The sequence below is a fragment of the Manacus vitellinus genome, unplaced genomic scaffold (genome assembly GCF_001715985.3).
Source record: "Manacus vitellinus isolate BGI_N305 unplaced genomic scaffold, ASM171598v3 scaffold_3_pilon, whole genome shotgun sequence".
In the NCBI taxonomy this organism is placed as follows: Eukaryota; Metazoa; Chordata; class Aves; order Passeriformes; family Pipridae; genus Manacus; species Manacus vitellinus.
In genome coordinates, this window is record NW_021940535.1 from 37,687,003 (window position 1) to 37,824,616 (window position 137,614).

Sequence of the window (137,614 nt, forward strand, 5' to 3'; positions counted from 1 at the left end):
GTGAAGAAATTATATTCTGATCTTTTGTTATATTTGAAGAAATTACTTTCTTATGTTGCTGGAAAATTGTCACACTACAGAAAGCTACTAATTCCTCTTCTCTGCAGTTAAATTCACTAAAATGTAGTGAACATTCTCCTAAATCATCAATATTATTGTCATACTCTCTCTTCACAGATCAGGGATTATTCCTCCATCATCAGTAATAAAGTTTAGTGTTTAAAATCCTAGCTCTGCATTCATAATGCATTGTTGATATATATATAAAAAAACTTCACTATTCTTACAGTTGTCTCAGGATTTCATAAGTCATTTAAAAAGAAATAAAAATGAAAAACATTTGATTTAGAGACCAATCCCTAAGAATGTGGTTCTACAAAAGCGCTGGTTGCCCTCACATGCCCCTAATGACCACTTATTGACAGTAACATAACTTAAGGTTTTAATTGATGTTTTAGCCAGGCTTTTGACTTCACAGTAGTATTTGTAAAGATTCTAATTATCATGATACAGTAGAAATTAGAAGGCAATTTGTAAATGTTTAGATCAGTGTGATTAAAACAGTAAAACTAGAGCAGCCTCAATGTGTATACTGCTTTACTTAGAGAAGCAGTGCACACTTTAAAAAAAATATCTAAAAATAACTGCAGATTCAGGTCTTAAGAGATAAAACACCATCAGTCTGACCAGGTTTTCCTTCCCACAGAAATGTAGTATGTAGTACAACTTGTATTCCATTAATCCCATAAATATAATTTGAATTCCATCAATTATATAAACAAAATTAATCTCTTTTCCTATTTGAATTTCGACTGTGAATGCATATTGAGAAATCTGAATATATTTGTTATTTTAAAATATATAAGCAAGTAAATCTTAGTGTACAGTTTCTTTGTACGTTTCTGACAAGCATGTAGATATCTGAGTATTTTGACTGGACCTCAAGGAATGTTTCTTTCCATGAAACACAGCCCTGGAAACCTGAATTTCCACCATGCACTTCAATAAATTCCAGATTCCTCTGCTATGAATATTGTCTCATTTTTGGTTAAAAATGGCTATCTGTGACAGTCTCACCAAAATTGGGCAGTATTTTGTCCCTCTGAAGCACATTTGAAAACACTGGATACAAAAGGAATGCAAACAGACTGAAAGCAAATTAATTAAAGAGCTACTGTTTTGTAGTATCATTCTAAGGCATTCTCAGCCTTCTGCCTTAACAGTCACCATTTAAGAACAATTTAGAGGTTGCATTTGGTGTTCCAAACAAGTGAGAAAAACTTAGCTGTGCATTACTTACTGTTGTACAGTTCCTTAAAAAACCCAATCACTTAACATTTCCAGACCATAGCATTTTTACTCATCTGCCAATCTGTGCTCTTTGCATGCAAAAGTCATCAGGGTTTAAACACACTTCCCCCTACAATTCTTTTAAAAATTAATTTTCTTTCATAATTTTGATACAACCTGAGACACCTTTATTCCATAGAGGCACAGAGGACAGAAGCAGTTTGTTTCTAGGCAGCACAGAGTACCTGTTTTGAGTTAGCTCTTGCTTGTCTGAATCCCCTGAATGATTCTATTGATTTCAAGGGGTCCACTTGCATGAGAAAAGTGAGCAGCAGAGACTGGATGCTCGTTTTATTGTTTCATCCAACACAGATTCATTTTCTAGGATCAGTTATTCTGCGTGATGAATGGGAAGTGCAACTAAAAAATTGAGCCTAGAAACCGAATGTTAGCAGAGAGCGTATGAAAGTCTGATTGTGAAATATGATCCAGAACACATTTACTAACAGACAAAACTCAAGACTCATTTCTCACACAGGCAAGACTGTTAAAGTCAGTAATACTTTGCTTTTCCATTACAGCCAACAGGATTTCTGCTGCACAAAGGCTAAGCAAAGCAAAGATAGAAAGATCTGGTGCTTGGAGCAGTAATACTTTCATTTACTAAGACCTCATGCAAGCAGAAGGTAGAATTAATTTAATTGCAAATAAATGTCAAGAAATAGATTAATGAAATAGTACTAAATTTTGCAACAAGAATATGTTATGGGTAAGATATTCTTTTGTGTCAGTCTTCCTAAAGAGAGGGAGACAAAGGAAAATGGGTAGGGGAAAAAAAGGCTGTACTGAAAGCACATACAGAAATCAAACACAGGAAAACTGTTGGGGACTTAATAGTGCTAGAGGTAAATTGGCCACTATTCTTTCTATCAGAAAGAGACCAGAGTATTTGATTAAGTTAAACAGGAGCCATTTCTTTGTTCCTGAGAATAGAGAAAGCGGCATTTCAACCAGACAACTGAGACAGAGAACCCGGGGAAAAAAAAATCTATTAAAGAGATAACAAAGGAGAAAAGCACTTATACTAATTCTGTCAAAACTCATGAAGCATCCTGAGAGATTTATAAAGATGATATTCTTCTAAGGCACGTAGACATGGCTATAGTAGAATATTTGAGGTAAGTCAAAAGGACTGGTGATTTCTTTACAAGTTAAAGGCCCAGAAATGCCTACAAAATAAGCTAAAATTCTAAAACTGTGAGGGCCAATGAAACAGCACAGCTTTGTGGCTTAGAAATTAAATGTCAGAAAGACAAAAGCACTTAACCTTTGTAACACTGAAATTATTTCAAGAGGCTCCATAGAAAGGCAGGCCAGCAGATTTGATGAATATTTTACTTGTTTCACCTAGAATAGGCAGCTCTCATGCTCTGAAGAAGGGGCTGACACTAGTATTGCTATAAATAAGGGGGCAAAAAGCTGTGATTTCTTGGTCATGTCAAATCAGTATCCTTTTATCTCTATGAGAATGTATAATATTTACCAGAGCATAAGATAAAACAAACCCCTCACCTGCACCCTTATTCACTTAAATAACTGTTCACTTCACCCTCAAGCAAAGAATAGTTCTAGGCATCTACTGTTATGTATTCGTTGGATTTTCAGATGTGAAGAAATAATCAGTTATCCTGGGGGAAAAAAAGCCAAATTCTCCTATTTCCAATAAATTCACACAGAATGTATTTTACAACAGTTTGTATACTGAACACATTTTGTGCAAATACCAAGATATTTTAATAGGGCTAACTTAGGGTAAATACTGATTTGAGAGCAAAATATGGCCCATCAGCTTCCATATTTAGGTTAATGCAAAGATTTATTAGTCCTCTAGGTAAACATTGACCTTGGCTTCACCTTGGTCAATATTTACTTCTCAAGTTAATAAATCTTTATATTAACTGCAATTGAAGTCACTCTCTGCTTAAAAGATAAAGACCAAACAGGTCCTCATATGAGGACAGCATTCATCAGATAAACTCTGCAATTTGATTTATCTTCTTGCCCACTTGTCTTAAAAAATGGTAATCCATAGGTGGTGAAAGATACTCCTCTCTGAAGGGGAAGGGGTTGGTTTTTATTTTAAACCCATAGTTTTGTGCATATTATACTTAAATTTTAAGGTTATGACACAGCTTTTTGTTTCATGCACTTCTGAATCATCAGAGTTTCCAGGATGTTATTCCAAAGAATGTGACATCCCTACACAGTCTATTTATCTATGGGCAAGCCTGGAGACTATTTTACTCCAGCCCTCTCAGTCACTGAGTTGGTTGCTATTTGGTTTCAAGAATGTGACAGGTCTAAGTTTTTGGAATTCATAGTTATTTTGGAAAAAGGTGCTGACTAGGGGTGTTGAGAATGGCACTGCAATCAAACACCAACAATAAACAAATCAACTAACATGTGAGGACCTTTGAAAAACAGGAAATTTACCAGAAGAGACATCAAAGACTTGACTTAATCCAGCTACCAGGAATGGGAATCTGCATTAGTGTAAAAGATATTGTCTTGAAGAACATCTGGATTAGCAGAGGGTGAAGTACAATTAGAGATTTCCTTGAAATTACCAGTGAAAAGAAAAAACAGACAGGAACAGATTTATGCGTCTCCTCTTTCCATAATTTCAAACATTATTGCAGCAATTAAAACCTCACCATGCTGTTTTCTCCATATTTAAGTTGTGCTTTTGAGAGCCAAAACAATCAATATATGTTTTGTCCATGGGTCTCTTTGGTTGAGCCCAGACTAGATTATACCCTACTTCACTTTTAAGTGGATTCTGAACAATATGAAGTCTTTCTGCTTGAGAGTTGTCCAAAAATTGGGGACTTGCTGAGAAATACTCTTGCTGCAGAGAAATCAAAAACTGAACCTTCAGAGAAACAGAATAAAATCAGCATTAACCTTAGAAATTAAATGGCAAAGCTGTTCAATTTTTTAAAAACATATTTAAGATCTCACTTAAATAAACATCAACCACTTCACTCATGCAGGCATTCCCTTTGAAGTCAATGGGATTAGCCATGGATAGAATTCATCCTAAATTCTATGTAGATAGACAGGTACAAAGTCACTGAATCACTTAAATCCCACAGATTTTCAGCATTAGGCTTAAAAGCTGCAAAGGTTTCTGTTAGTCCTTTGGACTGGAGTGTTTCAAAATCTGGAAACCTGTGGGGCAGGATTTGTTCTCACTGAAAGATGTTTTAAGTCTCTCCAGTTAGATTCCTCTCTCCCATCGAGTTACAGTTTCAGCATCTTCTTGTTTGTCTCCATGAAGCGTTGATGAGTTTACAATGATGTTGTGATACCTTTCTGCAGGCAGTGCAGGGAAATGTCATGAAAACTCCATTAATAAATCATCCTATTGGTATAAACTGTTTGAATGGCACAGCCAGCTCTACAGTCAAGACAATGTATTTGCATGGTTGTGTGTGTACAAAAGTATATATACTCATGTTCCAATCCCCCAAAAACCTGATCTGCATTTCCTTTTTTTTTTTATTCCCTTCGTTGAAAACAGCAGCTTAGTCAGTAAATGACGAGGCATACAAAGGGATACAAGTTGTATAAAGCCAGTGGTGACTGGTATAATACACCTCTGACTCTCATCGTAAATGATGTAACTATTCAGAGCTGTACTTTACACTGTCATTCTTATTTCTAGTTCATGAAAATAAAACACAGAATCTCAATATGGTTACCAAATCTGCCAGGATTTTTAAAGAATTTTTTAAAAGGATAAATATAAGTAAATAAAGATGGTTTCATTTTATTGGCACGTGAACAGCGTAGCTGTTTAAAGGCTATACTGCGAGCAAGTGGCAGTCCTCAGAGAGGGAAAACCAAACAAATTATGGCTGCTGACTCCCAATATTCCACTTTAATTGGTGGGGGTTGTCCTCGGGAAAGACACATGAGCCTTTCCCGGCGGCAACAGGAATTTGACATCTATAAATACAGGGGACCATTTGCGTTTGAGTCATTCACGCGTCCGCGCCAGGCGTTCGCGCAGGGGGCGGCCCGTGCGCCCGGCGGTGCCGCTCACGCTGCGGTGCCCACGGACGCGGGACCTCAGCGCTCAGAGCACGTCTCGGGACGCGGAACCACCCAAGCGCGCCGGCGTTTTTGCCGCGGCTGTAACCAACCACAGCCGCCCCGCGCGGGCGGTATCGCGGCGCACACGGAGGCCTGCTGAGGGAAGCTGCGCGGGGCGCTCCCCCCTCGCCTCTCCTCCCGCCGGGTGGCCAGGGGGCGCGGTGCCGTGGCGCGCCAGGTTGATATGGGACCGCAGGGTCGCGGGGGGCCGCTCGCTCCGCGCCGGGCACCGCGGGAGGCGCGCCGCCCGCGGGCCGCCCTCCTGCGGGGAGGGGAGCGGGCTTTCGGGGCGCTCCCGCGAATTTTAGCAGCCTTCTGCCTTTTCTCTCCCCGAAATCAGGCGGCCAAAATTATCAGGGAAGCGCCCCCGCCCCCGCGCCGGGGCTCTCGCCTTTGTTGTGCTGAGCCCGGCACAGGCGAAGGCGCCGCTAAATGAATGGCAAATTGTCTTTAAAACGCGCTGGCGGGCGATGCCCGGTCCCTGGCGAGCCGCCGGCGGGGGGCGGCCAGCGCCTGGCGCTGGGACACCAGAGGTGCGATGGGGAGGTTTCAAACACCTTTCTTTCCCCATTTCATCCCCTTCCCACCCTGTCGTGGCTGCTTCCCCGACACACGGCGTGCCGAGCGAGCCGGACACACAGAGTAGGCAAGGGCGCATGTGTGTAATTAATAAAGTAAATTAAAGGGTTTTAAAAATTAATTCTACTCATTTAGTCACCAATCTGTTAATGAGGCATGGAAAGCCCCCGGGATCGATAGTCGGGAGTAAAAACGAAGTGGGTGAAGGAGGTGCCTGCTGAATGATAAAAGGTTTATAGAGGAAGTATCCATATCTCAGGCGATATAAATATATATTAAAGGATGCGTATAAATCTTTGCTTGCTCTGGCGAGGTCTGGATTCCATCGGCGCGATGGAGGCAGCTGCCGTCTCCGTAGTTTATGGGGCTCCGAACTTTACCTCTCCCGGTACCGCGGGGCTTCAACCTTTGCCCTGCAGCATCCTCCCTGCCAAAGGAGCCTCTGGCTCCTACCATAAATATTAATACTCTGCGCTAGTGCGAGGCATAATTATCTCCCCTTAATTGCAAATTCAACCAAAAATTGAGCCTGCTGTCATTCAGGCACCTCTAAATTATTGTAATTAGGGCTTTTTTTATGTCAAGTGAATCCCCGGGCTGAATGTTAGTCCTTGTATGCAGTAGTGCAACATGTAAACCATATGCTGTGCCGCGCTGCTCGGGAAGCCCCACCGCCGGGACAGGCCGCTCTCCGTCCCCGATCCCGGGAAAGGGCTCGGCTGGAGGCAGGGAGTCCGTGAGGAGCCTGGCAGCCCTCGGAGAGCCCCGTCGGGTCTGCCGGTCGGGAGAGCGGAGTCCAGAAGCGGGGGCGATGCGGGGCCTCGGCCCCCCGGCCACTCCGCACCGGCCCCGGCCCCGTGGACCCCACGGCCCTCGGGAAATACCCTCGGAGCACCGACCTCCCGATGAGCCCGCTCCCGCTGCCCGCCCCGAGAGCCTGTGTTCGGGGCTCGGAGGGGCGCCCCGGCCGTGCTCAGGCCCCGCGGGGCCCGGGGTGGGGTCTCCGAGCCAGGCAGGACGGGCTGGGACAGCGCCAGTTCCTCAGCTGGGTGTTGAACCAGGGCCAGCTTCCAGAGCCGGTGCTGGGGCTGCCGTCTGCAGGTGCTGCCCAGACTCGAGTCTGTTCCCATTATCTTTAGGGAGTGAGAGAATGAGCCGATCTCCATCAGAAATCCCTTGAGTGGCCTGGCACTGTGTCGCAGAGACAGAGGTGAGGCTACCGGAGGGCACCGGAGGCTACGACTGTGCACATACGGCGTTGTAGTCCTGCCTCTTCCCTCAACGTGCCGCCTGAGCAGTGGGGTGAGTGCTCAGAGTGCTGCAGCCCTTGCCAAGGAACTGGCATCTACGTCCTTTATCAGTCTCATGAGATAAACTCGTCTTTCACCCCAGTTTGGTGGTAGCTGAGGGCATTATTCCTGCTGAAGGACGGGCATCATTCTGGGTGAAGCCGTGGTGCTGTACGGAAAGGAATACCAGGTTTGGTGGGCCAGTAAGACAGCAAGTAAGAAGGGAGCCCAAAGTCTGTGCTGAGGACCTTCTGCCAGGATGGAGGGAGCCTGAGTCTCTGTCCCCTGTGAGCTTTATGCACTTCATGCAGTAATGCTCATACAAAATGCATAATCAGCCTTTATGTTAGATGCTAGAGTTGTCCACTTGCATGTGGTCTGCCAGTGCTACCATTTGAGAGTCTTAAATCCTGCCTTCCAAGCCGAAAGGGCGGTAACTAATAATTAAACATGGCATCAAGCTGTCAGAAAACTGCTTAAAACCACGAGTTTGTAAATTAGCACTCGTGAAGTGCTCTACCACAGCATTAGGTACGTGAGCCATGTGAGTGTGCCGTGTCATCAGCCAGACAGGAGATGCCTCTGGCTCTGGTTGTGCTCTCACATTTGGTGCCAAGGCTGAGTAAGACACTCTTCCCCTCTTATCTCCGGTTTATTCTTTCCTGCCCTTGTGCTGCCTGTTATGGGGGCTTGCAGAGCTATTTGTGTGGCCCTGAGTGATGAAGACTGAAGAATTGTTATGGCTATTTTTTATTCCCCCCCCCCTTCCACTCTAATAATTTTACTGGGAAATTGTGCATCTCTCTTCCCTAAGCACTCTCCTACACTGTGCCTTCAGTATCACAAGTCACACAGGACTCACCTGTAGTTTCTGATTTCCCAGGCCAGGTGATGGAGTGAAGGATAGTTGAAATTACAATGAATGAAAAATTTACTTTTCATGGTGCTTAGTCTTCTCAGTGGGAGTTGGTTTTTTTTTTTGTTTGTTTGTTTTTTCTGAGTAAGAAATTCACACCATAAAATACCATCAAAAGAAAAAGTACATGAAGTGGAGGAAATGACAGGATGAAACTTTCCCCTGCAAGTTAATGTGGCCTTACTGTAAAGGGCTTTTAGTCCATCTAAATTTTGAGATTTTACATCATCTTTGCTTCAAGACTCTCATTTAATGCAGAAGATGCCTCATGCCCTGAAAGTGAGTCTGAATTGGTTTTCAATCCCTGTCCTTCCCTGGCTGTGGTGTTGTGTGGGCAGCAGGAACAGCCAGTGCATGAGGGGAAACCCTGCAGGCAGCGGCTTTGCCTCTGATGAGACAACTCATCTATCACCTGGGCTGGCCCCTGCCACAAAGTTTTCTGGTTCTCAAAGAGCAGCTGAGACCTGAGCTGATTCAGGGAAAGCTTCTGTTCAAGTCGTTGAGACCTACGCTGTGAATCCGTGAAGTGCTACGAAACATGAAGATACCACAAGACCCAGCTCCCAGAGTTTCTAGAGATCCAAAACTGAGGGCACTAACATGTCTACTGTGCCAGCCCAGCCTCACCTGGGGCCTTCACAACCCTGCCCACAGCCCAGGACCCCGTGTCAGCCCAGCTCATGGCTGTCAGTCTCTGCCCCAGTGATGCTGTAGGACAATGTAGCCCCTGCCCTGCCGGCCCTAAGGGACCAGCAAGCCCTTGTTACTCCCTGACAAAAACTGTTCAAGAGATCTAACATTTCAGCTGTAATTTTTGAATTTTGTCTTTCAAGGTCTTGCATATATACAACTAAGAGAATAATGCCACCTTGCCTCACATTGATGTAGTGCAAATAAATTAGTGTTTCTAACGAAAGGAGCTGGCAAAGTGGGAAGGCCAGAGAAAGCCTCACAGAGAAACTGCTGGCAAAGTGAGAGGTTGGAGACCCCCCACTGGAACATGGAAACAGCAGCTCCTATTTTAAAGCAACCACATGGGAGTGAAGAACTGGATATTCATTTTACTCTGTGTTGTCTTGAGCAGCTAAATAGCTTAAAATTTAAAAAGTCCTTTGAAAGTCACAAGACATGGTAGCTGTTGTCTAAATCTGAAAACAATATTGCACTCTGTAATATTTTTTAGTCCATGGCCTGTTACTCTGTTCCTTCCAAAATTTTACTTGCCGAAGGGGTTTACAGTGGCAGAGGTGACCCTCTTCTGGCCTTATTGAAGTCAATGGGAATTTCCCCCTGACTCATGAGAGCTAGTATTTCCCATGGGGAAAAAATTTTGCATTCCTTTACCTCCTTAAATTCAGCCAAGGTCAGTGAAGATTTGGTGAGCCCTAAGTGTTACAGAAAGCTCTTTTCTTGAGGCTGCAGATACTGTCCCTGTTTGAGGTAAACCAAATTGTGTTCTAAGTTCCAATTTTAGAAGCAAACACAGATGTGATAATTACCACCTATGAGCAGGAAACCAAGATGGTGTAAATGGGTCAACATGCTGCCTGGGCTTGAGCCAGAAAAGTGTTTTATTTATGTAACAGAAACCATCGTTTGTTTAGAAGGGAAGTTTTAGATTAAATCTTAGTCCTTTAGGAACAGGGATGGTCAGTGAAGCTTGTGCTACTGCTAATTCTCCATAATTCTGCAGAGATATCATCTGGTATATATTGTATTTGCTTTGCACATTATTTGCAATAGTGTTAATAACATTGTTTGAAATATTAATAATATAGGATTGCTGTGAACTTATACTGAACTGTGTGCAGGAAAATTATTTGGGATGGTACTTACACAGCCAGTAACATACCATCTGTGAATTTGCAGTTATTATTTATTAGCAGGTTTGGTTGGAAAGCCACTATGCAAGTCTAACTGCCCTTGCCCTCGTTTTGAGCTTTGCCCTGGCAGCAGCATCCCACCCCAACAGGCAAGCATTGCCAGCAGGAGGGATCCTGGAGGAGTCATGCTGGCTCTGCGGTGCCTGGAGTTGGACTGACAGCAAGGAAATGACACTCAGATATCTCTGGGCTGACTGGTAGTGGAGGAAGCTGTGAGGGTGAGCTTCCAGAGCAAAGAGCACACTTTTCCTGAAAATGTATTTTTGTGCTGATGAAGAATTTCTGCTGAGTACCTTCACAGCATTGAACAGCAGTTAATGAGATGCAGAGCTGCTCTTTCCCCAAGCTCTCATAGTGTGCACCTTGCCAGGATCCAGCCCTTGCTAGCTGTGCTAGCATAGTCTCAACCCAGATTTTCTTTGTGCCGAAAAAACTCTAATTTTGGTAAGCAAGCCTTGTGCCCCGCAGCTCAGGAGAGGAAGGCAGGAGAGGGACCGTATCCTATGGAAACTGCAGGGGGCACAGTGTCATTACTAGAGGGATGTGATAATTAGAGGCTGTAAACTTGCCTCCCCTAACGACAAGCTGAGATGGGACTGTTAGTGGCAGAAAATCAAGAGCCGACTTTGATTATGTACCCCTACACAGGTGCTGTGCTGTGATGCCAAGGCAGCACAATGCTGAAGCCGCTGCTGAACCAGAGGCAGCTCCACGGCACGGCTGCACACTGGCAGCGAGGCCTGTCAAGAAGCCCCGTGCCACGCTGGGGACACAACCAGTGTCATCCTGTAACACAACATTTGCTCCCGTCCTCAGCAAAAGGGGTGCGGTGAAGGGGGATGTGCTAAACAGCCAGCACTGAGCATTTGAGGGAATAGGTTTGCTTCACCTTTTCAAAAATGTTAAAAAGCACTGAATACAAAAGAACTCTTGTTAATAGCATATTTTCCGCTAATGCATAAATCTTTGAAATATATTAGTTTGGAAGTGAAATACATTCACTGTTACTTTTGGGGTATTTTTTTTACATGCAGCTGTGAGGCACAGACCCCTCTCACCTCTTTTGGGTCAGCAGGATGAGGGATTTGCTTTCAGTGTGGAGACATAGGTACTGCCATTCGAACGGTATCTGGTATTTTTTTCCCCTGCAGAAATACCTTGCACAGCTGACATCACCAGTTCAGCAATCTACGGTGCTGAATAATCGTAAACATGTTTGTCCTACTTATTCCCCTGGAGGATTTTTCCACTTAAAATATTTAAAGGAATATATACTTGCTGTGACACAGGTTTATTTTAGAAATACTGTCAGATTATAGTAATGCTAAAGTTCATAGATTTAGTAATTATTTTCCCACAATTAAACCCCAAAACGTTTTGCCTGTAGATAAATAACTCTTTACCAGCTGAAAATGTTATAATTGTCTAAGCAAAAACATTTATTTATATAAAACCATCCTCTGATATTGAATAGAAGTGTGTGAAGTGACTCTTCTGTGGTCTTAGAACTGATAAATTAACTCTAGAAACATTTCTTTCTTTGGTGTGTCATCTCTGTGAAGTACAGATGGGTAAATAAGGAGTTCGATACTGCTTGAGCACTTGCTTTTTCTATACACTTGTGATAGCGTTAGATTTTGTGAACTTTTCAACTCTAATATTTGTCTGAAGGGATCAGAACAGAAAATACAGGGGTTTTTTTTTAAATTATGTCAATGAAAATGACAGTTAACAAGAGAAAGCTACAAACAAATTTGAATAAATATATAAGGACTGCTTTCTCTTATGTAAACTTAATCTTTAGGAATAAAGAAAAAAAAGAGAGACTGGGGAAATGGTGTTTCCAGAACTGCCAGGAAGCAGTTAATAGATTATTAGAATTTGTTATAGTACTTAGAATGTCAGTGAAAGTATTAATACAGAGTTAATTTCCATATTTTGTGTTTATTTGGTACCAGTGTTATTTGCAGATTACCAATCAAATAAAGTACTAGCATTTATTTAGATACTTTCCTACAAAGCTAGTTAATTAAGGAAGTGTATTAAATATTATCCAAGAAATACTGTTCGTAAAAGTACAATGAGTTGGATCAAACATCCTACTAGTTAAAAAAAACCCAACAGGATTTTTCCATGTATCTAGTACTTCTATATATATTTATCAACAGAAGGATACATTTAAGCCGGTAGAGATTTCACCTGTATTTATGTGACTGCATTTTTAGCTAGTAAACAAGTCAAATGCAGAAGAATCTGCTGAGTACTTTTCATACATGGAGTTACTTATAATCTGTTTTCCAACTCAGCAGGTTCCTGTGGCGATCAGAGGAGGTACAGGCTGATGATTCCTGCAGGTGAAGAAGCACTGCTCAACTGCAGGGAAGAGGAACCCTCCGCGAAGTTTCTACCCTCTGACTTGGCAGCATCACCTTGCCCTGACCTGGCCTGCTCTGTCCCTGATGGCCCTGGGGCAGTTGTGCCAGGCAGATCCCTGAGGGGGGACTTTCTACCCCTCCCTCCCCTTCTGTCCTGTCAGCATCCTTCTGCATCTGGGGCCAAGCTCTGCTATTTCTGAGGAGAACCAGAACAAATAATTCCGCTAATCTGCCTTCACCCCTTCCAGCACTTCCTACAGATTTGTGGTTTGTGATTGATTCTGGACTCCAAGTGGAATTTTGCTGTGAGTAGATATTCACATGGTGTCTCATTTATTGCCTGTTATCTTGAGAGATTGTACTTTCCTTTCCTTTGTGCAAGGTGCTTACCAAGTCCCCCTTTTCTACCTGAACTCCTGTTCCTATGCAGATGTATAGGAACTTTGTAGCTGAAAGCAATCTGTACCCCTCTGTCAAATTTGGTTAAAGCTGGCCAGAGAATTTGGATGATTACTGGATCATACACATCCAGAGACACATGGTGCCTTTGCATCTCAGTTTTCTTAGGAAACAAAGTTAAAAAAGACATCTGTATCTTTTCCTAAGATCAGAAGCCAAATTACTACATCTGTGTCCATGGGGAAATCCTTCCTTTGTGACTCCTGTACTTAATGGCAGAAAGTTTAAATGCAAAACTTGAAAAAAATAATAGCTGACTTCATGGGAGATTCCAAAACTTATGGGCCTGGCCAGTGCCCATAAAAGAGTTGGGCTGAAAAGGAGTTCAAGGGTCAAAAAGGACTCCAGCTATCCAGCCCAGCCTAGGCATGCATTTGTTCCTTGGCTCACACTTCTATGATTTGTTTTCCAAATTTTTATCAGTTTTGTACAGCTATCTACAAGGAAGATGAGAGATTTGGAAAAGTGGGTGTCAGGACTGCACATAGTAGTGGTCTTGGGAGTGAATTGTATGGCAACAAAATCAATTCCTTTCACTCAATATTTCCATTTGCACCTTATGACCCAGGCTTGTGTTCTGGATGGACTTTTCAGCTTCCCTCTGAGAAACTGATTTTCAAAGTAGTCTCCTGTCCTTCCAGCATCCCCTGCATTTCTGATTTCCATTTGATTTTTCTGAAATGTCCTGTAGAGCTGTGTCCATTTAGCAGAGTTCATAATAACATGTTCCCTTCACTACTTACTGCAGACCCTGGTTTTAGTGCCATGTACAAGCTCTACTGACCAAGATCTTACAACTTTGAGTAAACCATCGATGAATAGATAGGAAGGCTGAGAACTACTCCCAGAAGGTTGTTCCAGGAGAGTACCTTTCAAATATTTTCTCATTACACAACATCTTACATTTTGATATTCTTCATTAAGGTGGTTTTTGATCTATATGTGCCTTATTATCTTCATATAAAGTGAGTTTCACCAGTTGTGTGGTTCCAAGTCAGACAGCTGGAAGAGATCCAGCCGTACTGTAATGGCACAGCTGTCTTCTGCCTTCTACTCAGCTGTCCACTGATGTCAGCCAAAATGGCCCATTCCTTCTGAGACATTTTTCAGTGTTTTAAAATAAGGAGGCACAGTTTGGCATTTCCTGGTACTTTTCAGGGAACTGGGCCTGTCTAGGCGGAGTTTTAAGTTAAGGAGCTTGGCATAGGACCAAGGGTTGTGGGTGGGCCTGAATCACACAGTGGAGGATGGGGCAGAAAGGGGCCAAGCCTGAGGAGAAAGACTGGAAGTCTGTGCTGATTATTAAAGCAGGGATGGGATCTATGGTTTCTAAATCTCCATCTTCTTTTGCAAACACGAAATAGCTGAGAAGTTTTCTGGTGAGTTGTGCCTTGTGTTCCCTTCCAGTGCTGGTCCATGCAGATATAACAGCCTACTCCAATTGCCAGTTGCTTTCTTAAGACATGTTTGTGGTGAATCTAAGGATGTCAGCCAAAGTGTGGTTCAGCCTTGTGGTTCAGCATCCATTCATGGGATACAATTTCTGGGTTTTTGGGGAGTTTGCTTTCGGTAAAATTTTTTCATTTGTCATGGAGGTGGTATAACTATTGTTTAATGATTAAGGTAGTCAAATGATGGTCTGGAGAACTGCAGCCTACCCTTGCTATTGCTCCAGGGCTCTACATTTTCCTGGTCAGATTATTTAAGCCAAATCTTCTATAGGCAATCACTGTTTTCATGTTTGTGAAAAAAGATCTGTGGGAATATTAGACACTCAAAGGTGGAGTTGGCATGATGAGAGCTGTGCTTTGAATCTATGAATTTCTATATAATGTCCAATGCTTTGAAAAATAAGCTACTGGCATCTCAAAATTGCTATTTATTTTTTTCCCCTAGTCTGTCTTTAGTTCAGTTCATGGTCTGTAAAGTAGGACTAATAATGGTGTTGCACATCTAACCTAGGAGAAAAATAATACAGAATTAGAGAAGTGATACATTTGATAAGCGATGAATGTCCTTAAGGTAATGAGTCATGGTAGAGTTTCAATAGTATGTACAAATAAAGTATTGGATTATACCTTGAATAACAGGAAGAAAACAGAATGCTAGGCTTCTGTTTGTTAAATTAACACTGTCCTCTCTGCATGGAATAACATAGAGACCTGGTGGCTGAACAGTGTGTGATCATGTAATCAGAGATCATACATTAAAATCTGATAAGCAGATATGCAACTGGAGGCAAAATCAAAGTCACACAGATCTTTAGTTCTATTATTTTCCCAAATCCAGTCTTAGCAATTCACTAATGTGTTAAATATTTTATTTCAATAGACTGCCTGAAAGATTATTTATCAGAAAAACAATTTAAATAACATCATGAGCTGTTTTGTGTGTCCATCTTCCCATACTCCCTCCCTGCCTGTTGCCATATACATGTCGTAAATCCTCTACATTGTTGCTCTCTAAGGAACTGTGCAACTGGTTCATTGTTCGTATGTCAGTTTGCATATGCAAATGGCACGGTGCCATACATTTCAGCAGCAGAAAAAGCTGTTTCTATAATCAGGAAAACTAGCAATTAATGAGGTGGGAGTAGGAGCAGAGATTGCTATAGGCAGGAACAGCAGGCTTTTGTGCCGTTCCTCCATCGCTTTTTGTGTCTCTTCTTGGGTTTTAAAACTGTTACGTCGTTGAGACAGCCCCTGGTTGTTGTCTTTCTGGTTAACTCTGCCTTCCAAGGGCTCAGCACTATGTAAATACACAAGTGAATACTCATTGACTCTGAAAATGAATTTAAAGGTGAGGAGACTTGATTTGAAAAAAAACCCCCTATGTAACTGAATAGCAAGCTTTTAGAAATCTCGTTTCCTCAGCAGATGTGTTGCTCTCCAGGCTGCCTTGCTGCTGAAGGTGGGAAAATAGGAAACTGCAAGAGTCAAGGAAAACAATCACCAGAGGTGAGCAAGTGTATGAGCTGGGAGATCCTGCCTGAAGGGACCATGGACGGGAGATGCTTCCTTTTGGGCATTTGCTCTGCTGTATTTTCTGTATATACTTACACTTAATCCCTGTATTTATCTAGCAGCACTCTACCTATCCTGGTATAAACCAACGTATTTTACAAATGCTTTTGGATCATAGCATGGTATTTAAAAGGAAACACAGATGTTACAGAGCAATTCAGAGAGGAAATGAAAAGAGGAAGAGCATCTGGAGACTTGAGTCTGGGCTGGAGCTCTGGTTGTTGGTTGATTTAGTACTCTAGGGTCTTTGCAATCAGATCTGGCCTTTCTGCTTTTAAGTAGGTGCCCCAAAGTATTCCCCAGCATACCTGACTTTATTCTGGGCATGGGACTACACACCATGTGAGTCTGAGGCACAGACAGTGGAATTACTTTGATGGCAACTCCAATTGCAACATTCACAACCGTGAGTTTTCAGATCCCTTTCAGATCTTATCAACCTTCTGGTAGCACAGGTGTCCAGAAACAGTTGTCTCTTTTATGAATAGTTTGGCAAAGGACAGTCACCCACAGAGAGGAGGTTCTGGGGACTCTTCTCTACCAAAGGGTTTTGTGTTTCAGTTACTGCTCTGAGTCCAGGTAAAGCTGGCAAACCTGTTCCTTTTATAGGTTTAATAGACAGGCTTGTAAGCATCTGCACAACAAACTGTTACACCACCTGTGGCAATGATAAATATTTTATACTGTGCAGAATTTGTGTCTTGGTTACAATTACTTGCATCTTTCTGTTGTGCTTGTGTCTGCTGAGTTTGTGCAGACGGTATCTGTGCATCTGAACAGGCTTGACAGAAGATTCTTGTGTTATTCATCTTCTCTCAGGCTGAGGAATACAGAGTTCAGGAGCAGTTTTATGTTGGAAAATGTACTGGTGCAATGTTATTGCAATTCCCTGGTATTTGTTGGGAGGGGTGTTTCCTTAACATCCCCACAGCCCAGTACTTGCTCTCCTCTCTTTGTCCTCAGTGAAATGTGAGATTTAATGAATGCTAATGCTTACATATATAGTCAGTCTCTCTTCTCAGCAACATTTTATTATTTAAATAAACATTTTTATATTTTGTACCCTTCCACTGACTTTGTCAGTGCATAGTCCTGGAGATATTGAGTGACTTCTCTTTTACTATCAGGTATGTAGTTTATGTCTCCTAATAAGTAACATAGACGTTATCTGTGTTTAATGTAGAAATTTCTTTTTTTCCTTGAGCTTCAGTGCTGTATATTACATGTTGTCTAGATCAAGTCAAACTTAAAAGCATCACAGAAGACATTTGTCAGAGATCAACCTTAAGGTCAGTTCTTTGTTGTCTTTGGACTTTACTGGGAACAGTGTGAAGGAAAGAGTAGAATCAGTGAGATGAGGAGGTGCAGGCTTTTCTTCTCCTGACTTTTTTCTGATTTATATTTAAAGTGATCAAAAAGCCTTATTAATGTAAATTGTAAAGACGGAAATTCTCTCTCTCTCTTTTTTTTTTTTTTTTTGAGATAGTGCTTTCTTCCATTTTTTTTCTGTTGGGGGGATATTTTATTCTGCTCTGGGGTATTGACTGTTTTAATCCTCTAAACACACTATTGAAACCTCCTGGAGGTTTTTGCCAGTGCAGCTAATTCAGGCTCATAGGACTGCAGTGAGAGAAAAGTACAAGACTACATGCAACACTTGTGGAGGCCAAAGGCATTAAAGGGTTCAGGGAGGGGTAGGTCCACTGAGGGCTGTTAAACGTAATGGTCCAGATGCAACTGTGGTGTTAGTGGAGATGTGGACTCTAAATGCAAAATCTTTGGTTAGACTAGAAGATTTTGAAGCATTACATATATGGGTTTGGACATATTTTTATTTAACATGTGTCTGTTTTCTAGATAACAAAATCACGTATGAGTGTTGAAGATGTATCGGCGTTGTTATTTCTCAAAGATAGAAAAGAAAATGTACCCTTTATGTAGCTTTCTTTAAACAATCTAACGCACAGGAGAGTATAATAACTTGAAATTTAGGCATGCTACAGAATACTTGTTGCTGAGGGATTTATTTGTTCTTTTTAGAAATCAGTAGAATTTTACCCACATGAATAGGATTCAACCTTAAATGCTTAAAATTAGCAATGCTAAATACATGCAATTTAGCTACCACAAATTACATACGGTAACAAAAGTATCACTAGGAGAACATGTAAAGGAGTGTACATATGGATTATGGTGAGCTTCAGCATTTAGAGGAAAAATGATGAAAAGAAAGAAGAAAAGAAAGCTGCTTATGGAAATAATTTTCCAGCTATCCTGGGTCATAAATAATTTGTACCAAAATACACAAGAAGCACTAAAAATATTTCTTCAGTGCAGGTTTGACTGTTCTAATATTGGATGAAGCAGCTAAGTTTACACAACTGCACAACTGCTGTGTGCATAGGTTGCCTAATTTTTTTAAATTGTTGCTTTCTCTTCAAGGTGTACTGAAGTATCTATCAGCTAGGACACAGAAAAAAGTTCACAGCCTTTAACATTACAGAAGAAAAAAATAAACTGCGTAGGTAGAAAACCCCCCTTAATTTCTTTATAAAATCAAATTACACTATTTTTGACTTCATGTGAACAAGAACATGTGGGTTTTTTTTTTACTCTGCATTCATTGTTTTCTAAAGATAATACAAGTTTTGACGGTGCCTTTATGTGCCATCGTTCTCTTCATAATATGAAAAATGCTTTCATGTTTCTAATAGGGAAATGATAATTTGCAATCTTGAAGAGATTGTCACATAAAGAAGATTGCATCTACTGAACTGCATATGCTGCACAGATGAGGTAATGTCTCTGGTGCACACTTGAGATTAACCTGGTTGAAGCACAGAATACCATTTTAATGATGAATTAAAAAACAAAGGGGTGTGTGTGTGGCAACATATTACTTTGGGCAAAAAGGTGAAATCCTTCTCTGAAAAGGTTAAACGTGAAAGAAAAACACTATGCTGCAGAAATGAGCTGGAGAATTAATGCATTGTCAGAGGGATTTCGGAGAAAAAAAGAGTATCTTCCCAAGATGACATATGACTTAATGAGGGGCTGAGGAAACGTAGTGGAGGTGTAGAGGGGAAATAGATAAAAATAATTCCTGTTTCCTCTTACCATCAGACTTCCAGGTGTTACATGTTTCCTTTGCCTCTTGAGTCTAATAAAAGACTTGTGGGAGTCAATGAAAATATTTTTGTCTCTGTATTCTATTTTTTCCCAATAATGGAAATTCTGAGAAAAAAAAATGAAACACCATGGTAGTCCGAAAGGCCTTTCTTTAGATTGTGTAGATTGCAAATTATTTCCTTACAGGACAGGCTGTATAAACTAAGGTCATAGTTCAGCTTTTAAACCAGTTTTGATCTATTTTCACAAAACTAAGGCTTTAAGAAAAACGCTTGCCAGAACAGCTTCAAAATCTACTGACTATTGCACGAGATAAGCTATGTTAAAACATATCTTTTGGATAATAATTTAGATATGATCAGTGCATATACTACCTGAAATAAATTGCTTTATATAAAAAGTGGGGGAAGAACATGTTTCATAAACTACTGCACTGAAGCTTTAGAAATGCTACACAGTATTGAATATCTAGATAATTTTTAGTAATTGCTGAGACTTCGTAGCCTAATGATTGAGAATTTTTTAATTTTCCAGATGTTAGGAATTTCAGTTGTGCAAAGAAACTTTTTGCTTTAATTATATATATTTCCTTTAAACTGAAATCATAAGCTGGTTCACCAACATGCTCCATTTGTTGTGACAGTGTTAAGAGTGCACCTTCAAAAATGGGTTTTGCGTAACTGCAAAAGTGGAAAGGAAAGCTGAGAGTTAGTTTTAGTAACTGAAGAAGGTTAATCTTGTACAGTGAACTTTTTGTGTGGATAATCACAAATGTGAGCAATACCTCAATTGATGGCTGATGTCCTATTGCCACTAGTTACAACAATATAAATTATGTTAACCATGTGGTTATATTAAAATAAAAAATCCTTAGATACATTTTCCTGATAGAATATAATTCTTGATAAATAAGTGGAAGAAACACCTATACTTAAACAACTGTATATAATGTTAATGGTTTTATGCCAGCCAGTGACAATCCTTTCCCCTAGGAAGGCAGCCAGAATACCAACATGATGTGGGTTGGCAGACCCTAACTCAGGGATTAATGGCATGAAGCTGTGTCGGAGGAGATTTAGGCTGGATATCAGGAAAAGGTTCTTCACCCAGAGGGTGGTTGGGCACTGGAACAGGCTCCCCAGGGAAGTGGTCACAGCACCAAGCCTGACAGAGTTCCAGAAGCATTTGAACAATGCTCTTAGGCACATGTTGGGATTCTTGGGCTGTCCTGTGCAGAGCCAGGAGTTGGACTCGTGGGTCCCTTTCAAATCAGGATATTCTATGATTCTTTGTTTGCTGATAGAAGTCAAAGTGCAACTGCCAGTGAAAAGTTATTTCAGTTGATGCACCTTCCTGTACAGCATCTAGAGAAGCGGAGGGAGGTGTTATTCCTGGATTTGCTCCATATTACATTATGGAATACAGGTTAGTCTCCTTGTGTCTTGCAGGCCTAACACCATCAGCAATGCAGCTGCCATGATGCGTTTCATTTTACAGACTGCCATGCCACACCATGCCTTGTGTGCAGGGGATTTCCCAGACAGAAATTGCTACACTTTTAGTGCATTTAGCCTGTGCAATGAGCCTGAAGCTTCTGGGAAGAGTCGGATTTACTGTAAATGTGCAATAAATTTTGCACTTGGGAAGTATTTCAGGCTTACTGTGAATGTGTGAATCAGTTGTGCAGTCTATTAATGGCAAATCTGAAGCTTCCAGGCAGTGTCTGACCTATGGTGGGTGAATGTACAGTTAGAATCACAGGTTGGTTTGGGTTGGAAGGGACCTTTGAAGACCTTTCAGTCCACCCCCTCTGTCGTGGGCAGGAACACTTTTCACTAGACCAGGCTGTTCAGAGCCCCATCCAGCCTGGCCTTGAACAATTCCAGGGATGGAGCACCCACAACTTCTCTGGACAACCTGTTCCAGTGCCTCACCACCCTCATTGTAAAAAATTTCTTTTTCATACCTAATCTAACTGTCTCCTCTTTACTTTAAAGCCAGCACTCCTTCTCCTATCACAGTTGATCTGGACAAGAACTTCAGAAAATGCACTGCATTTCCACATGACAAGTAGCTGGAAAAGGGGACATGTTTGGGGAAACCTGGGCTAGGGCAGCTCAGTGCAGATTGTTGCAGGAAGACTTCAGGCTTTATCTTAGGCTTGTTGTTCCTTAAAGTGAAAATTGCAGGGTACTCAGCTCCTGTTGAGAGATAAGGAGGGCTGTGTAAGGCCAGAAAAAAACCCCAAAACCCAAATTTTTTTTCATTATGGCTTTGCATGGTCTTTCCATAAGCTATGATGAGGCAGTGATGGAGTGGAAAATGTGGAGCTCCCGAAGAGGCAGCGTGTGTGTCCAAGTTTGTTCTCCTCCTGAAAGCAGAGTGTGCTGCTGTGTACACACTGTGCATGTGCTTTGCCTGTTTTAATAAATCAGCTGGAGAATGAATTTTTTTTTTCTTTCATTGGGAATAATTTTGCTGGCTAGTCTTGAATCTGGAGGCTATTTTTAATTTTAAGAGGATTTCTCTCTTGATGAGGTGATAACCTAAAATGGCACGGGAGGATCTAATGCAGCATGTTTTCATTCAGGGGCTCTGTTTTACAGTCAAACCTAGTAATAGAAAAAGGAAGCTTGAAAAGAAATTGTTAACTTTATATATCCAAAGATGTTCAGTTTTTTGCACATGTGTATTTATGGTTTTGAACTTTACACTATGACTTAAATGCCAAAGAAATACTTGGATCCCGTGTGGTCCTCCAACTAGTTATATATTTCCAGAATTTTGTTGTATATGTAGAAATACACATATTGCATAAAAAGCATTCCAGAGAAGAAGCTAGGGAAAGCTGCCCAGCAGAGGACAGGAGGGGTTTTGAGGATGGACTCCTAACAAAACACTGAAAAAGATCATAGAATTGTTTCCATTGGAAAAGACCTATAAGATCATCAAGTCCAACCATTAACCCAGCACTGCCAAGTCCACCACTAAATCTAAGTGCCACATTTACATGTCTTTCAAATACCTTCAGGGATAGGGACTCCACCACTTCCCTGGGCAGCCTGTTCCAGCACTGGAACAGGCTTGATAACCCCCTTGGTGAAGATTTTCTTCCTAATATCCAGTACCTCCCCTGGTGCAACTTGAGGCCATTTCCTCTTGTCCTATCACTTGTTACTTGGGAGAAAAGACCGACTCCCACATCTGATAAGCTGAAGTCTCCCAGGAGAACCATGATCAGTGATTGTGGGACTTCTGTCATTTGCTTATAGACTATTTCATCTGCCTCTTCATCCTGGTTGGGAGGTCTATAACAGACTCCCACCATGGTATCTGACAGGTTCTTAACCATAAACACTCAATCCTATTGGCACCATCATTAAGCTCCAGACAGTCAAAACCCTCCCTAACATACAGGGCTTCCCCACCTCTCCTCCTTCCTTGCTTATCTATTCTGAAGAGTTTATAGCCACCCACTGCAGCTCTGAGGAGTTTATAGCCACCCACTGCAGCTCTCCAGTTGTGTGAGCCATCCCACCATGTTTCTGTGACAGCAAATATGTCATGGTTTTCCTGCTGCACAACAGCTTCTGGCTCCTCCTGTTTGTTGCATTGATGTGGATAGATTTGCACTGGTTCCAAGGTTAAAGCCCAAACAAAAGCAAGAGGGTAGAAGGAATGTCACCACATTAGGAAATATGCACTGACAGCTAATACTATTGCTGCAGATGAATGTTTTGGGTACAATAGCTGGTACTGTCCCAGGACCAGCACAGTCAGTGCTTCTGCCCTACAAGCAGCTGGTTGTGGGTGGTGAAACTGCTCCCTTAAAATCCAGTCAGGCCATGAACATCCTTTTTCTTTGCCCTTATCTTTTCTCTCTAGAATGACTGTGACTTCCAGGGGCGTCTTTAATAACCTTTCCTTGGCACATACACCAAAGGTATGTATATTTTTTTCACGTTGTTATCAGAACAGCTGTGTATTTGTTTGCAGTCCCCACCCTCACCCCGAGGACATGATAGCAAGCTGTGAACTTCTGGAGTCAAGAATTAGTCCCTTAACTGCCATAAAATGTAAAAAAAAAAAAAAATCTCAGTGAACCTTGGCATATTTTTCTAATTGATGTGAATGAGATGAAAGGGATAGCTGACTTCTGTGACCTCTGCAGGATAATTGTGTATCATGTGTTGCGTGAATAAAGGGGTGTGCCATAGCTGCAAAAATGGGAATTGACACCACTCTGCTCTTTAACAACATCCATTGGTGTGTGACATCCAAGTACATTAACAGCTGTCAGCCTTCATTTCTCTTTTGCTCACCTCCCACATACTTTGTTCATTTGCATGATGCAACTTGGTGAGTGAAAAAGTTTGATGCTTAGAATTGTTGTGACTCTTGTTCCAACTTATTTTCATAAATGCAACCATAATTATTAGTCTGCTGGCACTATTTCCACCTTTACCAGAGCAAGACAGCAGAACAGAGTCAGCAGAACAATTGGGCAGGCTCTTCCATGTCTTGCTGTATCAGAACATGTAGGAGCAGTGCATTGACATAGGTCTATATTACAGATAAGATACTTATCAAAGGAACAGGTTCTTCAGTGATGCAAACTGCCATGTACATTTTTAAGACTGAAGTCTGCTCTCCAACTTTTTTTCAATAATATTCTCTCAAGTTGATTTTATAGTATTTCTTTCTCAATCAAAAATCAGTAGTATTGAAAAGGCTTTAAGCTAAATTAGTTTTATATTATACATTTGTGAAAGAAATATTGCTCCTGTGTTTTTATTTCATTGAAGCTTTTGTATCTGGCTGTAAACCAAGCTTCTGCCATGTCTTACTCCTCGTGCAAGGTTTTGTAGCAATTCAAGCTGAAGAGCATCATCTTACTACACCATTTCAGTCCACTCAGAGTTGAAATGGTCATGCTTGTGTTTTAAATTATGTATTTAAGCCTCTTTCTTCTGGAATTGAGAAGAAGGTCTAACACACAGAGTGTGACCTTGCCTTCCTTTGCCTTGGTTAGGATAGAGAGTTCTCCTGTTGCATAGAGAAGCTGTATGGTACTAATTACACTGTAGGAAAGCTAGCACATACTCTGCGTGTGTGCTGGAGCTGGATTTGTTCTGCTCTCATCTGGTCTGTGGGAATTTATTTGACAGTTGAAAGGATGTTTGAGCTGGCTGTTAAGTACTACAGGAGCATTAGACAAATGGGACCAAGGATACTGTTCAGGAGGTCTGCTCAAACATCTGTCTTGCTAACTAATTATACGTAACATAGTTATGCTTAGTAAATCTTTTGGTGAGAAGTTTGACTCTCCTTTTACAACTTCACTCATGGGGTAAAGCTTTTAGTACAGATACAGTCATACTGTACAAAGCAGAATGTACTTCAGTAAGCACCTCAAATAAATACTGGGATATGAGCTAACAACATAGGTACTTTTACCATGATATATCCAGATCCATGGTAAGAAAGACTGGAAATATGAGTTTATGCTGGTGCTGTTAAAACAGTAACACCTTTTAGTTTCACAGGGACTAACTTTTGTGAGTCACTGATGATGAAAAGGTTATGCTTGAAGAACCTGCTTCAATAACTATTGAATTTAGATGGAGTGTTTCCTGGGCTTTAGATCAAGTTGTAATTTCTAACTTGAATTATTTGTAAGTTAGAAGATATTTCAAATGCCTCTGAATTTCTTTTGATGTGTTGAATGTGTTCCAAAGTGAATAATGGTTTGAAGGAATGACATATGCTTGACAGAGTGAACTTCAGAAATAGTACAACTTATTTTTTACCACTGTAAATCTTTGCTAGAGGAAAGTCATAGCTGAAGCCAAACCTGATTATAACTATACAGAGGACAATACAAGGGAAGCAGGTGAGACCATTTTCTTCTACAGTGACTAAAAACCAGAGCAGTGCCCTCTGGGCTGTGAGTTAGTTTGGAAGGTAAAATTTTGATTTGTGGAATAAACAAGAATAGACTAAAGCACTTATTGTAAGCAGCTTGCTTAAAAACAACATTAAGCTACAAAGGAGGTCTGTTTAAAACCACTTTGTTTAGCAAAAAAGCAGCAATTAGAATTAGAAATAGTTCACCTGTTAAAATCTAAAACCAATTTCCTAGCTGAGACTTCATGGCAATATCTGTATCATATGAAAGACCTAAATGCAAACATTAGTCAAAAAATGTAGAAAATGTCTGGAAATATGTTTTTATGTGATCCCTGGCTGGTTTCTGTGAACTATCTGAACTTTTCCACCTTTTATTTTCAGGATAAGCTGTGAAATGCAGCCCTCCAGTTATGGCTGGCTGTGAAATTGCGTTTTCTAGGAGCTGGCAAGTCCTGTAAATCCCTTTTGCAAACTCTCTTCTTTAGTTGCCCCATGTAACTAACGAATGTACGTTTGGAAATCACAACAGTTTAAGTATACTGGTTTTCTTTCCAACCACTCCTTTCTCCCAGACACATTCCCTTGTATTTATGTGGGCTGTGGCTGCCTTAAAGAGCTACACCTGCCCTGGTGCCCATGAGGTTCAGTGAGCACAATTCTCTCTGAGCAGGGCTTCAGCAGGGTTTCTGTTTTACTCACAGCTTGTGAAACTCATTTACCCCCTGACTTGTGTTCCTGTGATCCTGTTATGTCCCAGCTGCATTCTTTACATTGTCCGTGCCTATAAAGCACGGATTAATTTAAATGGATAGTTTTGATTTATAATTCATTTAATAGCATAAAGCTTGGCTGTTTGAAGATCATCTTCAGCCTTCATCTTCTGGGCATCTGTTGTTGGCCATGGTTCACTGCGTAATACTTCCCACCCCCTCGCTCTAAATTAGGGATGTATTCCCCTCCTTACTAGGGTGAAACCTGCTTTGTTTCTCTCCTTTTTGAAAAAGCTTATTTTTTAGTTTAATATGTAATAGAATTTGACTATTAACAACAGCTCTGTAATTTCCTTCCATCCTTCTCTGAAGCCATGTTTGTCAGCAATCCAACAAATCCTGTTTTAGTAATAACCTTGCTAGTAAATGTAGTAAAAGTTGCTCAGTGTGATGCAGGGCACTGTGCCTTCAGTGCAGGTCTGGATAATGAGCCCTATTCACCAGCACAGGAATGTATGGGACAGCAGCTCTTCTCTGGAGTTTTTGAAGTACAGAAACCCATTTTGGGAAAGCATTTTGTATTTAAGACATTTATATTTCAGAATAGCCATTCGTTTAAAGCATGAGCTTGCAACTGCACTATATCCATCAGACTGGGTGACTTCTAGGATATTAGCTGTGATCTGCTCTTCCACTGCAGCACCAGTTGCACCTAATGAATTGGAGAGACAGATGATGCACCTTCCCCAAGAAGGCAAGTTAGTCCTGTTTGATAACCTAAAGGCTGGACTGAGGGTTCAAGCCTACCCCAAATGCTTGAGAAGGAGGAGGCTGCTTCATAGTGGCCCTTAAGAGAATTACAGTCTTTTCACATCCATCTTCTCATCCGAAAAGCCTGTTCTTTATTATCAGCCCTCCCTCCTCCTTGCCCAAAAGTACCTGTGAAAACCATCTGTCTGTCTGCCAGACAACGTGGTACTCTGAATGAAGCCAAAAGGTTTGTGAGGACTGTGATGAAGAAACTGAGTTAAAAAGGTGGGAGATACAGGCTACATAATGCATGAGGAAATGTTTCTATCAGAAGAAAATCCCATTCAAATAAACAGTGTTTCTTTTCACAGACTGGTTTGGGTCACAGAAAGAGCTTATTTTGATCATAAAAATGTTCCATGTGGCAATCCTCCTACTCAGTCTTTCCTGTATTAACATACTACTGTAAGACACGAGTTCAGCAGTTTAATTATGTTTTGCCTGGGTATTTCCTTGAAGCTTTTACTGCATTGCTTTTAAAGATGCTGGGTTTTTCTATGGGGTGCTATCATTCTGCTCTCTAGGCTGATCAGTTCTCTCTGATTTGCTCTACTTCTAATCTTACACCACAGCACCTTTCCCATTATTTCAGGTGAGAAGGGGACTATTGTAAAATGCTTTTATGGTGTTGTCAATATAATATTTTATGCCTTTCCTTCTGCATCATAATCTTTATGGTCTGAGATTTTTCTCTGCTCTGCAAGAAAAATCCATACAGGACTGTCCTCCCTGACCCTAGAGCAGCTGCAGATAATGCCAAACTCAGGGAGTATGTTCTCTGTAGCTTCTTTCTATTTTGTTTCTTGTTCTCAGGTTTATTCCCCCTATTGGCCTCAGTACTGTCTCTGCTGCTTAAGAAAAGGTTAAGCTTTTGGGTTTATGCCCTCCCCTTACCTAAACCCTTGTTACTGCAATCTGTGATCTTTTCTCCCTAGAAGCAAATTAATCAGTTCTCTTATCAGATTAGTCCTGTCTGATTAAGCTATCAAGGAAGATAAGTGCTCAACACTCATGCTCCTGGGAAGGTGAGAACTTGGAGCAGTGGTGGGACACTACTCCACGGCTTATTAGGTGTCTGTCAGATGCCATTGTTTGTGGAGGGGTTTGTGCAGGCAGGCAGCTGTGTTGGAACAGTCTTCTGACTGCTCTGTGCTTGCCCCTAGCTGCCAAATTTGGGTGGAGAAGCAGCGTCTGTGTCCATCCCCACTCAATCTTCACCAGAGGACTAAACTGGGTGGCTTTATCCACTTTGTCCTGCAATTTGGTGGCAAACAAGACACGTCCATCTGTCAGTGAAGGAGGCAGGAACAGAGGGATACAAACGCAGAAAATAACCCACATGTGCATTTTCCTAAAGCGTGGTTTTGAGGAGTGTGTCTGATGTGGAGACTGGTGTGGAAGATCAGCAGGCTACACAATGCACGAGAAAATGTTTAGAATAGATATCAAGGCAAGACTATCTATTTTCATCCACTTTCTCTTGCTCTGGGAGCTGCATTTGACAGGAGCCCCAGGAGCCCCCAGGAGCCCTGTGCCACACTTTGGTTGTCTGAGAGCCAAACAGTCAGGGTAGGCAGGAAGCTCAGCAAGGAGCTGCACTGCAGTTCAGGCCCATGGCTGACAGAGGAATTGCCATGAGGAGTGATACAAGATTTTTTAAGGACATTATTAAATCCAAGGTGCAGTTTCAAACACCACAATTCCTGAAGTACCACTAGGTTGTACACAAAGTATGTTTTTCTCCCTCCAGACCAGGACCTCCAAAAGCACCATTGTACTGCTGGCTCCAGTTTCAAGGCTACAAATGCATACTCAGCTTTCCTCCTTCCAACTGACCCAGTGCCATCCTACTCTCCTGCATCCTGGGGTGAAAAAGCAGCACAGAGATGCTGCAGCTTGTGGCATGTGAAACACAACTTGCAAACTGCTGCTCCAGAGTGCTTTACAGTGTAATCAGATCACATACTGTAATTCTTCCTTCCACACAGACCTTTGCTGACTGAAGCACCAGAGCAGTACTAAGCAGGCCAACATGCATATCACTGTGCTTAACTAAAAGCAGATTCTTTCCATTGTACCCTATAAAGAGATGATCATCACTGCACAGTACAATTTGATATTTTAACACCTAAATACAGAGTCTTTGGTGCAGCTGATGTACAAATAAATTTCTATCTAAGACTTACTACTGAACTAAGAGAAAAGAGTAAAGCTCTTCAAGGCAGAAAATATTTTGTTTTCTTATGCAATTCCACAGTGTGAAGGAAGATAGGGCCCTGACCCAGTGTGTAAAGTTCAATTTAGCATTATGGGTCTGGTTAAAGTAGGCACTAATTAATCAGACCTACTTGGCAGAAAGGATTCTTATGCATCACTTGAATCCAAGCTGCTGGGATAAGCAGGCATGTCTTGGGAACATGGGACTTTCTCTTAACCAGACTCAAACACGACCCTGCATGTGGTCCTCAGGTGGTGGAAGGCAAACTAGAATCACTGTCAGCCCAGCAACTGCAGCTGGGCTTCTATCTGCCTTGGTGAGACAAATGCACTCTAGACATTAAGAGTGATCAAGATATTCTTGTAACAAAATGGCTTTATGCATCCACTTAAAAATACATAAAACGGAAAAGAAAGTGGAGTGCTTTGACCTTGGGCCACAGCACAGACCACTACACAGAGATAATATGAAATACTAGAAATGTAATGAGTTGAATTACTTTCCAGGTTTGTATGGAAGTGCCAAATCTCTTAAAACACAAGGTTTTTACAAACGCCATTTATTCCAATAGGATGCACATTGCTACATAAAATGAGTCACTATGAATGAATCAGATTGTGTTGGAACAAGGTAGGAGCTTTTTATAAATTCAAAGCATGTTGAGCAATAACTAAAATGCTTAGAAACATTCAGAACACTGGGTAAAAATGAATTTATGCCTCCTTGCAAAGACGTATTTTTTGTATCTTGTTACGACCAAATAATTATTTTACGTTGGATCACTAACAGAGATGAGACTAGAAACCACAAAAAGGGAATATCATTAGAAAAGCTAAGATCATGATATTGTTTACTTTGGGAAAAGAGAAGATTTCATTGCAGTTACAGCAACAACTACAGCCAAGCAGTAGCTGTGCTCATTTTGAAACTGCATTCTCTTCAAATGGCATTTATGACAATTTGTTTTTATTAGATGGTAAATGGATGGCTAGAAAATTCTCAAAACAGAAATTCAAGAAGCACCATTTTAACTTTTTTTTTTTTAAATTAGGCATTACAAAAAATGGAATAGGCCATTCTGCCTCACTCAAGCCATACTGATCATTTTGTTAAATAAGAAAAGGGAATATTCAATTTAATATGTGCAAAAGCTAATATTTACACTGTTCGGTACATAGAGGCAGGATCACATTAAGAGAAACTGAAAGAGGAAGAGAATAAACTGTTCTCAGGGTCCACTGTAGATAGAACAAATATTAATAGGCTTAAAGTGTAGTAATGTAGTCAGGTAAGATTTTAGAAGAAAATCTTTCTAATGATAGAGCTAGCGAGGCATGGGAGGGGATGGCACAGGGAAGTCATGTACCTACCCTCCTTGAGAAAGATTAACCCAGTTTTCACCAGTGCTTATCTGCAGCTGAACTGCTCTGGGACAGACTATAACTACCTCTTCGAGTCCTTTCCAGACCTGTTTTTTAACAGTTTTAAGGAAGGTATTATTAATGATTTTAATATCACATGAATGGACTTTGCCACTTGGTATTGGAAGGGATATGCTGCTATCCAGAAGCAATTCCTGCCATAGAGAAATCAGGACAGACAGAAAGAGATGAAACAGGTTTCTCCTTTAAGTTAACTGCTCTCTGCTTTTATATTTTTTTCCCCATTAAATATATGTGTTTGAAAGAAACCAAATGGACAGCACCTATAGAGTAGACATTGGATAAAGGCAGGGTATGAGGCCATCAGAATGCAACGGTCCCACTCCATGCAGGCACTTGCTAACTAGTATTACTTTGGAAAAGAAGCAGGCACAAGGGAGTGAGCTAGAAATTCAGATGATACATTTACGTTATATAGTTGACATAAAAAATTACTGTTTCCAAGAATTTTTAATTTAAATATTTCTTTTGTCACGGTTCTTGCATTAACAAGCCAGTTGGATCTCCTACCTGGAATCACTGCCTTCAGGTTTTCTTCAGGTGAGATGGAGAGAAAATACTTCATCACAAAAGATATTCTTTTCTTATACATTGCCATATAGACACTTCTGCTAAAGACAAGGTCCTGCAGCTGCTTGCTGCCCACCGTGGCTAATGGTCCACGTAACCTGAGCAGCATTCCTTGAGCACCACGTTCACACTAAACCCTAAGCAGATGGAGCAGCTGTGTGAAGTACAACCTTAGATTAATACTAGAGACATCATTAAGTGAGTAATTAAGAAGCTGAATATCTCCCCTCTCTATCACTTCACCTACTTTTAACAGAATAGCTCTCCTCAGCCCCCTTGTCTTTGGGGTATATCTACCTTATCATTAATTCAGTCGTGTATTTTACAGGTAAAAATACTGCTGAAAATATTGTCTTGCTACACCTGTGCAATAAACTGAAAAGTGACAAATGTATTAAAAGAATTAAAAGTCAAGTCAGAATAAAGACAAAAAGACACTTTTCTGTCATTTACCCACAATGTGCGGCGCAGTCTGTATCATGCGCTGAAAGCTCTGACAGTAAAAGCCTTGAAATTCTAGAAGGCCCTCCCTCCTTCCCATGAAAGTTTGGGCTTATTCCCAAGTACTTTTTAAATAAACTGGTTTAGCATAAGATGACAGTTAGCAAAGTTACTCCAGGTTTTTTTAAGTTTTGTCTTATTTTTTCCCTTTGCAATACAGGCATCTAACATCCAAAATCCATCTGTAAGCGATCAAAACCACAGGTGAAACACAAGAACGAAGGATTTACCTAGTGAGTCATCAAAGTGCTTTATTTTATAAAGCCTTGCTCATGTTTGGAGTGTAATCTAAGCACTAACATACACAATAATGAGTCTTCCTTGCCCTGTCCAAATAAACAGTTTATCAACAAGAATGAATGACAAAAATGCTACACAGACAAAAAGAATGCTTCACTGTAAATGTGTAAAATGATCTAAAAATGTACACTTGTTGGCCGCAATTAAGAATGTACTCCAAGTATGTGTACCTTATTTTCACTTGAGGGTCTCCCTGTGGCCTCATACCTTCAGAAGCCACAGAATGCTTCAGAAAATGAAACCTGGGAGAGAACATAGACAACCAGGGTGTACAGGGAGAGGACAAAAAAAAAATCAAGCCACAGTACCAACTTATTTAAATACATACAATACAAAAGTATACACATACATTACAGTGCTGCAGACATCACTAAGTCAAACATAACAAAAAATCCTGTGGGAAAGGTTGGGGAAAGGAGAAAAAAAATTAGTACACAGCAACAGGGATAGTATTGCCTTTGGCCGCTGAAGAGAGTGTAATGGGTTGCTATTGTATAGGCTCCTCTGAAGTAAACCACTACGTAAGTTATGCACAGTTGCAGGCTGAACAGCACTGACATTAGTTATGGAGAAGGCATGCTGGCACTCCTGATCCCACTTATAAACGACGATGGGGAGGTTTGACTTCTCTTACATTGCCTACAAAATCTAACAATTTCAATAAAGAAATTTTAAAGGCACAGCTTTAGCACAGTGTATAAGTAGATAAACTTTTAAGCATATGTAAATTTGTCTCTTTCAAGCATGGAGTCTTTCAGGGAAAAATACAAGAGGAGAAGGAATACAATGTTGTTTAAAAATTTTAAACAAGTTAAACATGATCAGCACAGTTTCAGGCAATGTACTATACAATCAAACTTGAGTAAATGGTAGGACAGGTAATTTTGATGCTGAAAGACAATCCTGGGAAAAATCCCTCTGAAATATCCTTTCTTATTTTATTGTAAAAGAGTCTATCACGAAGGTGAGCGAGACATTCACTTTAGTACACTACTGCACATTACCTCTTGGAAGATGACAAAGATTACTTCATTTGTACTGCAAAATAACTTTACATGTAAACTCAAAAGTCATATATTGTACACGGCTCTGAAATTCAGAAATATCCCTGCTTTCCTAATAATGTAAACAGTAAAATTCAGGGTTCATTTTTAGAGGGATAATCTATAATAAAATACCGCTGTTTCAATAGTACAACATAAGCATTTAAACTTCAAATTCCCAGTAAATTACAAGTGAATGGAATTTCTATCAGTGTGCACATCTTTCAGGAGGGGTGAAAGATGGAGCTACTATTGCCCAAAACTATGCGCTTCTTCAGACAAGCTTTTTTTACACTTGTAACATTATTAGTTTCTATATTGCAAGAATAGAAAACAAATGAAAACTTCAGGTAACAAAGTGAAATAAGCAAAGTTTTCCCTTAACATAAGTTTACTATAGCAAAAATGTACACAGCATGAATTACATCAGCTCTTTGTAAGATAAGAGATGCCAGCTCTCAGACTTCTGAGAGGCTCAACTTCCTGATGCAATGTGCTGAAAAGAAGACAAAAACAGGAGAGGGAGATAAAAAAAGGAAAAACCACAACTGCTAGGAACCAAATGGGAAAAGCCTCTGGCACCAAGGGCTATTGCAGCTGCTTTTTTAAGGAGTGCCAGTGTGCAGGGTATAAGTGTAACATTCGCAGTAAGATCATTATTATTGTCATTATCATCATCATCATCATCATCATGAAGAATACTGTCATGTATCTTTTTAGTTCAAAATATAAACTGATCCACAGTTTACAACTTGATATCAATATTGTAGATTTAACATGCATTTACTCTTCCCCACCCCCACCCCACACCTCTTTGCTCATTTTTATTCCGTTTCAGCTGGTAGCATCAGAGTATCTGTCACAGTGCACTCTGAGTAAGCTGTTCTATTTATTGAAATTATTTTAAATTTTTTTTTTGCACACACAAAAGAGTCAGAAATAGCTAGAACTATGCTGGGAATATCAGGCAGCTGTTAAAGCGAGTACTCCACCCCACTTCAGTCATCTTTGCCAGCAGATGTAAACAAAGGGGTTGCTTTCTGCAAGATGAGCGCTTCTCTGAGTTCCTTTTTTCCCCTACACTTGTAGCCACTGCTGCTGTCCCCAGGTCTTGTGTCTGTCCTATGTAACATGATAGGTTACGTCAAGATGTTGGCAATAAAGTCCAAGAATCGCTTTGAATACTGTTCAGGATTAACAGTTGAAATTTCTGCACCAGCCTATACAGGGAATCGGGAGGGGAGAGGAAAGAAGGAAGAACCAGTGTTTTATTTAATGTTTTGTCACCGAGGGTGTTACAGTAAATTTCATGTGTAGTCTCAGAACCAGACAATACAGAATACCAGAAATACAAATTGTAATGCTCCTCAAGCAGAATCTTACCGATGCCTTTTTAGGGTTCACACCAATACAGTGATACTTTGGTTCTCACCACTGTAACACCTGTCCTCCATTTCTGAAACATACTCTTTTTACTTTCCATACTTCTCTTTACTTTCATTGTACTTCAGTCTCCTATATGAATTTTTACTGCACAATTAACCATGCTATCCACTGATTCACCAACAGGTTCTGGTCTCTTGAGCAGCAGTGCCTTCATATAGAGAAGACTGAATTACCATACTCAGATCTGGCATGTCAACATTTGTGTAACATATATTGTTATCTGAATGTTAAATAACCTGGTTTGAAATATATGGTAACAGATATTAACATTTTTTCAACATATATGATTTTAAACCTGGACTAATTGAATAGGCTGTACAATTGCTACTTCAATGAAGTAATGATTTAATTTATATTTTTATTTGGGGTTTACAGAGCCTTAGCCACATTTTTATTCATATTTTTCCTGTTTACCAAAAGGGGTAAATTGCGTGCATGCAATTAATGAATGAACTTCAGCATCAGGTGGCTAAGGGTGGAGAAAGCAAAATAAACAAAATGGTTGTATGAAAGTAATGTTTTGCAGTAAGTTCAAATCACAATCAGCTTCAATAATCATAGTTGTTATTCACAATCTATTTCTATCCCTTATTTAAGCCAGAAGTGTGAGTTTTTAAAGTCTGCTACATTCAAGGTTAAGTAATAATTGCCAGATAATGGCTGCATATGGTCTGCATCAACTTTCAGTTGCCCTGAGAGCAGAGAGTAATGAGAGCATTGTTTTAGAGAGGAAAAAAACACCTTCTACAGGCCTGTGCAGGTCACATCATTCTCTACTGTAAATAAAAAGCCCTGAGCCCTTTGCTTAAAACTCCTCACATGCCCTGACCCTTTAGATACTTGGACAGAGAAGGGATTTTAGCCTCATGAACGAATATGCTCTTTTTAAAAAGTTCATGAAATTTGAACCTGAAATCACCACAGGAGTGATAATGGTAGATATAAATCATTAATTTAGAAAACTGGGCTGTTTCACCATGGTTCTTTGGTGTCTGCTGCTAAGGAGAATTTCAGTCAAAATAAATAAATTCAAGGCATTCAAACAGTAGTCTTCACTGAACAGTCTCTGAGTACTTAATATGTACATTTTATGTTGAATTTTGCAAATTATACTTTTTTTTTCCCTGAAGAAGTCTTGTAGAGTGAGCCACATTATATGCTGAAGAACTAACTTTCAACAGGCTGTCCTAAATAATGAAACCATCACTAAGGTCCTGCATCTGAAATAAGATTTATGGCAGTTTTCATAGTGTGGTGAACAGTTTTGTTTGCATCTCACAAATTTAGGACAAAGTCCTAAAAAGGCATCTCACTAGAGCTCTTTCTGAGCAAGAAAGCTATGCACATGGCTGAAAAAAGAGTTCCACTCTCAGTATGTAAGCTGTAGCAGTTACTTTGTACTTTTTTATTGCACATTAAACTAGCAAAAAGTTCTATCTATTTGCCCTTTCCCTAGATCTACTGAATTGTCCTATATCAGGACACTAAGCAACAAAAATGCATGAATATAAATGGAGTAAGAGGAAAAAGACAACCAGATACTTACCCCATGCTTTACCGTTTTTGCAGCATGGGCAGCTTTCTTTTTTGCATCATAATGAGTAAGAATGTCAATAATGGCCATAAAGTATACTTCCTTCCTAGGTGCATCTGCAAATGGCAAACACAGGGCCGTAACAATGACTTTGGAAACATCTTAGTAACGAGTCCTCCCTCTAACACAGGAGACTTTATAAGACTCAATCTAAGACAGGTCAATGTCAGTCAGAATCAAGATCTGTGAAGACCACAGGCTCAAGCTGTCCTTAACTGAGAGTTTAACTGCATTCATATAAAATGCAAAACTCCCTAAATTACTGTAAAATAGAACACCAGCATACAGAAATAGGAATTATTGCTTAGTTAAAGTAATATGGATTTCATCTTCCTTTGTGTAAAAACTATAAAGTTTTATCTGAAAGGTAATGCTTCTGGGTCAACAAATAAGATCATATTTTCTTTATGAATAAAACCTTGTATTTATTCATGTCAAAGCTTATGAAAAAAACAAACAAGTAGATAACTTTCTTGTCTTGAACAGCCACAGGTAACTAGTTTCATTTAGTTTCACACACTAATATCAAACCCAGTTTCAGGCTTCTTACACACTCCATATGACAACTTTCTTAGCTGGAACACAGAAATTGGGTACAAGTGTACAAATTTTCAAAAAGCAATCAAAGAAGTGAAATATAACTTGGAATGCTGCTTTTCTCATTCTTTCTAGACTGTATTTAACAGTGATATCTTATCTGCCAGAAAAGGAACAATTATAGATACTAGATTTCCTAAAAGGGATGAAAAACCCATGAACTAACTGCTGAAGAACTGCTGAAACTGAATACCTAAGCATTATAAGAATCTTCTGCTTTCTGCTGCACCAAAGAGCAAATTTCCTTTTCTGCAAAGTGAACTTCTATTTTGCAGTTTACATTTGCCTTTACATGGTTGTAAAGACTTTAGGATTCTGATGCAAGAATCAAACCATCTTAACACACAAACATTTATTACTGCTTACTTTCATGGGATTTTATTCCATAAACATCAATAGCTGGATCAAATTCCCCTGGAGCCAAAGGCAGTGAGCTGTTCAGCGTGTTTCCTGGACTGTCTGGAGGGGTTCCAATGGGGTGGGTCCCATCACTTTCACCTTCCTCTTCACCATCATTCTCTTCACACTCTACTTCTTCCTGTTCAGCTCTTTCAACATCATGAATTCCAACCAGCAAGCTGTAGTCCATGAGTTTTAACTGAGCAAGGAACTAGGAAGTGATAATAAGCAATCTATCAGTATCACTGAAAAACACAAGCTCCACTTACAGACAGAAGGTACACAAAGGTGTCATCAGTTAAGAAAAACAGGCACTTCTAAGAGAGAGCAAAAGAGAGGATTAAGGGATAAAGCTAGCAAAGAGGTATTTGATTAAGACATAGTGACAGCACACAGAGAAGTTGAAACTTATACTGTAGCCCACTCTCCCAAAATCCTCAAGGAAAAAGTTTTTTGTGTAGTGAAGACCAGTGTGCTTGCAAGCTGATGACAGTCACTCCTGTCTTGTGTTTCAGCTAGAACCATTGAATACACTGGGCTGGAAGTGACCCACAAGGACCATCGAGACCAGTTCCTGGCCTTGCACAGGACCACCCCGAGAGTCACACCATGTGCCCAAGAGCGTTGTTCAAATGCTTTTTGAACTCTGCCAGGCTTAATACTGTGACCACTTCCCTGGGAAGCCTGTTCCAGTGCCCAACCACCCTCTGGAATACTTGGACATAATATCCAAAACAAACATCCCCTGACACAACTTCAGACCATTCCCTCAAGTTCTCTCACTGGTCACCACAGACAAGAGATCAGTGCCTGCCCCTCCACTTCCTATCACAAGGAAGTTGTGACTGCAATGAGGTCTCCCCTCAGTCTCCTCCAGGCTGAACAGACCAAGTGACCTCAGCTGCTCCTGGTATGGCTTCCCCTCTAGACCCTCACCATCTTTGTAGCCCTTTGGATGCTCCCTAATGGCCTTTTACCTTTCTTATCTTGTAGTGCCCAAAACTGCACACAGCACTCAATTTCCAGACCAGACTCTATGCTATCAGGCGTACAGTGTGCTTTGATCTGGTGCTGAATCTGACCCCTTACTTCCTTTTAAGTCTCATTAAAGAATCATGAAAAAGTGTTCAAATATTCTTGCAGTGGAAAGCCATGAAGTTTTACACCACAAAGACATGAAATGATGCTGTATAAACTTGTGGAGTCCATGCTTATGGTATACAGAGAAAGTGGCTGAAAATAAAAACTATTTCAGTTTTTAGAAACTCTAAATGATTATAAAAAGGAAGTTAGAGCAGATCAGGGAAGAAAGGATTTAAGCCAGACTTTGGAACAGCAATTGTGATGGTGATGAAAGAGATGAGTATAAATTACTAGGTAATGAGAAACTACAGTTTGTCAAAATCCTGATTCTGAGAAAAAGAGACGAACCAGAGATAACAAAGTGACTCCAAATTCTAGTACTAGCAGAAACATTGTGAGATTGAGGTTTTAAGAAGAAAGAAGAAACTTTTTTTTAATGATTTCAATATAATAAAGCAAAAGACTTCACAAGACTAGAAGAGATCTAAGTCTGAAGAGATGACGTACAACAATATGCAACATGAACAGATGAGACTGAAGGCAATGGTGTGAAAAACTCCAGGCATATCATTAGGCACTTGGTAAACAGAGGAAAAAATTCTACCAATACTGATACAGAACAGCACAAAAGGGAACAGACTCTTGGGGAAAAAAAGAGTGAACTGCAAATTAGAAGAGAACGGCTCTTGTAAAAAAGTGTGCTACTGCTAAACAGCAACAAGACTTAGGGAGATCAGTGCAGGGAAAAGATAATCTGATTTAAAATGGAAAAAATACATGTCTTTTCTTAGGACACGTGAGACACCACACAGGAGGCAGGAAAACAGAGCAATAGGTATTTGTATCCAAACAGCAGCAATAGGTATTTGTGTTTGAACACGAGAAGGGGACATTATGACTTGATTATGAGAGAAATAGAGAAGCAATATACAGAGAAACATAGAAACAAAACTTAATGACGAACAAGAACAGATATAAAGTAATATAGCTCAGAATACTATTCCATAATATATGTAACTATAAATACTATGTGATAAGATAATCATATTCTAAGTGTTGTGTATTTCTTTTCATTGTAGCGAAATGTGAGCGTTTACACATTGGGTACAAAGTGTGTATATCAGTGTGTATATTTAACCAGGGCAAAAGAACCAATAAAAGAAAAACAAGGTTAAAGAACAGCTTGCCATTGTTAAAATCAGGAGCCACTTCCCACTGGTGGTTTACATGGATATTAAACAATTCTCTGTATAAATTTTAAATACATGATCTGGAATCTGTAACTATATTCCCAATGGTGTAGAAGATCACACACAATCCAGTTCCTGGGGTAGGAAAGTATCTTCCACATTCCTTGCACACTCTTAAGATATTATCTGCAATCTACTCATTGTATAAAAGCATTAGACAGCAACAGCAGTTCATGTTAAAAGGGCAAAAATTTTAACCCAAATAAACTTATCTCCGGAGCTGTAACATCCATAGAGCAGTTTTCCAGCACAATACTTTAAATACAAATTAAAGACACATTGATATTTCACAAAAGATTTATGTTTTCATCATCATCACCACCATAAATTTCTCAGTTATTATGATGGAAAGTTAGACTTACTCAAAAGCAAATTATTGGGTAGATTCTGAAGTAACAGTATTTTGTTTTGTGCAGCTAATGAGATACAGATCTGAAGAACTAGACAAGTCAATTCATAGAGCCCTTCTGACAGAAATAGCTGAAAGTCTTATTAACTCACAGACACATTTTGCTATCAAGTCTCTTCCAAGTCTGTGCCTTTCCCTTGAAAACAAATTTTAGGCTTTGAATATAAAGCTGCAAAATACTGTGTTTAGTACAAAAATACACAAATTATTTTCAACTATGCAAACTAAAGGCAACTTGGGTGAATGAGTTAGTCTGATGTTTATTTTCTTTTATTAGCTGAACTAAATCAGTTATATTACATTAAATTCATACAGTAACACTTTTCTATTAAGTATTTACTATATTCAGCCAATTACAAATTTGTATGAAAGATAAATGACTACATTATGATAATGAATCCAATTGCTGTACACAAATTACTGAAGCACTCTGCTGTTGTGATACTAAGAATGATTTAAAACTGGATTTCTAATATGAAATAAGACATGCATGGCTGTGAGTGGGGGGATGTTGTGGACAACAGTCTGTGTATGGTCTCAGCTCTGGTGCACCTCCACCTGTAAAATACAACTAACAACACTCACCTCTCTCGGGAGCATTTGGAAGTACTAGGCTTGTAAAGCGCTTAAGCACTAAGTAGTACCATCATTTTAACATCACATCATCAAGGCAGGAACAATGTATGGCAATCAGCTATTGGCAGCAAGGCATTTATGACATCAGCAAAAGCAGTGATCAACTCCTGAAAGTTTAAATTGTGTTTCATTTAAAACAGTTATGCTTACAGTCTTATAAACAAGAGTTTTCATCAATGACTTACAGGTATGATTTCCTGGGATATCTGTAATTTGCCACACATTTTAATCACATTGAAGTGAACAGGTACATTCTTACCTCAACATCCTTTTTGAGTTTCTCAAGGAACATCTTTTTGTCATTCTCATCAATATGAATCTTTTGGCCATCGTTAATAAAATCATTGTCTTTGAATGTCGGCAGCTCTTTGGCCTAAAATAAACCAAAACTCCTGTAAGAGTGGGGTTGCAAAGAGGAGTGTGGTGAAGCTGTTGGCCCAAGGCAGCCCTGCTGCTGGCAGCAGCACCTCCGGAGATCCCCTATGCCCAAAAGGGCACCACCGAGCTGCCTCTTCTCCATGACATGCAGCTCTTTCCTTAGTTTATCCCTCCTGAAATGGCCTAGAATGCATATGTTTACTGGGCATGCAGCAAATGGAGACAGGACAAAATCTCTACCTCAATACTTGATTTGCATTGAACACTGATTTGCATGAGCTTCTTCCAAGATGTGGTTTGTCAAAGTGACTGACAATAAATGAAGTCGAAACACAATCCATACCTTATAACAAAGGGCTTACATCAGATCTTAGAGGAAGTCAAACTGGATTGCATTTTACATAGCTACTGTGAATGTTTACAAACGCCTCATACATATAGAAAAGCATCAAATGAACATGAATTACAAAATTCTGCTTAGAACTGGCAAATGCCAGAGAAGACTACTGCCTCTTATTCTTGATGTTTGAGCATTAGTCGATTATCAACTCTCTCATGAAGTGATTTGCAACAGTGTTAAGGAAAGACAGATAGAGTAACCACTGGATTCAGTACTAAGACACTGCAAATGGGCTCTGTTTTTAAAGGGCAGCAGCTTGAAGTTTACTCAAAAAAACCAGCAAGCCAACAAGCAAAAGAGCAGTTCCTTCAGGGTATTTGGTCAAGCAAACTGGAAGTAACAGTACCTCCTGCAATCAAAAGACTTTAAAAAATAAGCCCATTAAGAGCAATGAACAACCTTTCTTCCTTCCCCCAACCTTTAATCAATACTAGGGAAGAACAGATTTTCTTTAGAAAGAAAATGTTGCAGAACAATGAGTGCTGCAATTATCAATGGCCATGAACTAATGAATACTCTGAATAAAATAATTTCCCCTTAATCCCAAAGTCCTTCTGCTAGGAATAAAAGGCAGCTAACATCAGCCTACTGGAATGTCCTCTGTAAGTTTAACTAGTCAGACATTGCTTATAATCTCACTGGAGATGGTGTTTTTCATAAAGTTTATTTTCTTCCTATGACACAGTAAGGAAAAGAATCTGAGAGGTTCTTTTCTCTGCTCCAAAATGTACATATTGGAAAGCACAGCATTAAAATGTGAGCACCACAGTGGACTCTGAAATGCCCTTTTAAGATCTTCACAATGGCCAAAAGTTCTTTTTGCTGTTGGGCTGTGCACTGAGGTGGCAAAAATACTCAGTTCCCCAACTGTCCAAATTTATTTTTTTGAGCTGGAATTTGTGAATTGTTTGAGACCCCACAATGCTGCTTTTGTTTAGAAAAGCGATCTTTTTCTTCCAATAACTGCTCAAAACCACTTAAGCAATTAGTAACATTTTAACAGTTATGAATCCATAATTAAACTGCATCCTGACACCTATGAACTCTGGAAAAAATAAGATTCTAGTCTGGCTGCTCTGAATTATTACTGTGTTGCATCTAGAACATTCTGATATATTAAAATACCCTTTAACAGAGATCCTCTATTTAAATTTATAATAAAAGGAAAAAAACAACCCAAGCAGCCGAGATGGAGCTATAACCATTTACCCATCCCACACTCCACTTCTGTGGAGGAGTCATCCTGGAGTGCTCGCCTGATTTACTTAAAAATGATGTTGGACACTTTCTGAAGCTCACAATGAATTGTTTACTGCAATATGACTGCACAGCATGCATCGATTTTCTTTCTGGCCTCCTTACTCCACTCAGTAAGTGGTTTAGGATGCAAACGAGCAGGGGAAACATCAGATAAGCATTCCAGGCTAACAGCTGTAGAGATTATCAAAAACAATCGAGCATACTGTCCCATGGACAAGAGTTAATTCTGCAGAGGCGGGACTGTGGATCCAAGGATGTTGCCAACACCGGACGATGGAATCCAGTGCGTGGGATGCTTAAGAATGGAGAGGAGATTTGGATGAATTAATTTAAGATGAAACAATAATGAAAAGAATGCAGGAAACCAAGCTCCCTTCATTTCTAGCCCAAAGTCACTAAAAAAAAAATTCCCCAGATTATTTTTCCACCTAGTATATCCAAGTTATTTATTAAAATAGGCAGAGGTTAAAGCGAAACAAACCCATTAACACTGAAAAAAACCCCCTACTAATGCTGTTTAAAGCTGGGGGATGAGCAGAGAGGAAGGATGTGCTTGTGGTTAAGATGCTGAGATGCATGTTCGTCTCTAGGCTCTGCCAGACTTCCCGCAGAGCACAGCATCAGCCAGTCAGACCGGCGGGCAGCGTGAGGGGGAACCGGCTCTGCTACTGAACACAGCCCTGTCGCTGATAAAAATAAACTTAAATTACAAGTAATGTCTTTTTGGAAGATGGTAGAGCTGGTAAGCCCGTTGTGTGGGTGCCATACTCCACTTTAACCTTGTCCCTGATCTATTTTTAATAAAAGTGAGCTAGCAAAGCTGACACTGCTGCATTTCCTGCCTGCCATCACAAGACCCAAGGGGTACTCCCAAGGACGTTCAGGGCAGTGAGTCAGCTCTCCCAAAAAGCCAGATTCTTCACTGCCTGTGTGCAGGCTCCCCAGTCGTTGATAACCCCCCCGAGGATATTTATCTGAGGTCATTTTTCTTCACCCAAATGCCCATAGCTGTGAAGATTTGGCAAGTGTAGAACCACGTAAGTTAAAAGCCAGTTCTGAAGTATGTGAAGAAAAATGGAAAAGCAAAAGCAGTGGGTCCCACCTAAGAAACTGAAGCTAAAAAGCTATGTGCCAGTGGTTGCCCTCACCACATTATTTGCATGATGCCTCCCTGCCTATACTCTTCCCTCTTTCTAGGTGTTATTAGACAAAGATTTTTTTTCTGTGTGTGCTAGGCAATATTATTCTCCCTATTTATTTAAAGCTGAATAGTTCTAGGATACTGTTGCATATATTACTATGTCCTAGATATTAATAATAACAGCCAACACCAAGAGTGATTCCAGTAGTACTTTAACCTGTCTTAAAATTGATTTGTGAATTTAAGAATTAAGACCTATGAAATATGCAACTAGGAGGGGCTCTTGTAGTTATGCAAAATTAATAATATATGTGTTCATGTTGAAAACTCCTACTATGTTCATTTTCTTCTTATGCACTGAAATAAATAAACAAACACAAATAGAATCATATTGTGGCAGTTTAAAACACTGTCTGAATGAAAAAACTGAGGCTTTGCTTTAATGAAATAATTGATATGGTTAATTTTTTATGAAGTCTCAAATATTCCAATGAAGCAAAATCCTTGTTGGAAAAAGATTCTCCTAGAATGTAATTCATTATAATGAACATATTACTGTCATTAAAGAACTAAATATTTTAAGAGCTGCACAGGAGATGAACATTAACTACTTCCACTAAATTAATAATAGATTTTCTTTCTGAACCACCTCCATTGTTTTTATTCCCCTACTTAAAGATGCAAGAAAGGCACAACAGGTTTTACAGATATGAAATATTTATTTATAAAAAAAACCATGTTATTTGCACACTTCAGGTTTGCATTCCGAAGTTTGCCATGGTCACAGAGAATTTTAATGGCAGGAAGATTTCACTGCCTTTCAAAAGGCTGAAAATCAATAGAGATTTCTTAGTAACTAAGATGACAGACTGTGTAAAGCCTTATTCAAAACGTAAAATTATACTGTAAGAGCCAACTGATATTGTTTTGGTTAAAAAAAACAACCTTGGAACGTAGGTACCAGGTGAAGTTTTATTTCTATATCAACATGGAAATAGTTTTTGTATATTTCTTAACACATCTCAATTCACCATCCTAGCCTAATGTGTTGTAATGAATATTAACAATTATTTTTCCCCAAAAGAATTTTTTGTGCATCGTGACATCAAAAATAATGGTCATAGCTAACACTAATCCTGACATTTTGGAAGCAGCTTACTAAAACAGCTATAGGTTACATAAGTTTCAGTGTAAGTTTTGGACTGAAAAAGGAAAAAGACTAATTGTCTTCACAACCTAGCAGAATTTCTCACCTAACAAAGGCAAAGATTAGGTTGTAGGAGAAACGTGGCATAGCAGACTTAATTTTTGTTTGGAACTAGACACAAGTCATACTATTCACACAGTTAATCATGGAAAAATTTGGCTTACAATTTATAACTCTTGAAAATGATATAAAACATCTGCCAAGAGTAAAGGTCCACACCCTGGGCTTCTTTCAGAGCAAATGCCCACATACATCTTTATTTTTCGGGTTCACCAGCATACACGGAAGGCAGTATTTGGGGGGGGGGAAGATAATAATATTAAATATAGTTTGCAGTAATTTGGAACAGGTAGTTTTGAATTGAATCAAAAAGTCTGGAGTCACTAGATCTACAACACGGAAGAATAACTTCCTTTGGAAGGCTGAACACTGCAGCTTCTTCCCTCCAGTATTTCTGTGACCTGGGTCCAAACTTTTGTTGTACAATTTGCCCTGTCCTAGACCAGAGTTTCTAAACAAACAAGGGTCTGCAGCTCCACAGTGACATCACAGGTCTGTAAAAGGCAATGGAAATAGAGCTGTAACCCTAAAATGCGGTCTGAGGGGGAACACTGGAATGATTTTAGCTGTGTAACTGTAATTAAGCATTTTTGTAGGACAAAAAAATTGTGCTGGATGCTGTAGATGGGTTAGGTATTCAAGCATGCACCAAAATAGAAACTGTCTTTTCAATGCTCAGGGAAACGCACCCAGAATTATTCCTAGTGTTAATGTCTTCCTGCTGCAAGATGAACATGCAACATAAAAAATGCAACACAAAATTCCCCTTTTATTTTTTCAGCATATGGAAAACAGACTTTTAAACAACAACAACAACAAAAACCAAAACAAAGGCAAATTAGTGATTTGTTTGGAAAAACAATAATGGGGTTGATGCCACGTGAAGGCAAAACGCTGTAATAGGAATCGGAACTCTGAATGTCTATTTGTATCTTGGCAGTGTGATGTTTTGAAAGTTATAATCTCTGTACTTTGCAACCTTGAGATTCATTTCACAAGGAAATCTAAGACACTTCACAGGTCTGTTGGGTAAGACTGGCACACGAAGCAGACTGAAATCACTAAAAGAAATTAGTAAAGCCATGCTGTTCTGAAATTAGCAATTTTAAAATAGCAGGAAATAATAGCTCAGACTTTGGAATGATCCACCTTGAATAAAGTTTTACATAATGACATCAAAAAACAAACAAACAAAAAACCACCAAAAAACCAAACCTGAGTCAAGACTGATTGATCTTGTTGCGATGCTCCTACATGAAACCCCTTCTTCCTTAGGTTATACTTTGCTCTCAGAAATCAGTTAATTACTATATGTTGTAATATATAAAATAAACCACAAAGCTAACACCTAGTGGCATCTTCCAATCTAATTATTGCAGCTATGTATTTTGCATACAATTTAACTAAGATATAACATAACTGCCAACTATGGCAATCTTTTTCCAAAGAGAAACTCGAATATAAAATCCTTTGTTCAATTGTATTTACTATAATTTTTCTGCATTTATGCTGATTTATGAAACAACCCATACCACGGAGGTGGCAATGCAACCAGTTTTAGATTAATTTTAAAACATGTAATAATCTCTCTAATTGCTCAAGAAAGATGAAATGTGGTGGGCATCAGTTCAGTTAGGTTTTATTTTTCTTCTTAAAATTTCCTTCTGAGCTGCTCACTCACAAGCAACATGTTTAAGTTCTTTTATCAGTACAAGCAGACTCAGCTGTTACTGCTAATTTAATGTCCTACTGCAAGTATGGCATAATTGTGAGCAGGCAGACCACCAGGGGAGTTCTGCATTATCCTCATTTCACTTAAGAGGGCAAAATTGTCCAAGGAATGAATAGAAAATGCCCACTATTAAAATAATAAAAATAAAGAGAACTAAAGCCTAAAAATTAAAAAGGAGCAGCTGTCAGAATTTGACAACTGTTGACACGTACCATTCTTTTAAAATTCAAGACAACTGTAAGTGCATGTTATGATACATGTTGCCAAGAAAGCAATGCCTTCTTTATTATTAAAAATATCATTTATAACGCAAATGAAAGGAATTGCGTGTTAAGGTGAAATCCAAGGGATGGAGCTTGTCTCTGCACTGACTATCATGAAATACTGAAATGACAGCTTCAGAGCTTCTCATCAGTATGTTAGGATATTAAACAGCTGAAGACGGTCAAACAGGAGGTAAACTGAAAACAGGATGGAAAAGTACCATTCTGAAAAGTCAATCCAGACAACTTTTCTTCCTAAAAACTGATTTAAAAAATGTTTGAATACTAGTACCTATTTTACACTACCAAACTAAAGTAGAAACATACTTTCCCCCCCAGTTTCTTATATTACAGTCCACTAAGTCTTTCTGCGTAATTGTTTCTTCTTTATAAACTCAGTAAATAACAACTTGCTGTTTGATAGGAAAAAGATTCAAGAGCATCATAACTTTTGCCAAATTTGCCTTTAAAAAGTAATTTATCTAAAATTTACAGTCTGTATCGGAATGTGACTGAAAGACTTGCTCTTCTGTTTTCTGACTTCTCCAGCTTTAATAGAAGTAAACACGTTATTCTTGATATTCTGGAAACCATTTGATTACTTCAATATTGGCATTTGAAATTCAATATGAATTACTTAAAAGCCTGCTTAAAACCTAGAGCATTGCTGGAAATCTTAGCCATACATTTTAGCACCAAAAGCTTCCTGTTTTATTACTGTTTCTAAGCTGTGAATAGCAATAGACACCTTCAAAAATAAGTAATTAAATAATGCTACCATTAATTGAAATTATATTAGTGTCATTTCAGAATAATATTAATACATTGATGATTTAACTTGCCTCTGGCTAAAAATTAGCTAATAAGTTACTACACCAGCTACGGTTCTCAGATTGTCTGGTTTTGTTTAATCATTCAGGACAATTTCTTCTAAGATAGGAGATGCCAAAATCTCTTCAGAGAATTTGCTAAAATGTCTTTTTTTTCCCTCCCTCCCTTCCTTTTCAAGCCAAAATTTTCCATCTGTTTTAACATCTTTAAGACTGATTTGAGATTCCCAGAGATGACAACAAACAAAAAGTTTGAAACAATGACATCTACTTAAGTGAAAATTGAAGTGATAAAACATGGTATAACTCGCCAGTTATGAGTAATGGACCATTTACATACTTAGGTCAACACAGTCCTCAAGGACCTGGAATCAGTGACACATATGCAGACATACATCTCATAACACCAGCCCTTTAGAACCACTCAGAGTTTCAAAACAAAACTTTGCTTGTCTATTTGTAGAAATATACAACACCTTTTTTATTTAACCTCAAAAACTGCCTTGGAAACATCTGAGTAGCTTAGGTGAGTAAATCACTGCTGTTCTCATGCCTATTGCAGATTCAGATCATAGTGACAATGAATGTCCTGAACATCTGCAATCCACAGGTGCAGCATATTCTTCTCACCCTTTCAAATCAAACAGCAGACTCCAAAACTTAACAAAAGCCAAGTACTAAGGAAAATAATATTTTTCCCTTGCTTAAATCTCTAGAAGTATTTCTTAAAGTGTAAAATGTTGTTCCCTCAATGAACTTAGAAGTCTATCCAATAATTCCCTTTCTTAAACATTTGTTCTGAGTGTGAGCTTGTGGCTTCCCTGCTGCATTGCACTGTTGTTGGAGGAGCAGAAAGCTGTTCTGAAAGCCTCAGACCGTCTGCTTGCAACATCAATAAGCTTTGTGCAGTTCCACCTCCAAGAAATCAAACTATTAAAATAGCAAGATAAGAATTATTTCTTTTAGAGAAGTACTCAGAATCAAAGAGGAGGTCCTAGATGTGAAGTTGATAGGAATTTTTATTTGCCTTACCAAAGTTATGATTTCACATTAAATTTAGAGAATAATTGTTGTATACAGTTATACAAAACTACACAATTTAGTTTCAACTTAGCTATAAGCAAGTTCAATAGTAATTTTGCCATGAACTTCCATGGGAACAAAATAAAGGCACTGTTTCTTTGAGGTCCTCACTTGATGTATTAACTGCACTATGTGTGGACTATTATTAATCTATTTATTATTACGAGGCATATTCCTAAAACTGCCCAAAACTACTGCACTAAATATCTGTATAGTATCAGCTCCTGTACAGCTGAATACGCAACATATTGTTCAATTTTACATTATTATTATTCCAAGCATTAATGTTGCAACCTGAAGTAGTCCCATCAAAATAATCTGTCAGACTATTTCAGCACTACCAGCAGAGGTTTTCAGTGACGTAAGTTACTGTTTGTAAGACAATGAAGGGTTAATCCCTCCGTTTTAAAAACACTAGAGTTGCACTACTAAACAAGAACAAAAACAGATGACAAGAAAAGAAAGGAGACTATTCAGGACATGTTCTTGAGGGCCCTGTACAGCAAAAAGAGAGCTTATGCTGACAATCCTAACTGCAGCTGGCATTTGGGACATGGTAGTTGCCTAATGCTGGAAAAAGAATTTTAAGTGTTTGGTCATGCCTTGGGACAAAATGGAAAAACTCTGCACAGAGTTTTTCATGCAGCCAGAACTGCAGGGCTGACAGCTACTGCCATGTCCCTTATTCCTTAGTGCAGTTGTGTGATCTCTAGAAGGCTCAGAGAGGCAGGTATGATACAACTAATGCTTAGGAAAAAAAAAAAAAAGATCTCAATGGAATTTGGGGACAATATAAAATAAAGTCTCTTAAGTGAACTGTTGAATGATCTCATGCTAATTCAGAAGGAATGTGCTTGGAAAAATTAAGAAAACAAGGGTCATGGGTTCATAGAATCACAGAATACTCTGAGTTGGAAAGGATCCACAAGGATCATCAAATCCTACTCGTAAGTGAATGGCCCCTATGGGGATCAAACCCACAACCTTGGCATTATTAGCACTGTGCTCTAACCAACTGGGCTAATCTCAGGGTCATTAGCCTTCACCCAAATTTGAAATCTAAGAAGTCTGAGATGATGGAGACTATGTTCCACTTTCAATTATCTGCAGAATCTTTAGACAAGCCTCTCCTAAAGCACCATCAAGGTTATTTCAGTAAAACCTCAAAGAAAAAAGGATTTTGAGGATATTAAATGTCTCAAATGAACCGAAGTTGAAGGTGCAGAAAAAGACAGTGATCAATTTTCTTTTAGAGGAAAGCTTCAGCCCAGAATTTGAGGGAGACTGTCTCTCAGTATGGCTACATGGACATCTGTCAGTCACTCGCTCCTTTCCATGGGCTTTACATACCCAGGGTTCTCACAATTCAAAGTTTGGTTCATCTTTGCATTCACTTTAGCCATGGTGCCACGTCACAACATTCCGTTAACTGACATGGGATTTCCATAAATATCAATATTAAAAGAGCAAGAGAAAGAAGATGAAGAAGCAGGAGGGAAGAGAACAAAGTCCTGATGTTTTCCTACCACAGGGCAGGCCCTGAAGAAACTAAGAGAAGAGAAAAAAGGAAAAGGAGGAGGTAGAGGATTGGCTCACTTACCTCTGAAATTTCAACACCATTGCAAACCACTATTCAAAGGTCTGCAGAAAATAGAGGAAAGATAAAGGAGGGATAAGGTAGAACTCAAGAGGGAAGAATATAGCAGAAAAAAAGAAAAGGGGCAGAACAGCACTGGTTATGTTTGTTCTGAGACTAGCTAGCAGGTTAGATAATTGAAAAAGAAACAGAAATGCACCATACCTTTTCTTTGTCACTGGCTTCTCGAGCCACAGTAGAGCCCTGAAACAGAAAAAATGGATCTAAAAATGTGCATATGTCAGAAACTAATTTGAAAATGTTACGATAACAGGTCAAAAAGTGGATGAACTGTATCCTTCTGAACTTGAGAGCTGTTTTAAAGAAAGGTGATACAGTAGGTAGAATGCCCAGGACTTCTGAACTGCTGCAATCACTTGAAGAAGATATATCATGAGAGAAGAAAGATGGATTAAATCCTCAAATGCTCTACTTCTATTGTCCTCCTGATTCCTGGAGCTTCTTCCTCATCTCATCCTCATTTTGAGTCTATGATCCTGGAAGTTCAGTTTGCTCGGCAGACTTCCCATCTTTTTGTGCCAATTAAGCCATGTGGTTATGGAATAGCCTATTCTACATAACTGTTTCGACATATAAAATACACATTTCAAAAGGATGTCACACAATATAAACATAAAAAATATTTAAGAGATCATAAAGTACAAAAAAGAACAATGCACCTCACAGCAACATGGAGTAAAAAGAAGAGATGAGACCAACTGTGGATTCGCAAGATTTACTGTGGTTGCCAAAGACATTTTGGATTTGTTTTTTAATCTATTTTTTATCTTAAAACCAGTAGACAATATAGTGCTTCATGAATAAGCTGGAGATGAAAAAAAATGACCATATATATTTCCTTAAAAATTTCTTGAAGCAGGACCATACTTTTAAGTACCCAGCATTTGTTTACCACATAATAGCACTGCAAGAAATAGTAGCTACAAACATGACAACTGGATATTGAAAGCTGGGTAAATTAGCTCTACTGTTTGTTGGAAGGTGTGCATCGTGTAAAGAAGTGCTGGAGTGGAGTCTCACTATTTTAAAGAACGTGAGGATTCTCAACCACATCCATGTTTTTCTTTTTTTTAAGAAAGAAACTTAAAAAACATATGAAGGATGGAGAGAAAAGATATATGGGACAGTATCTCTTAGTTATATGTATGGCCCAGTTTTATATTGTTAATGATAATAAAGCCTGGCAAATGCCTGACATTTTAGTTAACTGATGAGACATCTTTTATATTGTATTCTGTGCTCCAACAGACTAGTAGGCCGGAAAAAAGATCAGCTGACAACTAAACTGAAGGGAAAAAAAAAAAAGATTCACAATAGTAAAAACTAGGGAGAATGCCAAATATCAAATTTGGCAAAAAAATGACACTGAAGTCATTTTAACAAAATGCCTCTGTGGGCAGGAAAATGCCTTTGAAATCCTATGCTGATCTGTGGTCTTTTTTAATTAATACCTACACAGGTAGAGAATTGTGCTATAAGTGACTTCTAAGCTGGTATCAAAAATACTAATGTATGAAAAAGGACTCTGAATCTACAACTGCAGATGCTGTAGCAAACAATATAAATAAAAAGTGATTTATAATAGACGCACTGTCACTATAAATCTGCTCAGTGAAGGAGTTTGTTTCAAAGAATAATATGATATTGATGTTAAATTTGAATTGTATGAGAAGTTAAAGCAATGCTTACAGCTTGATAAACTGAATAGAGCACAGAAGCATTCACAGAGGTAAACAACAGCAAGACCTTTTGACACCAGTGTTAAGAATGTACTGTATATAAGTACTGTTTAATTTTTAATATATTTGAACATTATGATGCTCTAGAACACATACAGTTCTCTCAAATAAAAAAAAAATAACTTTCTCTGGTAACAACCACTGCCAGTAATACTAAATATCAAAACGTAAATTGTTGACAATTCAGAAATCAGTTCTTATAAATCAAGTTCAGTCAACTACCTAATGAATTGCTAGGTAGAGACTTGACAGTAGGAAGGGACAGTGCAGTACATCACAGGACAATTCTCTTAATATAGAAAGATAAATGAACATTTTAAAACAAGCTTGCAGATGCACTTAGAGGTTCAGCACAAAGAAATTAAGTGTATTAGAAAGAAGTAGGTTTCTAAGGGGATACTTTAGAGAGGAAATTAAAATACAATCCCTTGGGTAGAAAGACAAACTACATTTTGGGCATTCATTGTAAGCCCTGTATATTAACTATTGGCAAAATTACAATGAGCAGAGAAAGCTTCTGGAAAAAAACCCAAAACAGATCTTATGATAAATGCAACAGATATTTTGTTTTTTTATAAGAACCTTCTCCTTTTCACTTGAATTATTTTTAACATATTGAATGAATTGTGAAGTTTTTCGTGATGTGCTTTGTCAGTAGCATTTATTGGTTTAAATGATGACATTTAGTTGTTTTATAAAACCCTCTGCAGAATCAACTGTGGCTAGCTTTCCATAATGTTGAAAAAAACCTATAAGAAGCAGAGTTATTATTACTAGTGTGAAGTGTTTTACCTTTAACCATTAGTAACATTCAACAAACATACCTGGTTAAATTGTTGCATTTAAAAATGCACAAAACAAATAAATTTGTACAATTTCTATAAAACCCTCATTCAGTTTTGCTAAACCTAGGTGTAGAATTAAACCACTTAATGCTGACTCTTACGCAACACAATTTTAATATAATTAAAATTCTGAGCAATATTCAAGCATCAGAATAACCTAACATTTATAGTAAAGATTTTCATCTAATTTATCAGTCGTTTCAACAGCAATTATTTCTCACCTTTAAATCATATTTTCTATAAACAGATAAACGATGGCTGAAGACATTTCTTGTAACAACCATATATACTTCAACTCCATCAACAGTAAGCCGGTACATGCCCAAAAACTGGGGAAGAAGTGTATTCCCATGACACTCCACAATAAACTGCAGAATAAAAAGAAAAAACAGAAATAAGGGTTGACACACATAAATATGTATTTATATCACTTTAGATATAAAATTCCTAGAAATAACATGTTTATTTGCTGAATATATATTTGTGTGGAGACAAACTTAAAAAAAAATCATGTCAAAACAAACCCCTTCATCCGGAGGTTATCCTGCTTTTAGGCCAGTGTTTAAAAATTAAAATCTTGAACTGCTTAACTTATAACTCTTGCCTTCTCACAGGAAGGGCAGACTACATTTGAGAGACCTTTCAACTGTTTTGGTCCAAAAAGCACACCTAAGCAGATAACATTTTGGTATTGATGTTGAATACCACACTGCTGTAATCTGTACTCCGTTGTCCCAGATTATATTTAATTTGTATGTTCCTCCATTCTCAGTATTCGTTTATTAAAATGAACATTTATGGTGTTGTCACAGCAAGGGGTATTATTTATCATCACCGACTTTCTGCTAGTTCCTGTGTGGTAGTAGCCTTTCAGGGTCAAAAGAGCTGAGCAGTAAAGTGCAAGTTCCCTGTATTTTTTTATTTATGAATCATTATATTTCCTTAAGGTCACCATATTCCACCACAAATGGGCTATTAACCTTAAAAAAATTTGCCACCTGCACCTGCAACCTGTCTTTTTTTTTCCAACCACTTGCCTTAAAACTAATTGTTCTGTTGGAAAGACCACTGGAGGAAGCAGAAAAAGCAGAGACACATTGAGGATGGGAAGTATTGAAGAATGAATTTTTATTCCCAGAATAAAAATGCCCATACTGTATTAATCCTAAAACCCTACTCAAACATATCAACTTTTTTTGTGGAATCAAGGAAAAGTTAAACCATAATGATGCAAACCAGAAAAGGACTCACCAGCTTTCCTCTTTCTGTTAATCCCAAATCTCAAACTGAGGAATATGGAGAAAATTTAAACGTTCAAGCTCCAAATAGGAAACATCAAATCTACCCAAAAGTCAGCTTTTAAAGCAGAACAGCTTCTAAATATTCATTGAATACTGAAGCTGCTCTTTCTTTTGTGCCAAAGTGACCTGGTTATTAGAAATACAGACTTTAGAAGAATTTAGAACAAGTTAACTGAATAAGCCATTTAAATTTTTTAACAAATGTAGGTAGTATTTGGTAACAAATGACATAACAAAGCGCTTGGAATCCTGGAGATTTTGCAATTTTGGGTTCCTCTGCTAACTTTAAAGAATTTCTCTTACTAACTTTCTATTGGATTCTGCACATATCACAGGCAGACTTTCCTTTTTAACTGGCAAAATAAAAACAGAAGGATTTAAGAGTTCTGAAAACAATCCTGTCCACCAAGAAACAAAGGGAATGAACAACAAAGACAGAAATTGTTGACTGTGAATTGAACCCAATTTTGACTGACAGCTCTTGACACGTGAGCCCTGCTGAATCTTGCTGGAATAGTTTGGGATGCTCCTTTCTGCCTGCCCCAGAGCTCTAGTGGAGGTTCAAGCCCTGATGCAGAGAACATGTAGTCATGATGCAGTTGTGACACTTCACCGTGAAGCGTTTTTAAGCTCAAACTGCCAAGGAATGGGTAAAACATGTGAAGGTCCTGCAGAGGCTCAGTGAATACAAATCAGAATCCTAGGAAGGAAATATGACTGTACACCCCAAAATGCAAATGAAAAGTTTGTCAGTAAAAGGCCACAAAGGCAATGGCAGTCGTGAGCAGTGCACAAAGAGAAAACTTCTGTTTAACAGATACAGAATTTTTAAGCTGGAGTTCTCAAATTGGAGGATTTTCAATCATAGGGCTATTACCAACATCACAAAGCAGTTATAACACATTACAGGATACACAGCTCATTTTGACCATTAGTCATTTCTCTTAGAGATCCAATCATAAAGTAAAATGAGAACTATTAATGCTGAGCTTACAGAAAATCTGTTTAAAGTACTAATATCTATTAGTCAAACTACAATGATTATTTTGTTATAAACACCAAGCACTTGGCATATATCCTAAGTGTAAATACTTTTCTAAAGCTTTATAGAAAGTGTAGAGGGTTGTTCCTATAAAATCATTTACTGAGAGACTTCTACTCTACGATGATTACATTCTGCAAGGATGATAAAAATTAATCTAGGTTCCAACAAGAGTTTAGTGTCACAGAATTTCAGGCTACTCAATTCTTTAATGGGTTCAGCCATTCCTAATTTTATGGCTTTTAACTACAGACTTTAAATACTTAAAATAAATAACTATTATTTAAATAACAATTTTCCAGATGGGGATCTGAGATTCAGAGTCTTTATCTGAAATCATACAGAGAGTTTGTGCCACGTGAAGGAATGCCAGCTAGGCACCTTGACTAATAACTCCCCGCCCTTCCTCTCAGCTGTGAGTGCCAGAGTCTTGACACTTAAACTCTCTTTTCAACCCTAGCTACTGCTATCTCTCCGATTTTAACCTTTCTAATCCTGAGTGTAAAACCTGTAAAATGGCAACATCATTAACATAACATAAGCTGCATACCCACCACAATACCATAAAACAAATTCTTCTGTTAGCAGTATACAACCCCCTCCCAAACTGTTCTGTACTATGTAACAAGGACAAAAAGGCCATTAATGAGAGTTGCTTAAGTCCTATTTGTAAGTTAGGGTTTGCCATTTGCTGATGCTGTTGTTTCATTTTAATACTGTGCAAATGAACCCTTCTGAAAGGGCAGTGTTACCAGCATGCAACACAGGACATGAGGAGCTCTTCTTTCCCTTCCCTTGATAAAAAGGGATGTGGCCACATTCTTGCAGGCTTCTAAGAGACCCTCTCAAAGCACACCACGTACCGCACAGTTGTTTCCCATTTGCTGCTGACTGTGGACACTTGTGCCATTGCAATCTAAAGAGAAGCCTCTAAAATTATTTCCATGTTTCCTTAGGACAGCATTTCTTATATTGATGGGGAGGCAAGGAAAGAGGGAGGAATGCCACTTGCTTTCAGCATCTACAAGATTGGTCTAGAACTTCCTACCTTTGAAACTATCAATCCCCCATATCTGCATCACAGAGGAGGCAAAACGTGTCATCTGTTTGGGTGGGAGTCCAGCAGGACTTGCACTGGTGACTGTGGTTGGCAGATTTTCAATTTGTCCATCTTGATATAAAGGAAGTAGCAATTTAGTCACCTCAAGGTGCTTTTTAGGAATGATTTCCTGAAGTTTCCCACTCACAGCTGGAAAAAAAGTGAGCCTAGAAAATAAGCCGGTACATTCTTAACAGGACTGCTAAATTTCAGTGAAAGAAAAGACCTTCACTCCTGTATGTTAACTTTTTCTAAGAAGAACATTAAAACAATTCTACCAGCAGATTTCCTAAATAAAACTGTACTACTTAGCTAATACATTTACAAGTCCTTATATGCAGTAACAAAATCCATCCTTTCTAAAACTAGTGTTGTAATAAACACCCTATCATTTCATTGTTATTTCAGACAATTTTAACTTTTGTGCACAGCATAAGGACACTAAGTATTACCATTAACAAGGTAAAGTAACATCAGCATATCAACATTTTATCAGCTATGCAGTACAGGTTTCAAATAAGTAATTTTCTGAGCTCTCTGGAAACTCATGCTTAAAGCTGAGTTTAGCTCATTAGCTTCCTGCTTCACCATGGCAATGCTAGTAAGGTATCAGGATGACTAAAAGATAGCACAATATTCACCAGCAGAGAAGTTACAGTACTTTTGGGCTCTTTTTGGAAAAACACAGGGTAAACTTTCTGTTTCTGCTATTTCTCCTCCATCACTTGGAGACAGTCTGTGGAATGACTTGACATCAGTGAAAACTAAATCCTGAATTATATCTATCTTGGTTCTATGTGAAAACTCAACATTCCTATCTCTCACAGCTAGTCCTGTTTTGCAAACATTAATTTAGAAATACATACCATGCTCATTCTCTGTTATCCCTTTATATATTATTTTCACAGTTTTCTACAGCACACAACAGAAAGTTAAAGATTTTCAAGTCATATAAAGCTGTTTTCTTCTAGTAAGCCATGTAAGAAAGTAATTTCATTTAAAGAACTATGCAATAAGCATACAGGTTTTCATATACAAGCCCTGTGATTCACACAGGGCCTTACACTTCATGTTGTTTCAGACTTGGGCCAATGTGACTTTTACTTCTAGGTGCAGTATAATCTCAGTATTTCCACCACATGTGATTATCTAGGCTACAGATTTGCTACCAGGAACATTATTCCTGGTATTGCTACAATCAAGTCACTGTGCGGACTGACCTCTTCTGAAAAGTGCTGTGCACAGCAGCAATAGCTTATATACAGAAAATACAATAAATACACAGAAAACATCTGCTGGTGAAACCCAGGCCTCAACAGAGTCAGTGTGGCCAAGTTCATTCTGCCAGTTTGTGTAGTTAGATATTTATCTATGAAATTTCACATCTTCCAGTGAAGATTTTGATGTGTTTTTCGGTTACAGTTCCAGTCTGTGTGGTCCCTTTGTTTATCAGCCTTATGCAATTCCATTTAACCACCACACTAATGAGTTTCCAATTTTCAGAGTTACCTCTCCTATAGGAAGAGTTGGCCCATTGGATGCAGGTGAAATGTAGACTGTTTGGATGAGAATGCATATATTCTCATCTCTACTTTTTCTGCTTCTCCAATTTTTTACAGATCAAAACTGCTTTACAGGTCAGTTATCTTAGCACAGGGCATAGGCTGGGTTCTGTGCTGCCTCTTGATTCTCACAAGGAACTGGCTGAAAGGCTTTTTTCAACTACATTTCTTTGCAAGCCTCTGAGAAATCACCACCTCTTACTACATTAGGACATACAGAACGTCAGGGTCACCACTACATGGCATACATCCTTCTTCATGCCCAGTTTTGTTCAAACAGTATTACATTATACTGCCTTGCTTTGCCTTTGTACCTACCCTTTCCCTTCTTTTTGTGATACATACGGATGCGGGGGTTGGGAGGACGGGAGCTGCTGATAACCTGTGCAAGTAATGACACGGAGGGAGGATGACACAAATGTAAATGTAGCTCTGCTTTAGCAACCTACCAGCTTGGTGCCAGCACATCTCAGTGCAAATTCCTAGGCACCCAGTCCCCACTTTCTTTTCTGGGATATTCTCCAGCCTATGTTGTCACCAATTCTGTGACTAAATTGGTTTTAGCCTGCAGTAATGTTTTTCTGTCTATTTATGATTTTAATTTTTCTCCTACCTTCCACACAACATCCTTGTGCTATTCCTTGATTCCTGTATAGCCCTGAACCCTGTTCTTGGTGCAATTTCCCCCCTTTTCACCTTATTGTCTAAATTTTCTCCCCTTTCATTTGCTTTCCCGTTTCTTTCATATCTTTTTTCCTCCCCAGCAGCTAAGGTCATATATTTTTCTGCTTTTGTTTTCTCTTTTATGCCGTTAATTCCCCTTTTTTGCTCATTCTATTCTTTCCTTTCTTACCATCTCCATCACTCCACAGTTTGCTGCCTCCGGTAAATGTGCAGTCTCTCTCCTTTACCATTATTCACTATTTCTGCTGGTTGCCAGGGAGACAAACAGGCAGTGCAATATGTGTCAGTCCTGCATACAATTACCTGTGTAGGGAAGAGAACTGTGCAGTCAACAGGGACAACTGCCTGTAGAAAACCTAAAAGGTACCTGCACTCACAAGTAGCTTTATACTGGAAGGTTTCTATGCTTGTATTGGGTTTGTGTGGCCAAGTTTTGGTAGTGGGGGGGCTACAGGGGTGGCTTCTGTGAGAAGCTGCCAGAAGTTTCCCCCATGTCCAGTAGACCCAATGCCAGCCAGCTCCAGGATGGACCCGCCACTGGCCAAGGCCAAGCCAATCAGGAATGATAGTAACACCTCTGTGATAACATACTGAAGAAGGAAAAACAAAAAGTTGTTGGACAGATGAAAACTGCAGCCAGAGAAGAGCAGAATGAGAACATGTGAACAACTCTGCAGACACCAATGTCAGTGCAGAAGGAGGGGGAAGAGGTGCTCCAGGTACTGGAGCTGAGGTTCCCCTGCAGCCCCTGGTGCAGCCCATGGTGAGGCAACTGTGCCCCTTCAGCCCATGAAGCACCACAGGAGTGCAGAGACCCACACTGGAGCAGGTGGATGTTTGAAGGAGGATGTGACCCTGTGGGAGGCCCAAGATGGAACAGGGTCCTGGCAGGGTCCTGCAGCCCCATGGAGAGAGGAGCCCATGCTGGAGCAGGCTTTACTGGCAGGACTTGTGGCTCTGTGGGGACCCACGCTGGAGCAGCCTGTGCCTGAAGGACTGCACTCTGTAGAGGAGTGACCCATGTTGCAGCAGTTCATGGAGAACTGTTGCCTGTGGGATGGACTCACACTGGAGAAGTTTGTGGAGAACTGTCTCCCATGGGAGGGACCTCACGGGAGCAGAGGAAGGACTCCTCTCTCTGAGCAGCAGCAGAAATAACCTGTGCTGAACTGACCGTAACCCCCATTCCACATCTCCCTGAACCACTGTTGGGGAGGAGGTAGAACCTGGAAGGAGGGAGGGGTGGAGGGAAGGTGTTTTTAAGATTTTACTTCTCATTCTCCTGCTCTGATTCTGTTAATTTAATTAATATCCCCACTTCGAGCCTGTGACGGTAATCACTGAGTGATCTCTCCCAATCCTTATCTCGACTCATGAACCCTTAGTTGTATTTCCTCTCCTCTGTCCAGTTGCAGAGGGGAGTGAGAGAGTGGCTTTAGTGGGTATCTGGCATCCAGGTTCCCCCTTTGTTCCTCTTGTTCCTCTGCTTTGAGGTGGCTTCTCAATTTCTTTTCTTTTCTGGTTAGTTGGGTGTCAGCACTGAGGAATAATAAATTCCTTCTGAAGTCCAATTTAATGAAAAAAGAAAAAAAAGGTGTTGAAAAGGTGTTGGTTTATCTGAGACACTCAAATTGCTTTCATTTATTTTTAAAAATTTTTATCCTGCCCATCATCTGTTCTCAAAGAGCATAGGGATCCACTTTTATACCAATTTAAGATTTAAAACAAGTTTATAAGTCACTGGAAAGGGCAGCGTGTCTTGCTTCTGACATTTCAGATACCATAACAGCTGCCTTCATAATTTTACTCAACTGTCATTGATTTCTGCCCTTGAAAATCATATTTGTAGTTTAGAAAACATCTACATACATAGTAATATCTACAATAGTACATTCTGTATTTTATATAAATTAAATTTTTGCAAAGGACAATATACCCAAAAGAAACACATAAACACAGCTGGAATATATGCTGGAACAAAAAGTTTTCCTTTAGGAGGTATCAGGGTTATTACCCATTTTTAAACAGAGGGTGAAATCCGGGCAATGCACTTATCATAGATGACTTTGCTGAACTCTCCCTTAACAATGACAAAGGGAGCAGTAAGTTTAATTCCCTTTTTCTGATCCAGGCTCTTGGAGTCAGGAGCATAGGTTTAAAACAAAACTGCACTAGATTTGGAGGTATTTCCAAGGAATATTTGATTTTGCTCTCAAATACTATTTAAGTATTTAACATAAAATTGCTTGATTAACTTTCACAATTTTAAATGGTCCAATTACATCTGTGAGCCAAAGCAACAGCTTTTCTAATATATGAAAGTCTGACCCATTTGAGTATATCAATAGTTCTGCTGCATTTCATAAGTAAATGATGTTCAGCTGAGTAATACCTAAGAGCAGTAAGACTATTAACTGATAATACACCAATAATACATATATATATATATCTATATATATATCTTTGTATTTACCATAACACTTAAAAATCTAGCTGGTTCACACTCTAGGTCATTTTGTCTTTCAAATGCAGATAGGTTGACCCATGCATGATGGACTTTATAGTCTAGTCATAAAAAACTAGATGCTTTGTAACTTTAGACACAGAGAAAGGCATTATTTCCCCTGTTTGCCTGGTGTTTTGTTTTTGTTTTTTTCTTCTTTTAACTTTGGGAAAGAAAATAACAATATCTAGTGTTTCTACTCAGTACTAAAAGTGTCAGACTCATCTGATGAGTTGACAGAAAGTGTCAGTGTTTAGACTGAAGTGTTCACCATCTGTCTGAGGTTGTGGGCCTGACTGCCACTAAAAAACAAGGCATCACATCAGATAGGGTAAATGAAAGAATGCAACTCATAATTTTGCATTGCAAGTATAATTTACAATTGTCAGGACTATTATTTACAATTCAACAGTTTTAATTCAGAATTGATATACATACTTATATGATGATTCTATAGTAACTTCTGATATGCCTTCAAGCCCAGTGCACTTTTAGTTATTTACACATGTAGCCCTAGGCTTGGAATTTGGTCTTTGATCAGATTATCTTTGATGATTTAAGAATACCAACCTAGATTTAGAATTTTTAAACTTACAAGTGTTTACAGGCTATGAACTATTCCCTGCTCCTTCTGTAAACACCTGAGTATACAGACTGTGTAACTACAACCTCAGTTCCTCACAGCTCCAAAGAACAGACACGTAGTTGCACCTTCTGACAGATGGAGAGAGAAAGGACTAAAAGAACTGGATGGGTTTGTGAACTATACATCTCCATGATCTCCAGTTACTGATAAAATAACCTTTATTCTGACTTTCCAGTGCCAGTCTACATCTCTCTTTCTAATCCTTTGGGGACTTCACAAAAAATCACTGGTACTTGGAATTAGATTTTGGAGGTTCATGGGAAAAGCTGCCATGTTACATTTCTCTGCTGACCACACAAGTTCCAGATGCCTCATTGGTAGTTTTGCAGTTCAAAAAGGTGTAAGGAGAAGGACAGCCTTTTTGAAATGCCAGGGATGAAAACTATTTTGGTAAATGAAGGTCATATTCAGTCTCTCACACTTCTGACTTGTCCCAGTGTTCTCTGTTTCAAGATAGGTGTCCTCTGGTGTTTATTGTTAAGCAGTTCAAGCAGTCTTGGAAAACGCTTGATAAGGCTTGTTTGGTCCCTAAGCAAGGACAGAGGTACTTCCAAGGTCCAGAATTATTCTATCAATTTGGAGCTGTTAGCCTTAATAAGGAAACAGTTGAGTAAATATTATGGTTTAAACAAAACTCATTCAGAGTTTCAGCCTGGGGAAGGAACCTGGAATGAATTTGTAGAGATGAAAAAACAAAACCTGGAAGAGATGTTCTGTCATAAATGGTATGAATTTCACTCATATTCATGTCATAAGTAATGGAAGATAATTACTGCCTTCTTGGGCAGGTGAAAGAGGGTGCAAGATACTGAAAGTTTACAAAACACTGTTCCTAATGAGCAGATGATCTAACTTCAGTTCCTTTGGGGCTACTTGATCTCTAACGAGGGAGAAACAGTCTTCTAAAATTCACATGAATCACCTCCCTAGCCTTCAAGCACCTGAGAAAGGTTGTTCTTCCCAGGATGAGCCCTGTACTATGTAATCGGGTCTGAACATGTCTGCACACTCCCTTTCTTGGAAGGCTCAACCTTTTCAAATTCAGCTCTGTTCTCAGAGCAGACTGGCAGAGGGTATGATGCAAGGGTATGCCACTACAAGTCCCAAACTAGTCCCAATCACATCTGGGCTATGAAGCACAGCTGGGCCAGGAGTTCTCACATATCTGGTGAGTCCTGCTGGTAAACAGTGAACTGAAATTGGAGAAAAGCTAACAAGCACACTTGTCCCTAAAATTCCTGTATTTGGTAATTTAGTGTGTAATTATTAACAATTAAGAAAGATACTGGACAGTAAGGTATGTAATTCAGTAGAGAGAACTTGACATTTCCTCTACTGGCAGAAGAGAGTCTGCCAAAATGAATGTGAACTCAAGAGAACTTGTTTTATTGACAAAGACTTCTACAGGAGTACCAGTACATGGCATGTGAAATGTCTTGTACTACTGCAACTATGCCACCTTACAGAACCATAAAGTTACATCCATACAAGTGAATTAGACAGGTCTTGGATTGTCTTCTGGCCTCAGTTCTAGTTGGAATGGAACAACTCACACCTAAGTTATTAAGCTCTCCTCTAAAAAAGGATACTCATATTTCAACTCGTAATATTAACTCATCTAAATTAACACCTTTATCCTTGCCCAGAACTATTTAGGAGACAGCAAGCTGGCCCAAAGCAAAACCACAGCAGGAACCATTAATGAGCTCAAGTGCCAGTGGATGGCATTGTACTGTTTCTGACTAGAAAGGTAATCTAAGGTTAGTCTGTGTGGGATGACTTGGTCAAGGAAATTATTAATACCTTTCCACCAGGGCATTGGGTTCTCTAGACTTTGAGAAGCAGGAGAAGACAAGCTTCATTTGTCTGAAAAACATCTAGAGAAATGGTAGGACAAACTGCTGTACATACTGATCCCAAGCTTTCACCTTTCAGCAGCAAAGCAGAGGACGTTGTATCAGCCATCATCAGAGCTAGTGGGATTTAATTTATATTTTATTCAGTACATTGCTAAAGATACTGAAATTAGTTAATTTCATTGAAAAGTCCAATTATTAAACTGTCTCTGTACTTGAGTGCTTCTGCATTTACAGTTTTGTAAAGTGCTTTCAAGTTCTGAGACAAAAAGAAATAAAAATTGTATGTTTATGAATCTTTTAGAGGCACCAATGAGAGTTTTTTTATATTAATGTTTTTCCAGAATAAAGTGAAATTAGATGCCTGGTAGAGATAACTTTCAGATCATTATTCCTTGTAACCTAGCCTATTATGAACCCTGACGTTGGAAAGCATTAATGAAAAAAGATTCCAAATTATTAAGTTCATTCATCTTAGCACTGTCTTCATTCACACTCTTGAAAGAAGATTACTGTTTTGAAAAGCAAAATGACTTTTCAGCTGGATTAAGTCTCAAGATCTGGATCATTATTACTAGCTTTTAATGCCAAATATGAAACAGACTACAACTTTAATTCTGCTGCCTGCCTCACAGATCAAACCCTTTCAGAGTAAAGCTAAAATTGTAATTGAAAAGTCATAAAAAATAACCCCCAAATTACAATTAGGTAATGGTTTAAAATTTCTCTTTGGCAAAACTGTGATTAACAGATTTCTTAGAAGTATTTCTGATAGTGATATTTATTCACATTAAAACAAACACATGGTGGTCCTACATGTTATTTAAACAGAAGGACAACAAGTAGAGAGAGAAAAAGAGCTCATATCTAACTTCCTGAAGGTTTCCCAAGCTACTCTGGGCCTGGAGGGCATTCAGAGATCTCCCTTTGAGACCCACAAAGATGGCTGGCAATACCTTCAATCCCAAGCACCCTGAAAGAATGCTTGTCTCCCTTGCACCTCAGAATTAAAACCGGTTTTACAAAAGTAGCAGTATTAAAAGAACTGCAACAAACAAGAGCATTATAAAACAAAAAATAAACCACCTAATCAACAACAAAAAAGCCAACCCCTAATGTCCTGAAGTCTTTACCTGAAATCCCAGTTTACAGAAGAGAAAAGGAATATGGAAAGAAGGACAAACCCACCCTCCTATTGGGTAGCATATTTTAGGCAATTTTTAGAGGCTTTTCTGACTTCTGCAGCTTTAGAACTTATTCAAACAGATCTGGGGCTAAGAAAACTAGCACTGATTATATTAAGGGTTCTCATATTTCCCAAGTTCTGCTCCCCCCTATGCCATCCACACAAATTATACACTGGCACACTATGGCAGCTATCAAGGTTGATTTGAGGGATCTCCACTGTTCACTTTTGACTTTACTGTTGTGTATGAAAATCCACATTGTGAAAACCAATTTTTTTATTAGTAGGAATTTTACATTAATGATATTCAATTTTTCATTTCTCATACAACTTTAATTCTTTGAAATCTGTTGTTAAGTGACACACAGAACATTCAGTGATCAGATCAGAAAGAGTCCACCTGCACCATTCATACACACGTACACAGACATCTCTCTCCAAGCAAGTCCAGAATTAAGTAGCTTCAAGCCTGGAATTCCACTAGCCAAAAGAAAGACCACCTTCCTAGTAAGGCAAAGGAGCTTATGGCCTCCAAGTTAGTATCTCTGCATCGTGTAGACATAGCTTTGTACATAAAGCTAGCACAGATATTTAGAGAATTGCAGCCTTGTGAATTGCAGATGTACAATAAATTGCTGATGCAAAAGGGAAAAAGTCTGAAGTGACTCTTTTCCCATAATTATTCATTTAAAACTTTTAAGACTATAAAAAAGATTAGCATTATAATATATAAGAAGAGATCCCCCATGCTGATAGAGTTCATGTATTACCTGATGGTATTTCTTCAGTATGTTGTGCATTTCTGCTACATCTTCACTTGTTATAGTTTTGATGATATATCTTTTGTCGTAAGATGTATGAAAGCGGGCACCACTGCGTGCTTGGGAATCATTGGCAAGGGGTGAACTTCTTGTCAATGAATTCTGTCAATTATTTAAAAAAAAAAAAAGCATCAAGTCAGGCAAAAGTATGTAACTTTTAATTAGAACAAATATAAACAATTTACATTTATATTAAAATCTTTTCCAATACATCTGCACCAAACTGAATTCTGCAAAACACTTATTCACAGACTACATTATTTTGAGGAAACACTTCAAAAGTATTCCAAGAACAAAAGCATGTCTGGGGGGAAGGTATTGTCCACCAGTGGTTCAAAACTCACCCTCAACATTCGATGAGAATTTATTGCACTTTGTTATGTATACAATATCAGCTTTTGGGAAGAAAGCATACAGTAATTAAAAATCCAAAAAGAAAACTGTGTTACACCATAATAATTATAAATAGAGGAGTCATCCATAGTTACAGGATCACTTTAAAACTAGGAGGATGTGCTCTTGAGACAGTGTCATCTGGTACATAAACAATATCACAGGTAAATTTCTGAGTTCTAGTACCAAAGCTATTCCAATGATTTCATATCCAGAGTTAAGCAAATAATAATACTGTGCAGTACCTCCTTTTGTAAAATAGAGCTACCTCCACACAGTCTCAAGAAGGGAAGATTAGTTAATGACTGTATAGCAGTTAGAAGAAAAACTGCTAGAGGTTAGGGACCATTTTTAGACTGAATTTTGAGATTACCTGTGCTTCAACAGTAGCAAGAGAAGCCCTCTGCTTTTTTTCAGAGAATAAGAAGTATTTAGAGTAGATTTTTTTATATTTATAAAAACAACAAAACTAAACAAAGTATAACAACTTGCTTTTGGCTGGAAACATCTTTCTTTACCAGTAGAAACTTATGCCAATTGTCATATACTTGAATTACACAATTTTTTTTTGTTTTAATAAGTAGTAACAGCAGCAACATAGCCATGAGAAAACAAGGATGTTCTTACACCCCTTGTGTACTTCCATAAATATGGACATACACTGAAAAGGTTAAACAAGTTAATTACAGACTGCTGGAACACTTCTATGTTTATGAAACAAACTTACAGTAACCATCTGGTATATCCCTACTGGTAGCAGAATACCCCAGCTCCTGCTCTTGTCCCTCATTGTACCACACGGCACAAATAGCTCTTGGTAAATTGAAATACACCTCCTCCCTTTTCACAGTCACACAGCACAATGTTCTCCCTGCTAGGTGAAAAGCCTTTTTATTTTCACAAGAAGTTTTAATGAAATTTTATATATAAATGTAAACATTGCAGGTTCCTGAACAGCAAAGGTTCAGCTCCAAAAGCTATTGAATGAGATGTTTGTGTGGTTTAATAAGGCACCCTGAACTAAGTCACAAAACAGATTTACACTGGAAGAATGATGATGCTTTCAGGTAGTAATTACCAATTACTACATCTACAATCAGGTATCAATCCCACAAAACTTTCTTTTTGTAGGACCTATGTCTTATTTGGAAGTTTTAACCATTGTTAAACCTGTTCACAAGCTCTGTGGACTTCAGCAGGAGCTGGACATACAGATTCAACCCCTGTGACAGAAGGTCAGTAATTATTATAAATTAGTAACCTCGATCAAGAGATGAGGGCACCTACAGTCCCAACTTAAGATGGCATTTGAACACATACAATTATGTCTCCATATTTTGGAGATCCATTGACTTTGACTGGCCTTCAGCACAGCTAAATTTATCCCAATTGTGGAGTGCTTTCCAAAATCAATTTTATACGAAATAAAACCATTTTCCCACCAGGTTACTTAGTTTAAGTGAAATACTCAGGAGTAGCAGGAATAACACTAAATCACCTAAAAGCACACAGTTCTACAAGGGCTTATTAGAATGAAAACCTTAATTACACGTAAGAGAAATAAATCATCTTCATCTATAGTTCTAGGCTTGTATAATGAACTAGAATAATTACTAATGTCTATGATAAAAAGTGACACCTTTCTCCATTATCCTCTCTATTCACTAGCAAGAGAAAGGGCATGGGTGCTTTATAAATCAACAATTTTTTCTAGACTAACCAGAACAGAGCTTTAGGGACAACCATTGCAGACATTGCAGTTCCTTCTCTGCACTGGCTTTTGGACAGACAATTTAAACAGATTGAGTCCTGATATGCCATCACTTCACACAGTATTGAAGATAGTAGAGAAGAGAATTTAAGTATCATGGCAGTTTTCCTTGGCTGTTTTCAGATTTTTTATATTCAAATTTATTTCCCACCACTCCACCACTGAAGTCTATTTAAGGGAACAAGTATCATAAAAATAATTACATTTTCTTAATGCTATACTTGATACCAGTACTCCATTAATTTTCAAATTGAATCATAAATAGAGTTGTTGTTAGAAGCCATACTCTGTAGAAACTCTTTCTGTTCTACACTCAGACCTTGGTTTTGTTTCCAGGCCTGTATTTAGTAGTTCAAGATGAAGAACTGATAACAAAAGTTCAAAACCAAAAAAAAAAGTGCAAATTCAGTTGCCTTCATCACAAATCAAAAATATGATGTAACATAATAATTATTTTTAATTATGAAAAAAGCAAACACATGGGTAACCATTAATGTATGTGGTGAATTAAACTACTGCTAAGTTATTAGGCTATAATTCAGTTAGTAATAATAAAGGCTACTGAGTAATTACTTGTTACTGTTCCCAGCAGAAAAGGGTGCATTATTCTGAGGTTAACTATTGCAATAAAGCAGTAACCGCAGTTTTCTGAATGTATTTTTTTCCACAGAACCCTAGTATTCAAACTGTAACCCATATGGTATAAACCTTGAAAGCAATTAACCTGGCAGGAGACCTAAGCTGTTTTCCTATAAAAAGCTGCAAAAGAGTGTGCTTGCTAGTCTGCCACCGAACCTCTGAAGGAGGATGAAAAGAAGGAAAATGTGAAATAGGACTTGAACCCAAAATTTCAAATACTCTTGAGGTTTATTTTAATATCCTTCATCAAGAGATTTTCAGATATGAGTGGAATTCAGACCTGGGAGCACCTGGTATAAAGGAGGACCCAGTCAACTGGAGGTTAAGGAACATGATGCCCATCCACAAGAAGGGCTGAAAGGAAGATCCAGGGAACCACAAGCCTGTCAGCCTGACCTTGGTGCCAGGGAAGGTTATGGAGCAGATCATCTCAAGTGTCACCACACAGCACGTGCAGGACAACCAGGGGATCAGGCCCAGCCAGCTTGGGTTTGTAAAAGGCAGGTCCTGCTTGACCAACCTGATCTCCTTCTGTGACAGAGTGACCTGCTTGATGTATAAAGGATAGGCTGTGGATGTGTCTACCTGGACTTTAGTAAAGCCTTTCACATTGTTTCCCACAGCAGCTTCTGGAGAAACATGGCTTGGTCAGGTGTGTTCTGTTCAATGGGTAGAAAACTCTCCACATGTCTGGGCCCAGAGAGTGTTGGTGAATGGAGTTACATTCAGCTGGCACCTAGTCACCAGGGGTGTTCCCCAGGGATCAGTGCTGGGGCCAGCACTTTTTAATATCTTTATCAATGACAGGGATGAGGGGATCAAGGGCACTCTCAGTCAGTGTGCAGACACACCAAGACCAATGGGAAGGCTCTGCAGAGGGATCTGGACAGGTTGGATCAATGGGAAGAGGCCAGCAGTAGGAGGTTCAACAAGGCCAAGTGCCCTGTCCTGTATGGCTACAGGCTGGGAGAAGAGTGGCTGGAAAGCTGCCCAGCAGAAAAGCACCCGGGGGTGCTGGTCAACAGCAGCTGAACACGAGCCAGCAGTGCCCAGGGGCCAAGAAGGCCAGTGGCATCCTGGTCTGTATCAGCAATAGTGTGGCCAGCAGGACCAGGACACTGATTGTCCCTCTGTACTCGGCACTGCTGAGGCTGCACCTCCAATCCTGTGTTGAGTTTTGGGCCCCTCCCTACAAGAAGGACACTGAGGTGCTGGAGCGTGTCCTGAGAAGGGCAACAAAGCTGGTGAAGGGTCTGGAGCACAGATCTGATGAGGAGCAGCTGAGGGAGCTGGAGGTGTTCAGCCTGGAGAAAAGGAGGCTGAGGGGAGACCTTATTGCTCTCTACAACTACATGAAAAAAGGTTGTAGTGAAGTGGAGGTCAGTGTCTACTTCTAAGTAACAAGTGAGAGGATAAGAGGAAATGGCTTCAGGTTGCACCAGGGGAGGTTTAGATTAAGTATTAGGAAATATTTCTTCCCCAAAAGGGTTGTGGAGCATTAGAACAGGCTGCCCAGGGAAGTGGTTCAGTCACCATCCCTGCGGGTATTTAAAAAACACGTAGGCAGCTGTTACACTATGAGAGTGAATGAACTACTAGTATGTTTATCACGGTTCTTTCATTACAATTCAGGCTAGACAGGAAAAAAATACAAAAACTAGTCAGATTCAAATAGAAATTAATAAAGTAATATTTTAAATCATCTAGAAAAAAACTAGAAAAGTCACTGACTTTTTACAGATTCTTGTCGTTTCCAGCAGTAGCTTTTTTCCTAATGGAAATTAATTCTGCCTGATTGCTAACTATAATGACAAGTTAATTTGCAAATACAGCTATCATACCAAAGATGTTGCCAACAAGAGAATATAATACATCTGTAGATAATTATTTAGCTGCACTTTACTTTTTCTTAATGCTTTAATGGGTTATAAATGGTGATGCATTTATTTTTTAGTAGATGGCTATTTTATTATTAGTTATCTATATCAAGATTAATTAAGAAAGCACACAGCTATCATTTTACCACATGCATATTAATTTGTTAGAATAAACCAACCAACTTCATGCTAAGCAGCATCTTTCCATAGAAGCACAGATAACCCGAGTGCCCTCTCTACAATATTCTGACTCTAGTAATAAATTAAGATCAGATGTTTAAACATTAAACACGTTTAAATAAAAACCAGTCTCTTATTAAACAACCTCTTTGACACTATTTTTACTAAATCTCCACTCTTGTGATAACTCTCTCAATATAATGCACTTTTAAGATACAAAATGTAGTTACTTTGAACTTTGAAAGCATGTGGAACATGGAAGACATTTAATATTACTATCTTCTGTGTTTTCTTTTGAGACTTGCCTATGTTTGTTAAATTAGTATGGTTTAAAAAGCAGAAAAGAAAAATCTAATTGCATCATATTGTGCAGATTACTGGTAATTGCCAGTTTCTTGTGCTGATAAATGCATGGTTGAGTTTTGTACGTGGACAGTTTTATTTGTAATGCTTAACTGTCACTTCTGTGAATAGAGAAAAGTTAAAATTCCTTCTAAAGTAAAGCTTCCAGGTACCATGCAAAATATCCTACCTCTCAACTATACTAGTTAGATTTGTTTACAGATAGAAATCAGTCTTCAGTATAATACATCTGCTGTTGCCTGGCGATGACAACAATGACTCTTTAAGTAGAGGAATGACAAGAATTGGCCTGCACTGGTAAATCATCATTAACAAGTAAGATCAAGAAACAGCTTCACTGAAACGATCAAACTGGAAGATTTTACAGGCTTCAAAGAGGTAACAATATAGCTATTTAAAACCACTAATATCCTTCCATTTTGATGTAGGGGAAGCTAACTTACCTGTTAGACTGTTCAGAGAAAATCAAAGCATTTTGCATCTTGTGGAGCCAGGTTAGTAAGTTAATAGTACATATATTAGAATTAAAGAGATTCTTCACTGGAAAATGTTTATCTTGTAAGTTAAGACACAAAATGGCCACTTTGAAGCACAGCCACCTATAACTATTAAGAAATACCAGACAAAAATATCAGTAACACCACATGTAACATCCAATTTCACTTTTAAGTTAGACTTTAGATATATCTAGATAAGTAAAAAAGGTTTAACTTATTCTGGGGTTATCTAGCTCAAGTTTTTAAGTTGATCAACTTTATCTTAATGCTGACAATACTAAGTTATGCAGTTTGATGGGTAGTAGTTCTGGTGTTACTACAAGACAGACTAAAAAACTGCATTTATTTGAATTGTACTGCCCTGTTGTTCAGAGTGCTATTGGACACACTGTGTAACCTTTCTCCTACTGTTGAATGCAGTTTTGTGAGGCAATACATGGTAAAACACTCTTGTGATACAGACAACTTTTGCCAGAACACACAGATAAATTTCAGTGATGATCTGTACAAAAAGTAAGATCAGTTATACTGTAAACATCCATGCACAAATTCCTTGGAAGCAAAGCTGATTGAACCTGCCTAAACAGAGCAGTGTAGGGCTTTTCTTCTGCGTCCTTGTGTCCAGCACTCAGCTAAAGGAGACTCAATGCCATCCATCCCCAGTAACAATACCTCCTTCTTAGGAGGGTCATCTGTAGTGGAGTAGGAAGGAAATATAGAATGAAACTCAAGCATCTCCCTTTTCCAAAAGGAAAATATAAATGGGGTTAAGGGAGGGGGAAAGGAGAAACAGATACATCATGGTAAATACCAGATTGAATTCCCTCTGGCTCTGCTTCTTAATTAGGGGAAGACTAAGTGGAAACTGAACAGATGGGAAATGAGCCACTCCTCACTTCGCACAGATCTATGAGCCACAAAGCCAGAACTGAGAGGATAACCTTCAGATAGAGACAAATAAATGCCTGACTCTTACCCTCCAAGAGATACAGGTTTCATGATCTACCAACCCCGTTACTATCACTTACTGCTACAACACAGCACTTCCATATTGTCCAGCAGAGCATGTAGGTAGTTGTACAACATTGGAGGCATTAGTCTTATTAAGTTAATAAAAATCATCTGCTTATGTGATAGCGTTAGAGAGCTCAAAACTCAAAGAAATGAGGGTCAGAGTGCCCTGTCCTCTTCAGATTTGTTCAGCCTTCGACTCAGCCACAGTGTGCCTTGGTCCTCTGGCACAATTAAAACATCTGTCAGCCACGCATACCCTGTTCCACTTAACAACTTCACTTAGCAACTCACTGCAAGTCTCTTGCTCCAAGTGTGTATGTTCTGCCAATTCCCCATTCACTTCTCATTTGTGAAGTTTTAATCTTGTGCCTGCTGGTTTTTTGGTCTCAGGAGAAAGAAAAGGTTTTGTACTTTTAAAGTGTGAATACTTTCATGAGGTCACTTAAAGACTACGCTAAATTACTTGTGTAATTACTTATACAACTGAAGATACATTTCACATGCCAAGCTCACAGATACCTCTGCTAGATAAATATCTCTTTTACATATATCTCTCTCTTTCCCAAATAGTTTCCCTCTGACAACCTCACTGCTTTTACAGAAATTAATACAAAAAATATCACCTCTCACTAACTAGCAGGCAACTAGAAATATCCATCTGGTCTTCAAGTGCTGAGAGGCTACAAACCACAAAGAATTTGTCCCATACCATGGAATTAATTTCTGATAAAATAATAGAAGTATAGCTTTAAATACAAGTGACTAAAAGCTACACCACTTACTTGTATTTAACTTCCCAAAGAGTTGTTGATTAAAAAAGTTAATCAGCGCACACAAATCACATGTCATAATTTCACCCAAGAACAGCATATTCTTTAGCAAATTACCTGAAAGGTTGTTTAATTTCAGTATAGACCCAGTCTCTACACTCAGCAACTCTTTCCCAAACTCTCAGCAATCTGCACAGTTTTATTTCCTACAGTAAATACATATTACATAAGGAAAAAGGTTTTTTCCACAAGTGCTCTTAGGACCTGATCTACAATTCTTTGAAGTTCACAGGAGCTTCTTCTGGAGCCTTCGACAAAATTTCGTAAACTAGAATCCAACGCAACTACTACCCATCAGTAGTAATTTCATTTCACACACACATCGCCCTGCACTAAACTGAACTCCAATATCTGCTTCTGGTTAAGGTACCAATTCTGGAAAGACAGTCTTTAGTTTTTCCAACTTCAAAAGACCAAAATTCACCACTATAGTTTTTCCAGTATTTAATAATTTGTGTTGCTGAAAAGGTGGGTCTAATTTCAAATTTGAATTATTTTCTTTTCCAGTCATTCCTGAAGTACCTAGTATTCTTTTTCTGCAAAGATACTCACATACTGCTTACTTCTCAACTCTAATTTTTTCAAGTGCAGCAGGTCAAACTCTGTCTCTCCCAACCACATGACATCCTCTGTCCTTAAATTCCTTTGACACTATTTTTTCTATATCCAAATTTCAACATCCTTTTTTAAAGAAGACTAGCATCAAAACTATATATAGTATCAACTTCAGGTGTAAAATAAACAGATGTCAAAAAGAAGTTAGAGCTCTGTCTGATCTTATTTTTATACCTTTCAATTTATCCACCCAAGGGTGCAGTTACTCCTTCTAGTCTGAAGGTCACACTACTGCTAAATTCTTGTCCTTTTCGACCTCTTGTTCCTTCTCAGAGCTACTACCTCCCTGAACACAGCCTTCACCTCTGTAGTTCTGCGCTCCTTTTCATCCATATAAGTATTCAGCTGGCTGTATTAAAAGGTATCTCATTTGGATGGGCTCAGAATGCCAGGTGATCAAAGTGGGTTTTGTACAAAATCCTTGTCTTTATCCCACTTTGACATTTGGATGGATTTTGCATTTTCTGCAATCTTTCACTACATCAAATGTCAACTGCTCATTGACAATTAAATTTTGATTGTTGTCATTTAATCATCTATTATTTATATAATTTTAATTTTTTTAATTATAAAGCTCTGCAAGAATCAGTATATTAAAATCCAAGACACAAAATATCAAGACAAATACTTTGTAAGAGGCATCCTTAAGAGTCCTTAGAAGCCAGCTAAAATGTCACCTAATACCTTATCCTTTGGAAGTCTATTTTTACCTTGCACATTGGTCAATAAAAATAGCAGCCTGTTGTAATTAAGTAACAGTAAAGATATTAGTCATAATGCTAGTTTTACCAATACTAGATCTCAAAAAACTAAACTAATTTCCAGAGAGATTTTGATTGTTTCTAAGAGTAAGTTAAGCTGTTTGGAGCTATTTTTTCCAACTGAAACCATTTTTGTGAGGAAAACACATGGAGCAAAGCCACTAAAGTACAGGAAGAACTCGTCCCCCCACTCATACCATAATTGCAAGCTATATTTATAACTGGCAAAGTATTGCCCCCCTCTTCAAAGACAAACTGCTGGTGAGGCTCTTCCTCCGCTGCCCACTTTGCTTAAAATGTTCACAGCACGAATTTTTATCTCCACAGTGGGAGGCCAAGGATTAGCCCCAGTCTCCAAGAGGGTGGAGAGATTTAAAGGTCAATTTAATTAGCTCATTCTAATCTCTTGCACGACTAACGTAAATGTCATTGTTTTCTAACTGCTACTTTAGCAGACAAGATTGTATTTTAAAAACTTTGAACACACGAACTATGTGTTGGATGTAATACAAATACTTTGTGTAACTAATCTAAAAAGGGAGCCTAATAAAAATTGTCATTGAGTCAGAGCTTTTCCTAAAAAAGAGAAAAAGGGCAATAGGAAAATTCTGGTGGTAAAGCATGGAGAGCTTTAGAAGAACAGTAATCTTTCAAACTGACTGGCTTAACAGCTTCTCATTGATTTAAACCTTTCCCATTTCACGATGTCTGGACAAAGGCAAACAACAGTTTCTGGTACTGTGATCTCATCCGAAAGTTGTGGAACACTAAAACAAGCTTCGCAAGCTCAACGCACCCTAAAGACAAATCAGATCACATCCCAGGCTATTTAAGAGTGCCTCTGGGCAAGCTTTGCATGAACAAATAGGCAAAAACAAGTGCACAGATGATGCTCTGTGATGACTGAAATCATAGGTCAGTGGGAAAGCCTGGCAGTTGTTCGTTGCTGTTAAGAGAATGCTGTACACACGGTCTCGCTGTTCTGTGGCAGCAGTTACAATGCTGCTCTCTGGCCCATGCAGAGCTTCCCAACAAGACAAGCTTGCAGCTCCCCTCATCCTTTTTTTCTTTTTACAAGACCTCAGGAATCACGGATATGGATGAATTAGACCTGGATTATTGATTAAGAAGCATATGAGAGAGACAGCATCATAGATGCTCCAAGGTTCTTCGCTGTAATTTGAAACAAGCAACACACTTCTCGGATGGTGTTCAGGACAGCGTTTTGTCAGTGACTTCTAGAAGGAAGAAAGGCAAAGCACTAGTGTTTTAATGTAACAACAGAAGCACCAAACCCAGAGGTGTCTGGGTTTGTCATGCAGGGATGGGTAGAGAAGACTTCTGGATTTATTTTGTATGCTGGCAGTGTGCACTCTTGCAACTAAGCAGGTTCTTATCTGGAAACACTGATCAGGAAACACTGATCTTTCACACTGAAAAGTGTTTAAGAAGTTTGGCAGGGAGCAAAGGATACCTAACCAGTAACGCACACTACAAGCACATTCAGGGACACAATCCCCCTTCTGCCTTTGATAGATGTATGGAAATACTGCACAATGATTTCTTGTCAGCTCACGAGCATGGCTCCCAAAGAACCTATGGTGAATGTCATGGGACCTCCAAAAGATGAAAACAGGACACTACTGGTCCTGTGGTGCACTCATCTGAAACAGTGAGTCATTACTACGACCTTGTTAAGATGTGGATACACATACATTCTGAACACCTATAAACATTTATAAGCAAATTGCATTCAGGAAGTGATTACTGAGGAGAAAGACTTTGACAGAGAAAGGAGAAACACCAACTTTTTCTTTTTTGCTCTGAGTTATCCTTGCAGGAGAAAGGTTATGGGTTCCTTGACTTCGTTGAATGAGAGTTTTATGAATAAAACATGAGATTCTTTCCTAAATCAAATTATTCTTTTGAGACTGTAGATCTAGATTTGGAGCTGTCAGCTTAAGGCATGCACTTGCTTTGGAAAGAGTTAGGGCTCTTTTTCTGGGAGCCTTTTCCCTTCAGCCCCGCAAAGCTTGGCTGGATGCCTCCCTTTCAATAGCTATCTCCACAAGAACTCAGGGAGCGCCTACCAGTTCATTTTTTTTATGTTGCCAGCACACACTAAATTACTATTTTCTAGTTTGAATGCCCAGTTGTGAATGATACTTAGTTTAGGCAAGGAACGGTCAAAAGCAAGGGAAATCAAATGTTTTCTCTAGGGAAAACTAAGAGAGACCAGAAGTTAGATTTTCTGCTGTCATATGCACTAAAGTTAAGTTCTACCATCACTAAATTCTATTTTGGCTCATACTTAAATCCTAGAACATAATCCTAGAATGTAAGATATAGATTGCAGACTTCATTTTTTACATGCTGGAAAGACGACAAACCCCAAAGTTCTTGATACTGTAGCTGGTTCAAAACCTTTGTGCTGCTACTGCCTATTCCCATGTCAAACAAGATGTCAGCAGTTCTGAACATCTTGGTGTCAATGCCCAGTTGGGACCCACATACTGTACACTCTGCTACAGGAATCTCATCTAACAGATGACCCCAAGAATTTTTCATGCCCTGACAGACTCACTATGCTAAAATGACCAGCATAGGCATTTTCTGTTCATGACAGTTCTTGCTTCCAGGACTTTTAATGCATTTTATTAAATTAATTGAAAAGGTCATGTTTTAGGAATAAGATCCAACTCCTAACATAGTTGTTACTGATGTATTTGTTGCTGACCTCGTTGTCTGTAGTTTGATGCCAGAAGTGGTTTGTTCTTTAACAAAACAAGCGCCAATAAATGGAAGCATGAATTTCTGTGCAGAAGCAGAGAGGTCTGATTAATATTTGTTTGTCTGAAGAAACATATTATCTTAGATTGCAAAACAGTTTTTAAGCTCTTAAGATAATGTTTTAGGACTGGCTAAGTCATGCAAAATGAGCAGAAATATTTAAAGATTGATAAGAATTTTGATGATCTGAGGTTTAGACACTTAAAATTATATTAAAGGCTGACATCTGAAAAATTAATCTAGAATTTGCATTGTTTTCCTGATGCCATATTAAGAGTCTGGACTACAAATCCTCTTGCACAGAAAGCTTGAGAGATATCGAAAAATCTCATTGACACCCTTATCAGAAGAAGTGAAAAATACCAAGTTAACATGGTTTGTTATTAGGGAAAATTGCTTAAAAGCAGGAATTCTCAATTATCAATTGAGACTCAAATCAAATCAAAATCAAATTCTCAATTCTCAATTCTTCTCAATTTTAGATGTTGATCTTTACATGGAAAAATGCTTAGAGAAATATTAATCAGATCTAAATTAAAAAGAACTTACAGACCATCTGCTAAAAGTTCTTTATTAATTCTTTATCCTGTACAGAGAATCTCTACAAATTTCTCCTGCAGACAGGAAAAGTCAGATCTGAACCTGTCACTATTACACCAAGTACTAAAACTTCAAGGGAAACGGGTTGTGCTCTGCCCCATCCCCAGCAGAAGGCTCATTAGGTACACTGGGACGTTGGTGCCCTCTGGTATGAGCAATTGTACTTTATTGGGCAAGAACCCAGTCTCCCTCTTTTGCCTAGCAGAATCCAGATGTAGGATTCAGCAATAACTTTAAGCAAGAACAGATGTGTTGGAGCATAGTAAAATAAGTTTCCCTTTCCAGAGCAACAGCAGCAGAAGCATTTGTAACAGTAGTAGATCCTATTTTTCTACAGATTGTTGGGGGGTGTCAGGCTAGCTGCTTGCCTGTTAATCTCTCATAATTTTGCAGTTTACAGAAGCTAATCCTATAATTCTTCTGCCAGAACTGTACTCTTGGCTTTTCTAAGATAAACTATGCCAACCAAGTTGATAAGAAACACTGATGGGTCAACAGCTACCCCATTTATTTTGTAAAAAAAATCCAGACTTTTGTAGAATAACCTTTACAGAACCAATGTCTAAAGCTGAGGGGGTGCAAAGAAATTAAAAATTATTTTAGTGCTCTAGTGAGGGACTTACTTTACAACATCTGTTTTCTAATCCATTTTTTCTTTTTTACTAGAAATAGTTAATGCTCTAAGGTATTTTTCTGTCAATGTTAGAAGGAGTCTTTCTCAATTAAATAAGAAAACACTAACAAAAAATACCTAATTTACCCTATTAAGGCAAAATCTGTCCTTACTTAATGCTCTGGCTTGTGGAATTATTTTGACACTTCAAAAAATCATCTTCAATCTGAGATCCATATGTACTTGTAACATCCAACAGCACAAAATAAAACAATAGTTTCTTTCCCTTTGATAATTTATAGTCTTTGTAAGTGGTTAAAATGGTTTTAAAGTTTTTCCATCATTCAAATGAAATTTTGATTCATACTGACTGATCAACTCTTGTGTTCCCCCTTCAAAGCAAAAACAGCCAGACCAGTTTTTAATTTGGTGCAATAAATATTTTAGAAATTTTTTTTTACGTAAGAACAAAGTTTCTTAACCTACATTGAAGACTTAATTATCATAACAAGTTTCTATAGGCAACCTTTGAATAAAATTCAAGGCTTCACTAACTTCATACTATATTTTCCATGCTGCTCTCCATAATAAGGAATGAATCACAAAAAGCCCTCCACTCAGTATTAGCAACACACATGTATCTCCACAAAACTTTAATTCTAGTTTAGTACTAAATGCCTCTTGGAGATACCCAACTAACTATGAAAGACAGCAGATGCAGGACAGATTACCAGAAACATCTCAAAAAAAGGAGTTGGTTTTCATCATGTGAAGGAAGGGAGTCCATTCCAGAAATTGTAATTGCCATGACTAGAAATGGCTTCCTGTAAGGCATGAGCCATATACAACTTAAGGAATTCCTCTGACTCTGAAGTCACACTACTTGGAGGAAGTTTCATATATTAACCATTCCATATATGAACTAAGTCTATGTGTTAAGCAGTCCAAAAAATTACTGTACAAATTGATAAACATAATGTAAAGCATTAAAATTAGCATAGCCCAATGAGTAGAGCATACACTACCAATTTTTTCCTTGAGACAGGTTATTTTTTTTTTCATGCTTACTCATCAGGAAAGACTATTTGCCCTCTGGAACAACTCATCAAGGATATCTATAGAACACTCTGAAAACAAAAACATTTAAAATGAATGTTCTTCGTGATTTAAACTGATGCCTCTGACTAATGAACAAAGTAATTGGGTTTATTTATCTAAACCAATCCTATCTTGCTCAATAATGGGAATGACATTGTTCACAATTGATTAGGACTCCCTTCCTGAAAATTGTTATATAAGAAAAACTGTCCAGAGAAAGTTACTTGATTTTTCTTCCATAAGCTTTCCCTTACTTCAACACTGCAAAGAATTTTTCAAATTAATGTTTTGTTCTGAGTATAAGACAATCATTTTAACCAATATTAATTGGAATAACTTCCTTGAAGATAAAGATTATCTGAAAAAAAGTATATTCCATGGATCTCCATTTGTCAAATGAGATTTCCTTCTTAAATCACAGAGACTGTAACATTAAAATGAAAGCAACTTCTACTCTTAATAGGGATAATCCTTATCTTACACATGGGGTGACATGAATGTTTTTTATCTGTATTTTTATAAGAATAATTTAATTTTGAAACTGTGTTCAAAATACATTAATACTTTGAGCTCATAAGATTTTTTCTTTTTAATCAGACTACTCCAGTTGAATAAGAATTCAGAGTGATAAACTGCTTGGGTTGAGGAAAAAAACCAATAGGCAGACACTGTCTTCCCTTGGGTTAAAATTAATATTAACTATCTTCTGTTTTTCACTAAATATACTTTAAATACTAAATACATTGAGATTTTTTTTCTAACTAATAAATAATTTTGTTGTATCAAAAAACAGGATGTCATTATATTTTCTTATGTTGGATTGTTCTTTGGTTGCATCGTCAAAAAACCCAAAATATGTAGCTACAAAGACGTATTTTTGGCTTTAATCTGAAAATGTGGACAGTTTGTCCAATGACAGTTCCTTAATGTTGTTTTATCATTGTTATCATTAGTAAATCCAAACAGCAGCATAACATAGTTAGAATAGGAATTTTGTTGCAGAACAGCAGTGCAGATGGAACCATTTCACTGTGCTGTGGAATGCAACATTTTTGATTATGACAAGTTTGCCAGTTTTAACTAACGACAGCATCTTAAGTCTTCTAATATATATTTAATGAAATTTAACTTTAATTGTGTAGTAATGCCAAAACCCCACCTTCTGAAAAATAGCAAGCATGAGCTGACACAACAATTTTAAGTTTAGGAGCAATCACATGTCCTTCTTTGACACTCATCCTTTTCCTTTGTCAAGAAAAAGGAAATCTTCATATAAAGGGATCAAATAACTTCCCAAATGATAGGATCCTCCTTGGTCCATCAGCAAAACTGAACTAGGAATGCAACTGGATAGAACTGTTTTAACTGTTGGCCTGCGTCTCAGTGTATTTCCTCTTCAAGTAAACAGGATAATGAAAAAATCACGCAACATAACCACAACAGCTGTACCAAAATAAACCAACCCAACCGTCTTCTCCACTGACTGGCAAAATGTCTTACCAAGGTTACAGTGGCTGTATCCTGAGATTCATAAACTAATCTCCATCTGCACTCCTTCAAGTGTGTTTTAACCCACCTATGTGTTTCTAACACATTATTTGATAGTGAAAAGGGGAAAATTGGTAGAGGATCATCGAAGGACTCAGATGTAGATTTCAGCTGCAGTATTCAGTTTGCTCTATTAGCAAGAATGGGAGCATTATTGTACAAATGCATTTTGTACCATTTGTTTAGCTACTTAAAACCATTTATTAAATATTCTCGCAATGTATCACAGTGATAAGTTATAAATACAACTGCAGCTCACACCAAAATAGTTTAAAAAACAACATGAGAGGAAGCGGTGCTGGGTTGCACGGCATGTATTCCTTAGGACAGGACATCTTGCAGTGTGACTGCAGAAGGAATTATCCCTGTGACCCAACACTGTGCATTAGGAACCGCTAATGGAAAAGGGAACTGTCAGTGAGAAGTGGAAATCAGACTGAAGCAGAGTTCAAGGACTTTCTTTTGCAAAGACAGAAAGAAGCTTTGACTGCATGGAGCAGTTCTGCCAAATCTGGAGCAATTTCTTGGTTTGTTGTATCTGCTTTACACAAGTGATTTGTTTCCAGATCCCCTTAACAACAGGAAAATGAGACATGATGAAGCAGGATGAAGCCGGCAGGCCACAGGTCACTCTTTTCTAACCAAAAAGAGCATGAAGGGAAAAAAGAAAAAAAAAGGCTATGGTCATTTCAAAAACCACATCTCACACAGACAGACCACTGAAGTAACTGTTATGTAAGTTACTCAGCTGAATATAGCATATCTTGTCAGTAGTGTCCAGACATTATTTTTTCTCTCTGTTGAAAGCAGTATTACCCTGCAGATTCAATAACATGGTTTATGACTGGGAGGTACTCTAATGGGAAACATGGAAGACCAAAGACGGCAGAAGGATAGGAAGCAGAAGACAGCTAGGGCAGGCCAAGAGGTAAAACAGAAGTGTTCTGTCTGCAGGTGGGGGAATATGTAGAAAGAAAGTCTTCTTCTTCTCTTAGTTTTCCTCCAACTTACACAAAAACCCCAAAGTCTTATTTCAGCACACTGGCCTGCTTGTTCACAACTGCATCATCACTAAACTTTAAAATCTCTGTACCACCAGTTTAAGTGTTTTCAGACTGAACTTACCTGAAAGTCTTGATCATCAATTCCAAACCTCTCTCTCAGATTACGGAAAACCATTGGACAATATTCTTTAAATTTGAAATGACTTGGCATGTTTTCTCTGAAAGAATATAAAACCAAATCAACTTAATTCATGTGCATATATAACAAGTATCTCTAAAGAATTCTGTCTCAATTCTGTTCATAGAAAGCAGAGGATAAGGAGATTTACCATCTCCCTTCTAATGCTTTCTTTTTTCAAAGAGATTTGGTCTTGTTTTGTTATTTTCTTCATCTTCACAATGTTTAATAAATGTATACACATTTATTAACTTAGCTATTAGCTAAGGAGCTACAACATAAGGATGAAATAAACACAAACCATATTTTGACAACTTTGAAACATGGACTCAAAAGCAGAAAAGAATGCTTTCCCATTGCCCTAAACTTACTTCAAGGGTGAAATCTTAGATTGGATTACACAATAATTACTGTACCATCTGTGACACCAAAATGTATTGACAGTGCCAAAGCTTTGAGAAAATTTAACTCATTCAATACATAACTAATGTTAATACCCTAGTGTTAATTTTAGACTTATACAAAAGCAGAATATATTCTTGAATAAAATTCAGGTTATACATAAACAAGCATTAATAGTTTTGTATGTCTGTACATACTGCTTATGGTGGATTTATTTTTAAAAGACATAGATATTACATGAAATGACCTTAATACTTTTGAAGCTTCTATATGATTGGTACAGCTTTCTGTTATGGAATATAAAAAGCTGAACACTATTCACATTTGATATATGCTTTAGATTCTCATTCTTATTCAAATATTACAGTTAATAAAAAGTACATGTGCATGAATTTATGTTTTTAAAAATATCCAAATAAAAACTTGTATCAGCCATAAATAATCACACCAAGAAAGGATCACCTTCAATATCTAAGATACTCATAAGGCAATAATAAACCATATGGAGGAAAAATTCTACCCAGCATCCTTTGCTGTTGCTTTTTAGAACAGCACAGATGGTTATGTTTATCGCAGGATTAACTTAATCATCAAAACTTCAGTCCCATGCACTGAAAAATAACAGAGTTCATAGTACTTCATAAAAATATCACTGCCACTATCCACTTCCACACAAAATTGTTACTTGTACTTACTTGTTGAAAAGGTGATTGTCCACCTTTATCTTTGAGTATGCTTTGAAATCATCTGGCATCAACATAACAGGGATTTGAACATGGCTCAGTTCATTGATCTAGAGAAAACACAATATATTTATTTGCTGATGTCTCTGCAAAGATGCTGCATATGTCTTAACTATGAAAATGTTATTCAGTCAACTATTTCTTGTCTGTCTGTCCTGGGAGCGAATGTAAGTAACAGAAGAACGCAAAAGCAGTTTTATTCTTTCCAGATTAAATGCAATCTCAAGACTGATACTTTGAAAGAGAAGAAAGACCATTCCATATTTGTACTTGTTTCAGAAAAAAAAAAAGGGCTTCAAAGCACGCTTGGAGTGTACTTTTTATGGAAGGTCAACAAGGATGCCAGCAAAATGGTCTCCTATCCTAAAATAATGTTCTTGTTTCTTCAGTTGCACAATGCTTTCCAAAGATAATTCAAATTCTGTATTTCCAATTACTATTTACCCTTGTAGCTTACACAGTAGCCTTACATGACTGTGTCTTGAACTATTTATAGAAAATAAAATGAAATTTTTCATACATGTGAATGCATACACTTTGGGTTCAATAAGCACAGCTTTATTTCTCATGGTAGTGCAGAACTCAGATGAGTTTTTCTGTCACAGTATTCAGACATTTTTTTGATTGCTCAAGTTAGACAAAGTATTTAAATAGCTGGATTTTTGCTTAGAAATAGATGGGCATGGAAGTCCTAACATTTTCCTTATTTTCTTATATTTATATGGACCATCTACTCTTTCTAGCTTTCAAATTAATATTCCAGTATTCTCCAGATTAGGATTTTTCACATATATTTGAAATCCACTTCTAACCACATCTCTGTGATAAAATGTAGACAACTTTACCATGACCTAGTTTGTAGGCATGTTTTTATTATTGCATGTATTAATCTACCCTTACTTTAGTAAAATTTAACTAAATCATGATAAATAAAAGAGAATTGTTAGCTTGCAGTGGTGCTTCCAAACCAGGAACGAGATACTCATTACAACAACAGTCACCAAATACCCATAACATACATTTTACCTGTGTTCTCACAGTACTGTACACCCTGGTCACACATCTCGATTTACCCAGTCAAATGTTTTTGCTCATGCAAAGCACATTCTGCTTCAGCAGTTTTCTACAGGGGTTAGAGGGAAATCCCACTCTATATGAATACTAATGCACACTGGGACTCTCGGCTCTCAGCACTGCTTATCCACCACTGTTTTCCAACTAGGAAGCTGTTAGTTGCCTTTAAATGCTATTTTCTTCCAGAGAGGCTTTTTGAGAAACCTTCACTGAAGCAGCCTTAGGTTATAAATACAGGAGGAAAAAAATGCACTCCCTGCAAGTATGACCTTTTGCAGAACTGAAGTTAAACAAAGTAAGAAAACAGTGAGGAGCCTTTTAGCTCTTAAGCAGAGGAAAGAAACCAACACAGGCAGGTCAGATGTCCTTGTTACTTTTCAGTATTTTAAAGTCCCAGTAATGTTCCCTGTCATATCTCATTTTTATTATTCAGATCTTTGCAGTCTACATGAAAACTGATTAAATCAGTTGAATTTACTTTAAAAAATGCTTCTTAGGAAATCCCTGAAAAGCTCTAGATAGAGGTCTGGCAGCTACTTAGCAGAATGGAGAAAGGAAATAGATATCTGGAATGAGCTGAGTGTGCTCTGTTCCCTGGAGTTGTAGGGAGAATGCTCTTTTCTCCTTCCAAAGGGAGAGAAAGAAGAAACTCCAGTAAATTTTTGAAAATACAGCTGAACAAACCTAATAAATCACAATGACACCTCATTAAATACAACATAACATAACAAAACACTGATCGAAAATCACTACATCCAACATACATGCTCTTTACTGAAGTTGATACTGCTGCACATCAATCTCACCCTGAAACCACAGAGTGGTTCATGAGTCTGCAGAACTAGTGTAGCTGCTGCTGTACAAATAAAAGTAGGGACATGTAACTATATTACGCAGAGATATGAAACTTTAGATTTGCTTATACAGAATTACCTTCTCTTTTAGATTGCCAGATCATACAACAAATTCCACACTGGAACGAAAGCCAGCAGAAATCTACATGTATATACATTCCAGACAAAAGTGATCCCAAGAACACCTTCTGCTGAATACTGTCAAAAATGCTGAATTCAAACATCTTCAACTATCTACAAACAAAAGAAAGTTTGCTTTCAAATTTACATGTTAGATTATCAAAACTGCATTGATCAAATTTTCACATACATTTGCTTTCTTAAATTGCTCATGTAAATTTTCTCTACATACATCTATAGATTTGCTTTCATGTTGTGAATACTTAAATTTGTGCTACAATGGCACAGTTTTACTTGTACCTGTAGGCCTTACAAGCATCATCTGCACAGCAAAATAACAAAGCCAAATGTGTTTGTATGTGCACACTTTTGAGATTCATCTATTTTAAGCAAAAATTCCAAAATACTTCTAAGAAGTTCCAATAAGATCTAAATGCACACTCCCCCCATTCCCCAATCAGGGAGAAAACTGCAGACTAACAGAATGTTTGGGGTTTGTTTGGTTTGGTTTTTTTTTCCCAGGGGTGCTGGTTTCTGATTTTTGGGGGCTTCTTTTTGTTTGTTTGTGGTTTTGTTTGGTTTTGTGGGGGTTTGTTTTGATTTTTTGAGATTCGTCCAACTCCGAGATATGCAAAAGTAATTTCTCTAATATTTTAGGGAACTCCTCTCTAGCAGAATAGGAAAATAAAAAAGCAGGTGATGAACACACAGTAGAAACGACCTTTGGCATAGCACACCAGCCGAGTAATGGTATGTCCCAGTGGCACAGGCCATTAATTAATTTAAACCTTTCAAGTATGGTTCTTTGTGCAATAGTACATTTTTCGGACAGATTTGATGAGGCCAGACTGGAAAATGCACACAAGACAGAATGGAATACCCGTGTCATTAGATCTTGGTGGAAACTGGAACCACATTGGGGGGAGAGGGAGGGAGAAGAAACAATATCCAAAACTCCCCCACAAACAGCTCTTGAAAAGCTAAAAGGAAAGGGAAAGGTCAGAGGGATCAATTCTCTGCCATCACTGTGCGAGTAACAGTCACATCTGAAAGACACTAAATATGAAACGTAAAGAAAACATTTTGAGCCCCCCAACTTATCTCAGATGCAAATTTTGCTTCTTTTTGTCTGTGTTTGAAAGTCAAGCACAAGAGAAAACACATTAAGATGCACGCGATACCTTTGACAAATACTATGCGCATCTCTTGCGTTACCCATTAAATACAGGCAGCTCCCTTAGCAATAGCAAATGAGATGCGCCTGTGAGGATGAAAGTTCATCCAATTACAACAGAAACTGTGTTACAATAGCCGTAATAATTACATAAGAAATAGCCATTTTCCTCTAAGGAGTGCTTTTGAATGTAATAAAATCATAAGCAAGAAACAATTTCCTGCAAGATAATGGCGGAGAGTAAATGAAGCAAAAAGAGCTCACTGGACAGAGGACGGACTTGTTGCTGAGGGCTCAGGATCAAACATTCATTTAAAAATTATATGAGAATCCAAATGCATAGCATCTCCATAATAAATGTATGTGCATCATATTGAGAAGAAAAGTTCCTCTAGTCCTGCAACCTATGTCCTTTAACTGCCTTGAATTATTGTTGCCAATGAAAAATTTTGCTAAAGTTTGTCTTGCTATTTGAAACAGACAATGCTTGCTGTATCTTTGAAGAATTTAAATCTCATATAATAGTCTTAGAGAATGTTGTTTTAAATATGAACGACTAAGATTTTAGTTGCACGGTAACCATGCATATTATGTATAAATACCTCACGTGTATTAATAACGCTTGTAAACTCATGCACACAAGATAATTAATAAGTGACTCAGAAACCTCTCTTTAAGTAGTTAATTCAAATTATCTTTTGTAATATTAGTATAAACCCAGGTGGTTATGCGAGATGGAAACAACAACTTGCAAGCTTTAAGGTAGAAGAATTTTAAAAGCCTTAAGACTGGTATCGCCTCTTTAAACATATGGTAGAAAAAATTGTGGCAGTAGGGATCTGCCCAGAGTAGTGGCTTGGTCATGGTAGGTGGGAGGGGGCTGAAGCAAAAGGAAGCTTTCAGGCAAAAAAACGACTGATTGCAACTCATTTTGCTCCTGCAGGTTTAGGATTGAATTCACACTGTCAGGAAAACAGAGGTTGTAATTAAACTGCAAATAAGGGAATAATAAAAGCCTACTGGACATTGAATAAATAGTAAGACTCAGCTGGTAATGATTCCGAAATTAGCACACAGAGAGGTGTTCCCACAAAGCCATTTTCATATTGGTGACATTTCAAATAAGCTTCTCTAATTCATATGATTTGAAATCAAGCAATGAATATATCATAAATTGTTAGGCATTATTAACGGCCCTTATTTAATTCAGATACATTCACCCTAAACACCACATTACTAGGGCAATGCTTAATTAAGCATTAGTTTTCATTCTGTCAGAACATAAGCAGCAATAAATTGCTTGTATGCAAAGCAGACAATGAGATATTTAAGCAGCATATAATAAAGGCAATTTACAGCATATACTGCATGTTTAGTTAGGAGTCAGGACAATGATCCTGTTCTCCAACAGATATGAGCTGATGCCTATTGCTACAATGCTACAGCAAGAAACCTGTGTAACACATTACAGCTGGTATTATTCATTAAAAAAACCCCAACCAACCAACCAACTATAAAATAAAAATCAAAGAAGCCATGTACGATGTCCCAAATTTCATCCCAAGCACATCACAAATCACACTCAGACTACTTAGCAATGCCTAGTTGCTCCTTTTGAAATTCCCTTCCTATTTAAAGCCTTCATTCTGTACAGGGTTCCTTGCATTTCATAGTACAGCTTTAGTATACAGCATAGATACTGTTTCCTTTTAATTTAACATATCAGCCAGGCAGATTCGCTGAAACCATGGAGGGATGAGGTGTTTTCACACCAAACAGCTTGATAAAACATCTCAATTGCAGCTATGGCTCTTGGCAGTTTCATGCACAGGAAAATCCCTGCTGCTCCCAATGCTGGATGTAGGTGAAGTTGTGCAAGTGCTACTTTCTTTTCAGCTCTGTTTAGCTCTTTCTGTACTGAAAGTCAACTCACAGCAGTCTGATCTGCTGAGACAAACAAGCTACAACTGGCTTTGTTACTCTGAGAGAAAGTCAAGTGCATTTTTAACAAATTTGTATTTTTAAACACAGATCTTGGAACAAGTAGGACTGGTAGAGATTTCGGAAGAAAGAAATTATTGAGGTCTAAAAATAGAATTGAACTTTTAACACCACCAGCAGTTCTGAGATTTTTATGTTCATGGTTTTACTTTCTGCATCACAGTTTCTTCTTTGGCAAAGAAACTTGCACAGAAATCTGAAGAGAAAAAATATTAAACAATACTTTTCGTTCAGACACAGAGTCACCATTTTGAGCAGGCTACAAACTTTCTCAAAGGCACCGTTAATTCATTTACTGTGAGGTTAATGCTTACAAAAGCAAGCCTATGGGCTTCTAATGGATTGCTCTTACAAAACAAGGCTGCAGAATAAGAACGCAACAGAGGAAAACTGTTTAGGGTATAAAATGTCACATTTAGGAGACTGTTATCCTTCATTCTTCCGGCACCTTCTTGATAACTGAGCACCCTGCAGGTCTTACCAAACAGAGTGTTTTCTTCATTACTAAAACACAATCACCTAGAAGGTAAAGTTTCATAATCTAATTCATTCTATTGTCCCGTGAAAAGCCATTTCCAAAGCTGTTCCTACTTTGCAAGGAGTAGGGGTTTAGGTTAAAGCACAACGGCCGAGTGGTGACAGGCAGAGCTATAGGCAGGCATTTACATCCTCTCCTTCCCAGATGTGGAACACACTGCAGTATTGCTACCAGGACAGTAAACGCCTTGTGTTGAAGTATAAACTGAAAGTGAAGTGATTATTTTACAACTCTTTGAAATCTACCTTGAAGGGTCTGAAAAGGGTGGATGAGGTCAGCAGCTAATCAATTTTGTGGAAGACATTTGCCTGTTACGGGGCAAAACTATCATTTGATAAATGCCATTTGACAGTTTAAATTACACTCAAAGCTATCCTTGCAAGAGAAATAAAAGGTTAAGCTAAGTTCTGCTGTAGAGAAATAAATCAGCTCAGCAAAATACTCCTTAATTTGTTTCAAATGAGGTTTTCATCATTTCAATCACACAAATATTCATCTCTTTCCCCATCCTTCCCCCCACCCCCAAGGTAAAAAATATCTACCCATACTATTTTTTTATTAACTCCACAATGTGCTAGGAGTTTAAAAGGCATAGGAGATTTCTATATAAGTAATTTCCAGTTACCTATTCAAAATCAAGTCTTGAAATTAAAACAATTATATGACTAAGAAAAAAAGAGGGCAAAGCATTTAACTTTCTCTGAGTTTTTAGGATCATTTCAATTTAAGATGTATGAAGAGAAAAAAATCAAACCAACTTAAAAGCCCACCTAGCTGCCAGAGTAATAGGCATTGGAAGTTTTACATCCCAAAATATCTACCAGTAATTACCTGAGCATCTTTGTGTTTTTACAGTTCAGGTGATGCCTGTCATCAGATTTTTGGCTTTCAATGAAATTCAGTAATCTAATACTAGAAAAGTAGGCCCAACCAAACCAAATGTATTTCAAACTGCATAAATGTATACTTTTCCCGAAGTCCTAACCACAGAACATCTGAAATACTCTGCACAAGTATCGAATACACTTCATGGGTTTAGAAATTTTGAGAAATGAACACATCAATTACAGCTTTTACTTTTTATCAAAAACGGAGCAAGACTTTTCTGAAGTCTTATGGTCTGCCTTGGAATTAAAAAACCCGAATAAAAATAAAAAATTTCACAGTAAACCCCAGATACTTTTGTGAGACTTCTTAGCTGCTGTTTTCCACAGTAAAAGGATATGTTTGGGCAAGGAAGATCTGTAGTACATGCACCCACATGGAAAACAGGATATTGTGACACACTCGAGAAAGCTCTGAACAGGATATTGTGACATACCAAATACAGTCCCAAAACAGAGGAAAAAAAGTGGTTTTCAAAGAGCATTCAGGTTTTTTTTAAATTTGGAATATCAGGGTCCAAAATCCAAGCAAAGGGTTTTATTGGTTATCAATCCTGTTCAGACAGTTTAGAGTGACAGGGTTTAAAGAACCTATAATAAAAGCACCAAAATCACATTCCCTTCACAAATGTTTGGATGCAAGTTTTTAAGTCTTTCAACTCTCTTGGACATTTGCACAGTCTAGAATATCCAGAACAGCTGCTGTATACTGTCAGAGACAAGCGTAAAGTCACATTTCTACAGATCTGGTTAAACTTCCTGTGAGTCTGCTTACACCTTTCAATGAATGCAAAAATTAACACTTCATAATGTGCCAAATAATCAAAGGCCAAAAATAAATTAAGCAGCTCAGATATAATGTCTGCCATGATAATCCCTTGTTCTCCTAAAAAGCTAGGTCAAACATCATAGTAAGTACAAATATATTACTGAACATTAATGAAATGAAAAATAGAATACAAATGTGACTTCTTTGTAGTGGAGATTTTTGACAAGTTAAACGCTTTTTGTACCAAATGGCACAGAAAAATAAAGTGCAGTCTCAGTTCAAAAGGCAATTTTAAAGCAAGGGAAATCCTTCAGATTTGGAAGAGTTGTGATGCATGCAATACACATGAGCTCATCTTTGGTTGCTAATGCAGTGGTTAAGAAGAAAACAAGACATGACACACAAGCTCAGATAACAATTTGCAAGCTATTAGCTAGTGGGTTTGCCACAAAACTGATAAAAGAACATTTAATTTTTTGAGCAGAAATACCTTTTTGAAACTTCAATTTGTGCTGGGAAGTTGATAGACTTTGACACGATCTTTCATAGCAACAGGCATCTTCAATTATTGTTTCAAATACTGACTTAAAATACAATCACTTGTCACAAGGCCAAATAACCATCTGGACTAGATTTTTCTAATTAAAGAACAAAACCCTTATCTGGCAATAGATAAACTTTCAGTTCACTGGGCTTTGTTCTGAAAGCTTCACAAGAGAAGGACTAAAGAGAGAAAGATGCTGGAACGCACCAGGTATTTCTCAGTACACAGGGAAAGGTTTAACGAAGATGAGTTTAATTCTACATAGAAAGTAATATAAAACTCACAGATAAATGTTCTGCTGATTTTCTAAATTATCTATTTATTATGGATTCTGTAAGAAGAGTTCAACAAGGAAGAACAAAATGACTTAAAATTCACTCACAGTCTGTGAATCATGTTACTTAAATTTGGATAAAAACCCAACTCACTAACCACCCAGAAAATAAACATTAACAAGTCTATTAAATAACAGCTTTTAAGATCATATTTTTCAAGTATAACATTTCTGAACAGGAAAGATTAATCCATGCAGTTAGACATAAAATTCCAGTAAGCAGTTGAACAAATACGGAGATGCTGTAGTATTACCTGAATACTGTAACAGAGAGATGAAAATCCACAGAAAAAAATTCTCTTCAAAGAAAGGCAAAGTATAATGGGAAAAGAAACTGAAGGAACCACTTCCCAAATAACACTTGGCTGCTTAATAAAGAGAAAAGTTTTAAGAGTATCCTGGCTAAGGACAACAAACTAGGATGGCTGCAGAACAAATGTCATAAAGCAACAATTTAAGGTATCAGATGTGCTTTATTATTTTTCACATGTAATAACAAATATAGAAAAGCCCAATTTTTGGCTATTTTTACACTGGTATAATAAAGGTAATTAATTCCACATTATTACTAGTATTACTAGTAGTAGCACTAAAGAAGAAAGAAGACCAACTTGTGAACAGGCTTTAATGTGCTGTTATGCATTTCAATCTCACAAGTATGTTATTATTTAGGAAACGGTTGACTTGTGAAAAGATGACATTAAAACATGATTCCTTCCGGTAATTTCTGACTATGCATTAGGTGAAGGCTGAAGCTGTGAGGCAAATTTTCTGAAACAGCTGCAATGCCATTTGCATTATATAAATCTAATTTTAAAAGTTAATTAACTGACCAACAGTATACCAGAAGCAAGTACACAAAGGTCATACTACATGCATTTGCCCATTCCATAAAGCGGCGCAGCAATTCTCGGTAACATGGACCAACAGGGTAATTGGAGAGCACAACGGACAGAACTTGCTCTGACAGCAAGTGTAAGCCTGCAGCTAAAACCTTTTTTTTTCTTTTCCTCAACCTATATCATCCAGGAGAAGTAATAACTTTCTGTGCAGCACATGCAGCACTAGAGGTCCAAATGGGTAAGAACTGCATTTTCTCAGTCTAGAGAAATCCCTCCATTCACCTCCCTGATGCATCTTGGTTTCACCATATTCCTCTTGCATTTACCATACAATTTTTTACTTCAAAGTAGTGTAATGACTGAGGTCAGGCTAACAGGTCTGTAGTCACCTGTGAGGGTTACCAGCCTTCCACGTTTTATCAGGATGCCATCCAGACAGTTTTTGTTGCATGAAGCACTGTATGAGCTCAGTTTATAAAAATGCTATCAGAGCAAAAGCAGAAGCTGTTACTGGTCAGGACAGTGTGACAGCTCCTGGGAGGGGATATGAAAGGCCTTAAGTCCCAAGGAAACCTAAAAGAGTCCGAGCTGGGTAGCAAGCTCAGAACAGACATTTGAGTTTGTTTACGCATTATTTTAGCACTTTCCTGTCCACCTCCTGGTCACCGAGTCAGGAATCCTTACTTGTTCACTTGTTCTTATATGTACAGTTTCTAAACACGCATTAATCATCCCTTCTCACAGACATTAATTCAGGTATATACTCTGCAGCTACTGGCTACTGAAGCAATGAGTTTATGTGCCAGTTGTTCAGTGTTTGGGAAAGAACAGTATCCTGGTGTGGTTATAACAAGGCAAGTTTTGCTTCTGCTCTGGATATCCTCTCTCCTCACAGAATCCTAATTTATTTTGGCAGTAACGCTATATACAAAATTTCATGAATTTATTATCATTACTTATGAGATATTAACTGCCCAGATATAACAACTGCAATGTTCATTTTGCTGCAGGTGAAGTATTTAAATTACTGTACAGTATTTTATGCCCACAGAGAGCCTACCCAACCCAGCAGAAGAAGAGAGGAGTAAGGGATGGGTGCAGTGGAGCTGCCAGGGGCTCACCAGCTCCCAAGTCCCATCACCCTCCTAGTCCAATAAAATTGGGAGTTGAGATGATTATACAACTCAAGGTAAACATCTTTTTTTATCCTTTGATACCAAATAAAATATAATTTGTTAAAAGCAACATAATGTAATTGCACGACCTTTTCCCTCAGTTTACGGGTCAGAACTTTGCTACCAGAGGATTTCATGAGCTTAGGGGGACAATAGGACACGTTCAATAGGCAAGATGACATAAATCCGCTTTCTATTTTTATTTCTTATAGCCCAAAAATAAAAAGCAACTCCAGTGGTTTTAGTGCTGTTAATCTGAACATGCACTGGTGTCACAGTGCCTCTGAAAGGAGATCAAACTTCGTCATTCAGTAAGCACAGCGACAGCAAAACATTGCCTTTACTGTAAAGATAAAGACAAAACCAAACTGTAATGATAAGAAGTTTTCTGTAGCAGTTTCTACTACACTACACATGGTAACACTGCTCCAAAATCCAGTCAAAAAGCATTTCCCATGATGAGGTAGCTGGTTCCAGTATTTGATCAGCTGTCACTCATTTCCTCCCCTGGACTCAGGAATCACATTTCCAAGACTCAGAGAGCAGAACCAGCCCACAGAAACTCTCTCTCATCACTGACATTTGACTGAGGTTAGGTACTGCTGACGAACAGTATGAGAAAGGAAATCTAGCTTTTTGATTACTTCCATATTTGAAAATCCGAATTAAAAACATTTAATAGATTTAATTTATCCCTTAGGCAAGAATTTCATATACATACATACATATTTTACATATACACATAAATAATTTAATAAAAAAAAACCCTGAGCTATCAACACACATTTTCAACCATTAATGCTAATCTGAACACAGGAAATTCTCCAATGGAAATTAAAAAAAAAAAAAAACTATATAAAAAGTTAAGAGTTCTGAATAATGCCCCCACAGTGAGCACTACATTGCATTTTTGAAGAGCTGAAGTCACGTGGTATCAAGCCAAGCAATATTTTTGGGACCAGAGGCAGGAGCAGACTGCCTGCACAGTACAAGGGCTGGTTAACTCAACTCACAGCTGCTTTGCATCACCGCACCAGCACAGGCGATCTGGAATGTGCACCCTCATGCCCTCCACGTTCCTCTGCGCACACATACTCATTTTTCCATTTTCAGTCTTTCTAAGAAATATTTTCTGAAAAACAGTGTTACAAAGGAAATACTGCCCTTAGTTTTCATTTGAATATGAAGAACTGAAAAGCATATTTAATTTTTTTTTTTTTTTTGAAAGAGAAACTTACAGTAAAAGCTACTGCAATTTTTCTCCAGGAAACCGAGACCACAAGCTGTCATACTTTGTAAAATACATCATAAGATGAGAAGTAACAGTAAATTGTACTAATGACAAGACAGCCACTGATTTCTACTGTTAGTTAATTTATACAGCAGCAGAAAGGTGGAGTAGCTTCAGGGTCAGGTGTGAGGTGGTGGCCCTCCAAGCCACCAGGAATCAGAGAGAAGTTCACAGGCACAAGCTAAGGACTGTGCTTGTCGCTTTTAATCCATCAGAAAGCATACAAAACCCAGGATGGATTTAAAAGTATCTACTTCAAGCTTGTAAGCTCAGCGTTTTTTTTCTTGTACTTAATATCCCCCCCCCCATTATTTATAAAAGCATTTATAATTTTGTACAAATTTGACTGAAAATGCACAGTTAATAGTGGGGTACTTTTCCAGGAAATCTAGAAGATAGACCTCTATCTAGTTACAACAAAGGACTTAAGAGGAAAACAGGTTCAATGAGCCACAGGTGCTTTCAGAAAAACATAGAGAGGACCAAGCTTCAAACAAGACAGTGTTGCCACCATCACCCCCAGAAGCAACACTTCTATCTTCCCCATTTTTGCCTGCTTTGGTACCAAAATTTTTCCTCTTCTGACCTACATGAGTGTGTGGTTGGTTGTGTGATAAACCAGAGCTAAAACCCAAACTAAACCTGCCATAAAAGGATTTTTGCTCATTTGGATGACTTGCCAAACCTGCTCACTGCAAGGACGCAGGGGAGTGAAGGCAGCAGAGAAATGCTACCTTCTGCAATTCCTTTAGTGTTTGGACTGCCTTAAGTGTTTGGACTATGAGCTAAAGCCCCTCAAATGGGGAGTGCTGCCTGCAGTCTTGGATGTGATTATTACAAAGTGAATAAAAATTCGTCCAAAAAAAGTAATTTTGAAATTTAAATGAAGTTTTAACTTCAGTGCTTGTAAAACACATCACAAAATGAGAAATAACAGTAATCAGCACTAATGACCGAACTTCCTGCACACGAACCGATTTTGACATTTCTTTTTGCTGCCAACATTTAAGTACTTAAAAAATCTCAGAGTTCACGGAACTGCAAAACCCGCTTTGGGTAACCAATTTGTTTTCAGGTGCAGGCAGAATATTTTCTTCATTTCAGCTAACAGAGTTGAACAGATAGGTCATTCAGAGTTGAGAAACCAACCAGGAGTCAAAAAAGCAAAAAATACTTGTTTTCCTTTTCTGGCTCCCTAATTAGAAAATGTTTTGGAAGATGAGATCTACTTTAGAAATTTGAAGGCATGTTTGTGAATTGAACTGATTATAGTCTTCAGATAATATTTCCTTTGTTTAAAAAAATATTACGATATCAAGTATATGTAACTTGGTTTGATTAACTTATTTTCCACTTTGTGTATCCAGGATATTTAAGGTTGCTTTATTTAACTTAGGAAAAAGAATGCTGGTTTAGTGCATTGCTTCTCAATTTATCAGATGGAGCTTGACAAAGAATATTTAAAAAAGGATCTCTGTTAAAAAACAAACCCTTGCCTGCCAGCCCACTGTCAAGAATCTTCAGAGATGGGCATACAGTGGACCTTCCTACTTCAAGACAGTACTGACTTCATTAAATGTAAAACAGAATTAAAATGAGATACATCAACAAAAATCAGTTGATTATCAATTTAAGCTTCATTTAAATTTAAACTTCTGTTTAAAATTCACTACAGTCTTCTGCCTCAGCTCTGTCGCTCACTTAAGGAGAGCCTTGTTTGACGTGTTTTTTATCTCATGCTACCTTTTGGAACCTGAATGGATGAGATTTCTCTAATTCCCAAGCAAATAGAATTGCATTTTTTCACAGCAAGGATATCTACAATTGCTAAGCAGTCATCAAGAAAATGGAATAATCCTCAACACTTGGCTAAGAACTGCCACACCTAAGCATCAACAAAACCGAAAAAGTACACGTTATTTAAAAGAAAAGCATTAGATTTCTTTTTGTCTTAAAATATTTTCCTTCTTTAATTCAAGTCTGTAATGACAGGTTTTCAACATTTACACATCTTTACCAGATAAATTTACTGCCTCAATACAAAAGAAAACTCATAACAAATTTTATATATTTATCAAATACAAACCAGAAATATCCTATCTTGGACACCCACCTATAAGAAAAAAATACATTTACTGCAGTGACTCTAAGTATAAAAAGAAAAACTTAAGTCTAGGTTTGTAGAACTTCAAAGTTTGAAGCAACCAACAAATAGTGAAGAACACTATCTCTGCCTAGGCTTACAGTTGCAGTTATGTATGACCATAAATAAACTCTTTATCAGTCAACAAACTTTATATCACAAATATATCACAAATCTGAAATTTGAATTCAAGCGGCAGTGCAACCAAAAGCTCTGCTGAACTCTTCAGCTAGGAAGTTTATCTTTCCAATTCTCATCTCTGCTTTCCTTATGCTGAAGACATCTTTGCAGGCTTCAAACATAGGAAGGCTGCCAGCACTGCAAGGACGTCTTCTTGTTTTCAGGCTTTCTGTATTGTCTCCCTCCCACTTCTACTGCCTAGTAGTAGATAAGTCCAGAAGGCAAGACAGATCAACTAAAGCCAATTTTGAGGAGAGCTGCACTTGGCAGAATACAAGAATGTGTTGTTTTTCTAGGGTCATAATCCATGGGAAAAAAAAAAAGAAAAAAAAAATAGGTAAAAAAGAAATGTTTTGGACCACAGTGTGTAAACTTAATGGGATAAAGATGACTCATACAGCCCTGGCTGGTTCAAGTGACCTCAAATACTAACACAGATACCATCAAAGAAAACACTAAATAAATACACATTCTAAAATAACATACCATCTATCTGCCAGTGCTAAGAATAGCCTTGTACTAATCTCTTAAAATACTGAATGATGGATAAACAGATGCTGTCATACTGTGATCTCTCTAACTGTAGCACTGATTGCGCTTACCAGACACAGGACTGAAAGATCTACAAGCAAGAATAAGTATTTTGTTCCGTATTTGTTCCACTGCCTAAGAGGAAATGTCCTCCATTTCCTCCAACACAAGGGCCCCTGAGCATCACCTGCTGTGCAAATAGGCTCTAGAGGGGCCCATATGTAGGTATTCACAAAGAATTGAGATAATTTATCCCTCTCTGTAGAAGCAAAGGTTTTGTTTCTCAGTGACTCCTTAATGAAATAAAACATGTTAAAGAGAACATGACTAGTTCTGATGAATCCCACAAGGAAAGCAGCCAAATTTCCTTGACAGTAAGGTGGAATTAAGGACTGGTACCAGCCAGGATGGCATTTGAGTTACTTCTTTTGAAGTTTTAGTACATGTGAAAATTGTATATAAAGAATACTGTATTCTCATATTATTTTACTTTTGTCTACCATCTGAAAATTATTAGTTTTATTCAGGTTGTAATGTAGTTAGAGCTAGCTCTGCACTTGATAGTGTCACCAGTAAACCACAAAATGAGTCTAATTTATGCCAGCAAAAAGTTACACTTCTGCCATTGTAGCTTATTTCATCTCACGAGAGCCAGAGACATTGGTACAAGCTGTTTTGGAAGGAGTGCTTTCACAAGCAAATTGAAAACACAGAACAGCTCTTGTCTATCAACTCTGCTTGTGCACCTGGGTCTTCTGCACCCAGCCTTCCATGTATTTTTGGGTGCCTACTTCAGAGTACTCCTCGCCTGGATTTCAGGAACATCCAAGTTAAACAGCTCCCACTGAACTGTGTTCAATTTTGGAAAGTCTGTGCTTCCAAGAATTAGCTAGATGATGTTTCTGACTGAGGTTTGAACATGAAGAAAAACCTTACCAGCAGAGATTTATTTAAGTCATTTTTCAAACTGAAGTAGCATTAATTGTCATTGAGATCTCTCTTAAGTTACAGTCAAAATAAAAATCCACAACAGATATAAATAAGCTAGCATTAAATGATGAATTTACTGTTGACTACTGGTACTGTGCAAGACATGTTTTTTCTATAAAATATATGGCTCTTACAGCCCAAGAAAGTAATTAAAGGCCAGTGACATAAAACAGGAACAACCTGAACTTTAGAAAGTTTAGAACTTTAGAATTTTCCTATTTAAAGAATCTCCTGATAGAGCAAATAGTGGAGAGTGATATGAAAATAACTGTTGTCCAATTTCCCTTTCAGAACCTCTAACCCACAAACTGTCATCAGCTTTAAGCTTTCTTTGTTTTCGAAAAAAAGGAACGATTTTTTAAACTAGTATCACTGCAATAACTCTCTTTCAGCTCCTGAGACCATCTCAGCATACCAAACATTTCAGCTCTGTTTTAATGAGTGCCCTGAAGAAAGTAAAAGGTCCAGCCCACAAGGAGGACTTAAGGCTCCACTCAGAGAGAAATGTATTTGCAGTAAAATTATTGAAATGCCTATGTGGCTCTTTAACGGCATCTAGCCCATCTTTATACAATTGATCATTTTAATATTTTTTGTAGCAGACTCTTTGAAAGGAGGGTGCTTAAAGAAAAACTGTTTCTGAGCTCACAAATTACTGGCTTTGTTGTTTTATAGAACCTTGGGAAAAACACAAGTTTAATTTATCCTTAAAGCATGCACTTTGTTGTTAACACCTTAAAAGTATGTTGGAGGCATTTGGTGCAATAAAGAGGAAAATAATATTTAAAACATTAAGTAGATTGTTTCAACAAAGAAAAATTATGTAAGTTGCTTTTTACCTTACTAAGACTTACAGATTGCCTTCTTTCCTTATGCTACTAATGTATCTGAGTAGCAGGCTGAATTTGGCCACAAAGTGCTTTTTAACAGTACGCTTAAGTGCCCTGCTTACATTAACGCCTCCGGGCAAGCAGTAAAACCACAAGCAAATCTGGCATTCACTAGCTGAGGTGGAGGCACTTCCAAAGTGGTTTACTTGGGTGTTTTTACTAAAAAAAGAAACACCCCACACCCAAAACAACAGCAAGACACTTCACTAGCATCTACGTACCGGTCAGACCAGTTGCTTTTTCAGTTACTATCAAACATTTTCCATTCACAAGTGTAAATTAAATCCAAGATCCAACCTGCCAGAGGTTGTTACTAGCTGACAGCTATACTGTGACCATGAAGTGCCTGAAGTGTTCACACCAAGTTAAGTTAGCATCCTCTTAACCTCCTGTCTTCTTTATCCACTCCAAAATCAGCCTTTAATACTCCTGATTTACAGGAAATACAGAAAACACCTACAAATTTCTCACTTGCTTCACTTTCCTTCCTCTATCCTCCTTTAACAAACTTTCGTCTTCCCCAGGTAGAAATTACATCATTGAAGGATTTAACTGTAGTCTCCCTTAAGATTCAATGCCATAATTAAAGTTGTAAGTAATTTCTGCAACCATTAATTGAGCAAAATTCAACTGACCATGGAAATAACATGAGATGAGGCATAAGGCTCAGGGTACTTATCATGGTGGAGATCTAGTCAACAATAAACTGAGTCCAGAATGATATTGTCATGGTGAAGTGTTTAAAACAAGCCATAAGATGTTATGCCCCTAAAGCAGAGAAAGGGGCGCTTCAATTCCAAGTGGAGTTGAATGTGACTAGTTCAGCTCTAGACATCTGCTACTGTAGAAGCACAGAGGATTTCACTTATCATTCCTTTGCTACTCTGCTATTCAAATATTTGCAAAGCACCTACTTACTGGGAACTATTATGTAGTATGAACAATTTTTGGAGACCAAGGATAAAGACTGTTGACTCTTATGCAAAATACATTTTACCTCGCAGAGAATATAAATACAGACAGTCACACGAGCAAACAGCAAAGCGGACATGCAAAGGTGCCAGGAGAAAAAACTCAAACCAGAACAAGCAAAAGGCCTGTGAGCAGCTGCTCTTTTTGCAAAGACTAGACCTGTGCAAGCGCTTTGAACTAATAGCAATTCTCACTGCAGGCTGAGGAGGGGGAAGAGAAGGAAGGAAGAAGATGAAAAAGTAAAAAGCCTTAGTTTTGGTTTCTTAATCTTCATTTGATGTGATTTTTATACATAAGCATGTGTCTTGTCAACACCTTTGAACATGAAATATGCAGTGCTATTGACAAAAAATATTTTCCTGGTTTCAAGTCTACATCTGAATTATTAGTCATTTACATTGTAACTAGCTGAAGATCTGTTCTCTTTTTAAATAAGTGTATTATTTTTCCTGAAGTCTTAAAACAGTATTGTACAAGTAGCCATGAATTGTTAACTGTTTTTTAATAATAGGACAGGTAGGAAAAAGGCAAAAAAATAAAGTAATTAGTAAAAGAATCCTAGACTGGAAAAAGCAACTAGCAAACATATTTATACTGCCAAAAACTATTTACTCTTTTCTGAAGTCTTAACCATGCCAGAAGACTTTCCACCTCATGTGGAGTGGGTCTAATTCTTTGACTAGTATATAATTATTACCATGTGTAATTTTCATGCAAAATCTTTCTATTTCGTGCAGTAATTTGCTCCTACTTTTGCTGTAATTTTAGAAAGGCTTCTAAACACTTTAAATATAAAATCCTGGGTGTATTGTTTAACCTATAATCACATCAATTTTGATTTAGTGAGATTTTCTTGTTCATTAGTTGAGAGATCTAAGTTACTGAAAACGAAGAGTGCTGCCATTCAAGGAGAAGTTGTGCTTTTCTTATCTGTCACTGCCTGAATGAAAATATTTGTAGCTGGAGCACTGCAAAATGGTTAATGAACTGAAGGTATTTAACAATACCTTTAGGAAGGATTTGACAGGCCTTAGATCAAGTCTTTAAAAAAAGCAACACATATATCTTAAGAGCACAGAGGCAAAAACCTGCTGTCGCATTGGTGAGGAGCCATTTAGCAACATGGTGATGAACAACCTGCAAAGCAGCCTTGTGCTAAAAATATCCACTGTTTTCTTTTTCTGGAAAAATCAAAACACATTTAAGCTCCAGAAGCAGTAATCTGCCTTATCAGAAAAGGAAGAATGCAACTGATAAAATACAGTAAATACAGTTTCTATGTGCAATGTAAATAATTAACTGATTACAGGTTGGATTTGCTCTTTGAGAGGACCGGGGCAATGACAGGAAGATGCTCTGTTCACAATGTGCAGTCACTTGCCTCCCAGTGTTACAGCTCCAGTAAAGATCTCTGCCTTTGGGCAAAGCAGCATTTAAGTCCAAACATCTTGATTTCCTTCTCCCCCTCCCTCTCAAACTGTATTCTGCAGGAAGCCTTTGACTGGGTTTGACATAAAAATCCATGGTTGTGGATTATTATTATCAAAAATGTGTAAGAGTTTACAATCACAAAAAAGATTCCTTGCAAATGCTTTTTGGCAGTCAAGAATGGGGACTCATCTTGATGGTACCTTTTTTAAATGCATGTCAGGGTCTCTTCCAAAACAATCTCTTGGTTTTCTGCTGAATCATCAGTAACTAAGGAAAGCAGAACAGATTAAACTAGTTTAACAGCAGGCTTTTTGTGAGTAGCCTTCCCCTTTCTATGAAATGCCACACCAAGACACTGGATTCATGATAAAACAAGCCAAGGCCTTTAAAACAGAAAGAACAAAACAATTCTTTCATCTAGAAGGGGGAAAAAAGCCTCTGTTGTTTGCATAACAGAATTAATGCTGATGTCAATATTCAGTTTCAAGACAAACTAATACTGCATGGAACCTGCAAGGTAGGACAGATTCTTTAAAGACAAGATCTTCAAAGTAAAGGTGCCTTTGACTGGAGTCTTAGGCATTCAGACAGGTAAGCAGCGCTGAAGAAAACCTTAGTGTTTCTGGGTTTGACATAATTACAGCCATGAGTGTCTTAGCCAAAATGTAGCAGACTGGTGTTCCCTGACACCAGACAGGATGCACAGTCATCATGTTACAAGCTCCTGCATGACTTTTTATCCCAAAGCTGGTGGATAAAAAATATCTGCAATCATGTCTGTGGAGCTCCCTCATAAACGCACCAAAATAAAAAGGTGAATCAGATGCTCAGTGTTTGTCTTCCCATGAAGCCAAGAAACTGAGAGCTAGGCTGCAGAATCTGAACTACAGAAGATTAATGGAAATACCCACTGACACTGACAGGTTAATGGGAGGAAAAGCCAAAAGCTGTAGAAAGAAAATAAATGAAGGAGAGTGAAACTCGATGGTAGGAAGGAAGAAAGCAAAAACAAAATCCAGGCAACCCCCAAGGTATCGGCATGACACTCAACCTAAACTAGCTATTTTTAGAATTACAAGTTGTTCTGGACAAATCATCTGCCCAACTATCTTTGCAGTCGTGCATGTTTCTAAATAAACAAACCAACAGAAGGTTACCTGGCCTTTCATACACAGTGATTTGGAAGGCAAACAAAAGACTGAGCAATAATATGAGTAAAACGGCAATCCTACATCGTAAGTAAAGCACTGCAAATTCAACAGTGTTATTCTTGTTCCTATCTTTTCTGACCTAAATCTTATTATTGCAAGGAACAGCTAAGTCAGCTGCTTTCTGAATTAAATTTAACTGCTTTTCTATAAGCTGAACAACAAAAATTGTAAAACCTCAGTAAGAAGAAAGGACAAAAGGCTCCCCAAGTGATATTCCCTTTTTCCCTGAAAACCACTTTCCATACAAATCATTTGTTGTACCTAATATCAAAGCAATTTTTGGTGGAGAGTTGCAAAGAGCCCAAGTCAATCCTAGTGCATCCCCCCTCTGTGTTTCTCCCCTCGCTCCCCACTCACCCCCAGCAAGTCTCCTGCAGGTGCTCTGCCCTTGCTGAGCCACAGGAACAGTGACTGTGATTCCTCCTTCTCCTTTCAGTACGTTAACTGGCTGAAATGGCTCACCACTGTAACATATCAGTGCCAAAGCCAGCACGAGAGAGAGCGATGGGATGATACACAGCATGATGGCAAGCAGTGAATTAAGCAGGATATTATTCTATTGTACAGTATTTCCTCCTGAGCAGTCCACAGCACGACCCCACAAGAGTCCTTCTGTCCATTTCCAGGCTTTCCATTCATTCATTCATGCCAAATTATCAACTGGATCTAAGCAACTGTGTCTTGCCTCAGACTGAGGGCGACTTTTTCAGGAGACCAATGGGATGTGACTGTGACAGTCTAAATTGTTGGACTACAATTGTAAATAAGCAAATGACACAGCACATGCCATACAATTTTCTGAAGCTCCAGAAATTTGATGAGATCTAGCTATAGCTTTCAAAGACTGAATTAACAAAACTAATTTTTCTCAAATTATCCTGTATTGCTATGCTAGCAGTAGGTTCTAGTATTTGATTATTGTGGAATATCTTCAGTTAACCAAGAAATGCAATGATGCTTTTCCTCAATATTAAAAAAAACAAACACAAAACCCAAGACAAACCACCAACAAAAACAAATGTTTGCAGCAAATCCCTCCATAACTTGCTTAAACAGGGGTATTTAGTGCTGTACATGGAGTCTATAGTTTATTAAATTTTTTACTTTACCTCTTGAAATAATTTCTACTTATTTGAAAGACATAAAATAAAAATCTTTATGAACCACCACATTTATTGGTTAATATTAACTTATGAAGTAACTGCCACTGTACTACCTACATACACCCATAATACATGATTAGTACTAGAAAAATCACATATTGTTAAAGTTACGTCTCACTGTCTGTTTAAAGGCAGCATTAACACCAGTGTGAAACTGCAGTCTTGAGTAGTAAGCTACCTGTATTTCCCTGAAAAATACCATGAAATCAGGGATTCTTATGAGAAATCCTGTATTTAATTATAGTACTAATCTTTCTGAAAGCAAAGCTTAAAAATTAGTTTAAAAGTACCCACTCCCAACTTGAAAACATAAAATGCATTAAAAGTCCCTCAGCTGGCTCAGATCTTATAAATCAATCCAAATCAATCCTCAACAAGATATGGAAACACAAGGTAAGTTTTTCAAGGTTCCTCCAGCAGCAAGTGGGAGGCAAGCTGCAAAGCTGGGAACAAGCAAGTACCTTATCAGACCTGAAATTTTACTTAGATCTAGACAGAAGCAATAGGAGCTCACACAGGCATCTATTTAATAGGCCCCACCCACACAGCAGTGAAACCCTGCCCACTTAGAGGCCTCACCTGGGCTACAAAACCCACTCCAGCAGCTATAAAGATTGCACTTTTAGGAAGCACAGACACACTACTAGCAGCAGCAACAGAGTAGTCCAAGTACTACTGTCAGTTTGTCAGGGTATTAGAAATCTCTAACCAAGTGAGGAGAAGTCTTTGAGCTGGATGCTATCTTCCACTGATGGCTTAATCTCAAAGCAAAAAGAAAGAGGACAAAAATAGAAGGGTTGAGCCTGCCTTCAACTATTGTTATTTCATTATTTTAGTACATTTAAAAAAACCCCCAATAATACTCCCTCCAACTCAAGAACTTGAAACTACACAACAGTTTTGTTCTCATGATAAATATTTTCACTGCAAACAGATGCAAGAACCTTGGAGCAGACTTTTCTAACAAGTCATTTTATTCTCAATTCAGTCGTGTTTTGTCTTCTTTCAGTAGGAGTTTCTCATGTATACAAATTGCATTCGATTTCTTGGAGACCAGTGACAAAGCCAGCATGAATTCGAGACCAGTATTTTTTCACCAGAATTGATAGAGAAGATAACATTTGTGCAAACCTACTGGAACATATTGGCACACGCTCTGCCAACTCCTGACTTTCACACATCCCTACTGTGCATTTTGAGAACTACAGGGTGCTGCAGCAAAACATGTACTATGACTGAATTAAAGGTTTAAGGACTTCTTCTTAAGAGGAACAAGTGCCAAGCTTTACTAATTATCCCAAAGATTTCAAAGTAATGAAGATATATCTAAAAATATGAATAGTAAAATCACCCCACAAAATATTCTCCCTGTGTCCTTGACTACAGATTAGGACTAGAGGAGACATAGTGCAAGACTGTAGAGTTTGACTATATTTCACTCAATATACACTTTCAAACTTTCAGGTGCCTGATAAATAAGAAACTGAAGATCTAGAAAAACTGTATTTTACAGATTTTAATAGATTCACATGGAAGTGCAGTTTATGAAATTTAGAGCAGGCAACATAACAAAATACTACAGACTTGTTTTCTGTCCTCTCTTACTGAGTAACTGTTGATGAGGAAACTAGGCACATTAAATGTAAGAAGCTGACTGTTCATTACATGAATAATTTCTTCCACATGGAGGAACCCCCTCTATTCATTCCTGAAGCACCATCACTACTGTGGTTTGGTATCCTAGGCTTTTCAGAGCTCACCCCTGTCCCATCTCTGGCTGAGTTACCAGTGAGCACAACATCACACAGCAGCAGTTACTGTGCCTATGGGCTACCAGTCTGACTGATCTTTTGTTATTCTAGGGGAGAAAGCACCATTTCCTAAACCTCTAAGCTGACTACAAATAAGATTGCTGTTCCTCCTACAGTATTGATGACAAGGAAAATGCAGTGGCTTGTGCAGCTCCTTCGAGGCTGCTGGATAAGGGCAGTTTTGGGAGATTAACTCCCACACCACCAAGCACTACAAGCTGCTGGGAGTGTTTTGGAACAATAAGGACCACTGCCACCTGCCTTGTCACTCTCTTGCAGCTGGTCCTGCTACAGCAAGGAAGTGAATCCTGACAAGGACAATGACAATATTCAGAAATTACCTGAGAGATGCAGTGACTTTTTTTAAAGCATCAGAGACGAGCGTAGGCTAACAGAAGCACACTGTGCTGCTCTGATCACATACTGCACGATGCCAGAATGAAAAGGAGCATTTTTCTTCCCCTCTGCACAATCCTGAGCTGTAGAGATCACACAATACCACAAGAATCCCTGTTCTGTTTCATGCCAACTATCATCAGCTGACAGCACGGTAGAAATCAAAGGATCCATTTAATTGCTAACCACTTGTTGTCAGATCAGCTGTAGATGCTGCTCTGACAAGGATGCACATAATTTAAAAGAGCACACCACCACAATGGGAATGACTTGATATTTCTTAGGAAGATAACAGTGCTTGTGTAAGATTTTTTCATTGATACTACTGAATTTGTTATTTTCAGTATTCCTTCAACTCATAAAAATAGATTTTGTATTTGTATTTTGTTTGTTCTGGTGCTTGATCAAACCATCACCTTTTTCAAACACTTCTACGGAAAAATGCAGAAGATTACCATTTTAAGGAGCCTTGCCTGTTTTTCTTTTAAAGTCTACAGCTCACTAGCAGCTTATAGCAGTATCAACATGCTCCAGCATTCCACATTTTGTCTTTGGAGGCTCCGCTTACTCTGTGCAACTAGATGACTGAAAAACTTTTTTACTGGTTATTGTATCATATAAAGAAACCAACTTTTACAGACTGTGATACAAATGTATGGAAGACTAGCAATGGGCAACAAGAAACCCAGAAGCTTGAAGCTCCTGAGGTCTACCTGCAATGAATTAAAACACCATGTTATCTCAAATGGATCAGAGAATATAAAGAAGGATTAATACAAAGGATTAATCAGATGAAGGTACAAGTATTCAGCTCTCAAGCAATGGAACACCTCCTACTCCTGCTACAACACAAACTACAACTAATGAGTGAGGTCTTTCTTGGGAAAGAAAATTCAGTCCTAAAACATCTACTGCTGGTAATGGTAACAATATCCTTTGTCATTTACATAATTTTTCTCAACATGCATTATTTTCTGGCAGAAAATCTTTAGACAAACAAATTAACATACTCATTTTTCCCCCTCAACTTCACACAAAAAATATTATAATAATAAAGCTTCATAAGGAAGGAGAAAGCAGGGCAGATAACATCATTACTGAGATATACAACTTGGTTAACAAACATTTCTAACCCCCAAAGAAACAGTAAAAATGGGAATTGAGTGCTGTTTCTAGCACCAAGACAGCTATGTAGAAAATTTTTCTCAGGTGTTCGCTGCCAAGCAATCTTTATCTCAGAGATGCTTATAAAATGACCAAAAAAAACCCCTTATCGTTCACCTAATTCACACAACCAGGTATCAGAACAATTACTAGCATTCTTTTTATTCTTTACTATTATTATAAGAGATGGTTAGGATAGAGAGCATAAATTCAGGCCATTACTAGGATTGCAAACTGACCTGCTCACTGGGGTATATCATATGAGTAAAGACTATTTGATTAAGGAAAGTCTGAAATCCCACGCACGGTCACAGCTGCACCAATTCCTGCTGCAGGAACCTGTGTTATTTGCTATTTACTTCAGAAACACACAGTCCTAAAGGACAGCATCCATTCTCTGAGCAAGCAGTAACTGATGTTCTATTCCATTTCCACGAGCTATTTAGCTCTGAATTTCATATTCCCTATGTTTTTAAGTTTTCACAGAAACTTGTAAACAAAGCGCTGTATTCTAAAAAACAAGTAACTTATTGAGTAAAGGTTATGCTACAACTGGCTCACTATTGTTTCCTCTGGGGCCTCAATATTTAGGGTTTAGAATGAGAGTTCAATGGAAATTATTGTCAGTTTGAATTCTTTCATGAAATCTTCAATTGCCTACTCACACAAAGACGTTTTTTCATTGTCGCAGGATCTGTACTAGCCATTCCCATCTCGGGAGGAACATGGTGTCATTAACTGTCACACACAGCGCTCTGAGGCTACATAAACACCACCAGGCTGGTCTGGTTTCTGCTCTTTCTCCATCACTACAGAGGTAACTATAGGATCTAGACTAATTTACATGTTAAAATATTTAAGTGCTGGTCTGTAAGCTAGATTGCTTCTAATTTACCTGTCACAGAAGAGTGTTTTTCTAAATAGTCATCATTTACAAAAAGCATTTAAAAAGAGAGCCGTGATAAAGTTGTTACAGCTGTTATTTATGATCCATTTAAAAGTCCTGCAGTATTATTTTAATTGAAATTGTAAGAAAAATGTGAAGATCAAATTCCTTTTAATACCTCAAAAGCATGCACTATGAACAGTCAGTAACAAAATAAGATTGAAATGCTTTAAAGGCAACCATACAGAACACTAATCCTCCAGTCCAAAATGGAAAATTGCAGTGTAAAGTGATTATAATCCTAAATAGAACCTCAGTACAGTCTGACCCTTCTCTACTTACAGGAAACAACCCCATCCCCCATTCCAAACCTTGAGTCAGATGCTATCATAACAACTACCCTGCATGGACAAGAATTTTACAGTAAAACTCAGCTAAGAAAATAAAACAGACTATGACAGTAATGTTAAGATGTAAAATTTCTATTCAGAAACACCTGGTCTATGAGCACTGACAAAACAACTTAGAACTTCTGTTTTTTAGGTTCTAATGCATGTGGATTAAAATGCACAGCTGATGGGAACTGAATATATTAAACCCCACCACCACAAACCAGTTTGCACCCGTTACTTCCCCTAGATTTAAGTGGCTAAACTCTGGCTTGTGCAGCAGCACATAGACCTGATCTCCAGTGGTTAGCAGAAGTCCTGCTCTACCTGCAGACCAAACACCTATACTGAATAACCATTGCAAAAGTGTGAATTCTCTTTCAATAGAGGCAGCAAGTCTTGAGCCTGGTGCAGGTTGTTTGATAAACCAGTTCTGTCGTCTTTCAGATTTTTTAATAAAATACTTTATTAATATGAGGAAATGAAAACCAAAACTTTCACAGTGTTGTACAGAACAATGTCTGATGGTTTTGTTAAGAGAATTTTGGATTACTTTTTTCTTCTCATTTGTCAGTCACGGTGATGACAAACGAATAAGAATTAGCTATGTTCATCAACCATGAATAATTAGCTATGCTCATAAACCATATTTACATACTTACATAGTAATATGAGTATTTTTGGTTCTGCAGAAGTATTAAATACTGTTAAGTCCTTGCTTTTTAGCAAGGAAAAAAAAAGGTTATTTTCTAGAATGAGGTGCAGCTTCCCTTTCTCCCTGTCCTTATATTTGGCCATATATGGCCTACATATGCTTAAAGGATTAAGTTTCTAAGATATCTTCAAGCTTTTCTGTGGTCTAGTTTTCCTACAGAAAGGAGACACAAAACACAACACATCTTGGTTTTTCTCCTTTTGCCTCTGCATCTAAATCCTCAATAGTATATATGCACTATCTCAAGCTGAAAACCATATTTGTGATATCACACCTAATCACTTGTAATCTTGAAGCCTGTTCAGTAATAAAGCAGCAGGAGGTCAGAGGAAGAGCATATTTCAGAAGAGAAGACTACTGTTGTGTAAAACAGAATGGGTACAACCTGAAGGGATGCATCAACTATGTCAAAAATCCCTTGATTTATATAAAACATATTAATGCTTGAGCTCTATCATTCTCATTTACCATTGACTAAATATACTTTCCACTGTAGTCATTTTATTTTTTTGTGTTTTGCTGTGTAATAGGGTACATGCAAGCACACATGTAAACTTGTAAAACACAATGAAACCAAAGATTTCCCTGACTTTTCAGTATATTAGAAAATAACGGTTGACCATTGTTACCAAAAAGCAGCTTTTTAATTCAGAATTTGTATAGCTTACTGAAAAACAGTTTAAAAATGGAAACTGGCTAAATATAACTCCTCAAACAGTCCTGACTAATGGCTTTAGCAAAGCTACATTTTTAAGTTATCTGTGCTTTGCTACCGAATGTGGTTACTTTTAATCGCTATCTTTCAAGATTTTGGAGATAGCATATTTCACTCTCTCATATCTCAGTTTTATTCATATGTGGAATAAGAAAGGAATACTCTTGTAATTTTAAATTACTGAGCTAAATAAGCTTAAATTAAAAAAACAAACAAACATAACCCAACCTCTCAACACCTACAAATAGGCCTCTGACAGGCAAAGCTAATTTTAAGTCTAAAGGCTGAATCAAGATATTCGCTGCAAATGAGCTTTTATTTCCAGTTTAATTTTCTGATCTTTAAAATCTGAGAAAATAATACCTTACAATACTTAAAATTTCAACTACTGTAGCTACTGACACTAACACTTTCAACTTTAGAAAAAGACTCTGACAGTGTTGCCTATTAAGTCAATTAAACACTAAAAAAACCACACAAAAACCATTTTAAAATGGGTTTTCAACCATATTGTGTAAGAGATAACTGGTTGCTTGAGTAACTTATTAGCATAAAGGCATTAGGTGATGCCTTCATTGGCATCTCCTTTTAAAGAGATGTTTGTCTTCTCCAAAAATCATTGCCTTTGAAACCCTAGGCAAAAATCTCTATTTTTGCTATTTTTATCCCTAACCATACATTTCACTTCCTGAAGTACTAGGACAAATTCCTGTGCCTAGGTGGGGAGATGTGATGAGCACCAGATTTAAAGAGGCTGGATAGAGCACCCACCTTCCCAAGGCTGGTGGCAGCCATGGGGGGAACATGAAGCAGGGATGTACCTTCACATCTCTGCTTCAGATAAAAGCAAACACATCCAAGCCACATTTTGCTTTTGCAGTCCAAACTCTGGGTCCAGACAAAGCTGCTAATAGTCCGTTTGGCAGCAGAGTCAGATCTGGGACGACAGGGGAGTACCAGAAATAATTTTTACATTGAGTTAGGAGAAAAATCAAGTCCCTTGTGTTCCCAAAGCCATCAGCAAATGGACAGAGTGAGAATCAGAACTCCATTAGGATCAGTTAGTCTTATTGATTTAACTGGAAACTAGATAAAGCCTTAGATATCTGATTCTATAACAGTGCTTTCTACTGTGCCTCAGTCAAACCACGGCTTATTCCATAGGGAAGCCATAGTACACCTTCTCATAAGAATCACTATTTTTCTGTCATTTCAGTTCTTACTGTATTTATGTCCAGTAATGGTCAATACATGTTAAATGGGAGTATAAATTCATTAGAGAAAATAAGCCATCTTGATATTCTTATCACACTCTTCATTTTCCTATTTGAAAATGAAGTTGAGATTATTTACACGTTCAAGAAGATTTTGTTAATATTAAAAGCTCAGACTTTACTGTCATGCAATAAAGCTGATGGCAACTGTTGTTAGAAAGACCCGGGCAGTGTTGGCAATCAAGTGAATACAGACCTGCCAAAACAAACCAATAGCAAGTCCTGGACAAACCAACAACCATTGCTTGCTGCCGTTTATTTTCCTGTTGTTTTACTGTAAGCACTTCCCCCTACCATCTGTTTTGTACAATCTTCTCTTGATAGGTATCTAAAATGGTATAGCTGCAAGAGGATAAAAGGGTTACTATCTTGAAAAAGCAAGATAAAGCCTTCCCCCCCCCAAGAAAACAAAATTGTTTCCACTATTCCAAAGATATAAAGAAAAAACCCACAATAGCTACATATACTACACATAAAATTCTTATTTGATCCAATAACATAGAAAAATCTGTTACTATTGAATTTTCGGGTGCAGTAACACTGGTGTGAATTTAGTACCTTCTGCTAATTTGTAAAAAGCCTTATTGTAAAGTTCCAGTTTCTATGACCACTGTTGGCATCTGTTTTTATGTAAGACCAAAGTTAAAAGGTCCAGTCCACACGCTTGCAGAAAGAAGCCCATATATATAACCCACAAAAGTTTGAAGCTAAAAACAATCTCTGGATGAGTTTTCATTTTTTCCCCAGGTCTTACTTTCATGTACATGGGAACTGGCAGTGGTTGCCCTGTTAATATTTAGTCTTTCACATTTTTCGGATGGAACTCACCAGCTGATGCTGCTCTATAGGTACTGGGGACATGAAGTAAATTTAAAGGGAGGAACAATTTTCTTCCAGGTTTTAAATAAACGCTTATTTAAAAACTGGTCCGTTTATTTTCAAACAGCCTCTTTTGTCTTTTGCAACTCAGTCTCTCCACTAGGAAAAAGCCTGTGCTTCCAGCCACACTTGCCTCATGCATTCAATAATTAGCTGGATACAGCAGGATTAATTCTGACCCCCAAAACAACACAAGTAGGTACTACTGCTTACTGCTTTGTAGTTTCAGAGAAAAGGATGGATGGAAGAGGAAAAGTGTCACGTCACATCCCACTTCCCCACCCCCCTTCATGTGAAATCACTCAGATTACTTCAAATCACCCTTTAGAAACACAGTTGTTGGGGACAGTTGTTTTTTTCTAAGTGGGGGGGGAGGAAGAAATGAAGGGCAGGAGAAAGGAGCAATGGGTGGTTTGTTGTTGGTCTCCGTTAAATTCAGCAGCCAAAGCAATCTGCTGGGCAGCTGCTGGTGCAGCCAGAAGTAGGATGGAAGAGGTGAGACCTTGTGATGTATTTTCTCATGGCATATGGTTCAAGTCCCCTACACTATGAACACTGGTACCTAGACATTTCATACATGCATTTAATGCACTCTCCAAAAACTAAAAGCAGCCATCTGAACACTTCATCCATCTGGAAAACTGGACGGGCACACTCTGTTGAAGTCAGTGGCATGGAGGGCAGATCCCACTCTTGGAGAGGCTCTTCTTAGATCAGCATCTCAGCTCACCTGCCTTTTACATCTGCCTTTATGCATTTTAAGAAAGTTTCAAGGTATTACAGAGCTCTTACATTTTCTTTTATTTTTGGTGCTTCGTAGTTTGATTTTCCCTCTACACAAGGCAGATGTATTCTTAATTTTGGGGGGGGAGGCACTGACAGCTGTTACTGCTGTATTTAGGCTGCAAAATATTAAGGGGAAATACTAATTCAACTCTCGAGTGAAAGTATTTGTAGACATAAAATCAGGGTGGGGAATCAGTCTTGCAATATCTTCTCCCATGCCCTTTAGCCACCATCCAGTGAGTGTATTCTACCCAATCCAGTACTGTTAAATAAAATTAAGCTTGTGTTCCTTCTAGAGAAGTCATCAGATAAGACTATATAAACAAGTTACTCCCTTTCACCTTTTTTCGATTATGATAAATAAATCTACATTAAAATGTTTTTCCTTCTAAGCAGCAGAATTAAGTCCAACACAGGAGTTCAACAGAGTTTTCAAGAATGATAATTAATGATTGGACCAACTTTGCAAAGATAGGATTCCCTAACCAGAAAATGTTGGTAACCTTATGGATTTTCAAGAGTTTAGCACCTCCTGAGGGTGTTGCTAAAATTTGAGACCGGATATCTATCCTTAAAGAAGATTCTACTTTCTTGTTCTTTCTCCCTGCATAAATGCAAGAGATAGATAGAAGCAAATGGAGAATAAAACTAAGTCTTGTACGTGTAGAAGCCTGTACATAAGTGATTATAAACACTTCATGTTACTGGACCTAACAAGATACATCAGCATATTAGTAAACTACTGGAGTCTGAACTGTAGCCCAAGTTCTTTTATATACTTTGAATCCTTAAAGCAATTTACAACAGAGAGAAGAAACACGTTCAGCTAACAACATATCACAGCAAACCTGTGTGAGGCAAAGGTGTTGTACAACCATAAATTAACTGCTTTAGAGTATGCATTAAGGGGCAAGAGCAAGGGATGAACCTCTTACAATCCTAAAACACACCCTAAATATCCCCACATCAAACTACAGATTAGAAGTCTAACAATGCAGACAGTATTTTTTCAGGACCACTAAATGTAACAGTTTTGCACATTTCAATAACACGTTGTGATGCCACTTCATCAAGGAACAGAACCAATGCTGTCCATATCCATGAAGCCTGATGCTGAGCAGCTCACAGATTCAACTGATGCCTTTGGTGGCCCTGATGTGCCAGGAACAATTCCCTTCATTGACAGGTAGTCAAGGAAGACAGAAGTCAAATTTTCCTTTTGTACATTTAGATGATTCAAGTTGACTAATGAAAAGTAAAAGCATTGTCTCAGTTTCCATTTGTAGACTCATCAGTGCAACTTCTGACACGGAATGCTTGCTCACAGAAACAGACCCTAAAAAGCAAAATTACAGGGCAAACCAAAGATGACAGAATATGTTCAGACTATAGTGCTGCAGTGTGTAGGCAACTTGCTTGAATTTCAAATGAAACAATAAGAAACATAAAAAATAGGGAAAAGTTACCACATAAAGGAAAAAACTTAAGTACATTTTTATTCTCTCTCAGGCACAGCAACTAGAGTGACAGACTGCTGACAATACATCTGTATATGGTCATATCAATGGGATTTAAGAGGTTTTATATCAAGAAGTATGTCTAACTCTCAGCAATATCAATTACTAGTTTTTCAAGTCATCTTTTCTTGTAAGCTCAGTCTAAGCAATTTAAATTATAGTTTTACAGAGCACATAAGATCTGCTTTATGATAAGAGGGCAAGAGAATCTGATCACAAGCTATCCAGAAACTACAAGTCTATCATGAACATAACAAATGCAAGACATTTAAACTTCATGCTGTCATTTGAAAGCCTTTTTTAAATTAAAATATTCTAAATAATTAAAAAAACCTTTCACATAAATAAGAGGACACTGAACAGAAAGCCTTTAACTGCACATCACATATTATAGAGAAGTAGGTAAGTAGTCATTAATTGATTTCCTTTAATACTTGGATGTTCAATGTCATAAAGTCACATTAGTAACTGCTCAAATCCTGTTAAAGCCTAAGTAAAAGCATCAAAGCAGTTTTACTAGTTTTGTTAGATACTGTAAAAAGACCACATAGTTTTCACCTCTGACCTCTCATTGTAGTGCCTTTATTTCACTTCATCATTACATTTTTTTCATTAAAATTCAAACAGAACAAGTGGCAGCTTCTGACTTTGATAAAAGGTCACTTCTCATAATTTTGTACTTTATTCATCTCCTGAAAGCTGTAGGAAAAAATTAAAATTACATCTCATTCTTATACATCTCAACACACAAAGTGAATGATATTACTCCATGCAAGACCAGATTTTAGTCACATTTTCAAAAACCAGAATGAGATGAAACTACAAGAGCAGCACAAATACATATATGCCAAAGGAAGCCAGTGGTCCATGGAAGCAGGCACCACCACTCTTAGATGACAAAGCACTCCAGGTGAAGTTATGTAACTGTAAAATCCCTGTGTTTGGAAGAAATCTTTAATGAAGTCATCTTCAATTTTAGCTGAGGTGGTATGTTGAGGACAAGAGCAAGATTTACTTTTTACAATGAAATCTTCAGCAGAGCTTTCCCTCCATCTGTCCCCTTTTGAAGGGTCATCACTTCAACAGTTCAGATGGAAAACTGAAAGCACCAAGACTAGATGGTAAAGCAAAGAATAAACACAGGTCTTGATTATCAGTTACCTCCCTCAGAGTGATCAATCTTTTGTACAGTGTCTAACATAAAACCCAAGTCTCACAGCTTAAACTGATAAAGAAAACATTAAGCTTTATCAGAGTAGCACCCTCTATGCCAACTTGCACAAGTAACTACAAATCAAAACATTTCTCAATCAGTACTATTTTTATTTAGATTATTTGATTAACAAATATGAAACACATAACCCAACTTTACCCAATTAGCTAGGAAAGCCTTTAAGGCAAGCAAAAGAAAAACATTAAAAACAAAAGTAGCATTATCTTTGGATTGGTTTCAAATTCACTGCAGCAAAATCATTAGAATTCAATTAAGTTTCTACTGTGCTGTAATTGTTTAAAAACTAACACAGACAATATGCATTAATTTTGAACTGGAGTAGCAGCAATAACTTGTCATTGACAAAGTAGATGTCTATCACCTTGACAGTTTAAAATGCAACATAGCCAGCAAGTCTACAGTACATCACAGTGATTTGTGATCAAAGATGAAATAAATATTGTTAGCTTAATCTTCTAAAGCCTTAAATTTGCTGCATGAAGAACTACTGGGTGGTTTTGAACTCGGCTTCTACATCTGTCATGGAAAAAGGTAGAAATCACTTCCTACCCAGTCCTCAGTTTATTCATGGCATTTGAGACTTGTCTCCTTCAAGTATCTTTTTTCCATCTTGACAATTTCTGACACTTAATCAACTATCTACAAAGTTGTTCCATATCGTAGATCATCTCTCTTGCTCTCAACTGAGCTTTAAGCTCTACTATACCTTTTAGCTGGAGAGGACCATACAAAGCATTCAAAATGTAAAGGGATTTACACAGTAGCACAGCAACCTTTTCTAGTTTACTCTTGATTCCTCTTCTAGTAATTGACAATTGCTTGTTTGACTCCTACTGAATGATGACACAATACTAAGACCTTGCTCCCGCATGGTTATGGCCAGTTTAGCATCCACCACTTTATGCAAACTGGGGCTACTCTCCTCAGGTAGCCACCCTGACAAATAACAACACTGGAAATTCAATCACATGAGTTCTTCCGTGGCTCTTTGCAGCTGTACCCCACTGTTACTATCCCAAATAATTTAATATCAGCTGTAAGCTTTCTTCCCCACTGGTCACCAGGGTTTTTCCGGGTAATTTAGCAACATGTTAGATTCCCAGAGTTTGTCCTGCCTAGAAGTGAATTTTTCTACTGATACAGACAAGCATTTACTTCTACCCTATGTTCTTCATAATTTAAGAAACTATTTATTGACACAAAAGCCTTCCCATCTTATGCTATGGCTTACTAACTTCCTTTAAAGGTAGTGAGGGACCCTCTCAAAATTCACTTGGAAATTAGATAAACCTGAATCAATCTTATAAACCTGGTTATTGACCCTTGAAAGTCTTCACAAGCTTGCAAGACAGGTTTTCTTACAAAAGTCACACTGACTTTTCCCAGGCCGAGACCATAAGAAGTAGTGGATAGCTGCATAAATAACACTACTAACTGGACTGTTTCCAGCACTTGCAAGTGCTACAATCTCCCTTACCTAAATTCTGGCATCACACCTGCCATTCTCTATACTCCTGGCACCACAGAGTTATACAAGAATGTACATGCCATCAGCAATTCTGCTATTTTGAGTTTTTTAGAACCAGAGTGAATACTACCCTGTCCTCATACTTTGCTACTGATCACATCATCAGCTACATCCACAAACTCTTCTCCTGCCTCTACTGTATTAGACCCACCAGCTAAGGAGCCCCCACAAAGAAAAGTTCAGAAAATGAAACACTTCGGTTTCCTCCCTAATGAACAAAGACAATTAAATTTCCCTGCAAAAGTTGTATCTATTGTATGTGCTCCATTTGCATCCTTATCATCAGCAATTCCTGTAGGTAGTGTGAAACTATTCTGATCTGTAGGAAGAAAGCATTATCAGTTTTGATGAATTTTGTTAACCACAAATTTTTCACTGTGTTTGTACATTTAGACTACTAGACTCATGATTTTAACACATTTGGACATTTCTTCTGCTTTTTTTTTGTTTGCTTTGAAGGCAGTTGTCTTGCTTCCAGTTGTCTCCTTCATACTACCCAGGTTCTTCTGCTCTCTTGTAATTCTGCTAGATGGCACACACTGGCACTCTGTTTCACAATTGATCTCCATCTCCTTCACTATGCTCTAGGTCACCTTGAGAGACTTAGTCTTAAGAGCTGTTTGGTTACTTCCTTTTTAAGCAGCTTTTTTTCCCCTCCTATTTTTATAGCATCTTTTGAACAAGATATGCTTTAAAATATGTATTTGATGATACAAAAAAAGACTAGAATGGCTTAAATCTTCCTTTAAAGAACACAAAATAGTCTGTTCTCACCTACCATTTCTTTGAGCCATGCTGTGTGGTGATAAGTGTGTAGCTAGTCCACACCACAGTATGTGTTACACGAGCAGACACTTCCATTGACTCAAGTTAGGTTTCAATACCCTAAAAAAAAAGAAAAGCAGGGGCAGGAACGACAACACAAAAAAATCCAACGACACAAACATGGATTTGATAAAATTATGGCTCTCCTAAATCTCTGCCAGATTGTTTTTTGTTTTGTTTAAACTACATAGGAGTGGTAGCTGAACTTTATTTGTTCCCCAACTCATTCCCTCATTTCACAATATCAGCACTGGAATAAATCCAGTTTCCACATAAGTAATTCATATGTAACTATAACATTACATTCAAATTATAAAACAAAACTTGTGCTGCACAACAACAGTTAAAGTCTACAAGAACTACAAATTGTTCATTTTCCCACCCACAGACTGCAGACTGTGCATCACTTCTTATACAAAAGAGATATGAATAGCTATAATTTACATCACAACATTAAATTTGCATTAGTTATAGAATCAGTTTTCTCAGTTTCTAGAATAATGGTGCTCAGAATGAGGCTAATGCATTACAAAACAGGTGGCCTTGAAGTTCAAGAGTGTAAAGGCAGGACCTTGATCTACCCACAAGACACAATGGAGGTTCAGAAATATTAAAAATAAATTGATTTTTTAGTTCTGTAGTCTTTCCCCAAAACCTCAGTGTTTAACATAAGATTTTAGTACTTGGCATATTTAACATCCAACTGACATTCACACTTGACTTCCAAATGTTCAATATTCCTTCAGAGCAGAAGTAAAATACACCGAAACAGGTGCAGCTAACGCTCACCACACCATAGTAACTAACAAGTCACTTAACTTTACATTTTTCAGTGAAGGGCAGAACATAGCTCTCTAGTTTCACCTCCCTTACATTTAGTCTTTGTCTCAAAATAATTTAATTTTTCTAGCTCCTCTGCACAATAATCATTCCCATTTTTTTTAAGAGTCAAGGTACTGTTCTGCACACAAGAGCCTCTCCTCACTTTAGAATCTTGGTTCATCTCTTCAGTCTTGCTCAAAGATACAATGCTGTAAATATTGCTGGAGTATCATCAGAAACTCTGAGACGTTTAGCAGGAACTTTGAAGACTTGCTACACAAACAGACTGGTGTCTATTCGTTTCCAACAATTTGCAAGCTAACCAGCACAAGAAACAGAAGTAAGACTGGAGAGAGAAATGCAGCAATGCATCAAATCTATCTTTTTTTTAATAAATAAAAAAGAATTATTTAAAATTCATAGACTTCAATAACATATTGTATGTAATAGTGCCCTACAACACTGCAAATATTGCAGAATTTAACAAAACTAGAGGTATAAAAAAACATTTCAGAAACACAAACCTATCTATATGACATCACTGCAGTTACATCACTGTATTGTAAAATGACACATTAATAACTGAGAACAAAACCTAACTAAACAAGAACCCAAAGAGTTTCTCAAATTGTTCAGATGGGTGACTTCTATTTCTCTTTCAGATACAGCCCCATTTGAAGGTTTCTCATCAGCAATTCTTTAAAAGAAGTTTACTGAGGCACAGCCATTCATTTTTGTAGACACTTACGCAGTTATGTTCTTGCATTAACTGTCTATGATATTTTCCATGAAAAGTATTACCTCAGATTTTATTGTTGAATTCAATTAGATTGACTCCTTGACCTGACAAACTCATAATGCAAAAAAAAAAAAAAAAGGAAAAAAATCCTAATGTACTTCTATGTAGAGAGCTGAAATAATCCAATATATAGCCACCTACTCCCTACGATCATACCAGCACTCACATAAATGCTACAGTAATCTACTTTCCCCTTCTCCCATTGTGGTATCAATGTAAAAAGCATTTGCAACCTTTTAACAAGAGTGCTCTAGCAAAACTAGACTTGTCTTTGACATTAGCCTAACAATTCTTATATATTTATTCTTTGGAGCCTGAAGTTTAGGAAAGTCCACATTTCTTCCAAATTAAATTAAAAGAATAACCTCATCCTGCCACCTTGCTTTAATACATTCCTCCCTTCACTGATAAATCTAAAGTATAAGGGATCACCCTATCATTCCACTTCCTCACAACAATTTCAGCTGTAGTAAAGTGGATGAGCAATCGATCCAGTGGGCTTGCATCCAAAGTACAGCCTGAAGTCTTGTCAAGGGCCCCATCGACCACACCGCAGTTCAGCTATACTAGATTTTATTTTTTGTAACCAGTTAATTATGTCAACAATAGAACAGACTTCACACAACTAATGCAGCAGTGTTTCTTTGGAAGCTGCAAGGCTGCCAGCACAAATATTTCAAAGTTTTTACAACAGCTAGTTTTCATAGGAGAGCCCTAGAAAGTGTAATGCAGTGGCCTGCTGGTGTTTCAATCTTGAGTGTGCTTAACATATAGGAGAGATCCATGTCGTGAGGATACTGCAAAGCTGCCTTTGAGTATTAAAACAGATTTTTAAATTAAATATTGTTAGAAAAGCATACATTAACACATACAGAAACAAGCAGACCAAGACTCAGTGGCCACAGTTGAATTTAATCAGAATCCACACTCCATTAGCAGCTGGAAGAATTCCAAAAGCCGCCTGTGCCCTTGGCCATCTGCCAAGACCACTGATTGTGTTTTAAGTCCCCTGAAATTACAAGGATTTACTTGAATATGGCATTCTCCACTCTTGGTATAGTATTTACAATTTTATTTTGTTTCACAAATAAAAAGTAGCTGTCTACCTCAGCACCAATACACTTGCATGTTACAGACATGCACAGTCAGACATACTTTATGCCACCTAAACTGCAAATATGCTTGGTAGTTTTTGCAAATGAGCCATAGGAAAGTCACTAGTGACACCTAATATGAACGCACTATAACCAGCATCTAAAGTTTGCATTACATTTACTGAGATAAAAATGAAAGTTGTCAAGCATTTACTGGCGCTATCTAAAAGTATGTTAGAGCCAAGCATCAAAATTATTGTCCAAAAGTTCCGTTCAAGTCTACTGTTCATTAGAGTCATGGCATGTACTAATACATTGCTCTTACAATAGCACTGGGCAGAAAATGCTGCAAGGAGGAAGCGTTAAAACTAATCACAACAACTGAAAGTCTTTACGATTACAACACGAACATGAGATAAGTTAGTTTGGCCACATACCGAGAAATGTGGGGAGTGTACCATCTCCCAAGAACATCTGCAGATGCATGCAGTCACAATCCTCTCTGGAGACCTTCACGTGATAGTATTTTATCTATGTAAGGTATCAGAGACCATCCAGGTTATGAAAAGAAAGAAACAAAAACCAAGATAGATAGTAATGACTAAAAACTGTTGAAGAAACAATGATAGAAAGGGAAGCAGAAAACATCCCACAAAGCAGAGTACTGGTTTGGTAGCAGATCCAGAATACTCTGGAAGTATTTGATGCTCATGTCCTATGTGGAGTCAACTCAGCTCTGACTTCCCCAAGCCCACACCAAGATCTGCCATCATTAAAGAAAAGAGCTGGAATATTTGTACAAAGTGGGCATATCACAACTCACACAGACTAGAAGCTTCCCTTGAAAGCACATCAGTACCTAAGTACTGCCAGGTATCAGGTTTGATGTATGGAAGCCTAACACCATAAGAAAGTGAAAATACTCATTGTCAGAATAACTCCTTCAAACTCAGAAGGCTACTGTACAATACAGTGCAGCACTACAGTGTTAACTTTGCTCATCCCCTTCTCCAACTGCAGCTCCATGGCAGAGTGAGCCAGCTTGTCAGCCAGATCCAGCCTCTGACCCCTCTGGCATTCAACATGCCTTTTGTTGAGCTCAGCTGGTGACCTACCCAGTCAGTATCCAGGAGCAAGACCAGCTCAGGCTGGTCACCTTTTGCTGCCCAGCCAAGGTGAATTACATGATTTGCCACTTGGCAAATGGGAATAGTCTTGCCTCTTTTTCCCCTTTCTACCAACCCCTTCAATCAGAAAGCGAATCAATTCAGACTATGAACCCAGCAAAAATGAGAACAAAACAAAAGCCCAAAACATAGACTTTTTGCCAGATTAGTCTCTGGTCTTTTAGCAAGCTGAATTGATTTACTGGATGATCAGACAAACACTAGAGCCAGCATAAAATAAGCAGTAGGAATTTGGCCTCCTTTTACTAAAGCCACAGACACAGCTGAGAAGGGCTTGATCACAGTTATTTATCCCTGTGTCTTAAGCCACAGATAGCACTGCTGATCTGCTGCAATTCATACTGATGGGACACAGTCTAATAGAAAGACTGCAAAAGAAAATATAAACAGGTCACTCAGGAGAGAAACCACTTGAATTTGAAGCATGTTTCTTATTGATGTGGCAGAGAGAAGAGACATCAGTCTCCGAACAAAGACAAATTAAAACCGTGTGTTGGACTGGTAGTAGATGCTGAAGGTCTTTTTTAAGAAGTCAGTTAACTACCAGATGTACCATACAAAACACACTGCAGTGCTCCATGGCTACACAAATGTATGTAATTTGAAACAGAGTTTTCGTATTTGTTCCCCTGAAAATATTATACCTGCTTGCTCAAGACAGCTACAGAGTAGCACCGTTGTGAGAGTGAGCAGTGTACCCAACATGAGTGAAGAGAATGAGACTGAAGAGATGCAAGCCTGACACTGAAGCCAACAGCTTACTCTCATCACAAGGGGACAGACTCACTGACCAGCTACCCCTGCACCCTGCCAGGCAGCTCTGCCTGTCCCTTTCACACTGGTTCGGGTACTTGTCAGATCCCACCAGAAACTAAGTACTTGATTTCCTAAAAATATCTCTTTCCTCCCTAGAAAGATACTTTTCCTGTTGAATGGGAAGTTAAACAGCCTGGCCAAAGGTACAATACTGCGAAGAGTGAAAAAACCCCCCGCAAAAAAAAAAACAAACAAAAGGGAAAGAACAGGACCAAGACCAACAACAACTGCTGCTGGAAGTGAAGTAACATCTAAAAATGAACCACAAGTTATCCCTTCCAAGACTCCTACTAGGAGCATAGTCAGATTCCCTAATGACATGTAGATGCAAGCAAGCTAATATAGCATTACCTATCCAGCAAATTGTTATTCAGAGTAAGCATAAACTGTCCCTCAGGGGAAAGATTTACTAACACACAACCCTAGACTGGAAAGGGACACAGCCACGGAGGTTTGATACACATTCAAAAATAGAAGTGAAGAGACTCTAGGCATGGAAAAAAGGATATAATTTCTTTTCTATAAAGAAGACTTTCCATAGTCTCACATAATGCCAGGAAGGAGCCTCATCAGAGAACTAACTGAAAGAAGTAGAATAATTTTCCCATTTCTTGACAAAGACACAGGGGAATAGTTTGCTCAGGTTTCCTTATCACTTACGGCAAAACTCACAACATTAAAGACTGAATACTAAGATGGATTAAGTCCAACACATTAATTTTTAGGTTCAGCAATAGAGTAAAATTGGTGCCAGTCTCTCCCATTGGGACAAACAATAGCACTTTCAAGATCCCCAAAAGTCACCATGGATATGGACTACCTGTATTCCATAGTGATTTCTACAAAATCCCAGAGATCACGCCTTCATTTCCTTTACATTTTAGTTCCCTAGCATTTGCTGCAAATACATCTAAAAACATTTCCCCTAAGAGCCTGATATTTAAACTGGCAATATCAGAGTAATCAGATTTTACTGGTTCTTTTCATGACATAGAAAGCATAATATTGATTAAGTGTTAAGAGATCTGGTGTCTGTTCCTAGAGGACAAGCTCAAGAATAAAGTGGCTTATTAGGATAAGGCTGCTGGTAAAACCTAAAGGAGCAGAAACTCAAAACAGCAGCCAATGAAGAGATTTCACTTTTTCTTCTACTGCTCCTCCCCTCAAGGATGACCATTAACACTTTCCAAGTTTCAAAATCACTACCCTCCATGCAGGGAAACGAACACAGTCCAGAAAAGGATCTGGCTCACAGCTGGCACAGACCAAGACAGTCTTACCTCTGCAGCACGGCATCACACAGCACAAGTACCAGTGTGCTCTCCTGCCTGCTGTTCACAGCAGTGCTCAAAAAGGTCACAAGAAGTCATTTTGCTCATTATTTTAAAGAGCAACTCACATCCCACTACTGTCCTTTCTGCCCCTCCCTGCCTGCTTCCAGACAGAGCTAGTTTTCAGCAGGATGAGCAGCTGACCTGGCTGACCAGATATACACACACATTGCTGGCAGCCAGGCTCAGCCATGGGAAGGACAGGTTTTAGGCAGGCCCACACTCGTGATGAAGCCATGCCTTTATTTAACAACAACTTGGCCAGAAATCAGAAAAATATAACTGTCTAAAAATACGTAAACCCCCAAACAAAATTCCCCTCTGTCCTGTGAAACACTCTTCCCCTTCCAGATGGAGTGCTGAAGGTGCAATGTCGCCTTTACATCTCTGGAAATCTTAAGGAGTGAAGCTGTTACACTGCAGCATTACTGGTGTTGGGATAGTTATTTCATGCTTCCTGACCTTAAGTACACCTTGGAAGGGAAAAAAAAAAAAGAAAAAAGAGGTAATAAATAATTTAAATAGTTCATTAGTAAATCGCCATGGAAAAATTAACAGGATCGTATGTCCCAGGTTTCATACTGTTGGAGCTAAGTGACAAGGAAAGTGTCACTTGTATAAAAGATACTTATATTCACACAGGAAATATTTTATATTTCCAGCAGTCATGCAACAATTTTGCAGTCATGGTCTGGATAGTTGACGATGATTAACAATGTTGTGGAGTTTCCATGGTGGTTAACTTACCTCAGCTTTTAAGTAATCTTGCATTATTTTTTGTTTCATTCCAATTTTTGGTGGCAATTATCTTTCAAAAACTTTAGACATCCACAGCATAAGCACCTCTCTGATCAGTCACCTTGTATGCTTTTAAGAGAGGATTTCAGTGTCCTGTGCCAGCAGGACTAGCCTTGGAGCAGAGCTGCAGGCTGGATTTGTTTGACTGCGCTTCGATCACTGTTCCATTTAACACACCCCTCCAAGGTAGCTGCAAAGCTGTCTGCTCACTGGGGGAGCTGTGAAACAGGTTCCTAGTTCCTATCCAGCAACAGTGAATACTGCCAACTCCACCAGAAGCCCCAGTCAGATTCTCCAGAGCACTTTCCTCTGTGCATTACTTATGCAAATATATGTAAATGCACAGGATCTCAAGGCTTTAGGAAACACTTCATAAAGTAATAGGTTAATTAGGCAGGAAATCAGCTGTTCTGTCCTGAAATATACAGTAAAATTCAACAATACCAATCTTCTGAGTAGTTAATTTCTAAAAAAAAATAAAAATGAAAAAACTGCAAGCTCCCCTCAGTTATGCAGTGGCAGTGCTGTGACTCACGGCACACTGTTTATTTTATGTTCAAGGAGTCTAAAAGCCGAGCATTTTCACTCCTGGTTTGTCTGGCCCCTTTTGTTCACCCTACCTGAAGTTCTAAGACATTAGACACATCTGAAAACTTAAATAAAACTAACTGCAATTAGTTTTGTCAGACACATGCATGTTTTCAAAGAGCGGTTAAGAAGTCTAGCACAAATTGTAGAGAGATTGCTGTATGGCATATCTACATCAACAACTACGCTGTAATAAGGTTTAGCATTCCTGGACTACATAAATTTCAACAACTGAGAGATCACTTCCATAAACTAAGCACCCTATATGGTTACAGCCTGCAGAATTACATTTAAAGTATTTGACATATCAAGCACATGAGGAAAGGGAAAAATGTGACTACTCAGACAACTACTACTAGCTCATATTGCAATCTGATACGGAAAAGCAGGGTGCATGAGAAGCATGGAGCAAAGCTGCAGATATACTCCACAGCACCCAGAAAGCTGAGTATCTGCATCCCTCAGCAGAGCTGCCTGGTAGAGGAGGTTACACAGAAACTTCTGGCAAAAACTTACAGGGCTCAATTCTTTAGTCCATCAGAAAAGGGGAAAATGGCACAAAACATAGCTAGTATGAACCTGACAAACCAATTCTGAGCTCAAACTTGTCAGCTAGGGGAGCAATAGTAAGTAGTAGAGAAAATGTAGCTCAAGGATCATGCTTTACTATCTTGGTTCTGTTGCTTCTTCCATGTACTTGAAGCCATATTATTAAACTTCATCATCCAAATGATCCATAACAGCTTGCACCACTACTTGAGTCCATTTTCAGTAGCAGATGAAGAAAACAGGGGAAGCCTTTGCAGTAAAAATACTTGTCTTCATGAGCAGCTATATAAGGTCATCTCGAGAACTCCACACAACCAAATCTATGTCCTTCCTTTAATGAATGGCCTAAGGTTTTTATTTTTTTTAAATACAGTGCTTCCCATGTAAGAGATGAGTGTGTCCCAAGTTAACACTTTTCAAAGCCTTTGACCAGCAAGTCCAATGTTCACAGAGCATTTCAAACTCTCTTTTTTTTTTTTTTTTGAGGAACAAACTATATATATTTCAAGAGTGTATCAGGAGACATAGATTAGCTGGGTTCCTTTCAGTTTTGCTTATCAAAAGGCCACTATTGGTCAGAGTCCAAGCGTGAATGAAGAACAAGCAGTCCTGAAATCTCAGTTATGTGTTTATACATGACACAGATCTCCTGGATGATGTCTTCAGTTCAAAAGGGGTCCCATGGTACAAATAAAAGCAAGTAGGTTACTTCAGGTGTTACTTTCCATCACCCGAGTACATGGATGTCTATGCCCTTGTGTCGAGGTTTCAGCTGACACCTCGGCCAACTCAACCACACAAAGTAACACATGTTAAAATGTGATGGTTTAAATCAATTTCTTGTAAACAAAGAAACAAAGGATTTCTTAAGCTGTGAATGTGGTTTTGAAGTGAATTTTAGCCTTGCTATTGAGATAATCACATGCACAGAGTAACAGCTACTTCAGTGACTAAATTACAGTCTGCCAGCCAGACATATTTCTATATCCCTCATCTGCCTGTTTTTAATTTCTGAACTTTTCAGCATTGTGCTACCAGAAGAATAGTATGGTATCTCGTGACAAAGTCAAACAAGAGGAATATTTTCACAACTCTAATAACTCTTGAGACACATGGACAAACAAGCATTTTTACACACCAAAAAACACAAGCATAGCTTAGCAATTTCAGCAATACAAAGACAGCCTCCAAATTACCAGTCATCACATACATATTACTGCAAAACAGTTAGAAACATGGTTTTTCAAGAAGGAGTCTCTACGTTTTAAAAGGCATTTATAATGGCATGAACAAGACCTCAGATTAGTTAGCAAGAACAAGCCTGTTGTAAGAGTCATCATCCTTTATACCCCAATGAATCTTCATCTTTCAGGTGACCAATACATCATGCAGGAAGAACCACTACTTTCAGGCTCTTCCAGTAACTTCTTGGGTATTCAGCCTTTAATTGTGAAGCAAGTCATGTTCAGCCAGGAACCTTAGGAAGTCACTCACAGGAAAATGAAAAACTTGACCTAAATATGAAAGTCTGAGAGATTTCCTCAACAAGACAGGAATATTAAAAATATCCTATCAAATAACACCTTCCAAGGAGAAACTTGCAATAAACCTTCCCTGAAAGATTCAGACAAAAATAATGTCTGAAGAGTGATTAGCTTGAAAGACGAACTAAAAACACCAATACCAACCACAGAAAATTGCTGTACAATGCGAATAAAATCCCCAAAAGGTGGAAGATGTTGTGGAGAAGGAAAAGAAATCCATCCTATTCCCACCAAGAAAAAGGCATAGTGCACTACCAAGATTCAAGATGCTCACTATTTCAATACTGTTTTGCTTTGATGTACTGCAACAGACCAAAGGGAGGAGGGACAAGGAGTGCAGGATTTTGTGAGCCCAGAGACATCTGAACCCTATTAACATCCCTGAGCCAACACAGCCCAAAGGACATTGCTCACTCAAATGAAATAACCAGCCACAACTGCCTGCAGCTGTAGGTAGGAAAGAGAAAGCAGCATTGTTGAATCAGCTGAAGCCCAAAATAACAGCTGGAGAAACTGCTATATCGGGAACAGAATGGGCAAGAGGTTCCAAAAATCAGTGGTTGCAGTGCTTTTTGCCTGCAAGCAGGTACGTGGATTTGTTGTCAAGCACTAAGGTTTTTTTTCTCTAAATTACTTTTACCACTTGTCTTCTGTGAGCCTAGGGAATATCCAGAAAGCTTTTTTTTTTTGGTCCTGTCCACTGTGTAAGCACAGGAGAAGGCTGGTTAACATACACAGCCTGCAAAGTGAATCATGAGTCAGACTGGAAACTCACTAATCTGACAGCTCTGCTTAAGACCTAAAAGAATAATTACCAGAAAATTTCAGTTCTCCTCTGCTAACAGAGGGGGAAAAACACTGAGGGCAGCAGGGAGACTCCTAGTTTGCATCAACCCCAAGCCACTGCACAGGAGGGTGGTGCTGGGCTGCAGCACCTCACCGAGCATCTGACACTGCATTTCAGTTTGAGTGAATCATTTCCGAGTCCTCTAACTGCAAGTTTGCAGTGACTGAGGAGGAGGTTGGGTATGGGCTTTCCAGTAAAGTTAGCTCATCTGAGACTGCTATCTTTCCCAGAGAGACAACCAGCTCTTTTGAACAGCCAGCTGAGACAGCATGTGTTGATAAGTCCTTCCTCTTCCAGAAGTAAAAACAGATATAATTCCTCAACTCAACTGCTTTCTCAATTTTTGGTATTTTGCAATTTGGTCTCCTAAAACAAGCTCGAGATTCAGCTCAAAATACAAGTCAGAAAGACAGAAGTGGGAAGCCCAGAGATTAGCTTTTGTTATGTCAATCTTCTGACCTTTCCTCAGCTCTAGGAAATCATAATGCATGAGATTCGCGTGCTGTAAAGGGCCAAACAATCACATACTTAAAAGAGTATTTCTCTCTGAGTTCCTCTGCAAAGTTTTGCTCTAATCACCCAGAGCCCAACCCACGATGAGGGTCACACCACACCATAACACCAATAAACACTAACTACAGACATGGCTGAGAGAGAAAACAAGTACACTGAACAAAGAAAAAACACAGACAGCAACATCGTAACATCAGAACCTGCTGTACCAAAAAAGCTTTTGGTACTCACATGATCTTAACAAAGGCCGACAAACATGGGCAACATGATCAATGCATAACTCAACTCTGCAAAACAGCCTTAAGTATACTTTGCAACAGGGCATGCCATAGATGAAGGACATTATAACAGAACTGGTAGCCTAATAACAGAATTACTGAGGGTTGCCACCACAAGCTAATCAGATATTGCTCAATTTCAAATCAGTATAGTAAAACTATTAATAAGCTGCTTTCTTTAACTGGCCTTAGGCTAACCAAGTTTGGTATTTTCCTTTCTTCCTCCAGCAAAAAACCAAACAAAAGTCAGTAACTGCTACAGCCACATTCTGGATAGCCTGCAAGAGAATATTTAAGGTAAGATTCTCAAGAATTGTTATTGTTTAGAAGGTCTTCCAAATGTTGGTATTTACCTCTAAAAGCAACGTCAAAAACTTCAGCCCGTAAGAAGCCATTACAACTTTTTTGAAGACACTGAGTCTCTGGATATGCAAATTACGAAGTTAGATGATTCAGCATGTTCCAAAAACCAAGACTGAAGAGATGACCAGAAACCAATGGGCACAATATAGACAGTTCTGTCTCTTTCAAAATACACAACAAATTGAAGAGGTTAAAATAATTGAGAAAGGCCTCCCTGTTGAAAGTGCAGAATCCACAATGAGAGCTCTCTACTCAAGTGAGCTTTTTTACTATGGACAACAGTTTAACGCAAGGTTACCACACACGAAATTGAGCTGTAGATAGGAGATCACTGGCCAGTCAAAGAGCACACTAGAGTTATATGTGGCCCTCCAACTGTCCTACAGTACTATAAAAACTCACCTTAAAGTACACATACATCCAACTCTTCCCTCCACGCTCCCCGCAGTGTTTGCAGCTCCTCTTAAGCTGGGACTGACACCTGTGAATACAGCCTTTTGTGGTATAAAACCCCTGCTCTTCACTTTTCTGCATTCGTTTTTCCTTTAGCATATCTCCCCAACTGAACTTGCCACAGGATCACATCAGTACTAGAGAGAATGGAAACAAGTCCAGCAGCCCTAGCTTTAGCAGGCCTCAGTACTATGGAGGCTGTGGTTTGTCTAACCCTAAGCTAGCTTAAACTGGTGCTTCCTTACAAACAAGGAACTTCCCCATCTCTTCTGTTTTTACATCAACTCCACATTCCTTCTGCTGGCCCAGCTCTTTGCATAGCTGGACCATGAACTTCAGTGAATTATGGTCCATCTAAAAAACTTCTCAAAATGTATTATTTTTGCTGGATTATTACTGTGGAGCTGGGTAATTACTGATAAGAAAAACAGATATGGCTGAACTTGTTAACCAGGAAGACTGGAACGGCAGAATTGATTGATAAAATGCAAACACAGGTATAGCAGAGCTGTGAGACAGCACATGACTAAGACATCAGGAGAGAGATGAGGAAAAATGAAAGACTAAACCAGTTAACTCAAGCAGCTGCAATGTGGTTCTGTAAGTCGCACCCTCACCAAGGAGCTCCACAGGCTAATAATGGCACATAAGGGAATGTGATTTTTTCAGTTTTGTCATACAATCTAGAAGAATCATGCACATACTGTGTTAAGAATATTAATGGTTGCCTTGGGAACTTACAATGCACACAAAAGAGCTGGATTAGACTAATTACCTTGTCTCAGTACACAAGGTAGCTGTTCACCAAGCCTGATGAAAAATAAGTACTCTAAAAGGTGTATGGCCATTAAGTATTTCTACTGCAAACTATTCAGCTCCACTCTTTGAAGATAAAGCTAATGTTTTCTTTTCAGTTTGAGATCCATCACTACAGCATTCAGCTACTTCAAACAATTTTCACAACACCCTTATTAAGCAATCTCTCAACACAAAACTAATTAACTTATTACAGAACAGCCCAGGCTCTACAGGAAGATCATAAGACAGATGATCACATAGCAAACCACATGCAAGAAGTCACCATCTCAACCATTAAAAGCTAACTCTTTTCACCATGTACTAGGATGCAGACCATGAAAACTATCAAGGTTTGTCATTTCCATCCCATAGCCGAGGCAGCAACTACTTACACTGCTTCAACTATTTTGCTAAATGCAAACACATGCTCCACTAACAGTGAAAATGAGAACAGAAATCGGGACTTTTTGTTAGACATTTACATAGTAAGTATACATATGAGAAGTGGAAAAACACACAAATATACCTTGGAAGTAAACATAAAATAGTGAATTCATACTGGGGTATGAAAATAAATGTGTACTTCTTTCAAGCCTTTAAAACATCAGAGTTAACAGCCAAGATGACTAAGCTCTTAACAAGTCAATATATCCATAAGCCAACATCACTACAACTCTGAGTGCTTAGCTCTAGCAAGATCACACTGAAGAACTGTAAATAATGGGTGGTTTCACCTTGCTCTAAAGTTGTCATGAGGTCACCCAACATACAGGTAACCTACCAATCCCTACAACACAAGGTGTTTTCAAGGAAGAGCAGAGAATGGGACTATACAGCAGGAACTACATAATGGGGTGAGTCAGTTATATTAAACAAAGTTTGCCACCCTGAAACTACAGGAGGAAAATAAACACCTACCGGGCTCTGGCCAATGAGTATAATGCAAGTGTCTGCTTTAATGAGCAAAGAATTCAAAAATAATCCCCTAGAGACTCCTTCTTAAGGCATCTGGTGCAGGATACTCAAATAAGACAAGTAAGTTGAGCCAGCAAAACAAATTTGTGGTGCTTATTTGCTTCACTGAACATTGTTCAGCCCTCTCTGCTGTGGTTAATGAAATTCAGTTTCAAAAACCTATAGGCAAAAAACCCACCCTAGCCTTTGCAGCACCTTTCGGAGTGGAAGAAGTGATAGAAAGTAGTTTTGAAACTGCTGTAAAAGCTCTTTCATAGCTCTTCCCCTTTCATACCTAACAGAACCTATTGTATGTGTCCCTTTCAATAGTTCAGAGAAGGACATGAAATATCACTTCCATTTGTATTTCATGCAGGCATGTTTACTAGCCTTAACCTAACCATAATAAATATTTACAAATTGTATTTTTACTAGTCCATCAACGCAGTTGCAAAAGCAGTATCAAATTAATTTCTGCAGTAGACAGCACTTGACACCCAAAAAAGAACTAAGTTTCAATAAATAGCTCTTCCTGTTCTACTTCCTTCTATATACAAACATCTGGGCTCAGTGCCCAGCTGACTTTATTTTAAAATAGTTTTAATTGCTTTATTATCTACTCTGATGTAATCAATGCTTAATACATTGTTTCTTCCTGCTTCTTAGAAAGAGCCTTTTCCCATCTAGTCTTAACATTACCTCCATTAAACAATTCATAAAGTTTTTTCTCCAAGCTCACTGTTTAAAATCTTGAGTAAACTCTAAGATCAGTAACTTCAGTTTTACTTTGCCTCAGTTTTGAAAAGCCACTTAGAGCACAGTTGCAGCAGTGATGTTCTACATTAAATACAAATAGTAGCTGACAACACAAGCCCACCCCATCTCAAGACAGTTTCCAATCAACCAGTTGTGCTGACAGCCAGTGCCACAAGTCAACATTATGGTTCCATATCCTCTGGGTGTCACCTGTCTCATCATCACTTAAAAGTATATTAAAAATACAGACCCAGAAGTTATCAACTCCTGTAACTTATGAAGACATACTGCTAACAGTAAGTGCTGTGTGTTTGTTTTTGTCGATTGACCTGACCCCTTCTTTCCAGGAAACCAAGCAAATATATAGTTTTTATTCCAGAGGGCATAGCATAGTTTGTAATTATTTAGGCTGCATCTTTCTAAGGAACTAATCAATAACTTCTCAGTGTCATCTTCCTACACATCCAATGTTTCAGGACAGGAAGTTCTTACAAGAGAGGCTAGGTAAGTCAGGACTAAGAAATGTGATTTATGCCACAAGCAGGAGGTTCTACTCTCCAGCAACACATTAAAACATAAGGACAGGCATGAATAAGTGAGCTATTTGTGTATTTCACAGAATATTCTGAGTTGGAAGGGACCCACAAGGATCATCAAGCCCAACTCTCAAGTGAACAGCCTGGCCCATACAGGGATCAAACCCACAACCTTGGTGTTATTAGCACCAGGCTCTGACCAACTGAGCTAATCTCATTTGTCTGGATAAAAGTTTGTTACAGGAAAGACAAGGATGCTAGCTAAGAAAATACCCAAACTAAAAACTGACCGTAACACAAACATTTTTATAGCTTTTTGTGGAGATACAGAAGCTTTCTTAATCAAACATATCCTAGTGCATCTGAGGGGGAAAGATGCATTTACTTGTCATGCCTTTTTGTTTCCCCCTCCCAACTTCTAACTCTAAAGGTGAAGGAATCCAGGAGGTCCACTGGTAGACAGGAGTCCCGCAGCTCTCCTTTCATTACTCTGTCACAGTGTTGTTCCATTTCTGTAAAAAAGATCAAGCGAGATTACAACTGAGTGCAACAGTAGCATCAGGCTCACAGTGAGCAGTTGAAGAAGGTCATAGAGTTTATTATGTGTTGAATTCTTCACCCACAGAAACTACGCTCTGATGTACTCTACAGAACGTTGGGGGTGGAGGTTTATCCATGTATTCTTGTTCCACTTGCTTATTAGGCAGCCAGTGCCATTGAGAAGTCAGGCACTGCTAAATTTTTAGATCAGCTTGTAATCATCCAAGAAACAGATGGCGATTACAGATTCCAGGGGCTGGGGGGGGGTGTTGTTTGTTTTTGGTTGTGGGTTTTTCTTAACTTGTACAGTATGCTCAATAACTTCATTAGGCATTCATTCTCTTCTCCTAAATATGTTTAATTTAATGGTTGACACAGTAGGCAAGGTCTCCAGCAGTCTGTTCTTTGCCTCAAAATTAGATACCAAAAAAATCCACTTGTATTAGTTTTCTTCCATCTTTGAGAGTGATGTTGTGAAGGACCTAAGCCTACAGACTCCCAGCTTTCCTAACAAGCTCCTAACAAAAACAGGCAACCAACTCCAGCAAGAGCAGGTTCACCATCGTTGTGCCTGGTACGATCATCATAGGATGCAGAAAACACAGAATCTGTGGGTTTCATTTTTTCACAGGAAGTAAAGATGGAAGAATTACTTCCAAAAGCACTAGGCAACAAGTTACATGTTACCTACCTTCCCTCTCCTTCTTCTCACAGTTACTGTAAATCTGGCAACAGTGAGAATATAGAAGTAAAAACAAGGACATCAGTTTAAATAAAATATTACAATTATGCTAACTAGTTAAATATATAGCTTTAAGTCATACTAACCACAGTTAAAGTAAGTATTTATTTCAGTAGCACAGCCAGATTATCTCTGACATAGGGTAAAAGACCAAGATAAAATCAACTGTTAATGATGCAGATGCCTGCAAGATCCAAGCACTGACAATTAGTCTTTGCTGCTACAAGTCATCAGTATTATAATCAGATCTACAAAATGGGACACAGTCGCTTTCCCTTTCACTTAGCAGCAAGTTTCATTCCACAGCATATGTCAGAATACCGAGAAATGAATTTACAGCTCTGAATGTGAATACATTTTTTCTTACTTCATAAGACATTTGGGTAATGTTAACATGTTTTCCCCTCATATGCCGTTCGAAGTTATTACTGAATTTTACTGCATTACCAAGCAGGACTTTCCATTAGGTTTCTCTCTACTTCTATGTAAACAACAACTGAGACCACCAAAGCAAGTTGCTTACAGTTTCTTGAATGGGGGGGGGGTAATTTATAAAAACCCTGGGTAACAGACACACCTCTGCAGATTTTTTTTTTTCCTCATTAAGAATTCACATCCCTTCTATAAGCCCTCAGCTTTGTGGCATCAATGCTCAACTTTTCGCTTTAGAAAGTCATGTTTCCTCCTTGGACAGGAGTTAAGAGTACAGTTTTTATAACTTCTTCCTTAGCTTCTTCACACAATTACAAACTCTGAAGATACTCCACTATCTCAAATACTCAACTATAAAGTACAGCCCTAAGATTAAAAAGTTAATAAACCTGCAGAAAAATCTGCTTTTTCCTTTTTATCTGTTTCAAGTGCTTCCTTCCAATATACACAGCAATGTCAGAAACATGGGAACTTAATCTCAGCTTTACCATTTCAATATATACTTATTCCCCAAGACAGTTAGTAAGACTCAGAAACTTCTACTGTCTCATTGATTGATATGCACTGCAAGCAGTCTTAAATATAATTTTTCACACGATTACTATATTCTCAGTTTAATTACTATCACCATGAATTATGATCTATGCTCAGCTACTAGTCTAGCGTTTGCTTATGGATTTGTTTATTCTGCTAAGAAACCTAAGTATCCTTAATTCCTGTTCTTAATTAATTCACACATGTAGTTTATCCCTCAAGAAATTCTTTGTGATAAAAAGAGTTCAACCATGCTGCACACATATTTTCATTTGCTGGACAGTGCCACATCAAGCATTACAAAATGACAGGAAAAGCATCTAACAGAGGAGCCTGCAACACTTCAATGCTGCACTCTTGGCTAAGGGGAGATGTTTACATTTGGATGTATCAAATTAACTTGTTTTTTTCCCCATGTTCTCTCACTCAGAGGGATTTTGCTTCTGCAAGGCCCCAAAGCATTATTCATGCCTATACCTTGCAGCAGGGTAAAGAAATGGAATACCATCTGCAGAATTAGTCTTTGCTGTTACTAGGTATCACAACAGATATTCACACCTAAAATCATCACCTTTGTGTGAACATGAAGCCGTATTTCTCTAAGCCTGCTCTGTTGCTGAGGTTGCTCTTTGAGTCCTCCAAGGAAAGGATTTTTTGTTTGTAATTTTGAATTCTGACATACATGAATCAATACACTTTATTACATTTTCTACTGGGAACAGCTATGTACGCCACAGCACATTGATCACAGGATGGTGATTATCACTATGGTGTTGTGTTTGTCACTGTTTACTTTGTTATTATTCATACTGAAGATGTCTTTCCTCTGAAAGTAGTGGTATTTCCAGTATGAACACACATAGCAATGAGCTGTTGCAACAGGAAGATCTCCGTCTTCATCAGCGATCTTCTCCCTCTCTCCTCAGGGAGAGACAGCCGACAGCCAGCACATGCTGCCATTCAGTACAAGTCTCTCACCCTGTAATTACCAGGTTGCTTTCTTTCATTAAAGAGGCCTCTTTGGGAATTCTTCTACGAATAATTCTACCCACTGAAGAAGGAGCAAAAGAAATTTGTGTATTCAAGCCCAATTCTGGCAAATATCATATCATGCACTTCCACAATTAGAGATATTTTTGCTTTGTAGACAAATAACTACTTTCTTATCAGTCCACGATATAGGATGTCACCGCTTACAACTGATCTACAGAAAACTGGAAACCCTTTGTCATCATTTCCTACCGACTCACAGGGCTACCTTAAGCAGGCTATTGAACCTCAGCAGAGGTACACAGAGCCAAAGCATTTGCCCTAGATCACCACTTCAGGCACTGGGATATTTAAACGCAGCTCTAACAGCACTCAGTCTTGATGCAGAGACTCCAGGCTTTGGGCAAAAACTACTGAAATGTACACAAAGTATAAAAACTTCATGGGATATGGACGTGTAGGAAACAAAAGGAATAGCGAGTTAATACCACTGGCTGCTCTGCCGGTTTCATGTGGCTGTTACAAAATTTGTAGTCTAATCTCAAATTGCACATTGACATTCTTACAGGCTCGTTACACAGCAGCACCGGTAATCCACGCAAAGCCGACACTGGGGCGCACACGCTTCGCTCCGCCAAGAGAAGGGAATACGCTTTTGGCTCGACTGCCCTGACACCCGATTTTTGGCGATCTTTGGGCTCTACACTTCTAACTTGCCACGGTGGCTATTTAAAGATGTAAAGCTGCGACTTTAGCCTCATAACGCCCAAACCATGTGACATCTTTACCAGGGCTCCTAATTTTAACGCAGACCAGCGCTTGGCCGGGGGCTCTCCCGGAGCCCGGGCCGCCCGTCCCCGCAGGGTGATGGAGCACTTCGCGAATGGTGC

General features: G+C 38.4%; 1 protein-coding gene across 2 annotated transcripts; it reads right to left on the reverse strand.

The window, feature by feature from the left end:
* Positions 1 to 31,487: 31,487 nt before the first annotated feature.
* Positions 31,488 to 118,624, reverse strand: PIP4K2A (phosphatidylinositol-5-phosphate 4-kinase type 2 alpha). Of its 2 annotated transcripts, none has more exons than XM_018075763.2 (10): positions 118,414 to 118,624; positions 83,183 to 83,280; positions 82,029 to 82,125; positions 65,264 to 65,416; positions 52,836 to 52,982; positions 50,175 to 50,213; positions 40,279 to 40,392; positions 36,609 to 36,852; positions 35,598 to 35,701; positions 31,488 to 33,825 (listed from the first exon to the last, which is right to left on the reverse strand). In XM_018075763.2, exons 1-10 carry the CDS (start codon positions 118,414 to 118,416, stop codon positions 33,745 to 33,747), a joined length of 1,080 nt encoding a protein of 359 aa, XP_017931252.1. In that variant the 5' UTR covers positions 118,417 to 118,624; the 3' UTR covers positions 31,488 to 33,744. The 2 variants fall into 2 exon arrangements, with proteins under 2 accessions (XP_017931252.1, XP_017931254.1); XM_018075765.2 differs by lacking the exon at positions 118,414 to 118,624 and adding an exon at positions 94,553 to 94,621.
* Between the last annotated feature and the right edge of the window lie 18,990 nt (positions 118,625 to 137,614).

Coding starts and splice junctions, on each gene's coding strand:
- PIP4K2A (XM_018075763.2), bottom strand. Junction 65,417..82,028: donor TTGATGATCAAGACTTTCAG/GTAAGTTCAGTC, acceptor AATAATTGACAG/AATTCATTGACAAGAAGTTC. Junction 36,853..40,278: donor AACTCAAAAAGGATGTTGAG/GTAAGAATGTAC, acceptor ATCACTTCCTAG/TTCCTTGCTCAGTTAAAACT.